This window comes from Harpia harpyja, chromosome 14 (assembly GCF_026419915.1).
Source record: "Harpia harpyja isolate bHarHar1 chromosome 14, bHarHar1 primary haplotype, whole genome shotgun sequence".
NCBI lineage: Eukaryota > Metazoa > Chordata > Aves > Accipitriformes > Accipitridae > Harpia > Harpia harpyja.
The window spans coordinates 40,098,510-40,238,717 of record NC_068953.1 but is presented as its reverse complement, the minus strand read 5'-3'; the positions used below and the strand labels follow the sequence as shown (position 1 = coordinate 40,238,717).

Sequence of the window (140,208 nt, the reverse complement as noted above, 5' to 3'; positions counted from 1 at the left end):
TTTTCGACGAGGGCTCAGCTGCCGAAAATAGAAAGAAAGAAAGAAAGAAAGAAAGAAAGAGAGAAAGAAAGAAAGGTAGACATTTCAGATAAGGACTTAGCTTCCGAAGAAAAAAAGAAGAGGAAAGAAAGAAAGAAAGAAAGAAAGAAAGAAAGAAAGAAAGAAAGAAAGGAAGAAAGAAAGAAAGAAAGAAATTTTTCACAAGGGCTTAGCTGCTGAAGAAAAAAAGAAGAAAGAAGAAAGAAAGAATGAAAGAAAGAAAGAAAGAAAGAAATTTTCGACAAGCGCTCGGCTGCCGAAGATAGAAACAAAGAAAGAATGAAAGAAAGAACAGGAAAGAAAGAAAGAAAGAAAGAAAGAAAGAAAGAAAGAAAAGAAGAAATATATAATGAGGGCTCAGCTGCCGAAAATCGAAAGAAAGAAAGAAAGAAAGAACGAAAGAAAGAAAGAAATTAATATTCGACCGAGGGCTTGGCTGCCGAAAAAAAAAGAAAGAAAGGAAGAAAGAGAGAGAGACATTTCCGACAAGGTCTTAATTGCCGAAGGAAAAAGAAGAAAGAAGAAAGAAAGAAAGAAGAAAGAAAGAGAGATATTTTCGACAAGGGCTTAGCTGACAAAGAAAGAAAGAAGAAAGATGAAAGAAAGAAAGAAAGAAAGAAAGAAAGAAAGAAAGAAAGAAAGAAAGATTAACTACGAGGGCTCAGATGCCGAAGAAAGAAAAAAAGAAAGAAATTTTCGATGAGGGATTGGCTACCGAAAATAGAAAGAAAGAAAGAAAGAAAGAAAGAAAGAAAGAAAGAAAGAAAAAAGAAAGAAAGAAAGAAAGAAAGAAGGAAAGAAATATAGAAAAGAAGAAATATGTCACGAGGGCTCAGCTGCCGAAATCGAAAGAAAGAAAGAAAGAAAGAAGAAAGAAAGAAAGAAAGAAAGAAAGAAAGGAAAAGAAATTAATAATCGACGAGGTCTCGGCTGCCGAAAAAAAAAAGAAAGAAAGAAAGAAAGAAAGAGAGATATTTTCGACAAGAGCTTAGCTGACGAAGAAAGAAAGAAGAAAGATAAAAGAAAGAAAGAAGAAAGAAAAAAGAAAGAAAGAAAGAAAGAAAGAAAGAAAGAAAGAAAGAAAGAAAGAAAAATTGATTACGAGGGTTCAGCTGCATAGAAAGAAAGAAAGAAAGAAAGAAAGAAAGAAAGAACTTTTCAATTAGGGCTCGGCTACGGAAGAAAGAAATAAAGCAATACATAAATAAATAAATAAAGAAAGAAAGAGACATATTTTCAATGAGGGTTTAGCTGCCAAAGAAAAAAGAAAGAAAGAATGAAAGAAAGAAAGAAAGAAAGACATTTTTCATGAGTGCTCGGCTGCCGAAAATAGCAAGAAAGAAAGAAAGAAAGAAAGAAAGAAAAAAAAGAAGAAATATGTGACGAGGGCTCAGCTGCTGAAAATCGAAAGAAAGAAAGAAAGAAAGAAAGAAAAAAGAAAAAAGAACGAAAGAAAGAAAGAAGGAAAGAAAGAAAGAAAGAAAGAAAGAGAGACATTTCAGAGAAGGACTTAGCTGCCGAAGAAAAAAAGAAGAAGAAAGAAAGAAAGGAAGAAAGAAAGAAAGAAAGAAGGAAAGAAAGAAAGAAAGAAAGAAAGAAAGAAAGAAAGAAAGAAATTAATTTTCGACGAGGGCTCGGCTTCTGAAGACAGAAAGAAAGAAAGAAAGAAAGAGAGACATTTTTGACAAGGGCTTAGCTGCTGAAGAAAGAAAGAAGAAAGAAAGAAAAAAAGAAAGAAAGAATGAAAGAAATTTTTGATGATGGCTAGGCTGCAGAAGAATGAAAGAAAGAAAGAAAGAAAGAAAGAAAGAAAGAAGAAAGAAAGAAAGAAAAATAAATTTTCGACGAGGGCTCGGCTGCCGAAGGTAGAAAGAAAGAAAGAAAGAAAGAAAGAAGAAAGAAGGAAAGAAAGAAAGAAAAAACTTTTCGATAAAGGCTCGGCTGCCGAAAAAAGAAAGAAAGAAAGAAAGATAGAAAGAAAGAAAGAAAGAAAGAAAGAAAGAAAGAAAGAAAGGAAAAGAAAGAAAGAAAGAAAGAAAGAAAAGAAGAAATTTTTGACGACAGCTCAGCTGCCGAAAATCGAAAGAAAGAGTGAGAGAAAGAAAGAAAGAAAGAAAGGAAGAAAGAAAGAAAGAAAAAAGGAAAGAAAAAAAGAAAGTATTCAATGAGGGCTCAGATGCCGAAAATAGAAAGAAATAAAGAAAAAAGAAGACGAAACAAAGAAAGAAATTTTCGAAGAGGATTCCGGTGCCGAAAATAGAAAGACAGAAAGAAAGAAGAAAGAAAGAAAGAAAGAAAGAAAGAAAGAAAGAAAGAAAGAGAAAGAAAGAAAGAAAGAAAAAAAAGAAATTTTTGACGAGGGCTCAGCTGCCGAAAATCAAAAGAAAGAATGAGAGAGAGAAAGAAAGAAGAAAGAAAGAAAGAAGAAAGAAAGAAAGAAAGAAAGAAATAAGAAAGAAAGAAAGAAAGAATGGAAGAGAGAAAGAAATTAATATTCGACGAGGGCTCGGATGCCGAAAAAAATGAAAGAAAGAAGGAAAGAAAGAAAGAGAGACATTTTCGACAAGGGCTTAGCTGCCGAAGAAAAAAAGAAGAAAGAAGAAAGAAAGAATGAAAGAAAGAAAGATCGAAGGAAAGAAAGAAAGAAAGAAAGAAATTTTCGACGAGCGCTCGGCTGCCGATGATAGAAACAATGAAAGACTGAAAGAAATAACAGGAAAGGAAGAAAGAAAGAAAGAAAGAAAAGAAGAAATATGTGACAAGGGCTCAGCTGACGAAAATCGAAACAAAGAAAGAAAGAAGAAAGAAAGAATGAAAGAAAGAAAGAAAGAAACAAAGAAACAAAGAAACAAAGAAAGAAATATTCGACGAGGGCTCGGCTGCCAAAAAAAAAATGAAAGAAAGAAAGAAAGAAAGTGACATATTTTCGATGAGGGTTTAGCTGCCGAAGAAAGAAGAAAGAAAGAAAGAAATTATCGACAACGGCTCGGCTGCCGAAGATAGAAAGAAAGAAAGAAAGAAAGAAAGAAAGAAAGAAAGAAAGAAAGGAAGGAAGGAAGGAAGGAAGGAGGAAAGAAAGAAAGAAAGAAAGAAAAAAAGAAAGAAAGAAAGTGATATTTTCAATGAGGGCTTAGCTGCCGAAGAAAGAAAGCAAGAAAGAAAGAAAGAAAGAAAAAAAGAAAGAAAGGAAGAAATTTTTGATGATGGCTAGGCTGCCGAAGAATGAAAGAAAGAAAGAATGAAAGAAAGAAAGAAAGAAGAAAGAAAGAAAGAAAGAAAGAAAGAAAGAAAGAAAGAAAGAAAAATTAATATTCGACAAGGGCTCGGATGCCAAAAAAAGAATGAAAGAAAGAAAGAAAGAAAGAAAGAAAGGAAGAGCGACATTTTCGACGAGGTCTCAGCTGAGGAAGAAAGAAAGAAGAAATAAGAAAGAAAGAAAGATGAAAGAAAGAAAGAAAGAAAGAAAGAAAGAAGGAAAGAAAGAAAGAAAGAAAGGAAGATTGACTATGAGGGCTTAGCTGCCGAAGAAAGAAGGAAAGAAAGAAATTCTCGATGAGGGCTCGGCTGCCGAAGAAAGAAAGAAAGAAAGAAAGAAAGAAAGAAAGAAAGAAAGAAAGAAAGAAAGAAAGAAAGAAAGAAAGAACAAAAGAAAAAGAGACATTTTCGATGAGGGCTTACCTGCCGAACAAAAAATAAATAAAGAAAGAAAGAAAGAATGAAAGAAGAAAGAAAGAAGGAAAGAAAGAAAATTTTCCACGAGCGCTCGGCTGCCTTTACAATGTTCTTTTAAATTGCGCCACTCTTCGGAAGCAGTTAGTTCAGCTACGTTAACTTTACAACTAAATCCCTCTCCTGTGTGAAATACACGACTTTTACACAAAACAGGCAAACAGAAGAGTCAGTTACTTCTTCTGCATCATTCAACACCCCAAGGTCGCTCTTCCAAGTCCACCACTTGGCATCTAAGCATCTTCTCTCCTGGCCCCCCATTTTTCGTCACGCCACCTCTGCAGCACTCACATAAGACGCTGACGTAGAAAAGCAAAGACAGGCAAGTACAAACGCAGGTTTAAAACAGGCCACGCCGTCAGCATGGCATTATAAGATCGCACGTGCAAAGCCGGAGTCGGTGCCGGTGCAACCGGTGCCAGCACCGCAGCCCCAGACGGGTGCAAGAGCAGCCGCCCCCCCCAACTCGTGCGCCAAGGGCTCAGCCCCGGCATATCAGAGCCACCCCTGTGAGGCGGTGGCCGTGTCACAGGGGTGGCAGGTAGCCGAGGGCACCCCTGCCCACGCTGGGGGCACGCGCAGACGGGCGGTGGTGACGTCACAGCGGCCACCGTGACCCATCGCCGAGGCGTGGATGACAGGCCGCTGGGCTCCGGCCGTGCATTGGTGCGACCTGGCGAGGTGAGGAGAGGGCAGAGGAGGAAGGGGCTTGCCCGGGGCTGGCGAGGGAGGAGGGGAGCCTCGCACCTCGGGGCTCTGGGGCCTGTGTGGCAAGCTCGCTGCGTCCCACTGCTCCCTCAGGCTTGGCAGAGGAGCGTCCGGAGGAGAAACCCCAGCGCTGCTGAGGCGGAGGCTCTCCAAGCGCTCACCGTCGCTGTGCACCAGGTTCGCCATGAAGCGGCAGGAACCCGACTCGAGGGGGCAAGGTGAGAGCAAAGTATCCCTCCCCACGGCTCCCCATGGCTGACAGAGGGGTCGTCGGGGCAGTCTGCCTGCGGCCAAGAGCAGGGCGAGAGGAAGGCGGGAGCTCCCCAGCCGCCCTGGGGCAGGGTCCCTCCTCCCCTCAGCAAGCGGAGCCCAGGCTGGGCTGTGGGCACCTGTGCCTGCCATGCCCCCTTCTTCTCCAAAGGCCCCAGCCCTGCCCTTCAGCCAGCTCGGCAGGGACAGAGCAGGGCCTTGGGGGCAATCCCACAGGGACGCTTCCCCAGCCCCGCAGAGGTGCCCGCTCCCAGCAGCATTTGTTCTCTCCCCTCCAGCATGCATGCTGTGTCGCCGGGCAGAGGCTGATCCGGCTACCTGTGGGTGCAAAAGAGCAAGGAAAGGGCTCTGTGCCCACACATACTGCCTGGTGAGTTCTCCCTCCAGCTTTCTGCCAGGGATGGTCCCTTCCTTGCTGACCTAATGGGCTCCCGGCCTTCTCTGCTCTGCAGTTTCTTGCCAGCGGGCTTTTTCCACGAGAGAGTGGGAATGGCTTTCTCGCTGAGGACACCAGACGTGCAATCCAGGTGGCAAGCCAGCAGGTGAGGACCTGGCAGGAGCAGGGAGGTTTGCACCAGGAGACGCTTGCGGGAGCTCCTCCTGGACCTCCCGGAAGAAATCCAAGCCCCTCCACCAGCTCTGGGACAAACGCCTGCTCCCAGCAGCTCCACAGAGGCTCTGGCACAGGCACAAGCCTCGTGCACCAGGCAGGTCTGCGGGCTGTGAGCCAGCAGTGCCCACAGCCTGCGCCCTGCCTGGAGGCAAGGGGTCGGCCATGCAGGCCCTGAGCTTGCCCCTGAGAGAGGCTGCTGTGCTCTTTCCAGCGATGCTTCATTTGCGGTGAGATGGGCGCCGCCATCACCTGCGGGGAGAAGGGGTGTGACCGCAGCTTCCATCTCCCCTGCGCCTCACGGGGCGAATGTGTCACCCAGTTCTTCGGGCTGTACAGGTAAGGGCTGCCAGCCCTCACGCAGGAGCCGCCTTGTCCTCAAGCCCTCTCCCGTCAGCAGTGGACACACAAGTGAGGAACCCACAGGGACACTTCCCAGCAGCCTGCCACGGCCACAGCCAGCGCCAGAGCCCAGACAGGCTCTGGGGCTCCTTCACAGCTCCTCTGCCCTCCTCCCCATCGCGGGGGAAGGACTCAGCACTTCTCACCTCACCTCGCCCATCCCTTCCATCTTCCCCCCAGGTCCTTCTGCTGGGAGCACCGCCCAGAGCAGGCCGTGAAGGCTAAGCCAGGGCAGAACAGCACCTGCATCATCTGCCTGGACCCCGTGGAGGACAATAAGTCCTACCACACCATGGTGTGCCCAGCATGCCGACACGCCTGGTTCCACCGGAGCTGCATCCAGAAACAGGCTATCCACGCTGGCGTCCGCCTCTGCTGCCTGCGTTGCCGAAACCAAGATCAGTTTGTGATGGAAATGCTCGCCATGGGGATTCGAATCTCCAAGAGGTGGTTCTTCCTCTTCCCAACTCACGAAACATCGAGCACAAGCGCGCAGTGCCAGGCCAGGGACGGCCCCAGCAGGCCTGTCCTGCTGTCCCCTGACTCTTGTCCTCAGCTTCACGGAGGAGCTGGAAACAGGGTGGGGGCAGAGGAGCAGGGACAGCCTGGACCTGCCCGATGCTGGGGCCAGCAGGGGCTCAACACTTTTCCCTTCCTTCTCCAGCAGACAACCATCATGGGAGAGTGACCAGGCATGCGGACCAGTCTATCAGAGGCACAGACGCTGCAACGCCAGCAAGCGCCTTTGTCCGGGAGGCAGCGAGCAGGCAGAGGAAGAGGGGTAGGTTGCCAAAGCAGCCAGCTAGGGCTCTGCACGGGCTCTCTGTCTCCACACGGGCTCGGGGAGGAAGGACTAAGAACAAGGGCTCTGCCGGGCCATTCCTTGCTTGCGTCACTTTGTCCTCACAACCAGCAACCCCTTTGCTTCCCCAGGCCCTGGCAAGGGCTCCTGTGCAGCTCCTGTGCTGCCAAAGGCACCCACCGACGCTGCCTCTGCTTGAGCAACGGCGCAACCACCTGGGAGTGCAACTGCTGTGCTGGCCTGGGCGCTGGTAAGAGGCAAAGCACCCGGGTGCCCCTGTGCTGCTGTGGCCAGTGTCCCAGCTAGGCCTGGGAGCAGGGGCTTAGGGTGGGCTTTGGCTCCAGGAAGGCTGTGGGCACCACGATGGCCTCTCCTTCCCCAGGGCTGGGTGGCCGTGCCGCTGACTTTCCTGCCTCCCCTCGCAGCCTCCCGTGACAACTCAGAGCTTGCCAGCCCCAGCACCACCAGCCAGGCGGCATCGGGGCTGTCCCACAGCTCCCTGGGCTATGAGAGCAGCAGGCCCAGCACCATCAAACAGGCGCCACTGGGGCCATCCTGCAGCTCCCCGGTGCCTGAAAGTAGCAGTTGCTCCAGCCACCCTGGGCCAGACCGGATCCGATACCGCTCACGGTTACAACGGCAGGCGCAAAAACCTTACAGCCAGCCTGGAAATCACTGCAGGACCAGCCGTGTGCCAGCCCCGAGTGCTGAAAGCAGTGCCTTCGGCACTGCCAGCCAGCTGGCATTGGGACCATCCTGCAGGTCCCCAGCGCTGGGAGGCAGCAGCCCCAGCACTGACAGACAGATGGCACTGGGCCTGTTCCGAGGCTCCCCAGTGCCCGCGAGAAGCAGCTGCTCCAGCCACCCTGGGCCAGACCGGATCCGATACCGCTCACGGTTACAACGGCGGGCGCAAAAACCTTACAGCCGGCCTGGAAGACGCCGCTGACCGGGCATGCGCCAGCCCCAAGTGCTGGCCCCTATCCCCCAGCACAATAAAGCTGGCTGCTCATCTCATCCAACGCAGAAAGGGACTTGTGATTGTACCACTCTCTGTGTCTCTAATGGTACCTGTAACCGTATCTGTAGCTGCACGTGGACTTGCAATGCTTTTTGCAAGGTTTGTTTTGTTGTCGTGGTTTAACCCCAGCCGGTAACTAAGCACCACGCAGCCGCTCACTCGCTCCCCCCACACCCAGTGCGATGGGGGAGAGAATCGGGGAAAAAACGGTAAAGATTGTGGGTTGAGATAAGAACAGTTTAGTCGAACAGAAAGGAAGAAACTAATAATGATAACAACAACAGTAGTAACATGACAATACTAATAAAAGGATTGGAATATACAAAACAAGTGATGCACAATGCAATCGCTCACCACCTGCCGACCGGTGCCCAGTTAGTTCCCGAGCAGCGATCCCCCCAGGCCAGCTCCCCCCAGTTTATATATTGGGCATGACGCCACGTGGTATGGAATACCCTTTGGCCAGTTTGGGTCAGCTGCCCTGGCTGTGTCCCCTCCCAACTTCTTGTGCCCCTCCAGCCTTCTTGCTCGCTGGGCACGAGAAGCTGAAAAATCCTTGACTTTAGACTAAACACTACTTAGCAACAAGTGAAGACATCAGTGTGTTATCAACATTCTTCACGTACTGAACTCAAAACATAGCACCGTACCAGCTACTAGAAAGCAAATTAGTTCTATCTCAGCTCTGAAACCAGGACATATGTGTATTTTGTTTGTGTGTGTGTATGAGTAATTCTACCTCTACCTGCAACGATATCTCTAACGGTATCTGTACCATTATGGGTCTCAGCATGTGTGTGACGCTCTGCAACGCTGTTGCTGTCTCTATCCGTACCGGTATCGGGGTCTGTAGTAGTATTGGTAATGGCATCAGTGCTGGTACTTGTATCTGCATCGGTCCGTACGTCTAATGCTACCGACAACTGCCACAGGATCAGAATGCAAAGGCATTCGTAACGCTACGAGTGTCTGCAGTGGCCTCTGCATCTCCTATTGCACCTGCACCTGCCTTTGCATTAGCAATGGTCTCTGCAGAATGGCAGCTGCAGTCCTATCTGCATCTAGAAGGGTGTCTGCATCTGCAATGCTATTGATACCGAAAAGCCGGTCGAAGAAACTCTCCAAGACTCGTTTTGGAGTTTTAGAAAGCAGGTATTCTTTACTGCAGTGCGGGATGCACGGGGGATAGTTCCACCTGGCGTGCATACCACAGCTTTAGCACAAACAGGTTATATAGAATAACTAATTGCATATTATTCAGATTAGTATACATATACATAAAAATGATTATAACTGATTATCATAGTACCGCCTACATCCGATCATGCGCAATGAAGGCTCCATTTGAGTCGAAGGGCTGCTTTTACGACCACCGACCCATTTGAAGTTCTTGTTGGCTGTCCTTGAAGTCTTTATTCTTGACCTTGAAGCTTAACGCAGTTTCAGTCACATGTGGTCAGTTTCAACATTGTTCTCATCTAGTGTACAGGAACATCTAGTCATAAGAGCAAGGAACTGCAAAACTTATGAGTAACTACCTCTACTAGTTGATTGCTTGGCTATACTTTTGTCTATTGTTTCAGCCATAGTGTTAGTATAAGAATTCTGATAATTATTTACCAAATCTCACTTTTACAGTCACCTAGCAGCTAAACCAGTTTCCACGAGCGGTACGAAACATTAAAACCATCAAAATATTTAGACATACCATACAGAATGTATGGAAACATGCTATCAGTATGGGCTTTGGTGTCTGCATCTGTGACATTATAAGGAAAGGTATGTGCCTCTGCAATGGTCTATGCAACGGTTTTTGCAACACTACTCGAATCCGCAATGCCATTTGCAATGGTATCTCTGTCTGAAATGGCATCTACATCCGCAATGGTATCTGCATCTGCTATGGCATCAGCAGTGCTACCTGCACCTGCTATGGCATCAGCAGTGCTACCTGCACCATCAGCAGCCTCTGCAATGATAACTTCTGCAGCAACAGTGTCTGCCTATCTACCTGCACCTGCAATGGCTTCTCCAAGGGTATCTGCAGTGGCATCAGCATCTCCACTGGGATCTCCGTCTGCAATCGTACGTTCACCTGCAATGCTGTCTGCAATCGTATTTGCACCTGCAATGGCATCTGCAGTGGTATATGCGCAGGTACGTGAAATGATAACATTATTCTCATGCTAAATCCAAAACATAACACTCTACCAGCTACCAGAAAGAAAATTAACCCTATCCCAGCTGAAGACAGGGCACCATAAAATGTTACTCTCTGCTCTTATTTTCAGAGGTCCTCAGCTTTCATATCAAAGTTTGTGAAGCATAAGGAAGTGATGACTTATTAGCGTTCCAGAATGGTTCTGTTGAGCGTTAAAAGACAATTTTAAGTATTATTGTGGATTTATAAGGAAAATTAACCCATACACATTTGGATTCTTGCTCAGACAGTTGTTGCGGGTTTTTTGATGTAGTATTTTGGGGTTTTCCATGCAGTTCACTTAAAACTTTTATTACGGATCAGTTTGGTGCACATAATTCTGCAATAATTTGCGGTTGCTTAAAGACAGAACTTCTGTTCCTCGAGATTTTGCATTTTCTTTTCTTTTAGGCTTAGTGTGTAACAGAGCCTGGAGCAGGCTCTGATGTGGCTGGTATAAAAACAAAGGCTGAGAAGAAAGAAGGTTGAGGTAAGAACAGTTTAGTAGAACAGAAAGGAAGAAACTGATTGTTGCGGACACATATTTAGCTAACGGTCGCAAGAGCATTCCAGATGCCTTTAGAAGGCCTTGAACAGAGTAAACAAGAAGACAAAAAAAGAAAGTTACCAACTAGAAGAACACAGGTGCACATTCCACGATAAAGGGAACTTGGCACAAAGAACCTCAATTTGTCAGTTTATCATCTTGACCAATTAGATTGAGACAAGTTTCGCAAGTTTTAGTTGATATAACCAATTATGCCTTACGGTTATGCGCGTGTACAGAGTTAGTACATCCAATTATGCCTTTACGTTTATGCGCGTGGACACTATATGCTTGCATGCGGCAACCAATCAGAGCTTTTAAGGAACTTAGAGAATTGTATAAGAGTGATCTGCTATGCTCAATAAACTGGCGACTTTGATCATCATATTGGTGTGCTGTCGTCCGTCCCCGCATGGAATTTCTCTACACTAATAATGATAATAACAACAGTAATAACATGACAGTACTAATAAAAGGATTGGAATAGACAAAACAAGTGATGCACAATGCAAATGCTCTTTGAAAATGGAGCTCGAGTCAGTTTGCGAAAACAATTACGTATCTGCTCATAACGGGGTAATCAACCTACACGGTACAGAAGACTCTTTGTGAGCTGAGACGGCAAGAAAACAACAGGCAAACAGCAATCAAACCTTGAGCCACGCTGACAAACAGTGGAAGCCATATAGGGCCTTTTTATAGCCTGTCAGCAAACCAAGCTTTCCAAGCAAACATTTCCTTGTGCAGGCTGAGAAATGGGATGTAAAGACAAACAACTCAGTTGTGCCAGTGCGATAGAAGGCACCGGGCAAGCTCTTCATAAGGTCGGAGGTGAAAAGGCAGGCCCAGAAATAGCTGTTTTTCAACGGCATCCCTGCAAAAACCGTAAGGCCGTTCAGAGAGCGTAGCAGAAGACATGTATTTCAGCATCTCACTGTTGTCTCACGTCTTCTGAAGAAGGTATTTCCTCCACCCTCAGAGGAATTCTGTAGCATGACCATACTGGTAAGATGCCAAGTCATAGTTCTCGAGAACAAAAGTAAATGTTCTTGTAAATTGCGCTACTCTTCGGAAGCAGTTAGTTCAGCTACGTTAACATTACAACTAAATCCCTCTCCTGTGTGAAATACACGACTTTTACACAAAACAGGCAAACAGAAGAGTCAGTTACTTCTTCTGCATCATTCAACACCCCAAGGTCGCTCTTCCAAGTCCACCACTTGGCATCTAAGCATCTTCTCTCCTGGCCCCCCATTTTTCGTCACGCCACCTCTGCAGCACTCACATAAGACGCTGACGTAGAAAAGCAAAGACAGGCAAGTACAAACGCAGGTTTAAAACAGGCCACGCCGTCAGCATGGCATTATAAGATCGCACGTGCAAAGCCGGAGTCGGTGCCGGTGCAACCGGTGCCAGCACCGCAGCCCCAGACGGGTGCAAGAGCAGCCGCCCCCCCCAACTCGTGCGCCAAGGGCTCAGCCCCGGCATATCAGAGCCACCCCTGTGAGGCGGTGGCCGTGTCACAGGGGTGGCAGGTAGCCGAGGGCACCCCTGCCCACGCTGGGGGCACGCGCAGACGGGCGGTGGTGACGTCACAGCGGCCACCGTGACCCATCGCCGAGGCGTGGATGACAGGCCGCTGGGCTCCGGCCGTGCATTGGTGCGACCTGGCGAGGTGAGGAGAGGGCAGAGGAGGAAGGGGCTTGCCCGGGGCTGGCGAGGGAGGAGGGGAGCCTCGCACCTCGGGGCTCTGGGGCCTGTGTGGCAAGCTCGCTGCGTCCCACTGCTCCCTCAGGCTTGGCAGAGGAGCGTCCGGAGGAGAAACCCCAGCGCTGCTGAGGCGGAGGCTCTCCAAGCGCTCACCGTCGCTGTGCACCAGGTTCGCCATGAAGCGGCAGGAACCCGACTCGAGGGGGCAAGGTGAGAGCAAAGTATCCCTCCCCACGGCTCCCCATGGCTGACAGAGGGGTCGTCGGGGCAGTCTGCCTGCGGCCAAGAGCAGGGCGAGAGGAAGGCGGGAGCTCCCCAGCCGCCCTGGGGCAGGGTCCCTCCTCCCCTCAGCAAGCGGAGCCCAGGCTGGGCTGTGGGCACCTGTGCCTGCCATGCCCCCTTCTTCTCCAAAGGCCCCAGCCCTGCCCTTCAGCCAGCTCGGCAGGGACAGAGCAGGGCCTTGGGGGCAATCCCACAGGGACGCTTCCCCAGCCCCGCAGAGGTGCCCGCTCCCAGCAGCATTTGTTCTCTCCCCTCCAGCATGCATGCTGTGTCGCCGGGCAGAGGCTGATCCGGCTACCTGTGGGTGCAAAAGAGCAAGGAAAGGGCTCTGTGCCCACACATACTGCCTGGTGAGTTCTCCCTCCAGCTTTCTGCCAGGGATGGTCCCTTCCTTGCTGACCTAATGGGCTCCCGGCCTTCTCTGCTCTGCAGTTTCTTGCCAGCGGGCTTTTTCCACGAGAGAGTGGGAACGGCTTTCTCGCTGAGGACACCAGACGTGCAATCCAGGTGGCAAGCCAGCAGGTGAGGACCTGGCAGGAGCAGGGAGGTTTGCACCAGGAGACGCTTGCGGGAGCTCCTCCTGGACCTCCCGGAAGAAATCCAAGCCCCTCCACCAGCTCTGGGACAAACGCCTGCTCCCAGCAGCTCCACAGAGGCTCTGGCACAGGCACAAGCCTCGTGCACCAGGCAGGTCTGCGGGCTGTGAGCCAGCAGTGCCCACAGCCTGCGCCCTGCCTGGAGGCAAGGGGTCGGCCATGCAGGCCCTGAGCTTGCCCCTGAGAGAGGCTGCTGTGCTCTTTCCAGCGATGCTTCATTTGCGGCGAGATGGGCGCCGCCATCACCTGCGGGGAGAAGGGGTGTGACCGCAGCTTCCATCTCCCCTGCGCCTCACGGGGCGAATGTGTCACCCAGTTCTTCGGGCTGTACAGGTAAGGGCTGCCAGCCCTCACGCAGGAGCCGCCTTGTCCTCAAGCCCTCTCCCGTCAGCAGTGGACACACAAGTGAGGAACCCACAGGGACACTTCCCAGCAGCCTGCCACGGCCACAGCCAGCGCCAGAGCCCAGACAGGCTCTGGGGCTCCTTCACAGCTCCTCTGCCCTCCTCCCCATCGCGGGGGAAGGACTCAGCACTTCTCACCTCACCTCGCCCATCCCTTCCATCTTCCCCCCAGGTCCTTCTGCTGGGAGCACCGCCCAGAGCAGGCCGTGAAGGCTAAGCCAGGGCAGAACAGCACCTGCATCATCTGCCTGGACCCCGTGGAGGACAATAAGTCCTACCACACCATGGTGTGCCCAGCATGCCGACACGCCTGGTTCCACCGGAGCTGCATCCAGAAACAGGCTATCCACGCTGGCGTCCGCCTCTGCTGCCTGCGTTGCCGAAACCAAGATCAGTTTGTGATGGAAATGCTCGCCATGGGGATTCGAATCTCCAAGAGGTGGTTCTTCCTCTTCCCAACTCACGAAACATCGAGCACAAGCGCGCAGTGCCAGGCCAGGGACGGCCCCAGCAGGCCTGTCCTGCTGTCCCCTGGCTCTTGTCCTCAGCTTCACGGAGGAGCTGGAAACAGGGTGGGGGCAGAGGAGCAGGGACAGCCTGGACCTGCCCGATGCTGGGGCCAGCAGGGGCTCAACACTTTTCCCTTCCTTCTCCAGCAGACAACCATCATGGGAGAGTGACCAGGCATGCGGACCAGTCTATCAGAGGCACAGACGCTGCAACGCCAGCAAGCGCCTTTGTCCGGGAGGCAGCGAGCAGGCAGAGGAAGAGGGGTAGGTTGCCAAAGCAGCCAGCTAGGGCTCTGCACGGGCTCTCTGTCTCCACACGGGCTCGGGGAGGAAGGACTAAGAACAAGGGCTCTGCCGGGCCATTCCTTGCTTGCGTCACTTTGTCCTCACAACCAGCAACCCCTTTGCTTCCCCAGGCCCTGGCAAGGGCTCCTGTGCAGCTCCTGTGCTGCCAAAGGCACCCACCGACGCTGCCTCTGCTTGAGCAACGGCGCAACCACCTGGGAGTGCAACTGCTGTGCTGGCCTGGGCGCTGGTAAGAGGCAAAGCACCCGGGTGCCCCTGTGCTGCTGTGGCCAGTGTCCCAGCTAGGCCTGGGAGCAGGGGCTTAGGGTGGGCTTTGGCTCCAGGAAGGCTGTGGGCACCACGATGGCCTCTCCTTCCCCAGGGCTGGGTGGCCGTGCCGCTGACTTTCCTGCCTCCCCTCGCAGTCTCCCGTGACAACTCAGAGCTTGCCAGCCCCAGCACCACCAGCCAGGCGGCATCGGGGCTGTCCCACAGCTCCCTGGGCTATGAGAGCAGCAGGCCCAGCACCATCAAACAGGCGCCACTGGGGCCATCCTGCAGCTCCCCGGTGCCTGAAAGTAGCAGTTGCTCCAGCCACCCTGGGCCAGACCGGATCCGATACCGCTCACGGTTACAACGGCGGGCGCAAAAACCTTACAGCCGGCCTGGAAGACGCCGCTGACCGGGCATGCGCCAGCCCCAAGTGCTGGCCCCTATCCCCCAGCACAATAAAGCTGGCTGCTCATCTCATCCAACGCAGAAAGGGACTTGTGATTGTACCACTCTCTGTGTCTCTAATGGTACCTGTAACCGTATCTGTAGCTGCACGTGGACTTGCAATGCTTTTTGCAAGGTTTGTTTTGTTGTCGTGGTTTAACCCCAGCCGGTAACTAAGCACCACGCAGCCGCTCACTCGCTCCCCCCACACCCAGTGCGATGGGGGAGAGAATCGGGGAAAAAACGGTAAAGATTGTGGGTTGAGATAAGAACAGTTTAGTCGAACAGAAAGGAAGAAACTAATAATGATAACAACAACAGTAGTAACATGACAATACTAATAAAAGGATTGGAATATACAAAACAAGTGATGCACAATGCAATCGCTCACCACCTGCCAACCGGTGCCCAGTTAGTTCCCGAGCAGCGATCCCCCCAGGCCAGCTCCCCCCAGTTTATATATTGGGCATGACGCCACATGGTATGGAATACCCTTTGGCCAGTTTGGGTCAGCTGCCCTGGCTGTGTCCCCTCCCAACTTCTTGTGCCCCTCCAGCCTTCTTGCTCGCTGGGCACGAGAAGCTGAAAAATCCTTGACTTTAGACTAAACACTACTTAGCAACAAGTGAAGACATCAGTGTGTTATCAACATTCTTCACGTACTGAACTCAAAACATAGCACCGTACCAGCTACTAGAAAGCAAATTAGTTCTATCTCAGCTCTGAAACCAGGACATATGTGTATTTTGTTTGTGTGTGTGTATGAGTAATTCTACCTCTACCTGCAACGATATCTCTAACGGTATCTGTACCATTATGGGTCTCAGCATGTGTGTGACGCTCTGCAACGCTGTTGCTGTCTCTATCCGTACCGGTATCGGGGTCTGTAGTAGTATTGGTAATGGCATCGGTGCTGGTACTTGTATCTGCATCGGTCCGTACGTCTAATGCTACCGACAACTGCCACAGGATCAGAATGCAAAGGCATTCGTAATGCTACGAGTGTCTGCAGTGGCCTCTGCATCTCCTATTGCACCTGCACCTGCCTTTGCATTAGCAATGGTCTCTGCAGAATGGCAGCTGCAGTCCTATCTGCATCTAGAAGGGTGTCTGCATCTGCAATGCTATTGATACCGAAAAGCCGGTCGAAGAAACTCTCCAAGACTCGTTTTGGAGTTTTAGAAAGCAGGTATTCTTTACTGCAGTGCGGGATGCACGGGGGATAGTTCCACCTGGCGTGCATACCACAGCTTTAGCACAAACAGGTTATATAGAATAACTAATTGCATATTATTCAGATTAGTATACATATACATAAAAATGATTATAACTGATTATCATAGTACCGCCTACATCCGATCATGCGCAATGAAGGCTCCATTTGAGTCGAAGGGCTGCTTTTACGACCACCGACCCATTTGAAGTTCTTGTTGGCTGTCCTTGAAGTCTTTATTCTTGACCTTGAAGCTTAACGCAGTTTCAGTCACATGTGGTCAGTTTCAACATTGTTCTCATCTAGTGTACAGGAACATCTAGTCATAAGAGCAAGGAACTGCAAAACTTATCAGTAACTACCTCTACTAGTTGATTGCTTGGCTATACTTTTGTCTATTGTTTCAGCCATAGTGTTAGTATAAGAATTCTGATAGTTATTTACCAAATCTCACTTTTACAGTCACCTAGCAGCTAAACCAGTTTCCACGAGCGGTACGAAACATTAAAACCATCAAAATATTTAGACATACCATACAGAATGTATGGAAACATGCTATCAGTATGGGCTTTGGTGTCTGCATCTGTGACATTATAAGGAAAGGTATGTGCCTCTGCAATGGTCTATGCAACGGTTTTTGCAACACTACTCGAATCCGCAATGCCATTTGCAATGGTATCTCTGTCTGAAATGGCATCTACATCCGCAATGGTATCTGCACCTGCTATGGCATCAGCAGTGCTACCTGCACCATCAGCAGCCTCTGCAATGATAACTTCTGCAGCAACAGTGTCTGCCTATCTACCTGCACCTGCAATGGCTTCTCCAAGGGTATCTGCAGTGGCATCAGCATCTCCACTGGGATCTCCGTCTGCAATCGTACGTTCACCTGCAATGCTGTCTGCAATCGTATTTGCACCTGCAATGGCATCTGCAGTGGTATATGCGCAGGTACGTGAAATGATAACATTATTCTCATGCTAAATCCAAAACATAACACTCTACCAGCTACCAGAAAGAAAATTAACCCTATCCCAGCTGAAGACAGGGCACCATAAAATGTTACTCTCTGCTCTTATTTTCAGAGGTCCTCAGCTTTCATATCAAAGTTTGTGAAGCATAAGGAAGTGATGACTTATTAGCGTTCCAGAATGGTTCTGTTGAGCGTTAAAAGACAATTTTAAGTATTATTGTGGATTTATAAGGAAAATTAACCCATACACATTTGGATTCTTGCTCAGACAGTTGTTGCGGGTTTTTTGATGTAGTATTTTGGGGTTTTCCATGCAGTTCACTTAAAACTTTTATTACGGATCAGTTTGGTGCACATAATTCTGCAATAATTTGCGGTTGCTTAAAGACAGAACTTCTGTTCCTCGAGATTTTGCATTTTCTTTTCTTTTAGGCTTAGTGTGTAACAGAGCCTGGAGCAGGCTCTGATGTGGCTGGTATAAAAACAAAGGCTGAGAAGAAAGAAGGTTGAGGTAAGAACAGTTTAGTAGAACAGAAAGGAAGAAACTGATTGTTGCGGACACATATTTAGCTAACGGTCGCAAGAGCATTCCAGATGCCTTTAGAAGGCCTTGAACAGAGTAAACAAGAAGACAAAAAAAGAAAGTTACCAACTAGAAGAACACAGGTGCACATTCCACGATAAAGGGAACTTGGCACAAAGAACCTCAATTTGTCAGTTTATCATCTTGACCAATTAGATTGAGACAAGTTTCGCAAGTTTTAGTTGATATAACCAATTATGCCTTACGGTTATGCGCGTGTACAGAGTTAGTACATCCAATTATGCCTTTACGTTTATGCGCGTGGACACTATATGCTTGCATGCGGCAACCAATCAGAGCTTTTAAGGAACTTAGAGAATTGTATAAGAGTGATCTGCTATGCTCAATAAACTGGCGACTTTGATCATCATATTGGTGTGCTGTCGTCCGTCCCCGCATGGAATTTCTCTACACTAATAATGATAATAACAACAGTAATAACATGACAGTACTAATAAAAGGATTGGAATAGACAAAACAAGTGATGCACAATGCAAATGCTCTTTGAAAATGGAGCTCGAGTCAGTTTGCGAAAACAATTACGTATCTGCTCATAACGGGGTAATCAACCTACACGGTACAGAAGACTCTTTGTGAGCTGAGACGGCAAGAAAACAACAGGCAAACAGCAATCAAACCTTGAGCCACGCTGACAAACAGTGGAAGCCATATAGGGCCTTTTTATAGCCTGTCAGCAAACCAAGCTTTCCAAGCAAACATTTCCTTGTGCAGGCTGAGAAATGGGATGTAAAGACAAACAACTCAGTTGTGCCAGTGCGATAGAAGGCACCGGGCAAGCTCTTCATAAGGTCGGAGGTGAAAAGGCAGGCCCAGAAATAGCTGTTTTTCAACGGCATCCCTGCAAAAACCGTAAGGCCGTTCAGAGAGCGTAGCAGAAGACATGTATTTCAGCATCTCACTGTTGTCTCACGTCTTCTGAAGAAGGTATTTCCTCCACCCTCAGAGGAATTCTGTAGCATGACCATACTGGTAAGATGCCAAGTCATAGTTCTCGAGAACAAAAGTAAATGTTCTTGTAAATTGCGCTACTCTTCGGAAGCAGTTAGTTCAGCTACGTTAACATTACAACTAAATCCCTCTCCTGTGTGAAATACACGACTTTTACACAAAACAGGCAAACAGAAGAGTCAGTTACTTCTTCTGCATCATTCAACACCCCAAGGTCGCTCTTCCAAGTCCACCACTTGGCATCTAAGCATCTTCTCTCCTGGCCCCCCATTTTTCGTCACGCCACCTCTGCAGCACTCACATAAGACGCTGACGTAGAAAAGCAAAGACAGGCAAGTACAAACGCAGGTTTAAAACAGGCCACGCCGTCAGCATGGCATTATAAGATCGCACGTGCAAAGCCGGAGTCGGTGCCGGTGCAACCGGTGCCAGCACCGCAGCCCCAGACGGGTGCAAGAGCAGCCGCCCCCCCCAACTCGTGCGCCAAGGGCTCAGCCCCGGCATATCAGAGCCACCCCTGTGAGGCGGTGGCCGTGTCACAGGGGTGGCAGGTAGCCGAGGACACCCCTGCCCACGCTGGGGGCACGCGCAGACGGGCGGTGGTGACGTCACAGCGGCCACCGTGACCCATCGCCGAGGCGTGGATGACAGGCCGCTGGGCTCCGGCCGTGCATTGGTGCGACCTGGCGAGGTGAGGAGAGGGCAGAGGAGGAAGGGGCTTGCCCGGGGCTGGCGAGGGAGGAGGGGAGCCTCGCACCTCGGGGCTCTGGGGCCTGTGTGGCAAGCTCGCTGCGTCCCACTGCTCCCTCAGGCTTGGCAGAGGAGCGTCCGGAGGAGAAACCCCAGCGCTGCTGAGGCGGAGGCTCTCCAAGCGCTCACCGTCGCTGTGCACCAGGTTCGCCATGAAGCGGCAGGAACCCGACTCGAGGGGGCAAGGTGAGAGCAAAGTATCCCTCCCCACGGCTCCCCATGGCTGACAGAGGGGTCGTCGGGGCAGTCTGCCTGCGGCCAAGAGCAGGGCGAGAGGAAGGCGGGAGCTCCCCAGCCGCCCTGGGGCAGGGTCCCTCCTCCCCTCAGCAAGCGGAGCCCAGGCTGGGCTGTGGGCACCTGTGCCTGCCATGCCCCCTTCTTCTCCAAAGGCCCCAGCCCTGCCCTTCAGCCAGCTCAGCAGGGACAGAGCAGGGCCTTGGGGGCAATCCCACAGGGACGCTTCCCCAGCCCCGCAGAGGTGCCCGCTCCCAGCAGCATTTGTTCTCTCCCCTCCAGCATGCATGCTGTGTCGCCGGGCAGAGGCTGATCCGGCTACCTGTGGGTGCAAAAGAGCAAGGAAAGGGCTCTGTGCCCACACATACTGCCTGGTGAGTTCTCCCTCCAGCTTTCTGCCAGGGATGGTCCCTTCCTTGCTGACCTAATGGGCTCCCGGCCTTCTCTGCTCTGCAGTTTCTTGCCAGCGGGCTTTTTCCACGAGAGAGTGGGAACGGCTTTCTCGCTGAGGACACCAGACGTGCAATCCAGGTGGCAAGCCAGCAGGTGAGGACCTGGCAGGAGCAGGGAGGTTTGCACCAGGAGACGCTTGCGGGAGCTCCTCCTGGACCTCCCGGAAGAAATCCAAGCCCCTCCACCAGCTCTGGGACAAACGCCTGCTCCCAGCAGCTCCACAGAGGCTCTGGCACAGGCACAAGCCTCGTGCACCAGGCAGGTCTGCGGGCTGTGAGCCAGCAGTGCCCACAGCCTGCGCCCTGCCTGGAGGCAAGGGGTCGGCCATGCAGGCCCTGAGCTTGCCCCTGAGAGAGGCTGCTGTGCTCTTTCCAGCGATGCTTCATTTGCGGCGAGATGGGCGCCGCCATCACCTGCGGGGAGAAGGGGTGTGACCGCAGCTTCCATCTCCCCTGCGCCTCACGGGGCGAATGTGTCACCCAGTTCTTCGGGCTGTACAGGTAAGGGCTGCCAGCCCTCACGCAGGAGCCGCCTTGTCCTCAAGCCCTCTCCCGTCAGCAGTGGACACACAAGTGAGGAACCCACAGGGACACTTCCCAGCAGCCTGCCACGGCCACAGCCAGCGCCAGAGCCCAGACAGGCTCTGGGGCTCCTTCACAGCTCCTCTGCCCTCCTCCCCATCGCGGGGGAAGGACTCAGCACTTCTCACCTCACCTCGCCCATCCCTTCCATCTTCCCCCCAGGTCCTTCTGCTGGGAGCACCGCCCAGAGCAGGCCGTGAAGGCTAAGCCAGGGCAGAACAGCACCTGCATCATCTGCCTGGACCCCGTGGAGGACAATAAGTCCTACCACACCATGGTGTGCCCAGCATGCCGACACGCCTGGTTCCACCGGAGCTGCATCCAGAAACAGGCTATCCACGCTGGCGTCCGCCTCTGCTGCCTGCGTTGCCGAAACCAAGATCAGTTTGTGATGGAAATGCTCGCCATGGGGATTCGAATCTCCAAGAGGTGGTTCTTCCTCTTCCCAACTCACGAAACATCGAGCACAAGCGCGCAGTGCCAGGCCAGGGACGGCCCCAGCAGGCCTGTCCTGCTGTCCCCTGGCTCTTGTCCTCAGCTTCACGGAGGAGCTGGAAACAGGGTGGGGGCAGAGGAGCAGGGACAGCCTGGACCTGCCCGATGCTGGGGCCAGCAGGGGCTCAACACTTTTCCCTTCCTTCTCCAGCAGACAACCATCATGGGAGAGTGACCAGGCATGCGGACCAGTCTATCAGAGGCACAGACGCTGCAACGCCAGCAAGCGCCTTTGTCCGGGAGGCAGCGAGCAGGCAGAGGAAGAGGGGTAGGTTGCCAAAGCAGCCAGCTAGGGCTCTGCACGGGCTCTCTGTCTCCACACGGGCTCGGGGAGGAAGGACTAAGAACAAGGGCTCTGCCGGGCCATTCCTTGCTTGCGTCACTTTGTCCTCACAACCAGCAACCCCTTTGCTTCCCCAGGCCCTGGCAAGGGCTCCTGTGCAGCTCCTGTGCTGCCAAAGGCACCCACCGACGCTGCCTCTGCTTGAGCAACGGCGCAACCACCTGGGAGTGCAACTGCTGTGCTGGCCTGGGCGCTGGTAAGAGGCAAAGCACCCGGGTGCCCCTGTGCTGCTGTGGCCAGTGTCCCAGCTAGGCCTGGGAGCAGGGGCTTAGGGTGGGCTTTGGCTCCAGGAAGGCTGTGGGCACCACGATGGCCTCTCCTTCCCCAGGGCTGGGTGGCCGTGCCGCTGACTTTCCTGCCTCCCCTCGCAGCCTCCCGTGACAACTCAGAGCTTGCCAGCCCCAGCACCACCAGCCAGGCGGCATCGGGGCTGTCCCACAGCTCCCTGGGCTATGAGAGCAGCAGGCCCAGCACCATCAAACAGGCGCCACTGGGGCCATCCTGCAGCTCCCCGGTGCCTGAAAGTAGCAGTTGCTCCAGCCACCCTGGGCCAGACCGGATCCGATACCGCTCACGGTTACAACGGCAGGCGCAAAAACCTTACAGCCAGCCTGGAAATCACCGCAGGACCAGCCGTGTGCCAGCCCCGAGTGCTGAAAGCAGTGCCTTCGGCACTGCCAGCCAGCTGGCATTGGGACCATCCTGCAGGTCCCCAGCGCTGGGAGGCAGCAGCCCCAGCACTGACAGACAGATGGCACTGGGCCTGTTCCGAGGCTCCCCAGTGCCCGCGAGAAGCAGCTGCTCCAGCCACCCTGGGCCAGACCGGATCCGATACCGCTCACGGTTACAACGGCGGGCGCAAAAACCTTACAGCCGGCCTGGAAGACGCCGCTGACCGGGCATGCGCCAGCCCCAAGTGCTGGCCCCTATCCCCCAGCACAATAAAGCTGGCTGCTCATCTCATCCAACGCAGAAAGGGACTTGTGATTGTACCACTCTCTGTGTCTCTAATGGTACCTGTAACCGTATCTGTAGCTGCACGTGGACTTGCAATGCTTTTTGCAAGGTTTGTTTTGTTGTCGTGGTTTAACCCCAGCCGGTAACTAAGCACCACGCAGCCGCTCACTCGCTCCCCCCACACCCAGTGCGATGGGGGAGAGAATCGGGGAAAAAACGGTAAAGATTGTGGGTTGAGATAAGAACAGTTTAGTCGAACAGAAAGGAAGAAACTAATAATGATAACAACAACAGTAGTAACATGACAATACTAATAAAAGGATTGGAATATACAAAACAAGTGATGCACAATGCAATCGCTCACCACCTGCCGACCGGTGCCCAGTTAGTTCCCGAGCAGCGATCCCCCCAGGCCAGCTCCCCCCAGTTTATATATTGGGCATGACGCCACGTGGTATGGAATACCCTTTGGCCAGTTTGGGTCAGCTGCCCTGGCTGTGTCCCCTCCCAACTTCTTGTGCCCCTCCAGCCTTCTTGCTCGCTGGGCACGAGAAGCTGAAAAATCCTTGACTTTAGACTAAACACTACTTAGCAACAAGTGAAGACATCAGTGTGTTATCAACATTCTTCACGTACTGAACTCAAAACATAGCACCGTACCAGCTACTAGAAAGCAAATTAGTTCTATCTCAGCTCTGAAACCAGGACATATGTGTATTTTGTTTGTGTGTGTGTATGAGTAATTCTACCTCTACCTGCAACGATATCTCTAACGGTATCTGTACCATTATGGGTCTCAGCATGTGTGTGACGCTCTGCAACGCTGTTGCTGTCTCTATCCGTACCGGTATCGGGGTCTGTAGTAGTATTGGTAATGGCATCGGTGCTGGTACTTGTATCTGCATCGGTCCGTACGTCTAATGCTACCGACAACTGCCACAGGATCAGAATGCAAAGGCATTCGTAATGCTACGAGTGTCTGCAGTGGCCTCTGCATCTCCTATTGCACCTGCACCTGCCTTTGCATTAGCAATGGTCTCTGCAGAATGGCAGCTGCAGTCCTATCTGCATCTAGAAGGGTGTCTGCATCTGCAATGCTATTGATACCGAAAAGCCGGTCGAAGAAACTCTCCAAGACTCGTTTTGGAGTTTTAGAAAGCAGGCATTCTTTACTGCAGTGGGGGATGCACGGAGGATAGTTCCACCTGGCGTGCATACCACAGCTTTAGCACAAACAGGTTATATAGAATAACTAATTGCATATTATTCAGATTAGTATACATATACATAAAAATGATTATAACTGATTATCATAGTACCGCCTACATCCGATCATGCGCAATGAAGGCTCCATTTGAGTCGAAGGGCTGCTTTTACGACCACCGACCCATTTGAAGTTCTTGTTGGCTGTCCTTGAAGTCTTTATTCTTGACCTTGAAGCTTAACGCAGTTTCAGTCACATGTGGTCAGTTTCAACATTGTTCTCATCTAGTGTACAGGAACATCTAGTCATAAGAGCAAGGAACTGCAAAACTTATCAGTAACTACCTCTACTAGTTGATTGCTTGGCTATACTTTTGTCTATTGTTTCAGCCATAGTGTTAGTATAAGAATTCTGATAATTATTTACCAAATCTCACTTTTACAGTCACCTAGCAGCTAAACCAGTTTCCACGAGCGGTACGAAACATTAAAACCATCAAAATATTTAGACATACCATACAGAATGTATGGAAACATGCTATCAGTATGGGCTTTGGTGTCTGCATCTGTGACATTATAAGGAAAGGTATGTGCCTCTGCAATGGTCTATGCAACGGTTTTTGCAACACTACTCGAATCCGCAATGCCATTTGCAATGGTATCTCTGTCTGAAATGGCATCTACATCTGCAATGGTATCTGCATCTGCTATGGCATCAGCAGTGCTACCTGCACCTGCTATGGCATCAGCAGTGCCACCTGCACCATCAGCAGCCTCTGCAATGATAACTTCTGCAGCAACAGTGTCTGCCTATCTACCTGCACCTGCAATGGCTTCTCCAAGGGTATCTGCAGTGGCATCAGCATCTCCACTGGGATCTCCGTCTGCAATCGTACGTTCACCTGCAATGCTGTCTGCAATCGTATTTGCACCTGCAATGGCATCTGCAGTGGTATATGCGCAGGTACGTGAAATGATAACATTATTCTCATGCTAAATCCAAAACATAACACTCTACCAGCTACCAGAAAGAAAATTAACCCTATCCCAGCTGAAGACAGGGCACCATAAAATGTTACTCTCTGCTCTTATTTTCAGAGGTCCTCAGCTTTCATATCAAAGTTTGTGAAGCATAAGGAAGTGATGACTTATTAGCGTTCCAGAATGGTTCTGTTGAGCGTTAAAAGACAATTTTAAGTATTATTGTGGATTTATAAGGAAAATTAACCCATACACATTTGGATTCTTGCTCAGACAGTTGTTGCGGGTTTTTTGATGTAGTATTTTGGGGTTTTCCATGCAGTTCACTTAAAACTTTTATTACGGATCAGTTTGGTGGACATAATTCTGCAATAATTTGCGGTTGCTTAAAGACAGAACTTCTGTTCCTCGAGATTTTGCATTTTCTTTTCTTTTAGGCTTAGTGTGTAACAGAGCCTGGAGCAGGCTCTGATGTGGCTGGTATAAAAACAAAGGCTGAGAAGAAAGGAGATGAGTATGTTATTAATGGCCAGAAGATGTGGATCACAAACGGTGGGAAAGCAAACTGGTGTGTTGACTTTTGACTCGCATTACATTTTCTGTTATTCTGTTTTATACTGACCTGCGTGTGTGTCTCCAAGTTAGACACTAGTGTTTCTTTAAAGATCTGTTGCCAATCTGAACATTCTCTATGTTTCACCACACTACAGGAAGCAGTCTCAGTGCTGCGCAATGCCTGAGAAGGAAACCGAGCGGTGACATGACAGCTCCATTGAAGAATGCCTCTCCATTTTTGCTGCTATCAAACAAAATTAATTCCCCTTTCTCTTCCGGGAAGGGCAGCAACAGTAAGAGTTAACTTGCAAAGTACTCGTCAGGCTCATGTTACAATGGACCTTGCTTTGTGGGTGTGGTGACTGAGATCAGTTGCTTCTGATGCTGCTAGAAACACCTCTCACTTTTGGTGAAGATAGAAAAAGTCTAGGACTGTGGTGTTACATTTTATTTTCTTAAGGGAAAACATTTTCCAGGTGTCAAAGAATCCAGATTTTGCTGTGGTGTCGATGAAGGTGCTTTACAATATAGACCTCTTTCATCATGTCTCACATAATAAGATCATGCTCACCCCCAACACATAAATTCTTTATAATTCAATACGAAAAACTTTCTACATTCACGTATAAAGCTGACTTTTCTTGTTATTTGTTTCCTTGTTCAAGGCAGAACCATCAAAGAGAATCTACCTGTTATCTATTGATATTGCTGAACAGCATAAATGTGATTTACAACTGTTTAATTTCTAACAGAAAAAAACTTACTTAGAACTTACACTTGGAAGAACAAAGTTAAGATCTTTGAAATCAGGGGATAACTTAACATTTTGCATTCAATACTCTATTTCCTAAGTACTGATTTCTGCATATATGCTGTGAATAGGTTTCTTTTGTACTCTTTGTGAAGCTGATGGTAATATTAAAAGACTTAGAATACATGGAAAAGGAGGAGAACCTTTGCATGTTGATGGGAAGGAATTTAGTTACATCTTGACTTTTGCAGTAAGAGATGCACTGAAGCTTCCTCTCTCTTGCTCCCTCTCAGTTTATTTTTGGAAGGCCCAAGGAAAAAGGGTTGTTAACTTATTGATAGATTTATTATATGGTACAAACACACATAAAAAATTTAACATGTTCTAGGTATTTTTTGCTAGCTTGTACCAATCCAGATCCAAAAGCTCCTGCAAGCAAAGCCTTTACTGGATTCATTGTGGAAGCAAACAGCCCTGGAATCCAAATTGGAAGAAAGGTGAAGAGTACACCTCTTATTTGACAAGCCAGGAATTATTATTCGCTGCTAAACCAATAATGCAAGCCATTAAAGAAAAAAGGCTGTGAAGCAACTGAACTTTTTCAATGATCTTTTCAATTTCACAGTATACAGAAGTTATTCATAAGACACACTTAATAACTATATTTTTATTCATTCAGATAAGGAACTATGCAGAATGGTCTAAAGTAAGGGCACTTTGCACAGCTGCAAAAGCATGTTTGAGAACCATTCAATCAACAAGTGCCAATTAATATGAACTAGCATGCCTTGAAAGTGTAAGAAGCAAGGTGGAAAACTTTAACCATAAACACACAGTGTGCTTTAATTTTAGCTCCTCCTGCTCAAGGAACAGGCCTCGGAGACACTGGTGCTAGTTCTCTTTTGGCGGGGGGTGGGGAGGGAAGAAAGAAAACAAAGAAAGAACTAAAGAAAGTACTGGTTTCAGTAGCAGGCAAAACTAGACATTGAACATTAGGAAAGGAATCCGAAAACTTGAAAATCTCATTTATTTATTTATTTGTTTGTTTGTAGTACAGCTGTATTCTACTATTCCCTGCATGTTAGGTTCTTTACTTTTCCCCCTCCCATCTCAAAGGATATAGATGAACTAGAAAAAGACGAGTGATTACAGCTACAGAATTGATCTCACATACAGAGAAAGTAAACTGCCCAGCTGTGACAAATTAAGGGCATGCTGGTCTGTAAATGCAAAACTGTCATTTGTTGTAGATATGGTGATTTTTAGATAAAAATGAAGTGTTTGGGGGAAAAAAAAGGCTTATTTTATGCTTTGAGTAAACTAAAGAATGAAAATGTGTTGTACCTTGGAAGAATCCAATTTAGTTGCATCTCTGTAAACATCCCTTTTCAGGAAATAAATATGGGTCAGCGCTGCTCTGATACCAGAGGTATTGTCTTTGAAGATGTACGAGTTCCAAAAGAAAATGTATTAATAGCTGAGGGAGCTGGCTTTAAAATCACAATGGGAGCTTCTGATAAGACCAGACCACCCGTAAGTATCAGAAATAACTTACTTAAAAAATACAATAGGCATTTCTGATATTCATTCTGTGCTATATTTAATTCAGGTAGCAGCTGGTGCTGTTGGGTTAGCAAAAAGAGCACTCGATGAAGCTACTAAATATGCTTTCGAGAGGAAAACCTTTGGGAAACGAATTGGTGAAGTAAGTTAAATATATAAAAATAAATATATCAAAAAGAAAACTCCACCCAAACCCCTGAAACTCAGGTACAGACTTAAGTTCTTCAACTCTAATGAACAGGGATTTTCAGGGAAGGAAAAAACCACCCAAACCCCTGAAACTCAGGTACAGACTTAAGTTCTTCAACTCTAATGAACAGGGATTTTCAGGGAAGGAAAAAACCTCTGTGAGGTACATGAAACAAGACTCACAGTATTAATATGAATAGAAACCATTGCCAATCACACCGCTTAGCAGGTTTTAAGAAATACAAATAAACAGCAAGCTAAGTACAGATCTCATGAAAAGTAAAGCACAACTTCATAATTCAATACGTAATCCCTGTGCCTAAGTGGATTTTAGAATTAAAAACTTGAAAGTCTAATTCAACTTACAGTTGAGAACCTGATCCAAATTCTGTAGAATTCCTCAAGTACAATTTCCTGAGTGTGTTGGATTTGCAAATTAAGAAATTAAGACGACTATATTCTTCTTGGATGTCATAGAATTTTAAGCCGGCAATGTTAACTTGGCTTATTTCATCATTCGTAGCACCAAGCGGTGTCTTTCATGCCTGCTGAAATGGCAATGAAAGTGGAACTGGCTAGGATGGCTTACCAAAGAGCTGCATGGGAAGTCGATGCTGGTCGCAGGAGTACCTACTACGCTTCCATTGCAAAGGCATTCTCACAGGTGATGTTGCAAACCAAGTAGCTACAGACGCAGTGCAGATTTTTGGAGGAAATGGATTTAATACTGAATATCCTGTAGAAAAACTCATGAGAGATGCTAAAATCTACCAGGTGAGTAAAAGAGAGAATGTGACCTTTACAGTCATGCAAATGTTTTCTATCAAATAAACTTAATGGCTACTTATCTGAAATCGTGATGTACACATACTAAAAAAAATTGGGAGGATGAGAGCAATAATCCTTCCATTTAAAGAAAGGGCATTCAAATCAGGCAAATTCTTGCATACAAAACTCTTTGCATTAGATCAACAACTTAACCTACACAAGAGAAAGAAACTTAGTGGTGTGGTTTTGCTTTTTTGATGTGGTAACTCTTTGAAATTCTTGGACTCTTCATTTTGAAGCTTTGGAACTCTTAGAAAAAAGCACTGTAGAAAACAGTGATCAAAATACCAATGCTTGCTTTGGTATTCTGCAGGTAGAGATAGATGGTTTATGTATGATGCTGTTCTTCACTTCTTGCTGTGCTCTAAACCTTCTGTCTGGAACTTTGGTATCCTAAGCTGGGCAGATTACTTCAGCTGAGGTACCACCAGCACTGAGTATTGGGGATTAATTACCTTGCATATGTTGTATTAACAGAAGCGTGGCACAGCCTGGAGTGATTAGTTTGTTTCTGTCCCCCCCTCCTCCAAGAACAAAACATGCTCATATTTACTCATGTTTAGCCCATAGTCACCCAGATCTTTTTCTGCAGTATTACGACCAAGAAATTATTCCATGTCATAATTCTTCTCTTAGCATGTACTATGGGACAGTTCTTTCTTTATTCAGCAAGAATCGTTTAATTACGTTTAGCAAAACCAGTAATCTTTGTCTTTTCACCTCTTTCTGACATTAATAATGACTAGATAAAACATACCAAAATACATATTAAGAAATGCATGGGGACAATGATTTGTAATGTTAGTTAGAACAGCTGTTAAGATTCTAGGTAGTTGAAATTTCTCTTACAGCTGACTTTAAAATTAAAACTATTCTCACTAGCCAAGAATTTTTTCTCTATCTAAGGATAGAAAATTACTGCTCTGGAATCTAAAGGTTCTTAGTCCTAGTTGCACTCCTGCAAGTGAGGAAATGAATGAGTAATTGAACTTTGTTATGGTTGGGCTTTTTTCCTGTCAGGTGCCATGCTTTTCTAGAGAAAAAGGGTGGGAGGCTTAGAAGTTTATTTGAAAGTTGACACTGATTTTACAGGATCCCAGTTATTTAGATTTTCCACTGCACTGATCCATCATGAATGCATGGCTAGGTAGACTTTTTTTTTTAAATTGTTCAAATTAATCACATTTATTATTAGATTTTGGGCGTTTCTTCTGCTCCCCTTCATCCCCAAAAGAACACAGGAAAGGCTTTTGTCTTTACAATTATTTCATCCAATGTCTCTTGGTTACGCGTCCCTATATTACTGCCCAATTCCAGACGGTATACGCTTTTGGCCATTTGTTTCACGTACAGAAACTTTCTTTTCCACCTGTTCTTTTCTTCCGTATCTTTGATATTTCTCAGTATGACACAATTCTGCTCCTGTGTTTACTGGTAACATTCTTACACGTTCATGCTTTGCTCTGGGTTTCTGCCTAGCTACAAATCTAGGCTACTACGATAGAAAACCTAATTTAGTTTCTCGGATTTGGAAAACTTCCCTTCTTTAATTGTCAATGATGCTTGACACTACTCCCATTGACTTGTAAACCAAAACCTTTCTCGTGGTTACTTAAGAAGGCTCTGGGTTTTGATGTCTTTACACTTGGGTTTCATGGCTCTCTTCATCAGCAAGTAATTTAGACATGGGGTAAGCAGCAGCACTCAGAGAATTCACTCTGAGAATGAACCATTTCCTCTGAACCAAAACACCAGAGTGACCACAGGTTATAGCGTCTTTATTTTTGAAAAGCTTTGTAAGGTTCTTGGGAAGATTACCCCCATTTTATGACGACAGAGAAAGTAAATTTGCATGCCTTGGAGCAATTTGCCAAAGCAAGTTTTGGCAGAACTGGGAGCTGAAACACTTAAACCCCTAAACTATGTTGCCCTTGAATCACATTGCACTGTACCTGTGGAGTACATGGCCTTCTTTCTGCGTTAGACCCATACACGTCTTTTGTTGTGTAACTCCAACTTTGCTGCCAGCAAGCCAAGCAGAACAGAGGGACAACACAGAATGTTTCTAGAGGAAAATGCAAGAATACGTGGTTTAAAAAAAAAAAGGAAGGAAGAAAGAAAAAAAGAAATACTGTGTTGAAGAGAGTGCTATTTAAGAAGAAGCAGTGGGAATAAATGGATGAAAGCGAACATTTGCTATGGCCTTGAAAGGCTAGTCAAAGAAAATACAACACTTTCAGCACAGGTCACCTCCTCCCCTGCACCCACTGTTTCAAAACCTACTTTGTAAAACCTAAATTTTGTATTTTCTTCCCCAGGTAAGACATTTTCCCCATCCTTCTGGACCCACTACGTCTGTCAATTTCATGAGAACCTTACTGAAGTTTGATGAGAGCATCTGAGAGAACAAGACTGTCTCTCAGTATCTTGTATGTGGTTTATCGCATTTAGCCCACTGTAGTTCATCAAGTCACACTCAAATTTTTTCAGTTTTCTCTGTCTTTCTGCACATCCTAATCCACACTGGATTAGTGCTATGAAGGTTTACAAGCACAGAGAGATCTCTTAAAATAGTTTAAAAAATGATCAGCTAACATTATTGCAGGGGTTTTTTTTTCAGATTTATGAGGGAACTGCTCAGATTCAAAGGATGATCATAGCTCGCGAACACGTTGGCAAATATAAGGCTTAAAGAAATGCATCAAGCACGTCTGGCACTGCTGCAGTGTTCTGTGTTCTTGTGGAAGAGGATTTTAGTGCATTTCTCAATACAATTAGAAAGGTGTGGAAAAACCCCTTTTCCTTCAAAATCTTTTTATTTTGTACACGATTAAGCACTAGTTCTGTACTCCCCATCCATTCCTTCTAACAAAGTTGGCGTTTTCTAAACATTCCTGAATTCCAAAGCGATTGATTGTTGTCTTTCCCCACTCTCTCTCTTTCACTCATATCATTGGCTTTTGGCGGGAGAAGAGGTAAAAACCTTCCCTGTAAAATTTGTATGATCAAAAAAGTGACCAAAATTCTGATTTTTTAACTTCTTTTTTTGGGGGGGGGGGCGGGGGGGAAGTCGGGTCTGTGAAGGCATTCAGCATGTAACAAGGAATTGGATTTTTGGTGTTTCTGTGTTGTTTGTTAACAATACAGATTTGCTCCCACTGTTTCATCACTAGGGTTTGGGTGGATATCAAATCAGTAAATCCCAGGGAAATTTAAAAAAGCTATTCTGCTTCCTCAGGAATACCATGTTGCAGCACATGGTCTCTAGGTCACCACTTGCTAAAATAAATACGCCAACAGTGTGGTTTTGTGGCCTTTAGAAACTTGCCTCTTTTAAAAAAATTGAAAGTGAATACATACTGGCTTCTGGACCTTTCAAAAACATACATTCTCATCAATTAAAAGACAGTTTGGTGTTAGTTTTCTCAAACGGTGGCTTGATTACTACTTGCACTTTATCTATATTTTACATGCCTTCATGAGTCAGCATGAACAAAAACTAGTTTTCGTTTTCAAAGGGCTTCTGTTCAGTGACTTAACTATCTTATTCACCTGAACCTAGCAAAGACAGATATTGCCATTCAGTGCGTTTATCTCTGTGCCTCACGGAAACCTGTAACATTTATGAAGAAAAGACTTGTTTTCTGGTGCCTTAAGCAAGACTTCTTTACGGACGAACATTAAGTACAGCTTTTGAGAAATACAGGTACATGGTTTTATCATAGTGGGGAAAAAAGAACTATGATTGTTCGATTTTAAATATGTTTTCATTTTAACTGATCCCATGTGAAAGAACCTGTAGGAAACTGCCTTATTTTCAGTTCTTTTGGCTATTATCCCAAACGCCCAAACACAGTAAAGGGCAGAAATGAGAACCTCACAACATAATGGTTTTTCACTGTCATATTAGATTATCAAAATGTTATTTCTGACAGTCATTGCTGCATTCTGATTAAAAAACAACGTATAAGCAGAGAGGTGCGGTTGCTTTTATTCCCTTTGCTCGTCACATCATTTAAATTGTATTTCAGGTAAGTTGTCCAGTGTCTGAAGGATGTTATGGCTCTACTGCGGTTCTCACTACGTTACAGCCCCCAGCAGATGAACAGCCCTTCCAGCTCAGCAATATCAAGGCCTGCGTTGCTGCTGTCTGCACGTCTGTCAGGTTTAAGGATTTAGATACTACCCAGCAGTAATGGAGTATCAGCTTCAGAGAGCGTGGCCCCTTTCACTACTACGCTTCTTAAGCAAGTAAATGTTCCATTAGGATGATTCAAGTGAAAGCGTGTAGCTTTTCCTCAAGAATGACTTACAGCATCGCATTCATTCCAAATCCAGTACATTTAAACCTATTATTGCTTTCCATCAGTATACATACGTAACTACGTTTCCCAAGAAGGAGGAATTTGTGTGAGGTGTTTTTTTACCCTGGACAGGCCCTTTTTTCAGCGCTGGCAGAAGGCACCTTTCCCAGCTTTCTTGGGGAAATCGCTCAGCGCTGGCGAGCCCGCACCTGGAGTGCTGTGTCCAGTGCTGGGATCCCCAGTACGAGAGAGGCATGGACATACCAGAGAGAGTCCGGGGATGGGCCACCGTGACGACGAGGGAGGGCCTGGAGTCTGAAGAAAGGCCAAGAGAACGGGGGCTGTTTAGCCTGGAGAAGAGAAGGCTCAGATGGACCTCATCTACGTGCACGAACACCTCATGGGATGGAAGCGGAGGCAGCCAGGCACTCCTCGGTGGCGCCCATTAACAGGGTGAGAGGCAAGGTGCACAAATTAAAAGACAGGACACCCCACTGGAACAGAAACAACCATCTGTCTTGTCCCGTAAGGGCGGGTCAAACGCTGGCACAGCGAGTGGCCCCAACAGGTTGTGGAGTCTCCATCCTCGGAGATACTCCAAAACCAACTGGACGTGGGCCAGGGCAAATGGCTCTGCCTGACCGGGGAGGGTGGACTAGGTGGCCCCCAGAGGCCCCTGCCCGCCCGAGCCCTTCGTGAATTCATTTGCAGCTGCTCAGCGAGTCGCCCTGGCTTCCCCGCGGCCCCTGTCACCCACCGCCCGACGCAGAAACCCTGTCACCAGCTGCGAAGTTTGGGTTGCTGCTTAACGAAGCGCCTCGCGGCTGTAAACCGACATCTTATTTACCCGCCGGCAGACCCACGCTAGACTGCGGGACAAGCGTATAAAAAAGCGTTTAACCCCCCCCCCCCCAAAAAAAAACCAGCGCACCCCCATCACCCCTCAAAGCCCCCCCCAGAACCCCGCGCCCCTCCCAAAACAAGAGACCTTTTGTTCAACTGCTCTACGCCAGGTCAGCACTGTCCGTGCTCGTTCCCGCCCGGCACGGATCGCGTCTGCCAGGGTGCAACGTCTGTAGCGAACAGCGCGGCCACAGCGGCCGCTCGCACTCCGGGAGAAAAGAGGTTTATTTCCGAAGGGAAGAGCAGTCGCAGCCGCCCCCTCCGGGGCCGAACTCCGGGAGCTCCTTCTCCAGACGCCGCTCCCGGGAGAAGTCCTGCCGCGCCGAGACGCAGGACGTCCCGCCTGAGCGCCGGGTCCTGCCCGGCCGCGGCGCCGCCTCAGTCCGCAAGCGCGGGTCCGGCGAACGACACGGGCAGCACTACGGGGCCCTGCCGGAGCTCCGTCTCGCCCCGCCCCGCGGCGACTCGCTCTCAGCGGCGCGGGTGGCGGCGGAAGCGGGTGCTGCTGCCGCGTGGCGCGGGTACGGCCCGGCCCGGCCCGGCCCGGCCTGGGCCGCAGGCGTCTGAAGCCCTAGGGTGGCGTGGGGGCTTCGGTCGCGATCACTCGTCCCAGCGGTGCGGTGGAGCCGGCAGTGAGGCTAAGCCCGCCCCCCCCCCCACCGCCCGCGCCGCGCCGGGCCGGGCCGGGACGCACCGGGCCTGGCGGCGGGGGCCCCAGGGAGGCGTCCAAGGGGGACCCCGGACCCCTCGGCGGGATGGATCTCGGTCTCCCGCTGGCGGGGGCGGTCAGCGGCGAGCTGGCGCTTCGGTTCGCCTCGGCTCGCCTCAGCCTGGGCGGTCGGGAGGTTTCCTTCACGCCCCTTCCCTGGGGAGGGTTTGGCCAGGCCGGGAAGCGAGGCGGGAACGTGCCCCGCGGTGAGGGTGGACGGAGAAAGGTCTGTGTCCAGAGAGGCACTTAGTGCTGAGGAGCTGCCCGAATTGCCCCCGGGCACGGAACCCCCCCGAGCCGCCGCCGCCGCCGCCACCCCTGAGCTGACGTTTTGTTGGTGCTTTTTGAAGGGGACGCCGCGCCGGGAGGCGAGAAGAAAGCCTGATGCCCCCCCCGAGCACGTTTCTTTTGGAGAAACGCGTGGCCTGTAGAGCTTCGTTTGGGACAAGGAGAGGTGACTGGGTAAGCGTCGACTTGTTTCAGCACAGCTGTGCTTTTCTGAAGGGTAGCAATCGCCACGTCCCGTCCCGCGTGGGGAGTTAGGGGTCGGGTGGGTGCTCCCCAGCCCCTTCTCTCTTGCCCTGCGGTCCCCCGTGACGTACAAACGGGAGCTGCTTTGTTAGTTCCCCAGGGCCTGGGGTGGGTGTCGGCATGTATTATCTGAGCGTAAATCTGAAGGTGGCCAGTTTAGCTCTAGAATCACCGAGGCCTGGGAAGCGAACTCGGCGTGGCTCCTTTACGTGCAAGGAGGCTGTAGGTGTATTTCCACGTGGCTCCCTCGATAGGAGCCTGTCCTGAATCCGGGCACAGCGCTGCCCTGTGCTTGCTGGGGCTGATAAACGCTGCAACGAGCAGCGTCGGTTTTAGAGGCGTAGGTTACCAGACGTAGCCGCCAACAATTGGATTCCAGTTCCAGGAGGTGAAAAACGTCAGGAACGGCTTACGTCAGAGCGTCCCCAGGTAACTGGAGGCCCTCTTGCTTATGACTGTTGTTGCTGTGCTGAAAACCCACGGGTCGAAGTACTGCCTCACGATAACGTAGATGGCAATCTGAGAGACAGCTGTAGAGAGATCTGTAGGTATGTGCATCTGAGAATTCCCTTCGTAGTGCAGCTTCCGATTGTGCCAGCTTTGGTGCTTGACAGTAAGTTTTGTTAAGTGTTAGACTTGTTGTTTTTGCGACTCGTGGTGGTTTGAGTGGTCGTTTGGGTGCCAAGGTAGTAACCGATGATCTGAAGTGAACTGGTACCTTCCTACTTGCCAGTGCTTCATTTGACCTTGAGCTTGATGCTTCTAGCCTAGAAAATAGAGGGGAGGAGGGCAATGCAGTAGCATAGGCGTATACACGCACGCGCGCCTGTATGTACGCGCGCAACGCAGGTGGTATTCATGAGCGGTTCGTCCGTCCGAGGTTGTTAGCGGGATGGGAAGCATTTGACGTGCTGCAAACTTTGTAAATGTTAACTACGGCATTTCCATTGCTCTGCTTTGATGCTGCGCTTCTCTGATGAAGGACTAAAGCGATGCCCTGCTTGGGGGCGCAGTGCCTCGGAGTGTTTGAGGACGAGCAGTGTTACCTGGGGGCGGACAGCTGTGGCTCTCGTGGGACGGCTGCACCGCCTGAAGGCAGACGAAATTCTGGCGTTCGTCAAATCGCGTCAGCACGGTTGTGGTGGAGCAAGCGCCAGCACAGGTCACGATCCTCGTCTCCCGTCGACCCTCAGCACATCCTGGTAAACGGAACAGGGTAGCTGTCGAAACAACCACCTTTAGCTGACGATCTTGATGACTGCTGACTTAGGAACCGGGTGCTGTTGGATACCAACGGCAAAAACTGTTTCACCACCTAATTAAAAAAAAAAAAACCAAAACCACTAACGTAAGGGGCAAAACTGTAGGATTCGTGTCCTAAAAGAGTTGTCAGATTTGGGAACGTTGTGCTTTTAGTGTCCCTTAAGTGGTGGTGGTGTCTGCATTCCTGCTGCATTTTGTAGCAGTCGTCCTGAAATATTTCTTAGCTACAGGTTTCACTGGAATTTTGTAGATAATGACCTGTGGATTTTAGGATGCTTCTTGGTGTACGTTGAGGTGAAAGGTGTGTATGGCCAGAGGAAGAGTAAAGGTTTGGGTTTTATAGGTATTTATACACAGAGAAATAGACATTAGCGTATACGAGAACGTATTTAAATAACGATGTAATGATTACAGGAACCATACGTTTACGTAATACGTGCACTTTTTACGTACGTGTAGTGGCTTTAGGCTTCAGTACTATACAAAAGAAGTATTGTGGTAGTCAGTTCTTGTGCTGTGTTCCTCAAATCTGCTGGTTTTTTTTTCCCGTTCAACGTGAACTGTACCGGTCTGTTCAGCAATTATTTATTTGGTGCGTGCTTTTCCCCTGAGAAGGAGGACTTGGTCTCAGTCGTCCTTGTTGGCCGTAGCTATGTCCATGGCAGGTGAAATTTCTCGCCGTCTGTTCTGTGTTTTAGTTTCCTTCTCACGCAAACCGTGGTGCCAAACAGTACCCAAAAGGCTCTGGTGCTTCCAGACAGTGGCTTGATGGCCTGCGTAACCTACCTCTAGCCTCATGTCAAGGAATGTCTGAATGGCGTTACAAGGAAATAAGGTAGCGTCCCGCTTTAGGAAGGAAGCGTGTTGGTTTTGAAACCCTTGGGTAGGACAGGAGGAGCTTGCCGTCTTGGGTCAGTGATGAGTGTTGGCATGTATTATCTGATCTAGAGTTGATGTCTATCACCGCTTTAGCTCTAGAATTACTCTGAGGCCCAGGAAGCTCCAGTTTCCTTAGGCTGCGCCCTTGGGCTCTTCCAAAGTACGGCATCAAATTGCTGTCACAAACTCTAACCCAGCGTAAGGAGAAGGGGGCGCGGTTTGAGTTTTCTTCCGTTTCGGCGCGAGGGAGGTGGAGTTGTTAGGTTAATGCTGGCTGTTACTGGGAGATGCTGTCACGTTAACCGAATGCCACTCTGCATACCCAAAGTTGAACAGTGTTAGCAAATGCTGGTGTAGAGGTTTGGTGGTGAGCTTAACCAGCCTGTCTTAACGAGCATGCCTGTTCTTAATTCACAAACACCGTTTAGTCCCACCTCCACATCCAGAATGTTTGAAAGGTCGTGTCACATCTTCCCTTGGTCACAGTTAAGAGTCAGGTGTTCAGATTTTCTTTTTAAGGAGCGTGCTGTGGTTCTGTCTTTTCTGTTGGGGTTGGTCCTGTTATTTCTGAAATGCACTTACAGCTCAACTGAAGGAGTCTGATACCTGATGTAGCAGAGATGACGACGTGGTTTATTACTTCCGTTTTGGGGATTTCTTAGGGAGAAATGACTTGCATCGGTGTGACCCCAGAATTAGGTTGTTTCAGAGTTTGTGGCTAGGTTCCGCTGGAAAAGTTGACTTTGGTGTAGTAATGACTCAAAGCGTGTGGTAGGAGAGCTCTGTTGGTGTGGCTGCGCCGAGCAATCGTTCAGCTGCACGTGTAGCTGCTTTGGTTTAGCTTCCAGGTGGGAGTATGCCAAAGAAAACTTGCAACTGTAGTCAGCCTTGCTCCAAAACCAAAATGCTTTCTGCTTCTGCCCAGGTATCCGAGAGAGCCCTGAACATTCCAGGCAGGCCAAGAGTTGTGCCCCAGTATCTCTGAGAGTCCACAGCTCTGCAGTTCTCCAGTAGGGCACTACAGGTAAAGTGTAAGATCACGTAGCTCTTTGCAAGTTACGCCATTGGAGTTTATTTGGCTCTCTGGCTATACACACCAGCTGAAAAGGCATCGTTTGCTTTTATGCGCGGTAAACGCACGGATCGCTCGAGTTGTCACGTGCGCTTGTCTCTTATTGAGGGAGTTATCTGTGGGATGGAAAAGGAAAGACAGTACGTGGCCACTTTGTAGTGAGGGGTTTTTTTTTGTTCGCTGTAAAACCTGGGGTTTTAGCACGTTGCTCCATATTTTCAACGGTGATCTGAATGTATTTTTGTTTTTAAAAAAATAATCCTTCTTTCTTTCCCTACCCCCCTGCGCTCTAGGAGAAAGAGCTACAAGGTTCTCCCTCTGCGCTGCAGCAATCCTGGCACTTGTGGTAAGACCCGTATCGTCGCTTGCACAGGTACAGACTCTTCCCATTAGCACTGCAGAAGCACCTGCAGTAATGAGCTTGGTTAGGATATAGAGTGGATTGGTTGCTGTTCTGCCTTGCAGGGAAAACTGGATGCTTTGGATGTGGGGAAAGCAGAAGGGTTTGTTTTGTTCCTGTGTGAGCTCGGGTGGAGGATTTGGTTGTGAATTGCATGCAGGACAGGTGAGTTTTTTCTTGGTTTCTTGGTTGGTTTTGGGTTTTTTTTTTTCATGCGGAGGTGCTTTAAATTAGCCAGCACCACATAACTGCCTATAAAAGTTTCTTTCCGACGTCTGTGTCACCCGATGCTGTGGGGGCAGCGAGGCTCTTGATGTTAAAGCTCCTTGGTAGAATGAGAGCTGGCCGCAGGGTTGGAGTGACACGCAGAGCTTTATTATTCTAGAAAGACTTTAGCAATCGGTGTAGCTTATTGCTACGCAGAATTGTCTAGCGACGAGCATAGCTTTCCTGTGAGCTAAATCTTCGGTTCCTTAGACTTTCTCAGTCACCTGGACCCTCTGCAGATCTGGTCAAATGCTTACTAATTAGTGCACGATACAATAATCATAATCTAGACCCCGACTTCAAATAAAGTCCAGGAGTCCCTCGCTGAGTCCTGGGAGGAGGAAGAGCCACGGAGGCGGTGTCCCAGCGTTTTAGCTGACGGCGAGGGTGTTCCCGCTTCCCGATCCGCCACGGTGCAGGTGTCCCCTGTATTGCACCGGGGCGTGCTGGTCACAAATCCATCAGCGATGCCCGTTGACGTCCCTCCCTTGTTTGCCAAGCGCCTCTCCCTTGGTTAAAGTAAATGAACAGATAGGTGGGCAGATCTGAGAAGCCGGGTAGACAGTCGGGAGGTTCTGATTTGGGGAGGAAGAGCCAAAACCAAACCAACCCAAACAGGTATTAAGTAATCCAAATTAGGCAGCCTTCTTTCCTTCCTACCGCGGAGAGGTCTGGAAAGTGCCTGTTGCTTGGGAAGCTGGCAGAGCACTTCTCAGTTCGAGGTGAAGAGAAGGCACTGCTGGACCTCAAGCGTTTCCCCATCTTCAGAATTTTTCTGCTGGCTTTGAAAAAGTCATGACGTAGCCAATCAGGTGGCCAGTTTTCCCGCCAGAAGAAGGTCTTGCCCTTAGCCAGTCGATTTAAAAGTGGACCTCTCTCCCTTGGTTTGCCTTGCAGGCAGCCTACTTCTAGCCATGCATCTGACTTTCCCTGCTAGAGGCATACTTGATCTTGTGTCCCTTTCTGAAGTTTGTATGCACCTGTCTTGCAGGTTAGTAGTGAAATCGGTTATCCCTCTGGCTACAGGTCCATCTTGGTACTTTGTGGGAAGGTTGCCAGCGTAGGTGGAGGGAGTCCTTTGTGTTGGACTGAGAGCGGGTGATTAGCGGGGCTCTCGTAGCCGTGTCTGCTCAGGCTTGTACTTGATGTTACATTCCTACGTTCGCTGTTTTGCTCCAGTGCTAGGGTTTTGGGGAGGTCTGGTAACAAAACGCAAAGCCCACCCAACCATAAAAAGCAGCTGAGACGTTCAGGAGGAGACTGAAATATAGAGATGTATTGGAGAAAATGTAGTTAGGACTTTTCTGTTTTCACAAGTGCAAAAGAGTAGGTTAGCAACGGAGTGAGATAAGTGACTGCTACAAATCTATGACGTGACTAAAGCGACCGTTTTGGAAGTAGTATTGATGGGATTCTCCTGTTGTATCTTCATGTGAGTGACGAAGGAGGGAGTGACATTGTTTCCTTGTAACTTTGTCTTCACAACAACCAAAAAAACCTGCTGTCACTTGGCTGCTTATGGTCAAGAGTTGTGTTGTACGGGAAATCAGTATTTGTGTCTCATGGCAGACTTGACTCTTTAGTGGCCTCTGTGCCCTTTTGGCTGGAAAGGGTACCCAAGCAGAGCAGTCGTAGATCACAAGTCCTTGTACGTGGGTAGCGTGATGTAATCCTTCAAAGTTAATTTGATCTCAGATCATGAAATAAAACTGAAATAATTAGGGACCGTCTTCCACGTTCCCTCGTTGTTAAAAATAAAAATACCCCCGAAATACTGCAGAATTCCATACCTGGGGGCGGAGTAGATGATCTCAAGAAGAGCCTTCCACCCTCAATGATTCCGTGAGTCTGTTCAGTCATGGAAACGCGGGAGCAAGTTGGAGGACTGTGTTTCAGCTTGCAAATACAGTAGGAACGTTCTTCAAATAGTGGTGTCAGAAGAGGTAGCGTAAGGGTTTGAGAGAAGTTGAAATGGTTCTGAAGGAAGGCATCGGAGCGTCGTGCCACGGGGCAGGGCAGGAGGCAGTGCTCGGCAGGACCCCGCTGTAGCGGCCCTGGGTGCCCGCCTGCCCCCGGGGAGGCCTCGGGCTCTGCGTCAGGCCCCCTCGGCGGGATGGATCTCGGTCTCCCGCTGGCGGGGGCGGTCAGCGGCGAGCTGGCGCTTTGGTTCGCCTCGGCTCGCCTCAGCCTGGGCGGTCGGGAGGTTTCCTTCACGCCCCTTCCCTGGGGAGGGTTTGGCCAGGCCGGGAAGCGAGGCGGGAACGTGCCCCGCGGTGAGGGTGGACGGAGAAAGGTCTGTGTCCAGAGAGGCACTTAGTGCTGAGGAGCTGCCCGAATTGCCCCCGGGCACGGAACCCCCCCGAGCCGCCGCCGCCGCCGCCACCCCTGAGCTGACGTTTTGTTGGTGCTTTTTGAAGGGGACGCCGCGCCGGGAGGCGAGAAGAAAGCCTGATGCCCCCCCCGAGCACGTTTCTTTTGGAGAAACGCGTGGCCTGTAGAGCTTCGTTTGGGACAAGGAGAGGTGACTGGGTAAGCGTCGACTTGTTTCAGCACAGCTGTGCTTTTCTGAAGGGTAGCAATCGTCACGTCCCGTCCCGCGTGGGGAGTTAGGGGTCGGGTGGGTGCTCCCCAGCCCCTTCTCTCTTGCCCTGCGGTCCCCCGTGACGTACAAACGGGAGCTGCTTTGTTAGTTCCCCAGGGCCTGGGGTGGGTGTCGGCATGTATTATCTGAGCGTAAATCTGAAGGTGGCCAGTTTAGCTCTAGAATCACCGAGGCCTGGGAAGCGAACTCGGCGTGGCTCCTTTACGTGCAAGGAGGCTGTAGGTGTATTTCCACGTGGCTCCCTCGATAGGAGCCTGTCCTGAATCCGGGCACAGCGCTGCCCTGTGCTTGCTGGGGCTGATAAACGCTGCAACGAGCAGCGTCGGTTTTAGAGGCGTAGGTTACCAGACGTAGCCGCCAACAATTGGATTCCAGTTCCAGGAGGTGAAAAACGTCAGGAACGGCTTACGTCAGAGCGTCCCCAGGTAACTGGAGGCCCTCTTGCTTATGACTGTTGTTGCTGTGCTGAAAACCCACGGGTCGAAGTACTGCCTCACGATAACGTAGATGGCAATCTGAGAGACAGCTGTAGAGAGATCTGTAGGTATGTGCATCTGAGAATTCCCTTCGTAGTGCAGCTTCCGATTGTGCCAGCTTTGGCGCTTGACAGTAAGTTTTGTTAAGTGTTAGACTTGTTGTTTTTGCGACTCGTGGTGGTTTGAGCGGTCGTTTGGGTGCCAAGGTAGTAACCAATGATCTGAAGTGAACTGGTACCTTCCTACTTGCCAGTGCTTCATTTGACCTTGAGCTTGATGCTTCTAGCCTAGAAAATAGAGGGGAGGAGGGCAATGCAGTAGCATAGGCGTATACACGCACGCGCGCCTGTATGTACGCGCGCAACGCAGGTGGTATTCATGAGCGGTTCGTCCGTCCGAGGTTGTTAGCGGGATGGGAAGCATTTGACGTGCTGCAAACTTTGTAAATGTTAACTACGGCATTTCCATTGCTCTGCTTTGATGCTGCGCTTCTCTGATGAAGGACTAAAGCGATGCCCTGCTTGGGGGCGCAGTGCCTCGGAGTGTTTGAGGACGAGCAGTGTTACCTGGGGGCGGACAGCTGTGGCTCTCGTGGGACGGCTGCACCGCCTGAAGGCAGACGAAATTCTGGCGTTCGTCAAATCGCGTCAGCACGGTTGTGGTGGAGCAAGCGCCAGCACAGGTCACGATCCTCGTCTCCCGTCGACCCTCAGCACATCCTGGTAAACGGAACAGGGTAGCTGTCGAAACAACCACCTTTAGCTGACGATCTTGATGACTGCTGACTTAGGAACCGGGTGCTGTTGGATACCAACGGCAAAAACTGTTTCACCACCTAATTAAAAAAAAAAAAACCAAAACCACTAACGTAAGGGGCAAAACTGTAGGATTCGTGTCCTAAAAGAGTTGTCAGATTTGGGAACGTTGTGCTTTTAGTGTCCCTTAAGTGGTGGTGGTGTCTGCATTCCTGCTGCATTTTGTAGCAGTCGTCCTGAAATATTTCTTAGCTACAGGTTTCACTGGAATTTTGTAGATAATGACCTGTGGATTTTAGGATGCTTCTTGGTGTACGTTGAGGTGAAAGGTGTGTATGGCCAGAGGAAGAGTAAAGGTTTGGGTTTTATAGGTATTTATACACAGAGAAATAGACATTAGCGTATACGAGAACGTATTTAAATAACGATGTAATGATTACAGGAACCATACGTTTACGTAATACATGCACTTTTTACGTACGTGTAGTGGCTTTAGGCTTCAGTACTATACAAAAGAAGTATTGTGGTAGTCAGTTCTTGTGCTGTGTTCCTCAAATCTGCTGGTTTTTTTTTCCCGTTCAACGTGAACTGTACCGGTCTGTTCAGCAATTATTTATTTGGTGTGTGCTTTTCCCCTGAGGAGGAGGACTTGGTCTCAGTCGTCCTTGTTGGCCGTAGCTATGTCCATGGCAGGTGAAATTTCTCGCCGTCTGTTCTGTGTTTTAGTTTCCTTCTCACGCAAACCGTGGTGCCAAACAGTACCCAAAAGGCTCTGGTGCTTCCAGACAGTGGCTTGATGGCCTGCGCAACCTACCTCTAGCCTCATGTCAAGGAATGTCTGAATGGCGTTACAAGGAAATAAGGTAGCGTCCCGCTTTAGGAAGGAAGCGTGTTGGTTTTGAAACCCTTGGGTAGGACAGGAGGAGCTTGCCGTCTTGGGTCAGTGATGAGTGTTGGCATGTATTATCTGATCTAGAGTTGATGTCTATCACCGCTTTAGCTCTAGAATTACTCTGAGGCCCAGGAAGCTCCAGTTTCCTTAGGCTGCGCCCTTGGGCTCTTCCAAAGTACGGCATCAAATTGCTGTCACAAACTCTAACCCAGCGTAAGGAGAAGGGGGCGCGGTTTGAGTTTTCTTCCGTTTCGGCGCGAGGGAGGTGGAGTTGTTAGGTTAATGCTGGCTGTTACTGGGAGATGCTGTCACGTTAACCGAATGCCACTCTGCATACCCAAAGTTGAACAGTGTTAGCAAATGCTGGTGTAGAGGTTTGGTGGTGAGCTTAACCAGCCTGTCTTAACGAGCATGCCTGTTCTTAATTCACAAACACCGTTTAGTCCCACCTCCACATCCAGAATGTTTGAAAGGTCGTGTCACATCTTCCCTTGGTCACAGTTAAGAGTCAGGTGTTCAGATTTTCTTTTTAAGGAGCGTGCTGTGGTTCTGTCTTTTCTGTTGGGGTTGGTCCTGTTATTTCTGAAATGCACTTACAGCTCAACTGAAGGAGTCTGATACCTGATGTAGCAGAGATGACGACGTGGTTTATTACTTCCGTTTTGGGGATTTCTTAGGGAGAAATGACTTGCATCGGTGTGACCCCAGAATTAGGTTGTTTCAGAGTTTGTGGCTAGGTTCCGCTGGAAAAGTTGACTTTGGTGTAGTAATGACTCAAAGCGTGTGGTAGGAGAGCTCTGTTGGTGTGGCTGCGCCGAGCAATCGTTCAGCTGCACGTGTAGCTGCTTTGGTTTAGCTTCCAGGTGGGAGTATGCCAAAGAAAACTTGCAACTGTAGTCAGCCTTGCTCCAAAACCAAAATGCTTTCTGCTTCTGCCCAGGTATCCGAGAGAGCCCTGAACATTCCAGGCAGGCCAAGAGTTGTGCCCCAGTATCTCTGAGAGTCCACAGCTCTGCAGTTCTCCAGTAGGGCACTACAGGTAAAGTGTAAGATCACGTAGCTCTTTGCAAGTTACGCCATTGGAGTTTATTTGGCTCTCTGGCTATACACACCAGCTGAAAAGGCATCGTTTGCTTTTATGCGCGGTAAACGCACGGATCGCTCGAGTTGTCACGTGCGCTTGTCTCTTATTGAGGGAGTTATCTGTGGGATGGAAAAGGAAAGACAGTACGTGGCCACTTTGTAGTTAGGGGTTTTTTTTTGTTCGCTGTAAAACCTGGGGTTTTAGCACGTTGCTCCATATTTTCAACGGTGATCTGAATGTATTTTTGTTTTTAAAAAAATAATCCTTCTTTCTTTCCCTACCCCCCTGCGCTCTAGGAGAAAGAGCTACAAGGTTCTCCCTCTGCGCTGCAGCAATCCTGGCACTTGTGGTAAGACCCGTATCGTCGCTTGCACAGGTACAGACTCTTCCCATTAGCACTGCAGAAGCACCTGCAGTAATGAGCTTGGTTAGGATATAGAGTGGATTGGTTGCTGTTCTGCCTTGCAGGGAAAACTGGATGCTTTGGATGTGGGGAAAGCAGAAGGGTTTGTTTTGTTCCTGTGTGAGCTCGGGTGGAGGATTTGGTTGTGAATTGCATGCAGGACAGGTGAGTTTTTTCTTGGTTTCTTGGTTGGTTTTGGTTTTTTTTTTTTCATACGGAGGTGCTTTAAATTAGCCAGCACCACATAACTGCCTATAAAAGTTTCTTTCCGACGTCTGTGTCACCCAATGCTGTGGGGGCAGCGAGGCTCTTGATGTTAAAGCTCCTTGGTAGAATGAGAGCTGGCCGCAGGGTTGGAGTGACACGCAGAGCTTTATTATTCTAGAAAGACTTTAGCAATCGGTGTAGCTTATTGCTACGCAGAATTGTCTAGCGACGAGCATAGCTTTCCTGTGAGCTAAATCTTCGGTTCCTTAGACTTTTTCAGTCACCTGGACCCTCTGCAGATCTGGTCAAATGCTTACTAATTAGTGCATGATACAATAATCATAATCTAGACCCCGACTTCAAATAAAGTCCAGGAGTCCCTCGCTGAGTCCTGGGAGGAGGAAGAGCCACGGAGGCGGTGTCCCAGCGTTTTAGCTGACGGCGAGGGTGTTCCCGCTTCCCGATCCGCCACGGTGCAGGTGTCCCCTGTATTGCACCGGGGCGTGCTGGTCACAAATCCATCAGCGATGCCCGTTGACGTCCCTCCCTTGTTTGCCAAGCGCCTCTCCCTTGGTTAAAGTAAATGAACAAATAGGTGGGCAGATCTGAGAAGCCGGGTAGACAGTCGGGAGGTTCTGATTTGGGGAGGAAGAGCCAAAACCAAACCAACCCAAACAGGTATTAAGTAATCCAAATTAGGCAGCCTTCTTTCCTTCCTACCGTGGAGAGGTCTGGAAAGTGCCTGTTGCTTGGGAAGCTGGCAGAGCACTTCTCAGTTCGAGGTGAAGAGGAGGCACTGCTGGACCTCAAGCGTTTCCCCATCTTCAGAATTTTTCTGCTGGCTTTGAAAAAGTCATGACGTAGCCAATCAGGTGGCCAGTTTTCCCGCCAGAAGAAGGTCTTGCCCTTAGCCAGTCGATTTAAAAGTGGACCTCTCTCCCTTGGTTTGCCTTGCAGGCAGCCTACTTCTAGCCATGCATCTGACTTTCCTTGCTAGAGGCATACTTGATCTTGTGTCCCTTTCTGAAGTTTGTATGCACCTGTCTTGCAGGTTAGTAGTGAAATCGGTTATCCCTCTGGCTACAGGTCCATCTTGGTACTTTGTGGGAAGGTTGCCAGCGTAGGTGGAGGGAGTCCTTTGTGTTGGACTGAGAGCGGGTGATTAGCGGGGCTCTCGTAGCCGTGTCTGCTCAGGCTTGTACTTGATGTTACATTCCTACGTTCGCTGTTTTGCTCCAGTGCTAGGGTTTTGGGGAGGTCTGGTAACAAAACGCAAAGCCCACCCAACCATAAAAAGCAGCTGAGACGTTCAGGAGGAGACTGAAATATAGAGATGTATTGGAGAATATGTAGTTAGGACTTTTCTGTTTTCACAAGTGCAAAAGAGTAGGTTAGCAACGGAGTGAGATAAGTGACTGCTACAAATCTATGACGTGACTAAAGCAACCGTTTTGGAAGTAGTATTGATGGGATTCTCCTGTTGTATCTTCATGTGAGTGACGAAGGAGGGAGTGACATTGTTTCCTTGTAACTTTGTCTTCACAACAACCAAAAAAAACTGCTGTCACTTGGCTGCTTATGGTCAAGAGTTGTGTTGTACGGGAAATCAGTATTTGTGTCTCATGGCAGACTTGACTCTTTAGTGGCCTCTGTGCCCTTTTGGCTGGAAAGGGTACCCAAGCAGAGCAGTCGTAGATCACAAGTCCTTGTACGTGGGTAGCGTGATGTAATCCTTCAAAGTTAATTTGATCTCAGATCATGAAATAAAACTGAAATAATTAGGGACCGTCTTCCACGTTCCCTCGTTGTTAAAAATAAAAATACCCCCGAAATACTGCAGAATTCCATACCTGGGGGCGGAGTAGATGATCTCAAGAAGAGCCTTCCACCCTCAATGATTCCGTGAGTCTGTTCAGTCATGGAAACGCGGGAGCAAGTTGGAGGACTGTGTTTCAGCTTGCAAATACAGTAGGAACGTTCTTCAAATAGTGGTGTCAGAAGAGGTAGCGTAAGGGTTTTGAGAGAAGTTGAAATGGTTCTGAAGGAAGGCATCGGAGCGTCGTGCCACGGGGCAGGGCAGGAGGCAGTGCTCGGCAGGACCCCGCTGTAGCGGCCCTGGGTGCCCGCCTGCCCCCGGGGAGGCCTCGGGCTCTGCGTCAAGGCCCCCTCGGCGGGATGGATCTCGGTCTCCCGCTGGCGGGGGCGGTCAGCGGCGAGCTGGCGCTTCGGTTCGCCTCGGCTCGCCTCAGCCTGGGCGGTCGGGAGGTTTCCTTCACGCCCCTTCCCTGGGGAGGGTTTGGCCAGGCCGGGAAGCGAGGCGGGAACGTGCCCCGCGGTGAGGGTGGACGGAGAAAGGTCTGTGTCCAGAGAGGCACTTAGTGCTGAGGAGCTGCCCGAATTGCCCCCGGGCACGGAACCCCCCCGAGCCGCCGCCGCCGCCGCCACCACCCTGAGCTGACGTTTTGTTGGTGCTTTTTGAAGGGGACGCCGCGCCGGGAGGCGAGAAGAAAGCCTGATGCCCCCCCCGAGCACGTTTCTTTTGGAGAAACGCGTGGCCTGTAGAGCTTCGTTTGGGACAAGGAGAGGTGACTGGGTAAGCGTCGACTTGTTTCAGCACAGCTGTGCTTTTCTGAAGGGTAGCAATCGCCACGTCCCGTCCCGCGTGGGGAGTTAGGGGTCGGGTGGGTGCTCCCCAGCCCCTTCTCTCTTGCCCTGCGGTCCCCCGTGACGTACAAACGGGAGCTGCTTTGTTAGTTCCCCAGGGCCTGGGGTGGGTGTCGGCATGTATTATCTGAGCGTAAATCTGAAGGTGGCCAGTTTAGCTCTAGAATCACCGAGGCCTGGGAAGCGAACGCGTGGCTCCTTTACGTGCAAGGAGGCTGTAGGTGTATTTCCACGTGGCTCCCTCGATAGGAGCCTGTCCTGAATCCGGGCACAGCGCTGCCCTGTGCTTGCTGGGGCTGATAAACGCTGCAACGAGCAGCGTCGGTTTTAGAGGCGTAGGTTACCAGACGTAGCCGCCAACAATTGGATTCCAGTTCCAGGAGGTGAAAAACGTCAGGAACGGCTTACGTCAGAGCGTCCCCAGGTAACTGGAGGCCCTCTTGCTTATGACTGTTGTTGCTGTGCTGAAAACCCACGGGTCGAAGTACTGCCTCACGATAACGTAGATGGCAATCTGAGAGACAGCTGTAGAGAGATCTGTAGGTATGTGCATCTGAGAATTCCCTTCGTAGTGCAGCTTCCGATTGTGCCAGCTTTGGTGCTTGACAGTAAGTTTTGTTAAGTGTTAGACTTGTTGTTTTTGCGACTCGTGGTGGTTTGAGCGGTCGTTTGGGTGCCAAGGTAGTAACCGATGATCTGAAGTGAACTGGTACCTTCCTACTTGCCAGTGCTTCATTTGACCTTGAGCTTGATGCTTCTAGCCTAGAAAATAGAGGGGAGGAGGGCAATGCAGTAGCATAGGCGTATACACGCACGCGCGCCTGTATGTACGCGCGCAACGCAGGTGGTATTCATGAGCGGTTCGTCCGTCCGAGGTTGTTAGCGGGATGGGAAGCATTTGACGTGCTGCAAACTTTGTAAATGTTAACTACGGCATTTCCATTGCTCTGCTTTGATGCTGCGCTTCTCTGATGAAGGACTAAAGCGATGCCCTGCTTGGGGGCGCAGTGCCTCGGAGTGTTTGAGGACGAGCAGTGTTACCTGGGGGCGGACAGCTGTGGCTCTCGTGGGACGGCTGCACCGCCTGAAGGCAGACGAAATTCTGGCATTCGTCAAATCGCGTCAGCACGGTTGTGGTGGAGCAAGCGCCAGCACAGGTCACGATCCTCGTCTCCTGTCGACCCTCAGCACATCCTGGTAAACGGAACAGGGTAGCTGTCGAAACAACCACCTTTAGCTGACGATCTTGATGACTGCTGACTTAGGAACCGGGTGCTGTTGGATACCAATGGCAAAAACTGTTTCACCACCTAATTAAAAAAAAAAAAAAACCAAAACCACTAACGTAAGGGGCAAAACTGTAGGATTCGTGTCCTAAAAGAGTTGTCAGATTTGGGAACGTTGTGCTTTTAGTGTCCCTTAAGTGGTGGTGGTGTCTGCATTCCTGCTGCATTTTGTAGCAGTCGTCCTGAAATATTTCTTAGCTACAGGTTTCACTGGAATTTTGTAGATAATGACCTGTGGATTTTAGGATGCTTCTTGGTGTACGTTGAGGTGAAAGGTGTGTATGGCCAGAGGAAGAGTAAAGGTTTGGGTTTTATAGGTATTTATACACAGAGAAATAGACATTAGCGTATACGAGAACGTATTTAAATAACGATGTAATGATTACAGGAACCATACGTTTACGTAATACGTGCACTTTTTACGTACGTGTAGTGGCTTTAGGCTTCAGTACTATACAAAAGAAGTATTGTGGTAGTCAGTTCTTGTGCTGTGTTCCTCAAATCTGCTGGTTTTTTTTTCCCGTTCAACGTGAACTGTACCGGTCTGTTCAGCAATTATTTATTTGGTGCGTGCTTTTCCCCTGAGAAGGAGGACTTGGTCTCAGTCGTCCTTGTTGGCCGTAGCTATGTCCATGGCAGGTGAAATTTCTCGCCGTCTGTTCTGTGTTTTAGTTTCCTTCTCACGCAAACCGTGGTGCCAAACAGTACCCAAAAGGCTCTGGTGCTTCCAGACAGTGGCTTGATGGCCTGCGTAACCTACCTCTAGCCTCATGTCAAGGAATGTCTGAATGGCGTTACAAGGAAATAAGGTAGCGTCCCGCTTTAGGAAGGAAGCGTGTTGGTTTTGAAACCCTTGGGTAGGACAGGAGGAGCTTGCCGTCTTGGGTCAGTGATGAGTGTTGGCATGTATTATCTGATCTAGAGTTGATGTCTATCACCGCTTTAGCTCTAGAATTACTCTGAGGCCCAGGAAGCTCCAGTTTCCTTAGGCTGCGCCCTTGGGCTCTTCCAAAGTACGGCATCAAATTGCTGTCACAAACTCTAACCCAGCGTAAGGAGAAGGGGGCGCGGTTTGAGTTTTCTTCCGTTTCGGCGCGAGGGAGGTGGAGTTGTTAGGTTAATGCTGGCTGTTACTGGGAGATGCTGTCACGTTAACCGAATGCCACTCTGCATACCCAAAGTTGAACAGTGTTAGCAAATGCTGGTGTAGAGGTTTGGTGGTGAGCTTAACCAGCCTGTCTTAACGAGCATGCCTGTTCTTAATTCACAAACACCGTTTAGTCCCACCTCCACATCCAGAATGTTTGAAAGGTCGTGTCACATCTTCCCTTGGTCACAGTTAAGAGTCAGGTGTTCAGATTTTCTTTTTAAGGAGCGTGCTGTGGTTCTGTCTTTTCTGTTGGGGTTGGTCCTGTTATTTCTGAAATGCACTTACAGCTCAACTGAAGGAGTCTGATACCTGATGTAGCAGAGATGACGACGTGGTTTATTACTTCCGTTTTGGGGATTTCTTAGGGAGAAATGACTTGCATCGGTGTGACCCCAGAATTAGGTTGTTTCAGAGTTTGTGGCTAGGTTCCGCTGGAAAAGTTGACTTTGGTGTAGTAATGACTCAAAGCGTGTGGTAGGAGAGCTCTGTTGGTGTGGCTGCGCCGAGCAATCGTTCAGCTGCACGTGTAGCTGCTTTGGTTTAGCTTCCAGGTGGGAGTATGCCAAAGAAAACTTGCAACTGTAGTCAGCCTTGCTCCAAAACCAAAATGCTTTCTGCTTCTGCCCAGGTATCCGAGAGAGCCCTGAACATTCCAGGCAGGCCAAGAGTTGTGCCCCAGTATCTCTGAGAGTCCACAGCTCTGCAGTTCTCCAGTAGGGCACTACAGGTAAAGTGTAAGATCACGTAGCTCTTTGCAAGTTACGCCATTGGAGTTTATTTGGCTCTCTGGCTATACACACCAGCTGAAAAGGCATCGTTTGCTTTTATGCGCGGTAAACGCACGGATCGCTCGAGTTGTCACGTGCGCTTGTCTCTTATTGAGGGAGTTATCTGTGGGATGGAAAAGGAAAGACAGTACGTGGCCACTTTGTAGTTAGGGGGTTTTTTTTGTTCGCTGTAAAACCTGGGGTTTTAGCACGTTGCTCCATATTTTCAACGGTGATCTGAATGTATTTTTGTTTTTAAAAAAATAATCCTTCTTTCTTTCCCTACCCCCCTGCGCTCTAGGAGAAAGAGCTACAAGGTTCTCCCTCTGCGCTGCAGCAATCCTGGCACTTGTGGTAAGACCCGTATCGTCGCTTGCACAGGTACAGACTCTTCCCATTAGCACTGCAGAAGCACCTGCAGTAATGAGCTTGGTTAGGATATAGAGTGGATTGGTTGCTGTTCTGCCTTGCAGGGAAAACTGGATGCTTTGGATGTGGGGAAAGCAGAAGGGTTTGTTTTGTTCCTGTGTGAGCTCGGGTGGAGGATTTGGTTGTGAATTGCATGCAGGACAGGTGAGTTTTTTCTTGGTTTCTTGGTTGGTTTTGGGTTTTTTTTTTTCATGCGGAGGTGCTTTAAATTAGCCAGCACCACATAACTGCCTATAAAAGTTTCTTTCCGACGTCTGTGTCACCCGATGCTGTGGGGGCAGCGAGGCTCTTGATGTTAAAGCTCCTTGGTAGAATGAGAGCTGGCCGCAGGGTTGGAGTGACACGCAGAGCTTTATTATTCTAGAAAGACTTTAGCAATCGGTGTAGCTTATTGCTACGCAGAATTGTCTAGCGACGAGCATAGCTTTCCTGTGAGCTAAATCTTCGGTTCCTTAGACTTTCTCAGTCACCTGGACCCTCTGCAGATCTGGTCAAATGCTTACTAATTAGTGCACGATACAATAATCATAATCTAGACCCCGACTTCAAATAAAGTCCAGGAGTCCCTCGCTGAGTCCTGGGAGGAGGAAGAGCCACGGAGGCGGTGTCCCAGCGTTTTAGCTGACGGCGAGGGTGTTCCCGCTTCCCGATCCGCCACGGTGCAGGTGTCCCCTGTATTGCACCGGGGCGTGCTGGTCACAAATCCATCAGCGATGCCCGTTGACGTCCCTCCCTTGTTTGCCAAGCGCCTCTCCCTTGGTTAAAGTAAATGAACAGATAGGTGGGCAGATCTGAGAAGCCGGGTAGACAGTCGGGAGGTTCTGATTTGGGGAGGAAGAGCCAAAACCAAACCAACCCAAACAGGTATTAAGTAATCCAAATTAGGCAGCCTTCTTTCCTTCCTACCGCGGAGAGGTCTGGAAAGTGCCTGTTGCTTGGGAAGCTGGCAGAGCACTTCTCAGTTCGAGGTGAAGAGAAGGCACTGCTGGACCTCAAGCGTTTCCCCATCTTCAGAATTTTTCTGCTGGCTTTGAAAAAGTCATGACGTAGCCAATCAGGTGGCCAGTTTTCCCGCCAGAAGAAGGTCTTGCCCTTAGCCAGTCGATTTAAAAGTGGACCTCTCTCCCTTGGTTTGCCTTGCAGGCAGCCTACTTCTAGCCATGCATCTGACTTTCCCTGCTAGAGGCATACTTGATCTTGTGTCCCTTTCTGAAGTTTGTATGCACCTGTCTTGCAGGTTAGTAGTGAAATCGGTTATCCCTCTGGCTACAGGTCCATCTTGGTACTTTGTGGGAAGGTTGCCAGCGTAGGTGGAGGGAGTCCTTTGTGTTGGACTGAGAGCGGGTGATTAGCGGGGCTCTCGTAGCCGTGTCTGCTCAGGCTTGTACTTGATGTTACATTCCTACGTTCGCTGTTTTGCTCCAGTGCTAGGGTTTTGGGGAGGTCTGGTAACAAAACGCAAAGCCCACCCAACCATAAAAAGCAGCTGAGACGTTCAGGAGGAGACTGAAATATAGAGATGTATTGGAGAAAATGTAGTTAGGACTTTTCTGTTTTCACAAGTGCAAAAGAGTAGGTTAGCAACGGAGTGAGATAAGTGACTGCTACAAATCTATGACGTGACTAAAGCGACCGTTTTGGAAGTAGTATTGATGGGATTCTCCTGTTGTATCTTCATGTGAGTGACGAAGGAGGGAGTGACATTGTTTCCTTGTAACTTTGTCTTCACAACAACCAAAAAAACCTGCTGTCACTTGGCTGCTTATGGTCAAGAGTTGTGTTGTACGGGAAATCAGTATTTGTGTCTCATGGCAGACTTGACTCTTTAGTGGCCTCTGTGCCCTTTTGGCTGGAAAGGGTACCCAAGCAGAGCAGTCGTAGATCACAAGTCCTTGTACGTGGGTAGCGTGATGTAATCCTTCAAAGTTAATTTGATCTCAGATCATGAAATAAAACTGAAATAATTAGGGACCGTCTTCCACGTTCCCTCGTTGTTAAAAATAAAAATACCCCCGAAATACTCCAGAATTCCATACCTGGGGGCGGAGTAGATGATCTCAAGAAGAGCCTTCCACCCTCAATGATTCCGTGAGTCTGTTCAGTCATGGAAACGCGGGAGCAAGTTGGAGGACTGTGTTTCAGCTTGCAAATACAGTAGGAACGTTCTTCAAATAGTGGTGTCAGAAGAGGTAGCGTAAGGGTTTTGAGAGAAGTTGAAATGGTTCTGAAGGAAGGCATCGGAGCGTCGTGCCACGGGGCAGGGCAGGAGGCAGTGCTCGGCAGGACCCCGCTGTAGCGGCCCTGGGTGCCCGCCTGCCCCCGGGGAGGCCTCGGGCTCTGCGTCAGGCCCCCTCGGCGGGATGGATCTCGGTCTCCCGCTGGCGGGGGCGGTCAGCGGCGAGCTGGCGCTTCGGTTCGCCTCGGCTCGCCTCAGCCTGGGCGGTCGGGAGGTTTCCTTCACGCCCCTTCCCTGGGGAGGGTTTGGCCAGGCCGGGAAGCGAGGCGGGAACGTGCCCCGCGGTGAGGGTGGACGGAGAAAGGTCTGTGTCCAGAGAGGCACTTAGTGCTGAGGAGCTGCCCGAATTGCCCCCGGGCACGGAACCCCCCCGAGCCGCCGCCGCCGCCGCCACCCCTGAGCTGACGTTTTGTTGGTGCTTTTTGAAGGGGACGCCGCGCCGGGAGGCGAGAAGAAAGCCTGATGCCCCCCCCGAGCACGTTTCTTTTGGAGAAACGCGTGGCCTGTAGAGCTTCGTTTGGGACAAGGAGAGGTGACTGGGTAAGCGTCGACTTGTTTCAGCACAGCTGTGCTTTTCTGAAGGGTAGCAATCGCCACGTCCCGTCCCGCGTGGGGAGTTAGGGGTCGGGTGGGTGCTCCCCAGCCCCTTCTCTCTTGCCCTGCGGTCCCCCGTGACGTACAAACGGGAGCTGCTTTGTTAGTTCCCCAGGGCCTGGGGTGGGTGTCGGCATGTATTATCTGAGCGTAAATCTGAAGGTGGCCAGTTTAGCTCTAGAATCACCGAGGCCTGGGAAGCGAACTCGGCGTGGCTCCTTTACGTGCAAGGAGGCTGTAGGTGTATTTCCACGTGGCTCCCTCGATAGGAGCCTGTCCTGAATCCGGGCACAGCGCTGCCCTGTGCTTGCTGGGGCTGATAAACGCTGCAACGAGCAGCGTCGGTTTTAGAGGCGTAGGTTACCAGACGTAGCCGCCAACAATTGGATTCCAGTTCCAGGAGGTGAAAAACGTCAGGAACGGCTTACGTCAGAGCGTCCCCAGGTAACTGGAGGCCCTCTTGCTTATGACTGTTGTTGCTGTGCTGAAAACCCACGGGTCGAAGTACTGCCTCACGATAACGTAGATGGCAATCTGAGAGACAGCTGTAGAGAGATCTGTAGGTATGTGCATCTGAGAATTCCCTTCGTAGTGCAGCTTCCGATTGTGCCAGCTTTGGTGCTTGACAGTAAGTTTTGTTAAGTGTTAGACTTGTTGTTTTTGCGACTCGTGGTGGTTTGAGCGGTCGTTTGGGTGCCAAGGTAGTAACCGATGATCTGAAGTGAACTGGTACCTTCCTACTTGCCAGTGCTTCATTTGACCTTGAGCTTGATGCTTCTAGCCTAGAAAATAGAGGGGAGGAGGGCAATGCAGTAGCATAGGCGTATACACGCACGCGCGCCTGTATGTACGCGCGCAACGCAGGTGGTATTCATGAGCGGTTCGTCCGTCCGAGGTTGTTAGCGGGATGGGAAGCATTTGACGTGCTGCAAACTTTGTAAATGTTAACTACGGCATTTCCATTGCTCTGCTTTGATGCTGCGCTTCTCTGATGAAGGACTAAAGCGATGCCCTGCTTGGGGGCGCAGTGCCTCGGAGTGTTTGAGGACGAGCAGTGTTACCTGGGGGCGGACAGCTGTGGCTCTCGTGGGACGGCTGCACCGCCTGAAGGCAGACGAAATTCTGGCATTCGTCAAATCGCGTCAGCACGGTTGTGGTGGAGCAAGCGCCAGCACAGGTCACGATCCTCGTCTCCTGTCGACCCTCAGCACATCCTGGTAAACGGAACAGGGTAGCTGTCGAAACAACCACCTTTAGCTGACGATCTTGATGACTGCTGACTTAGGAACCGGGTGCTGTTGGATACCAATGGCAAAAACTGTTTCACCACCTAATTAAAAAAAAAAAAAAACCAAAACCACTAACGTAAGGGGCAAAACTGTAGGATTCGTGTCCTAAAAGAGTTGTCAGATTTGGGAACGTTGTGCTTTTAGTGTCCCTTAAGTGGTGGTGGTGTCTGCATTCCTGCTGCATTTTGTAGCAGTCGTCCTGAAATATTTCTTAGCTACAGGTTTCACTGGAATTTTGTAGATAATGACCTGTGGATTTTAGGATGCTTCTTGGTGTACGTTGAGGTGAAAGGTGTGTATGGCCAGAGGAAGAGTAAAGGTTTGGGTTTTATAGGTATTTATACACAGAGAAATAGACATTAGCGTATACGAGAACGTATTTAAATAACGATGTAATGATTACAGGAACCATACGTTTACGTAATACATGCACTTTTTACGTACGTGTAGTGGCTTTAGGCTTCAGTACTATACAAAAGAAGTATTGTGGTAGTCAGTTCTTGTGCTGTGTTCCTCAAATCTGCTGGTTTTTTTTTCCCGTTCAACGTGAACTGTACCGGTCTGTTCAGCAATTATTTATTTGGTGCGTGCTTTTCCCCTGAGAAGGAGGACTTGGTCTCAGTCGTCCTTGTTGGCCGTAGCTATGTCCATGGCAGGTGAAATTTCTCGCCGTCTGTTCTGTGTTTTAGTTTCCTTCTCACGCAAACCGTGGTGCCAAACAGTACCCAAAAGGCTCTGGTGCTTCCAGACAGTGGCTTGATGGCCTGCGTAACCTACCTCTAGCCTCATGTCAAGGAATGTCTGAATGGCGTTACAAGGAAATAAGGTAGCGTCCCGCTTTAGGAAGGAAGCGTGTTGGTTTTGAAACCCTTGGGTAGGACAGGAGGAGCTTGCCGTCTTGGGTCAGTGATGAGTGTTGGCATGTATTATCTGATCTAGAGTTGATGTCTATCACCGCTTTAGCTCTAGAATTACTCTGAGGCCCAGGAAGCTCCAGTTTCCTTAGGCTGCGCCCTTGGGCTCTTCCAAAGTACGGCATCAAATTGCTGTCACAAACTCTAACCCAGCGTAAGGAGAAGGGGGCGCGGTTTGAGTTTTCTTCCGTTTCGGCGCGAGGGAGGTGGAGTTGTTAGGTTAATGCTGGCTGTTACTGGGAGATGCTGTCACGTTAACCGAATGCCACTCTGCATACCCAAAGTTGAACAGTGTTAGCAAATGCTGGTGTAGAGGTTTGGTGGTGAGCTTAACCAGCCTGTCTTAACGAGCATGCCTGTTCTTAATTCACAAACACCGTTTAGTCCCACCTCCACATCCAGAATGTTTGAAAGGTCGTGTCACATCTTCCCTTGGTCACAGTTAAGAGTCAGGTGTTCAGATTTTCTTTTTAAGGAGCGTGCTGTGGTTCTGTCTTTTCTGTTGGGGTTGGTCCTGTTATTTCTGAAATGCACTTACAGCTCAACTGAAGGAGTCTGATACCTGATGTAGCAGAGATGACGACGTGGTTTATTACTTCCGTTTTGGGGATTTCTTAGGGAGAAATGACTTGCATCGGTGTGACCCCAGAATTAGGTTGTTTCAGAGTTTGTGGCTAGGTTCCGCTGGAAAAGTTGACTTTGGTGTAGTAATGACTCAAAGCGTGTGGTAGGAGAGCTCTGTTGGTGTGGCTGCGCCGAGCAATCGTTCAGCTGCACGTGTAGCTGCTTTGGTTTAGCTTCCAGGTGGGAGTATGCCAAAGAAAACTTGCAACTGTAGTCAGCCTTGCTCCAAAACCAAAATGCTTTCTGCTTCTGCCCAGGTATCCGAGAGAGCCCTGAACATTCCAGGCAGGCCAAGAGTTGTGCCCCAGTATCTCTGAGAGTCCACAGCTCTGCAGTTCTCCAGTAGGGCACTACAGGTAAAGTGTAAGATCACGTAGCTCTTTGCAAGTTACGCCATTGGAGTTTATTTGGCTCTCTGGCTATACACACCAGCTGAAAAGGCATCGTTTGCTTTTATGCGCGGTAAACGCACGGATCGCTCGAGTTGTCACGTGCGCTTGTCTCTTATTGAGGGAGTTATCTGTGGGATGGAAAAGGAAAGACAGTACGTGGCCACTTTGTAGTTAGGGGTTTTTTTTTGTTCGCTGTAAAACCTGGGGTTTTAGCACGTTGCTCCATATTTTCAACGGTGATCTGAATGTATTTTTGTTTTTAAAAAAATAATCCTTCTTTCTTTCCCTACCCCCCTGCGCTCTAGGAGAAAGAGCTACAAGGTTCTCCCTCTGCGCTGCAGCAATCCTGGCACTTGTGGTAAGACCCGTATCGTCGCTTGCACAGGTACAGACTCTTCCCATTAGCACTGCAGAAGCACCTGCAGTAATGAGCTTGGTTAGGATATAGAGTGGATTGGTTGCTGTTCTGCCTTGCAGGGAAAACTGGATGCTTTGGATGTGGGGAAAGCAGAAGGGTTTGTTTTGTTCCTGTGTGAGCTCGGGTGGAGGATTTGGTTGTGAATTGCATGCAGGACAGGTGAGTTTTTTCTTGGTTTCTTGGTTGGTTTTGGTTTTTTTTTTTTCATACGGAGGTGCTTTAAATTAGCCAGCACCACATAACTGCCTATAAAAGTTTCTTTCCGACGTCTGTGTCACCCAATGCTGTGGGGGGCAGCGAGGCTCTTGATGTTAAAGCTCCTTGGTAGAATGAGAGCTGGCCGCAGGGTTGGAGTGACACGCAGAGCTTTATTATTCTAGAAAGACTTTAGCAATCGGTGTAGCTTATTGCTACGCAGAATTGTCTAGCGACGAGCATAGCTTTCCTGTGAGCTAAATCTTCGGTTCCTTAGACTTTTTCAGTCACCTGACCCTCTGCAGATCTGGTCAAATGCTTACTAATTAGTGCATGATACAATAATCATAATCTAGACCCCGACTTCAAATAAAGTCCAGGAGTCCCTCGCTGAGTCCTGGGAGGAGGAAGAGCCACGGAGGCGGTGTCCCAGCGTTTTAGCTGACGGCGAGGGTGTTCCCGCTTCCCGATCCGCCACGGTGCAGGTGTCCCCTGTATTGCACCGGGGCGTGCTGGTCACAAATCCATCAGCGATGCCCGTTGACGTCCCTCCCTTGTTTGCCAAGCGCCTCTCCCTTGGTTAAAGTAAATGAACAAATAGGTGGGCAGATCTGAGAAGCCGGGTAGACAGTCGGGAGGTTCTGATTTGGGGAGGAAGAGCCAAAACCAAACCAACCCAAACAGGTATTAAGTAATCCAAATTAGGCAGCCTTCTTTCCTTCCTACCGTGGAGAGGTCTGGAAAGTGCCTGTTGCTTGGGAAGCTGGCAGAGCACTTCTCAGTTCGAGGTGAAGAGGAGGCACTGCTGGACCTCAAGCGTTTCCCCATCTTCAGAATTTTTCTGCTGGCTTTGAAAAAGTCATGACGTAGCCAATCAGGTGGCCAGTTTTCCCGCCAGAAGAAGGTCTTGCCCTTAGCCAGTCGATTTAAAAGTGGACCTCTCTCCCTTGGTTTGCCTTGCAGGCAGCCTACTTCTAGCCATGCATCTGACTTTCCTTGCTAGAGGCATACTTGATCTTGTGTCCCTTTCTGAAGTTTGTATGCACCTGTCTTGCAGGTTAGTAGTGAAATCGGTTATCCCTCTGGCTACAGGTCCATCTTGGTACTTTGTGGGAAGGTTGCCAGCGTAGGTGGAGGGAGTCCTTTGTGTTGGACTGAGAGCGGGTGATTAGCGGGGCTCTCGTAGCCGTGTCTGCTCAGGCTTGTACTTGATGTTACATTCCTACGTTCGCTGTTTTGCTCCAGTGCTAGGGTTTTGGGGAGGTCTGGTAACAAAACGCAAAGCCCACCCAACCATAAAAAGCAGCTGAGACGTTCAGGAGGAGACTGAAATATAGAGATGTATTGGAGAAAATGTAGTTAGGACTTTTCTGTTTTCACAAGTGCAAAAGAGTAGGTTAGCAACGGAGTGAGATAAGTGACTGCTACAAATCTATGACGTGACTAAAGCGACCGTTTTGGAAGTAGTATTGATGGGATTCTCCTGTTGTATCTTCATGTGAGTGACGAAGGAGGGAGTGACATTGTTTCCTTGTAACTTTGTCTTCACAACAACCAAAAAAAACTGCTGTCACTTGGCTGCTTATGGTCAAGAGTTGTGTTGTACGGGAAATCAGTATTTGTGTCTCATGGCAGACTTGACTCTTTAGTGGCCTCTGTGCCCTTTTGGCTGGAAAGGGTACCCAAGCAGAGCAGTCGTAGATCACAAGTCCTTGTACGTGGGTAGCGTGATGTAATCCTTCAAAGTGACCCGGAAGAAGAATGATTTTAAATGGCGCCCTGAACAACAACAAACCTTTGATCAAATTACGTGGGATATTGTTCATGCAGTAGCCCTTGGATCAATCCGGGCAGGAGAAGATGTTAAAAATGTGCTCTATACTGCAGCCGTGGAGAATGGCCCTACCTGGAGCCTCTGGCAGACAGTACCTGGGGAGACCCGAGGCCAACCCCTGGGGTTTTGGACTCGAGGATATCGAGAATCCGAGGCTCGCTATACTCCAACTGAAAAAGAGATATTGGCAGCATATGAAGGAGTTCGAACTGCCTCAGAAGTGGTTGGTACTGAAACACAGCTCCTCTTAGCACCCCGACTGCCAGTGCTGGGCTGGATGTTCAAAGGGAGGGTCTCCTCTACACATCACGCGACTGATGCCACGTGGAGTAAGTGGATTGCACTGATCACACAACGGGCCCGCATAGGAAACCCCAGTTGCCCAGGAATTTTAGAAGGGATCACGGACTGGCCAGAAGGCAAAGATTTTGGAATGTCACCAGAGGAGGAGGTGACACGTGCTGAAGAAGCCCAGCTGTATAATAAACTGCCAGAAAATGAGAGGCAATATACCCTGTTCACTGACTGATCCTGTCGCATTGTGGGAAAGCATCAGAGGTGGAAGGCTGCTGTATGGAGTCCTACACGACAAGTCACAGAAACTGCCGAAGGAGAAGGTCAATTGAGTCAGTTTGCAGAGGTGAAAGCCATCCAGCTAGCGTTAGACGTTGCTGAAAGGGAAAAGTGGCCAGTGCTCTATCTCTCTACTGACTCATGGATGGTGGCAAATGCCCTATGGGGGTGGTTACAGCAATGGAAGCAGAGCAAGTGGCAGCACAGAGGTAAACTCATTTGAGCTGCCGCACTGTGGCAAGATATTGCGTCCCGGCTAGAGAATCTGCTTGTAAAAGTACGTCATGTAGATGCTCACGTACCCAAGAGTCAGGCCACTGAAGAACATCAAAATAACCAACAGGTGGATCAGGCTGCCAAGATTGAAGTGTCTCAGGTGGACCTGGACTGGCAACATAAGGGTGAGCTATTTATGGCTCGCTGGGCCCATGATACTTCAGGCCGTCAGGGAAGAGATGCAGCATATAGATGGGCTCGTGGTCGAGGGGTGGACTTGACCATGGACACTATGGCACAGGTTATCCATGAATGTGAAACATGTGCTGCAATTAAGCAAGCCAAGCGGTTAAAGCCCCTGTGGTATGGAGGGCGATGGCTGAAATATAAATATGGGGAAGCCTGGCAGATTGACTATATCGCACTCCCACAAACTCACCAAGGCAAGTGCTATGTGCTCACGATGGTGGAAGCAACCACCAGATGGCTGGAAACATATTCTGTACCCCATGCCACTGCCCGGAACACTATCCTGGGCCTTGAAAAGCAGGTCTTGTGGCGGCATGGCACCCCAGAAAGAATTGAGTCAGACAACGGGACTCATTTCCAAAACAACCTCATAGACACCTGGGCCAAAGAGCATGGCATTGAGTGGGTGTATCATATTCCCTATCATGCACCAGCCTCTGGGAAAATTGAGCCATACAATGGACTGTTAAAGACTACATTGAAAGCAATGGGGGGGTGGAACTTTCAAACATTGGGATACACATTTAGCAAAAGCCACCTGGTTAGTCAACACCAGAGGATCTGCCAGTCAGGGTGGCCCTGCCCAGTCAGAATTTTTACATACTGTAGAAGGGGATAAAGTCCCTGTAGTGCACATAAAATATGTTAGGGAAGACAGTCTGGGTTACTCCTGCCTCAGGCAAAGGTAAACCCATTCGTGGGATTGCTTTTGCTCAAGGGCCTGGGTGCACTTGGTGGGTAATGCGAAAAGATGGAGAAATCCGATGTGTGCCTCAAGGGGATTTGATTTTAGGTGAGACTAGCCAGAAGTAAACTGTATGATATGAGTTGCTATATAACCCTGCTACTGTATGTTATCCTTACTATAACTGTTATGTGCTATATCCATAGTACTATAGTAAGAATCACTTAGATCAAGCAAGAATGAACTGTGATAAAACTGAGCAAAGCACAGTAGTGATGGAACCAGAACTGACTCCAGCATGCAACAATCCAACGGTGCACACCATCCTCCTGCTGCGTCAAATGTCACCTGCTCGTTGCACCGCACTGAAGCCCAATTCTGCTCTACCAACAGAGAGGACTTTGCACCATCCCTCCTGCTCAAAAAGACTGGTATGACAGATGGAGGCCAGAGTCAGGAACTAAATGAACTCAACAAATATTTTATGAACGTGACCCATAAACTAAAGGAATGATATCTCTGTGTGTGTATACATATATACATATATATATATATGTATCGTTTTTTATATGTCTCAAAGGGACGGAAAACGTGATGATGATTGACTGCGATGCAACTGAAGGTATGGGAACAGAGCATATCAATGGTATAGAATAAGGGGTGGATACTGTCCTCGTTTCAGCTGGGATAGAGTTAACTGTCTTCCTAGTAGCTGGTATAGTGTTATGTTTTTGAGCTAGGTATGAGAATAATGTTGATAAAACTGGTGTTTTCAGTTGTTGCTCAGTAGTGTTTAGTCTAAAGTCAAGGATTTTTCAGCTTCTCAAGCCCAGCCAGCGAGAAAGCTGGAGGGACACAAGAAGTTGGGAGAGGACACAGCCAGGGCAGCTGACCCAAACTGGCCAATGGGGTATTCCATACCATGTGACATCACATCTAGTTTATAAACTGGGGGGAGTGGGGGCAGGGGGATCGCTGCTCGGGGACTAACTGGGCGTCAATCAGTGGGTGGTGATCAATTGCACTGTGCATTATTTGTATATTCCAATCCTTTTATCATTACTGCTGTCACTTTATTAGTGTTATCATTATCATTATTAGTTTCTTCTTTTTATATTCTATTAAACCATTCTTATCTCAGCCCACGAGTTTTACTTCTTTTTCCGATTCTCTCCCCCATCCCACTGGGTGGAGGGGAGTGAGTGAGCAGCTGCGTGGTGCTTAGTTGCTGGCTGGGGTTAAACCATGACAGCTGCCAACACCAGCAGACTCTGGGACCTAGAGATTTGTCCTTCCCAGCCACTGGAGGCCAGTCTGGTGCACTCTGAGGTCCAGACGTTTCTCTGTCCCACGCCAACAGATGCAGCTGCTGCTTTCCCATTCATGTTTTCATTCAGTAGCAAGCATGTATCCTAGAGAGGCACACACACAGAGGACACTGAAATGGCAGCCGTGCAAACTGCCACAGAGAAGGGCCCTGACTTTAATAGCACCTATATATAACACTACCAGAACTCACAAGAAACGGAAGTATAAATATCCAAGTCCCCTTCATCCCTTCTGGCTGATTGGGATTGAAGCTGTGTAGCAAAAACACCCACTCACTCTCTGGATTCACCAGCATACCCACATTCGCAGATCCCTTGTATATAAGCATGGACCCTTAGTCTATCTTGTATACATGCCCATATCCTGGGCTGTCTTACCTGCTATGTGGGTCTTCTCTTAATTGCCAGCTAGCCCAGCTTTATGGTCACTAGCAAACAGGTGCATACACCCGCACCATCATCTTCTCTCACGAGCACCTCTTGCCCCAGTGGGATGTGCCTTGAATTTCACGGGGTCGCGGTGTGCCCGGATCCTGGATATCCACATCTTGCTCAGAAACTGAGTCTGAGAAAGGTTGATACAGGGTTTCCTCCACTGGCTAGTCCAGCTTGAAATCTGAGAGTGGATTACACGTATACACCCATACACATCAGGTCAGTTGAAAATACAAGCACCTTGATCCCCCCAGTTTCTGGCATCCCAGCCCCATGGGGTCTTATGACCCATGGTCCCTCTCATTACTGGTGCTTAGACCCTCACTAGCTCCAGTTGCTGGCCCCACAGACACATGCACCCTATGACCCTTTATCTGACTCCAGTTGCTGGCACTTGATTTACTCACTACAGTCTCTCCAGTTGCTGACACCTAAGTTTGTAGTATTCACACACAGCATACAGAGTGAAATTAGCAGGATAGTTAAGAAAGAATTTAATAAAACCAAAGACCAATTGTCTTTGACCATTCGCCATAACATTCTTTAATAGGTTTTGCATTGTCAGATACATAGGACTCGGCCACAAAGCCAAGACAGGAGAGGTGTTTGCTGCACAAAATAAGTCCTATGACAGAGGTGAAGTCAATCTCCAAGACCGAGAATGTGCTCCTGAGAAATGCCCTGGTTGTGGACAGCCTATTATGTAGACACCATGTGAACATCCTTAGCATTTTCCCTGTTTGCTTCATCGTGCAGGCGAGCAAAGGGTAAGGGAGATGAGAACCAGAGGATTTGAGGTTATAGACACATAAGTGGAGAATTTTGTGTTATGTACCTTCCATTCATACTGCACTCCTGGGTGCAGGTGGAATAAACTGACACACAGACATTGAATCCATTACAGATTCCCAGGGATGTCTGCCTAGCTTCTGCTCCAGAAGGACATGGCTTTCCTTTAGGTCTTGTGTTGTGTTTGCTCCATGTAGCTGTTTTCCCAGAACTTGTGGGATCATTCACCTGGTGTGCAAGCCAATAACACACAGAGTCGAGGTACTAGCTATTTATTGCCGGTTCTGCACAGAAAAGGGTGCTAGGGGGTATCCCCGCAAAGCTAGCACACCCAGCACTAAAACAGTCATTCATTTATACATTGTAAATTAGCATAATTACCATACGCATTGTTTATCAACCTTTTACTGGTGCCCATAATTCCATATCTTAAAGCTGATTGCTGTATAGTGTCCTTGTCTTCATTTAAAGGTGCAGCGTCTTTTAATTTTACTGCAATGGCAGTGGGTGAGAGTCTTCAGGTGGAGGTGGGTATCATAAATTCTAGAGGTGTGGTCTTCATATTATAATTAGTTAAGTTCACCTAAAGGGCACATTTTTAGTTGATTCATGTTGCATAGCCAAGCTTCTTTGGGCAACCAGCCCACTAAAGTTTCTGGTTTCTAGTTTTAGGTCTATTTGTTCCTTCTATTCCATTGTCTTGTCAAGAGTTGCTTACCCAAGTGATTTACATTGATTACTTATCTTTTGTTCCCTACTTTTGTAAAAAATTACAACCATAAAGATTTCAATATCACAGCTGTCCTGGACACCGCAGGCATCTTACATGGTACTAGATGCCTCTTTTAGGCCATTACACTCAGTGTCCCAAGCTAAGTTTGTTGTTTTCATTGTTGGGATTTACATATGCCCAAACTTCTCTCATAGTCAATGGAGTTCTAGTGAATGGAGGCTAAAGACAGGCCTAGCTACCCAGCTGTCTCTTTGTGACAGACATCTCTGTTGTTAGGTTAGCTAAATGGCTGTTTAGGTTCCATTGATTTTACTGACAAAGGTAGATTCATTTGCCCTAAAAGTAGGCAGTTAGTATAATTAGAAATGGTCAAGGGGAATCCCCCCCAGCACTTCGCTGATTACTAGAACGATGTGGATCTCTCATAATTCTACCACCATAACTTGCAACCACTTGTAGATGCCTTGGGACACCAAAGCATCTCAAATGTCACCAAGAATTTATATGTGATAACTTAAACCTGTCCTCCATCTCCATTGATTACATTAGGAACCTAGACAAGGAGCTCATATGCTGTGCACTTTGTTCTGTGCACCCTCCCTGTGCACACCTAAACTTTGGCAAGAGGAATCATACTTCCCTTGTCTCTGTGGAATGTATCGAAGGGAGATGAATCCCAACCCATTCCTATGGCTCCTAACCAGGACTGATGCCTAGATTGATTCAGCTGAATCAATACCCTGAACATGGGCAAAATGAATGTAGATGTCAAGGCATGCTTTTCTGTTTGGGGAATGGAATAGGGCCTTCTATAGAAAAATATCTCAATATATCTTAGAAATGCACCCTCAGGTAGGAAAAATCACACTGCTGGGTTCTGCCTCTCTCTAACCATTGCTTAGAGAGGAAATAGAAATCTGGTAGACTTCAGTCTATTTCAAGGAGCATTCCCCAGGAATGACAGGAGCATCTAAATGGAAACTAATAAATCAGCAAACAAATAAAGTAGATCTATCTGTTACAGTCCATCTTCTGGAATACAACATCTGTCTCCCTGACCTGGCTGTGGTGTCCTTTGTTAAGGATGTCAGGAGATGTTTCCTTCTCCTGCAGCCCCGGCCCAGGATCCTCCTGCCCAGCCACTGGAGCGCAGCCCAGTTGCTTGGGGACGCAGGGTCCCTGCCCAGGCTGAGGGATGCAGCTGCTGCTTTTCCATCTGCAGGTTCAACCAGTAACAAAGCTGAGCATGTGTCCCAGAGGCATACACACACACACACATACACACACAAAGGACACTGAGATGACCAGTCAGACAGACTGCCACAGACAAGGCACTGCTGTCACCAGCACCCACACACAGAAGCTACATCATACCCAAGCACAGACAACCACATCTGCTCCTCCTCTGGGACTCGCAGAGACAGGCATTGGAACAGGCTGCCCGGGGAAGTTGTTGAGTCACCATCCCTGGAGTTATTCAAAAAGCGTGTAGACAAGGCACTTCAGGACATGGTTTAGTGGGCATGGTTGACGGTTGGACTCGATGATCTTAAAGGTCTTTTTCAACCTAAACGTTTCTATGATTCCATGATTCTATGAGACAGGAGGTCACTAGTAAAGGCACACACATGACACTCTCTGGGTTCACAAGCTCACACACATTCACAGGTGCCCTGAGCACCAGCACAGACCCTCTGCTGCCCGGTACCCCTGCCCGGGCCCCAGCCCTCTTACCCACCCCATGGGTGCCCTATATGCCAGCTGGTCCAGCTTGATGCACACTGCAAACACACAGCACTCATGCCCTCATCTCAAGGTCACCCCACACTCCCACATCCCCCCAGGTCCCCCAGCCAAGGGTCAAGTTTTGTCTTTTTCATGTCCTAAAAGAAAGCCCTACTCCAGTGCACCAAGGATGGAGATTTCTACCCATCTTTGTGGGGCTCCCCTGTTAAGTTAAATAATGCAGAGCTCCTTGGCTTGACCTTTCCCTCTAGGGTTCCCATTCTCAGGGCTGAAATTGCAGTGTTTGCCCTCCAGCCTTGTCAAGAATTCCACCAAGAGCAGAGGTCCCCATGTGGCTTGTTGATCTGGAGGAAGGATTCTGTGTTCAGTTTCAAGATGACCTGGATTCAAAATGAAGAAGGGACAGTCTTCCCCGTTTTCTGTCTGTGTGAACAGCACAGCATGGGTGTCCAAGGTGCTGTGGTAACTAAATGCTTCACCGGGAGATAAGGCCACAGGAAATATGCACTTCTTACATCCCTGGCCATGTTTGCAGTGTAAACTCACCCTTGAATCCAGGCTCAGTTCATTTCTACATGAACAATTTCAGGCCAGGAACAGAGCCTGGTACTACTGGCTTCTTCCAGGAATCAAACAAAAGCACAAGGGAAGCCATCCTCCTTTGTAGAAGTCTGTGTGGAAATTGCACCGATGATCCATAGTTTGGGGACAAAGGCAAACAGCTCAGGTGCCAACACTGAAGAAAGATGATCAGAGAACTACCAGCTCATCAGGTGATAGTGGGAAAGAGGAAATACTCCTGTCTCCTATCTGACTCTGTCTTCATTGTAGCCCCTACCCAGTGCCTTGCTTGTTTCTGTTATTGCTCAAGAAGGGCTTGTCCTATGCTCTACTGTGATGGGAGAAGGGGGAGAAGGAGATGTGCTGGCATGCCTTAGTTGCACTTTCTCCTCTGATAATGAAAAGAACAGAAGCTGGGACAGAAGATCAGGGAAGACAAGTGTGTTTGTATGAAGATAAGTCAATCTAATGGCTTCTAAGTTGGAAGTAAGGAAATGTGTCTAAGGCAAAACTAAACCAAAAAAACCCTAAAAAAAAAAGCTTGAAATGGCTTCTATGCCTGAAAGACTGTTGACACTTGCGTTCAGACAGCCCGACTCAGAGTCCAGTGGTCTCCCTGTCTCCCCATGGCCTGCTGATGGACAGATTCCTGCCCAGGGATGGGTAGGATGCAGAAGGGTATTCTGGCCTTGGGTCCTCACTGCTTTTCTCATCTCAAAGCACCTGTCATCTTCTCAGCCTCAGAAGGTGATAATGAGGAGCTAGGAACCAGGTTGCCTTATGTCTGTCACATGTCCAGGAGGGCAAGTGGCATAGAGCAGAGGAGGGCAAATGACAAAAGGGAACTCAGAAGGGCCCATTTCCCCATGCTGGTTGGCAAATGAAAAGCTGTAAGTCAGGATGGAGTGACTAGAGGGAGTCTTTTCACCACAGTCTCTCAAGAAACCTTCTCCTACATGGATCTGGGACTGCTACCTCCATGGCATAAGCACTTTTTTTCTCAGTAGGGAACAGCATTTGGGTGCACATGAATGATGGCCCAGAGTGAACAGAGTGCCTTAAGCCTATACACTTGGACTGAAAAAAACATCAAACCATTATTTCTCTGGCCACAGAGGAACCAATCATGTAATTTCTAAGCCTCTCTTTCCTTCTTTCAGAGGATGGACCTGTGGATTGTTCCAGGCCACATTGAAAGATTTTTACTTCCTTGGCAGACTATAAGTCAAAAGGACACACTGGGGGCTTTGCTTCTTAAATGTCCTTCTTTCCTCTTATCCCCTGCAGGGCCTTCCAACTTAAAAGTGGTATGGGATTTTGCAGTTTGACACAGAAATGCTTCTCGTTAGTGGACTTCACTGCCCCAGTGTTCTGGAGTTCAGAGGTTTGGAGTACCTGGAGATCCATGCTTTCAACAGCCAAAGGATGGAGAGACAAGTTGTGTTTTGAGATTAGCTGTAAATCTCAGTTTATCTCCCATTTCAGCTTGATCACACAGTTTCAGGAGAGGCTGCTGCAGAGCTCAGGTGTTGACCATGTGCCTCTTCTAAGATTTCATTTTAGACAGCACCTGCAATGCAACAAGAACCATGTCTCTAAGGCTGCTGAGGAAATATCAAATATTTCAGTTCCCCCCGATTTAGTAGGTTGAACACAGAAACAAGAGAGGGACTGCAGAGGCAGGTAAAAAATATCTTGGCTTGACTGGAATTTCTCCCACAGTCATTGAGTTATCCTAAATAAGCTGAGGTCAACTGAGTCTGAACAGTTTCTGTTGTTTCTTGAACTCAGATATCACCAAATTTCTATTAAGGGCTTAGTACACTAGTTTACAACTCAGCATCAGTGACTATGAGCTGAAGCTAATGTCAAGGTTGCTTTTATTTTTCTCAGATACAGCATGTTCCCTTCAGCAAATATTAAGGTCAGTTTAATCTAATTCATTATAAGAAATTACAGCCATGCCTGAGACCTTTTCATATGCTATGTTATGCTAAAGTGCTTTTTCTCATTGGTTGGAGGGGCAGTGTTGTAATTTGTGGTGATTTTTTTTTCGAAGTATGGGAAATGATTTAATATTTACTTCAGTTTAAGAGAAAAAGAAAACATCCTGCATGTTGAAATTTGATAGGATGTTTTAGAGTTGGCCATCTGCATTCTCAAGGCGGAATTTTGAGGGAAGTTAAAAAGAAAATTTACAACTGACATGAATTAGAGTGCTTACCTGTTTCTAATGCATGTTAATTGTAAAAACATGAAACACATGGTTGCAGAGATTCTTTTGAAAATGCATACTAACAGCAAGTCATATTTTTATTAGAAATATAACCTGCAAGTGAAGGAGTGCTCTCTTTGAAAAGAATTACCAGGGGGAGTAGAGGCAGACAGAGGTGTGCTAAAGGGTAGAACAGAAGATCTGGAAAAAAGTTTGGGAAAGTAAAGGTAGAGGGGCCAAATAGAGGCAATGAGAATGAGGAAGGGATGATTCCCACAACACTCAACTTGAGGACTTATACTGGGATCCTGAGCTCTGTGGCCTCCCTCTATAAACAATGAAGAAAAATGGAGCAGACAGTCACCAGAGAGGCCAATTCAGAAGTGCTAAACCAGAAGCCTACCTGCACAGTAGTCTGAATCATGCTTTGGATGTACCTTACCTCTAGGGGCTCACCTAAGAGTGGGATACATCTTAACGAATGGGATCATGTGAAAGCTAAGCATTCTGTCTCAGAAAGTCATTGAGGCTTCCTTTATGGTCAGTGGAAAGAGGAAGGTGCCTTTCAAAGCCTCCCTAAGTTTGGGTACCAAAGATAAAGGGTTACCTTTTCCTTTCTCAAGGCCTTACCTGTCTTTCCTGCCTTCCCAAAGATTTTATTCACTTCTTCTGGAGGTTTTGCTTCCCTGAGTAAACTAGGTCCCTCCTTAAAGTACAGGTTGGACCATACTGTGCTGTATTGTAAAGTATATGACCCAGTGATATAGATAACTGCCTGTAATAATTCTATTTCTGATAATGCAAGTACACAGAATCGCACAACCATTGGATTTGTGCTTCCTTTTCAACATACATATTCTTGGACACATCTAATACAACTGATTTCACCTCATTTTAGACACTGATAGACATCTGTACCTGAACTGACTATTGAGACACCTATGACAGTTGATGGAGAGAAATACATTCTTCTAATGGGCAACTTCTCAGGTCCATTTTAGGCTTTTACCTCAGAACAAGGCAAATTTGTCATCTGGAGGTGCCTATTTCCACCACTGGAGACTGATTTTCTCCTTAATTCACCTCTGTGTAAATCAGTTGAGGCAAATTATAATCCTGAACAAGCTTTTAGAAAACTACACATTCCTTGGGCCATTTTCTCTTTCAACTCAGGAGGCTGGTATGAAGCCTTTCTTTTCTCTACTGAGGACAGAGTAGTCTGAAAGCTTGTAGGCATGATCATGATGAAGCACCCTGAGAGGTTACAGCATCTTTCTTGAGCCATTTTATCTGGTCATGACTGCTATTGGTTTACCCCGAATTCTGTGCCTAGGACTTAGGAGGTGTCTAAACAGTTACCCAGTTTCATTGTACAGATCCATGAGGCTCTTGGCAGACTTCCAGGTGCATAGAGTGAGACTTCTCTTAATCCTAATGAAGAGCTGCAAACCCTGTGCAATTGATTTGGATAACTGAGACATACGAAACATCATAGGACGCCGAAATGTCCATACACACACAGAGATCTGAACTTGTCATCCAATGCTTCCTAAGCTTTCAAAAGAGAGAGTGCACCATGACAGGTCATCTCTTTCATTTTAAGATTTGTAACTATCCTATGTGTCCAAGCTCCCATGCAAGGTGACTGAAAGCAGAATGAAACTATTAATTTAAACTAAAACCCTCCGGAAGTCAGCTATTGTTCTAACAGAACATGCACATAACACAGACATCGTATCAGGTTAATATCAAATAGGTGGAGGGATGGAAAAACAGGCTTATGGACTGCTGGACGAGTTGGGTGAGACTTGTCCTCGTTGTTTATCAAGACATCTAAGATTTCAGCATCTGAAACACAGACATCTCACAAGTGATTGAGAAGCCTGAGCACATCTCTATAGATTTAGATATCATGGGCTATCCAGCATATCCATGGAAGGCTCATAAATGTGACACAAGATCCACAGGAGTGCACCCTGTCTTCCCTGCATGGCAGATAGTGGCCAGGGTGCACATCATCAGACTTGTCAAAGAGCAGTAGATGCCTTGCTTTAGGACTGGAATTGACTCTCTGAATTTCACGTAAGCTACTGCTAACAACAGAGAGCTATTTGGCTTGTCTTAAGAAATGTACCATACCGTTTCATTGTTTTCACTGTGTCTTTATTGTTCCAAGATGAATTCTCTGAAGAAGGGACCAATGGAAATAAAACTTCTGTGGTCATGTTTGTTATTCTGGGTTTTTCTCATCACCCAGATATGAAAATCATCTTCTTTATCCTATTTCTGTGTATTTACTTTGTCACGGTGCTGGGAAATCTAATTATTCTTCTTGCAATTAACATGGACCCTGTCCTCCATACCCCCATGTACTTCTTCCTCAGGAACTTATAATTTCTGGAACTCTGCTACACCCTGCACCAGAATGCTGGTCAATCTTTTCTCAAGTGATACGTCCATCTCTTTTGCAGGTTGTGCTGCACAGATGTATTTCTTTCTGTTCTTTGGGGCTACTGAGTGCTGCCTCTTAGCTGCTATGGCGTATGACTGCTACCAAGCCATATGCAACCCTCTGCATTACATGGATATCATAATAAGAAGGTATGCATGCAGCTGGCTGCTTCCTCATGGATATGTGGCAACCTTGTGGTCCTTGGGCACACTACATTTATCTTCTCTTTGCCTTTCTGTGCGTCCAACGTGATCAACCATTTCTTCTGTGAGATCCAACCAGTGCTGGTGCTGGTATGCAGCGACACTTACTAGAATGAGCTACAGATCATTCTGTCTGCTGCCTTTGTCATCCTGATGCCTTTTCTGCTCATTTTGGTGTCCTATGGCCTCATCATTTCCTCCATCTGCAAAATCAGGTCTGCCAAAGGAAGGTATAAAGCATTCTCCACTTGCTTCTCACATCTCACTGTAGTGACATTATTCTATGGGACAGCTGTGTTCATCTATATACGTCCCAAATCCAGTTATTCCCTGGATGTGGACAAAGTGCGCTCTCTGTTCTATTCTGTGGTGACCCCTATATTGAACCCTGTTATCTACAGCCTTAGGAATAGAGAGGTGAAAGGTGCTCTCTTTAATACGAGAAATAAGCTATTTCACCCTAACTCCTAGGTCAGTTCCCCTCAGCTGAACAACCATCCACAAATACCTCACCTCAGAAGAAGAACCGGCACATTGCCAGAGTGATATAGGAAAGATCAGTGACAGAACTTTAGGATAGGAAGGCATTCAGCTCACCTGAGTTCAAAAAAAGTAATTAGGTGTCTAAATAGGAGTATCTGGTGGCATTTGAAGTGCATAGTTTCCAGCTGCCATTATAGAACCTGTGCATCTCCATTGTTAGAGTTGCCAGTACCAGTTGAAGATCTTGGATACAGAGGATGTCTCATGTGATCCCAGGCACATACCTTTAGGCATAAGAATTACTCCCCAGATGTCTATGACATGCTAGAGGGAAGGGATGCCGTTCAGAGGGACCTTGACAGTCTCTAGAAGTGGGCCCATGTGAAACTCATGCAGTTCAAGAAGGCCAAGTGCAAGGCCCTGCACCTGGATCAGGGCAACCATCAGTATCAATACAGACTAGGGGATCAATTGATTGAGAGCAGCCCTGCGGAGAAGGACTTGGGGATCCTGGTGAGTGAAAAATTGGATATGAGCTGGCAACGTGCACTTGCAGCCCAGAAAGCCAATTGTACGCTGGGCTGTATCAAAAGAAGCATGGCCAGCAGGTCGAGGGAGGTGATTCTGCCCCTCTACTCCGCTCTTGTGAGACCCAACCTGGAGTGCTTCATCCAGTTCCAGGGTCCCCAGTTTAAGAAAGATACGGACCTGTTGGAGCAGGTCCAGAGGAGGGCCACAAAAATGATCCAAGGACTGGAACACCTCTCCTATGAAGAAAGGCTGAGAGAGTTGTTTTGTTCAGCCTGGAGAAGAGAAGGCTCCAGGGAGACCTTATTGTAGCCTTTCAATACTTAAATGGGACTTGTAAGAAAGGTGGAGAAAGACTTTTTATCAAGGCCTGTAGTGACAGAAAAAGGGGCAATGATTTTAAAGTGACAGAGGGTAGGTTTAGATTCATCATAAAGAAGAAATGTTTTATGATGAGGGTGATGAGACACTGGAAGAAGTTGCCCAGAGAATTTGTGGATGTGCCATCATTGGAAGTGTTCAAAGACAGGTTGGATGGGGCTTTAAGCAAACTCATCTAATAAAAGATGTCCCTGCTTATGGCAGGGGGTTGGAACTAGATGATGTTTAAAGGTCCCTTCCAACCCAAACCATTTTAGGATTCTATGATGATATGATTCTATGAGACAAGTTAATCTGGCTGGTTCAATTCAGTTGTGCATATTCAGAGGCATGTACTACCACCTAAAAATCACCTGGGACATTTCACCCATACACATAGGCTTGGAAATATGACATGGGACATACAGAAAACATGTTGTCTTCTGCAGTAGTGGCTTGGGAGCAGGCAGGATGCCAGTGGACATCTCCAATGGCATAGACACCTGCTACAATGTACATGGTTTGGGCCAGGGCCAGTGGAGTCTATGAAGTGATGCATGTCTCTTCTTTATAAACAAAGGAATCAGTCTCTGAATTCCAGTGACTCACTGTCTCTCTACTCTCAGACAGACATCTAGTGTCATTTGAAATGCCGTAAGGTTTTGGAACTGAACTCCTGATTATAATTTAGGAGGTCATGGATATGCTATAGTGTCATCTATGGGCTATCATCCATATCTGTGTCATCTCTGGAAGACCCATAAGGACATCCTTAACATGCCTGGGCATCTCAAATAGCACTAAACACACATGTTCAAGTAAATTAATCAAGCTCAAAATCTCCTTTGACTCTAATGGGAGCTTAGACACCTAACTTACTTGGAGACACCTATATAAATGTGATTGGGAAAAGTATCAAGCCCCACCTTTGCATTGTAGGGACTTACATGCAGGTGAAATGAACTCCACCCATGTGATAGGGAGACTAAACCCACCTTCAGCCCATCCTCTAATGTTGCAAGACAACATTTCATACCATTAGTCTCCACCTCACAAATCTCACTTTCTGTTGAGAGTTCCTCTACCGACATGGTTCTTTTTCACAAATGTTAAGTGTTATGTGACGTAACCATAAAGGGCATTGATCTCCACCAAAATTTGTGCTGAGATAGCTACCATGTCTTGGGTTTACATAAAATTTTAAAGACTGCTTTAAGGGACAGAGAAATGGAAAGGGGAAAGAAAACATTTCTTCCTGTTTTATTCAGCTAACAATTTTCCTTACAGATGTCAACAGAACTGTTTCAGAGTTCATAAACAATTCTGAAGAAATGCATCTGAATTGTGGCTTATTTACATTTTCAGTGTGCTCTTATGTCTTATAATAATAATCTTGATTATTTAAAGTAGTTTTAATTGTCTGAATTTTGTTTTTTCCAAATAACTTTCTTAAATTACTACCAGTGAAAAACAAAAAATTTTTTGGCTGACTTCATGTTTGAAAAACTTGCTTGGCTGACTTCCTTTACATATTTTCTGATAATTCCACACTTCTTCCTCTCTATGATTTTGCTGTAACTATTTGAGAAACATTACAGATTTTTAAGATAAAAGGTACTTACATAAAGGGTCTTTCATCAGTCTTACTAAAAGCATGAAACTTCTTCAAAATATTGTACTACTTCAGTCTACAGTCTTTAGTCTTTACATATATGCCATACATAATGTATAAAAATGAAAACACAATATGTCAGCTTGTAAATTTTCATTAAACAAATTCAGTTTTCTGAAGGTAGAATATTGTTTTCAGAGAATCTAAATCTTTTCACATGTGTTTTGTTCAATGAGTTCTGTAAGGATTTCTGCAGAGACACACATGTATGCAGACACACTTCTGTGCATATACATATGAACACATATACACCTCTGCAACTGTCTTGCCTGCAGGCAGGTGCCCCTGGCAGAGCCCATGGTCAGCAGTTCCCAGAGACAAGCCACGTGCTGACAGGATGGTCTCAGAGGGTAATAAAAGGCCTCCCTGAGTGGCCAAAAGCATTGCACTCTCACTTGTATTTACACTGTTTCAGCACAGGATGGGTTTTTGATCATTCAATTGGAAAATCAAATGTGCAGGTAAGTGCAAGGCAGGTACTGTTTCTGGAATGCACGTCAACTTGGCACACTCCCCAGGGCTAAGGAGTTCAGCCTGGTTTACTTGGAAAATGAGCAGAACTTCACAATGAAACAGAAACTCTTTAGAAACTTATTTCCCACAATTATTTTGGTTTGGTTTGGTTTTGTGGGGTGGGAGGAGAAGAGGAAGGAAGATGTTTTCTGCTTCAGGCATCATCTGCCAAGGTCACACAGGTACAGCTCTGCCTAGCTTTGCTGTGCAGTCCACATCTGCTGAGTCCATCTTTAGATGCAGTGTCTTGTTCCCAGAGTCTGTGTTGTACCTGGCAGCTGCCAAAAGCAACTATGCAAACACCTTCCCAAGATGGCAGAGACATAAGTAAGGCTCCTTCCAGCTGAGGGCATGATAGACTGTTGTGTGCCTGAAGAGATATCACAGGAACATAGACTTTGCAAGTAGTCCAGGGAAGGCAGGAGCAAATTGCTTTTCAGGGCACATCCTCTGGGATTGCCTCCTGTTATCTCTTCCAGGTAATTCCCAATGCAACAAACCCAGTGAATGCTAGCCCTTACTCCTCCGAGCTTAGTTCTGTCTGTGGAGACAGTTTTCCAAGTTATCCTACCCTCAATGCATGGCGCTTGTTGTTGCCATGCTTTCCTCAAGTCTGCAAAAGCATCACATAGCCAGGCTGTCTCCTGAACAAGGACTTGAACCCTGAATGTTCATGTTTAGAGGCTGATATTTTCCCAGCTAAGTGGCCCAGACACTGCGATGCACATCTGAACCACATGCAGAAGACAGCAATATTGCAGGCCTTTAGGGGAAGACATAGCTGGAGGTTATATACCATGATAAGGAATTAATTTGGCCTTCAGTACTTAAAGAAAACTCAATGGGAGACAGATACTCCATTTATTGCCCAGAAGGGACTTTTCAAAACACAGATGGAAGCAAAACACACACACGGTAACGTCAGGTACTGTTGCCTGAGCACACACACGCTTTTTGCACACATGGTGAAGGAGAAAATAGGCATTCCCTACTTCATACTGATCCAGCCGAGACATTGGCAGTTGTCAGCACAAATGCTAAGCAGCTGAGCTCCAAATGAAAAACATAGCTTGTAGTCTGGAAAATCAGGGCACATCTTGCTGTCTGCACCACCCTTAAGAGGAAACCAGGAGCAAAGGCGTGTGCGCTGGCCCTTTGCTGGACTCGATCCCTTCTCCAGGGCAAGTAGTGAAGTCGGACTGATGCAGCAGCATGAAGCTTTCAGAGCACTTTTTTCTTCTCTCTTGTGAATAAGAACCTTGAAAAAAAGACAACATCATCTCTCAGGACCTGACTAGGGCTGGTGCAGCAGATGCATGAGCCCCAGGGCTTTCCTTGCAAACACTGCACTGGGATTAAATGCTGAGGTAAGTGATTTGAAAGCCAAGGTTGCCTTAGGATCCAAGTCACACCTGCTTTGGGCACCAAAGGGCTGGCCAGCCTGGCTGTCTTCTCAGAAACTGACATTTTCTTTTCCTAGAAAATGAACTCAAGCTGAGATCTGAGAGGGCCGAATCCCGAGTGCTTTCTTCCTGCACAGAACATGCTGAGTGTTGCTCTGGCTAGGCCCACAATGAGGACAAGGGTCTGAGGTGCTACTTTCTCTGAGTCTTCAAAGCAGGATCTTCAGCATAACAGACTGAAACACTCCCTAGTGCACCCTGAAGGGCCCGATGCCCGGGGCAGGACCTTGATACCTAGGCCCAAGTAGGGCAGTACCTCTCACCAGGGCAGCATCACAATTATAGGCAAAGGGAGCCCCCCCTCTGGAGGGGAATTCACTTTTCCTCTTGGAGATGTGAGAGCAGCCAACACTGCCATCCCACCAAGAAATGCTGGGGACTGTCTCTCCAAAGCCAGTGCTGCTGGAGCCTCCTGTGTGGTGGAGACTTCCCTCTGAGGACACAGAGAAGGGTTGGGGGGTGTGACAGTGTGTGGCTAATGCAGGATGTCCCTCAAAGTAGGAGTGGTGAGAGTCTTGTAATGCATCAGTGCATGGGATCATTATGAATCTCATTAAGAGAAGCTCTCAGGCTCTGCAAGATCTTGGTTGAAGTATCACTTACTGGGGATAGCACAAGAAGGAGAAACAGGATAGCATAGGTAGCCGTGCATTTTCTCACATACCTGTGTAGCCTCAGCAGTGGGACAATATGCATGAACACCTTTTCAGTGACAGAAATGTGGACCCATTTTTGTCAGGGGTGAAAGTGTTTCTGCCAATGAAAGCAGGAAGGAAGAAGCAGGGCCAGTGTCCAGACTCAGGAAGGAGATGAGGACTGGTCCTTCATGAATGAGTTGTCTATTGGAGAGAATGAGACATAGATAAAGACCACTTCACCTCCTCCCAGCTCCACTGACAAGAGGACACAATCCCTGAGGTGTTTGACCCAGCAGCCTTCTGCATAGCAGCCAAACATGCTCATCTACTGCATTGCAGAGACACCCATCAGGGGCTACCAGGGATGTGCTTTTCCATCTCGGGGCAGTCCCAAGCGTAGATGAAATGGCAGCATCCCTGATCCTAGCCCACATCCCAGCCTCCAGGGAAAGACCAAGTCTTCTCTGCACCCTGATGCTTTTTGCTCTAGATCAAGAGGGGAACAGGAGTGTACATCATGTGAGATGGGTTTCTCTGCTTTATCATGTTTTGTTTTCTCCTTCACTTATGGAGTTCCAAAAGTGCTCCCCACAGAGGGAATTTCCCTTCCCCAGTTGCTCTGCTGCTGCAGCAATCAGGGAAAAGTCCTGTGTAGACAGCAAGGCAGAGCTGTGTGAGTGAGTTCACGCAGGGCAAGAAGTTTGTCCCACTCCTGTTTGTGTCAAGGTTAGGAAATGGTGCCTGTTGCTTTTCAACCATCCCTCATGGGAGAGAGGACACCACTGACAACTCCTGCAACGTGGCCAGGGAAGTTTCACAGGCCCTTGAGCATCCTTAGGCTCCCTCCCTATAGCACACAAATAGTGAGGCCTCTGGGCTTGATGATACAAACCTGTGCCAGCATCAGACTCTGTCAGAGCCCAAAAGACCATTTGTGGTGGAAAAAGACTTAACTGCAATGTTCAAGCAAATGATTTATTTGAACTGCACTTACAGGCTTAACACACCACTATTGCAGGTTTTACAGCTACAATGGAGGAAATGCACTGTTGCAATTTTTAAAGCAAGAGTAGTACACTATTACAACCATAAGTGATTCACAGACAACCACACATGTGTTTACAAACATAAAGCATAAACAATATTCACTTACCCCTCCGGGTAAGGGCTCTCAATCCCAGGGAAGCTACCTCGACCGGCATCCCGATCAAGCCGGGGAAGGGTCTCCTTCACAAGCCAACTGTATAGTTGGAGAAGTGACTTCCCGATACTGGCTGGCTGGACAAGCCACCAAGTTGGGAGGGAGGGTTGATCTGCTCAAGGGTAGGAAGGCTCTACAGAGGGATCTGGACAGGCTGGATCGATGGGCTGAGGCCAACTGTATGAGGTTCAACAAGGCCAAGTGCCGGGTCCTGCACTTCAGTCACAACAATCCCATGCAGCGCTACAGGCTTGGGGAAGAGTGGCTGGAAAGCTGCCCGGCAGAGAAAGACCTGGGGGTGCTGGTTGACAGCCGGCTGAATATGAGCCAGCAGTGTGCCCAGGTGGCCAAGGCAGCCAACGGCATCCTGGCCTGTATCAGAAACAGTGTGGCCAGCAGGAGCAGGGAGGTGATTGTTCCCCTGTACTTGGCACTGGTGAGGCCTCACCTTGAGTACTGTGTTCAGTTTTGGGCCCCTCACTACAGGAAAGACATTGAGGTGCTGGAGCATGTCCAGAGAAGGGCAACCAAGTTGGTGAGGGGCCTGGAGCACAAGTCTTATGAGGAGCGGCTGAGGGAACTGGGGTTGTTTAGTCTGGAGAAAAGGAGGCTGAGGGGAGACCTTATTGCTTTCTACAACTACTTGAAAGGAGGTTGTAGCGAGGTGGGTGCTGGTCTCTTCTGTCAGGTGGCTGGAGACAGGACAAGAGGAAATGGCCTCAAGTTGCAGCAAGGGAGGTTTAGATTGGATATTAGGAAAAATTTCTTTACTGAAAGGGTTGTCAGGCATTGGAACAGGCTGCCCAGGGAAGTAGTTGAGTCACCATCCCTGGAGGTATTCAAAAAGCAAGTGGACGGGGTACTTCAAGACATGGTTTAGTGGGCATGGTTGATGGTTGGACTCGATGATCTTAAAGGTCTTTTCTAACCTAAAAGATTCTATGATTCTATGATTTCCAACCTGAATCTTAGGGTTTTTATCCCCTGACTTGTGGAATGGTGTGTACGACTATGCCTGAGTGGATTATGATATATGCCTAAATGGATTATGTGTATCTGAGCGGAGTCTCCCCTTATCTTTCTTTTGCTGGTCTGTGATTGTTTGACTACACAAGGTTGTCATTTGAAAGTGAAGCTGAAACCCTCCAGCTTTTCTTTTTTTTACCTTGCTTCCTCAGGCAACTGAATAGTGGTTGGATTGAGACTCAGGGCATACTATTTGTTAAGGGATTTCAAGGCTCAGTTCAGGTTTTGTTTCTTTGAATGGTGCAGCCACCACCCTGTTTAGTTTAGGGTTTATCAGACAACCCAGGGCTAAGCTGTCTACACAGCTCCCTGTGAGTTGTCTCTGCAGAGAGACAGGGCCTCAAGGCAATCCAAGGCTGAGTCGCTTTTGTAACCCCCCATGAGTTGCCTGTGTGCACTAGACATGGTGAAACTCATTTGTGAACTGTGAGCCAGACAATCCACACACCATTCTCCATAGCCCTAAAGAAAAGACCTTCCTCAAAAGTCATTTGACCACCAGGTAGTGAGTTTCTTCAAGTGTCAGGTGGGGCAGAAAGGTTTGATTAGCTGCCAGGGAAGAAGAACTGTTGAGGTTTTTTGCAAGCCTCTTTCTGGTACCCCAAGCCCTGGACTTGCTGTCATTTTCCTTTCCTTTCTCCAGAGTTCTCCTGGTCGTATGGGTTTAGAGAAGGATGCCAGAAAGCAGTGACAAAGATCCCACAGAAGGCGAATCGGATCATGGAGGCACATGTGCTGGTGGGTTCATGCCTCTGCGCAGGAGGTCTGCCCTGGAATGTCTGTCCTGCTGCATAGGAACATGCCTCACTCAGGAAGAAAGTTTGCTGGGAACAGAGGAGGGACTACAGCCTGCAGACCTGGTTGCCCAGAAAGGTGCTGTGTGGCTGTGCCAGGGACAGAAGTTTGTCCCTACTCCTCTAGGCTCCACTACTATAGGTGATGCTGTGCCAATGTTGTTTGCCCTCCTTAGCCTCCCCACTGTGAACCCTGCTTTCCGGTGTGGTTGGAAATGCAGTCAAAGAGGCAGAGAACAGCTGCAGGAAACAGGTTGCCTGTTCTTGGCTGTGAAGACAGACAGACAAGGGGAGGTGGAGCTACTCCTTTCCTGTGCAATGATTCTCTCCCTGGAGTATGTGCAGATATGTCAATGCCCTGCAACACTTCAGTTCCTGAGATATGGCTTGGATCTTCACAGTATCTCAGGACATCTCAGCTCTCATGGCCCGGGCCACCAGGGCAAATGCAAACTTCCTGCACCATGTGGCCTCTAGTAGCTGCTTGTGGGATGGTAAACATGCTGGTGGCTGAAAAAATCTTATTCCTATGAGACTTCTCTTCTGAGTAATGTGGGATCGCAAGAGAAGCTGCAGAACACCATGCAGGAGTTGGTTGTAGAGTATAGTATTTTCGCTGCAATGGGCTGTGCTGCAAGTGGTAAACAAAGTGAGAAGAATGGTGACTGTGTGTCTGTTGTGAGTGCTTCTATCTGTGTGAACTGTAATGCATCCGGCAGAAAGAATCATAGAATCATAGAATCATAGAATCATTTCGGTTGGAAAAGACCTTCAAGTTCATCAAGTCCAACCATTAACCATGCCCCCTAAACCATGCCCTGGAGTACCCTATCCACTCGCTTTTTGAATACCTCCAGGGATGGTGACTCAACCACTTCCCTGGGCAGCCTATTCCAATGTTTGACAGCCCTCTCAGTAAAAAAATTTTTCCTAATATCTAACCTAAATCTCCTTTGCCTCAACTTGAGGCCATTTCCTCTTGTCCTATCTCCAGACACCTGACAGAAGAGACCAACACCCTCCTCACTACAACCTCCTTTCAAGTAGTTGTAGAGAGCGATAAGGTCTCCCCTCAGCCTCCTCTTTTCTAGACTGAACAACCCCAGATCCCTCAGCCGCTCCTCATAAGACTTGTGCTCAAGGCCCCTCACCAACTTTGTTGCCCTTCTCTGGACACGCTCAAGCAGCTCTATGTCTTTCCTGTAGTGAGGGGCCCAAAACTGAACACAGTACTCGAGGTGCGGCCTCACCAGTGCCGAGTACAGGGGAACAACCACCTCCCTGTTCCTGCTGGCCACAATGTTCCTGATACAGGCCAGGATGCGATTGGCTTTCTTGGCCACCTGGGCACAGGGCATAGTCTCATGAAAGCAGTGAAAGAGGAGAAGTGGATCATTCCTCGGGGTGGGTGTGGAGAGACGAAAGAGTTTTAGTCATCTGCCTGGTGAGTTGAAAGGTCTGGCAGAGACCCACTGGGGCACAGTCCAGTCATTCACCTGGCTCTGGGAATGACCTCAGAAGAAGAGGTCCGCTCTCTCTCACTCCCGCCTGTGCTCCTTCATTGGACTGAGCTGTTGGCAGAGAGTCTGAAGCTGGCGAGAGACATCCTTGTTCTGGAATGCAGTCCTTGCTGACCCCTGCCCTTCAAAAAAAAGGAAACCAAGAGAGAGGACGGGAAATGAGGTTCAGCAGACATAAGAGATCGCAGAAGGACCCAAAGTAGCTTGCTAGGGATTGCATGAGCTGCCATTCAGCTCACCTCGTCCCCATAGCCCGCATGATACTCTTGTGACAGATCACTGACAGTGACACCTGTGAGTGAGCATCACCTTCCTCAAACGGTCACAGTGGCACCACTTAGACGGGCTATTTCACAGCCCCAGCTGTCCCTTTGCTGGCTCAAGCAAAACTGCCTGCACCGGTTCTGTGCCCGGTGAACACAGAGCTGGGCACAGGGCGGGTGGCCGGAGGAAGAGGTGCCCCCTCTCCATCAGCGTGCCTCCAAACGCACCTCTCTGCCTTTCCCCACCGGGCCTCGCCACTTCCGTCCTCTTCCGCTCACCACGGACGCGTGGTGGCAGACCAAGCAAAAGTCCATTTCAAAGCGACCGGCCTGCCCGTGGCCAGGGATGAGGCAAGAGCAGCGTGGAACGGCTGAGCAGGAGTCTGGGCGTCGGCCTGTAGAGAAAACCACCAGCCCCACAGCACGCGTTGCCCGGGAGAAAGGTGCGATTTCAGGAGAAAGGACCACGAGGAGACTCGGGCTGGGATGCAGCATTTCTTTAATGAGAACAGAAAGTGTGTGTGCATTTTGAGGGGAGGGGGAAGAGCGCTGAGCCTGAGAAGTCCAGGGCTCCACAGGGCAAGAGGACATCACCCTTTGCAGCGGGATAGAAAGCGCCTGCAAGGCGCTCCTTCCTCCCTGTTGCAGCTGCAGCCGGTGAGAATCCTCTCCCATCTACAGCAAGGGCGAGGGAAGTATTTTGCCTTGGTCAACGGCAAAAGCTATGAAGGCCAGGAGGGAGGATGAGGGCGCTACCTGGCGGTAGCAAGGAAAGCACAGGCAGAATAAGAGCAAGAAGGGCACGATGTCAAGGGGTGACACGCGGCTCCCTTCCATTCATGGGGAGAGGCAGGTGTCCCATGCACTAGGAAGCCACAGGCATCTCCCCGGTGCTGGATCCAGATCTCGTTTCTCCGTTCCTGGTTGCTCTTTCCAATGTGAGCCATGCGCTGGCCCTACCAGCAGAGACTGCATGAACGCAGGGGCCCACACAGACCGCTCCCGAGGCCTGTGAATCTCCCAAATCCAAGGGCGCCCCCAGAAGAGACGGGGACCCCCCCAGCGCTGAGGGAGCTCCCAACAGCAGCTGACAGCGAGGATCCCACGGCTGTGCTCTGAGGGAAAGAGGTGAGGATGGGGCCCGGCAGGGTCACCACCACCGGGGAGGGTTCGATCACGGTGGTGGAGTCAGCGCACCGTAGAACACAAGGCTCATTGCAGCTGTTTGCAAGGGGGGCTGGTCCGCAGGGGAAAGGGAGGCAGGGTCTGTAGCAAGACATCTCTCGGCGAGGGAGGCAGAGCTGAAACACAGAGCAGGGCATGAGCACGAGACGGAAGCCGAGGGAAGAGGACGGGTCAGAACCACAAGCACACCTGCCGAAAGAGACCGGGTGGGTTCAGACTTACCTAGCTGACTGAGGAGGTGGCAGCAAGGGCAGTGGATGGCAAGGCCTGGAGACGCATGGCCTTTTATACCCTGTCTCCAAGCCTTGGGGGGTCCTGAAGCGTTCTTTATGCATGAAACACTTTGCTAACTAGCAGTATTTGCTTGCAAAGCTCTCCTGGATGATTACATCTTTCCCCCTTTCATCTGAGAGGTTTTGCTCCCATCCAACACGTGGGCAAGACCAAAATGTGCCCTTTGAGGTCCAGCAGTCATTATGCTGCTCCCTAAGGCCACAGGACGTCGTTGTCCATCTCGTCTCAGCTGCTTGTAGAGACGCCAAGTGGTGTGCTGGCCACGCACATTCCTGGAGCACGGCCGCCACCACCACCCCTCCACACCGCCCACTGCCCTTCAGCCACTGAGGAATTCAGCACCTGAAGTCACCTCACCATTGCTTCCAGCTCAGGGCCTTGGCCTGAACAGCAGAGGCTCATACGCTTAGCAGGTATGTTTAGACATTTGGGCAGTGGCCGGCCAGCCTCTTTTTGGCTCATCCTCTGCCCAGCTCTTGCAGTCTTCAGCTTTCCTGGACCCAGAAAGGGAACTATTTCGCTCTGACCCTGACCCCACAAAAGCACCTGGGAGCTCTGGTTCCCTGCCTTTACCACATCCCACAGAGGCTGATGGCCGCCAGGATGAGCATGAGGGGAAAAACAAACCCATTTTGTCTTGGATCGGCCTCAGGCAAGGAGTCGTAAGGCTCTTTGAACTTTTGCCCATTCCTTTGATGGACTTGTTTTTCAGTAAACAATAAACCCTCTGAGCTGAGCTCATATGCCCCTTGGGAAGAAGAAACACAAAGGTGACGTCTTCTAGGAACACCACCATTCACATCCAGGAGTGAAACAGCTGGACCTTCCTGATGAGAGTGACCAGCTCAGCTCTTTGGCCTCCCCTTTGATGTAGTGCTGATGCCTGTATGACTTGGGCAGAGGGTGAGCCACAAGGACTGCTGAACAGTGTGATCATCACAGGCCTCACTGAATGCATATGTCAACAGGTGCATGCTGATGCACACCAGCTGCACACATGGAGGGACACACAAAGCCCATTGCCCTTGTTGGGAAACCAAGCCAGACCTAACCCAACTCAGCCGCATCCAACCCAGCACAGAGCAACCCAACCCAACCTTCCCAAACAAGCCAAACACAAACTCAAACGATACCATTCCAAACTGAATCAAATCAAATCAAGCCACTTAAGTCAAATTGCATCTCCCCTTGGTAACTTTTCTCTGGCAGGAGGTATTGCGCTTTTTGATGTAAAAAGGCCAGGGTTTGAGTGCGGGGTGATCCTCTGCCTTCCCGTGGGCTGCAGCTATCATGCCCTGGTCGAATTCTCAATCTTGAGGGATGCAGGACGGGTAGAGAGTAGAGTCAGGACCCTAAACCTCAGAAAGGCAAACTCTTGGCTGTTTAGGGTGCTAGTGCATGGGATCCCTTGGGAAACTGCCCTCGGAGATAAAGGAGCGTGGTGGGTTAACCCTGGCTGAATGCCAGGTGCCCACCAAAGCCGTTCTATCACTCCCCCCCCCCCCCCCTCAGCTGGACAGAGGAGAGAAAATATAACAAAGGGCTCGTGAGTCGAGATAAGGACAGGGAGAGATCACTCAACCAATTACCGTCACGGGCAAAACAGACTCAACTTGGGGAAAATTAACTTAATTTATTGCCAATCAACCAGAGTAGGGTAATGAGAAATAAAACCAAATCTCAAAATACCTTCCCTCCACCCCTCCCTTCTTCCCGGGCACAGCTCCGCTCCTGGATTCTCTACCTACACCCCGCCCCCCCCCCAACCAGTGGCACAGGGGGACGGGGAATGGGGGTTACGGTCAGTTCATCACACGTTGTCTCTGCCGCTTCATCCTCTTCCGGGGCAGCACCCATCACACTCTTCCCCTGCTCCAGCGTGGGGTCCCTCCCACGGGAGACAGTCCTCCACGAACTTCTCCAACGTGGGTCCCTCCCACGGGCTGCAGTTCTTCACGAACTGCTCCAGCATGGGTCCCTTCCACGGTGTGCAGTCCTTCAGGAGCACACTGCTCCAGTGTGTCCCCCCCGCGGGGTCGCAAGTCCTGCCAGAAAACCTGCTCCATGGGCTCCTCTCTCCACAGATCCGCAGGTCCTGGCAGGAGCCTGCTCCAGCGCGGGGGTTCCCACGGGGTCACAGCCTCCTTCGGGCAGCCACCTGCTCTGGCGTGGGGTCCCCCACGGGCTGCAGGTGGATATCTGCTCCACCGTGGACCTCCCTGGGCTGCAGGGGGACAGCCTGCCTCACCATGGCCTTCACCACGGGCTGCAGGGGAATCTCTGCTCCGGCGCCTGGAGAGCCTCCTCCCCCTCCTTCTTCACTGACCTTGGTGTCCGCAGGGTTGTTTCTCTTACGTATTCTCACTCCTCTCTCCGGCTGCCTTTTCTGTGCCCGCTGCAACTGTTTTCCCTTCTTAAATAGGTTATCACAGAGTCGCTACCACTATCGCTGATTGGCTCGGCCTTGGCCGGCGGCGGGTCCGTCTTAGAGCCGGCTGGTATTGGCTCTGTCGGACATAGGGGAAGCTTCTAGCAGCTTCTCACAGAAGCCGCCCCTGTAACCCCCCCACTACCAAAACCTTGCCACACAAACCCAATAAAAGGAGCAAACGAGAGCTGGGAGATATTGACAGACATTTTTCTTAGGGCGCTAAAGCTCTCAAAACCAACGGGCAAGAAGTCAGGCAGGGGAGGCAGGAGGCCAGCTTGGCTAAGTCAAGACCTCTTAGCCAAACTGAAACACAAAACCAAAATGCATAGGCAGTGGAGGCAGGGATACACATCCTGGGGAGATTATAGGGCAGTGGCCCAGGAGTGCAAGGTGGGGGTCAGGAACCCAAGGCACAGCTGGAGCTGAACTTGGCTAGGGACATGAAAAATAACTAGAAGAGTTTCTGCCGCTGCGTAGGACAACAAAGGAAGATGAAAGAAACTGTACCCCCCCAGTGGACGTGGAGAAGGCTGAGGTACTCAACAATATTTTTTTGCCTCAGTTTTCACTGGCAATCACTCTGCCCACATCTCTCAAGTCCCTGAACCTCAAGGCGGGGACCTGGGGAATGAAGTCCCTCCCATCACAAGAGAAGATCAGGTTCGAGACCATCGAAAAACCTGAATGTGCACAAGTCCATGGGACCTCATGAGATGCATCCGAGGGTCCTGAAGGAACTGGCAGATGAAGTCGCTAAGCCACTCTCCATCAAATTTGAAAAGTGCCCTGAGGGGTACCACTTGTCCGTTGTAGCCAGGTCTCCCATTTTGTGCATTGTGGGGGTACACAGGCAGAGGTAGGAGTGACACTTTCAGAGAAGCGGATACAGCAAATCTACCCCCAAGGAGGTTTGCAGAAGGCAAAAGAAATCGTAGAAAGTCTCCCACATATGTATCCGCTGATTAAAACTGAGTATGTGTATGAGGACAATAGCGATGACAGCCCTCAGTGTGGCAGTACATCCCGCCCCCCCTATCCTGCCAGCAGGAAACGAAACTTCTCCAGGAAGGGAGAAGGGGAAGGAAACCCTGGAGGCTGCAGGTTGAAATTTGACCTGGCCAATCGAGATGCACCAGGTACACCAAGGTGACCCTCCTAGCCAATAGAATTAAATGACCACAGGTCAGATTCGACAGGGGTATAAACGGGGTCCCACCAGAGGATATGTTGGCAGTCCTCCTCGGAGCAGCGGGTCTGCAGTCGGGGACTCCCCCTCGGGCCGGGGCACCTCCCGAGGTAACTCCTCGAGGGAGAGAGCTCTCAGCTTTTAGGTGAGTGATACGCACGTTTTGAGCCATCACTTTAAATCTTGGGGATTCTTAAGTCAGCCGTGTAGTATTAATTCTCCTTACATCATTGAGCCTGTGGTTTTATTAGATGTTACCGGACTTCTAACTAACTTTTGCTGAAGAATAAATCTGAGTTTTAACACCTGTGGGATTTGGTTAGTCGTGCATCCATAACACTCAGGTTATGACCAAAGAAGTCCCATTTACAGCAACTGAATTAGCAAAGTTGAGAAAAGATTTTGCAAGGATTGCAAAGGAATCAGAGACAGAGTATTTGTGGAGAGTGTCTTTGTCAGGAGGGGATGGAATTTTCTTGTCGGAAAAAGAAGCATAAGGATATTGGGGTCCTGGTGTGTTTCTAACTACCAGCGATCACCAAGCCCCATGGTCATTCACTCAGAGAGCTGAGTCTTGGGCCAGAGAGCTGAACCCCTTGGAGAGGGGAGATCCCCTTGCCATAACAGGTCCTGTGGATCAGCTAGTGGACAGTGTGCAAAAGGCAGCATGTCTCCAGATGATGTATGATCGGGAGCTCAAGCCCAACCAGGGCTCCCCGATGATGATACCTGTGGACTCAGAGAGGATGACTCCCCTGATACAGGGACTTCCCGACTCCCTGAAACCCATTGGGATTCAATTACAAGGGAGGATTCACCCCCAATGGAGAAAGAATTACGGCCACTCTGGAGGGGAAAGTGACCCCTGACCACTGGCAGCCAGGGAGAAAAGTACGGACATGGGGAGAGATAGCCCAGGAATTGATTAATTTTGGGAGAAAGTATGGCCCCATTGGTGGATTGTCCCAAAGAACAGAAACCAAAGTTGTACGGGCTGCAGAATGAGTTAGTGGGCAGCAATCACCCTCTGGAAGAGAGAGGCCCCTAACTCGACAGGGACTGTTGCAGCTAGGTCTTCAGAAAGGCATTCCCTGGGACTTGATGGATGGATTCCTGACCCAAAAATTAGAACAACTTGTGCAGAAATAGTCAGGACAAAGGGCCACTTTCAGACCAACCCCTAATGCCCCATCCTTGATAGACCTTGAGGAGGAGCCGAATGGGGAAAAGAAGGTGGCGGGAAACTAAACCCTCCGCCCCGCTGTCCTGATCCAATGTCGGGGAAGGTTTCGATATGATCCCAAGAGCAAGATTAGGACACAAACGAGGTCAAATGCCATATACCCAAATGAGTTTTTATTATAAAAATTATCAAAAGTAGAAAATAGTAGCGATAGGATAGAATGGAAGAAAAGGCAGAAATCAAGCAAGCAGTTGGGATAGAGTTGCAAGGATAGTCACCACCATGGATCCAGAGGCTTCCCGTTGGTCCCCAGTCTTCAATTCTTCGGTGGTGGGTGCACACCACGGCTTGTCTCCACAGTTTTTTATAGGGCATATTTCAATGATGTATGCACATATGTATTGTTCATGCACTGTTCACATGCTGCAGGTTTCATCTATGACACGACCTTTTGCGTGATCAACACCAGAAACCAGTATCTTATCTCAAAGACTACAGTTTCTGTGAGAATGGTAGCCTCCACATTCTTACATGCTTGTCAGCTTCAGCCTGTTTCCTCTCCTGAATGCCTCAGTGGCCTAGTAATTGTCCTTATGGATGGAGGAATGTCCTGCTTAGGCCATTTCAGAGACAAAGGGCTCGAGGTAAGCAGTCCACAATTCTTGAGATGAATGACTTGAGAAGTCTCTCACACCTAACAATCTTTGAGACAAACAGCTCAAGATAACAATTCAGTCTCTCACACCCCCGATGGTGAGGGGGCAGGCAGAGGATGGATGCTTGTAAGACAACTCACCTGCAATACCAAAGGGGATTTACTGATCACTGTTGCTGTAGGACCAAGGAAAAGACTGGTGACCTTTTTAATTGATACTGGGGCACAAATTACTGTGCTAATGCGGACCGAAACAGAACAATGTGGAATCTCGATTCCATCTAGAAATCTGATTGTCTTAAATGCCTTGGGAAAAACACAATCAGTGCCTATGACTCCGGTGACACTATGGTTACCAGGGGAGGAAAACCCTGTCAGTACCATGGTGGCCGTAGGATCTTTCCAGATGAATCTTCTAGGCATAGATGTTTTGAAGGGAAGGCAGTGGCGTGATACCCAGGGAAACTCATGATCTTTTGGTGTCCCTCAGATCAGGCAATTGGCCGAAACGTCAGGCACAGAGGTGCATCTGTTGCAAGCGGCACCTACCCTCCCCCCTTCCAAACTGACAAATGTTAAACCCTACCCATCGTCTTTGGGAGCAAGAGAAGGAATTACGTCAGTTCTGGAGGATTTAAAGAAACAAGGGGTTGTAGTTCCCACTCACTCCCCCTTCAACTCTACAGCATGGCCAGTCTGAAAACCAAACAGCAAATGGAGATTGACAATAGATTACAGGAGGCTCAATGCCAACACAGGTCCACTAACAGCTGCTGTACCAAACATTGCTGAATTGATAGCTGCCATTCAGGAACAATCCCACCCTGTCATGGCAACGATCGATGTTAAGGATATGTTTTTTATGGTCCCTTTACAACCTGAGGACCAGGATCACTTTGCCTTCACCTGGGAAGGACAACAGTACACCTTTACATGACTCCCTCAAGGATACAAGCACTCCCCCATGCTGGCTCACCATGCTCTAGCGCAAGAGTTGGAAACAATTCCCATAAGAGCAGAGGTGAAGATCTATCAAGAGATAGATGATGTGCTCATAAGAGGGAGTCAGGTAGAAGAAGTTAGAGAAACCCAGAAGGACATCATCACCCATTTAGAAAGTATAGGGTTGACAATTCCACCTGAGAAAATACAAACCCCTTCAAGTGAGGTAAATTTTTTAGGAATCTGGTGGAAGAGAGGCATGACCCTTTCCTCTCTCGATCAGATCAAGATGCCAGAGTCGAAGAAAGACTTACAGCATGCCCTAGGGTTGCTTGTGTTTTGGAGGAAACACATTCCTGACTTCTCAATTATTGCTAGACCCCGGTATGACTTATTGCGAGAGAGAGCTCAGTGGGAATGGACTCAGGTCCATGAGGAGGCTTTACAGCTGTTGGTGTTTGAAGCGACTGCCTATCAGGCCCTTGGTCCCATTCACCCAACAGATCCGGTTCAAATTGAGTGGGGGTTTGCCAAGACTGGACTGTCAATCCATCTGTGGCAAAAGGGTCCAGAGGGGCCTGTTCGGCCCATTGGTTTTTACTCTCGTAACTTTAAAGATGCTGAAAAAAGGTATACAACTTGGGAAAAAGGTCTATTTGTAGTTAGTTTAGCTCTGAGAGAAGCCGAACGGACCATCCGGCAACAACCTATAGTGCTCAGAGGTCCATTTAAAGTGATCAAAGCAGTTTTGGCAGGAACTCCACCCCCTGACGGGGTGGCCCAGAGAGCCTCTGTGCGAAAATGGTATGCACAAACAGAACACTACTGCGAAATTTTTTCTGTATCTGAAGGAGCCACGAAAGTGTTAAATATACAAGATGAGGTAAACCCAGATAGGGAAACACCCGAGCTTTTTCCTGTAATACAAGTAGCTCCTCCGTTTTCTGGACAATTGCAAAATGTCTGGTTTACGGACGCCTCGTCGAGGCAAGAGGGAAAAATTTGGAAATATCGAGCTGTGGCACTTCGAGTAGATACCAAGGAACAGATCATTACCGAAGGGGAAGGTAGTGCACAAGTAGGAGAACTAATTGCTGTGTGGAGTGTCTTCCATCACGAGGCTCAATCTGCTTCTTCTGTCTATATCTATACTGATTCTTATGCTGTGTTTAAAGGTTGCACTGAGTGGCTTCCATTCTGGGAACAAAACGGATGGGACGTCAATAGAATACCTGTATGGCAAAAGGAAAAATGGCAGGATATTCTTACCATTGCCAGACAAGGGAAATTTGCAGTAGCATGGGTAGCATCTCATCAAGATGATGCCCCGGTGAGCCGATGGAATGCCAAAGTGGATGAGCTAGCCCGGCTAGCTCCCCTACAAAGCACACAAATAGTAGAAAATTGGGAACATCTGTTAGAATGGCTACATGTAAAATGGAAACATTCAGGAGTTAAGGACCTCTATTGTGAGGCACAAGCCCGAGGGTGGCCAGTTACCAGGGAAGAATGTAAAACTTGCGTGTCTTCCTGCGAACAGTGCCGCGTCCGTTTGGACAGACACCCGCTGGAGGGTGACCCCCTGCATTTGAGAGAGGGAAAAGGCCTATGGGAGGCCTGGCAGATTGATTATATCGGTCCCTTTCGAAGGTCAGAGGGAAAGTACTACATACTGGTAGGTGCGGAGATAGTATCCGGACTAGTGCAAGCTAAAGCATGTGCTAAGGCGACAGGAGAAAACACAATAAAGGCTCTGAAAGAATGGTTTGGAATTTTCCCCAAACCACAGTCAATCCAATCAGACAACGGCTCACATTTCACAGCCAAAGTGGTCCAGGAATGGGCAGCCCAGGAGGGAATTTTGTGGGTGTTTCATACTCCGTATTACCCACAAGCAAACGGAATTATGGAAAGAACAAATGGTCTGTTAAAACGCTTCCTCAAACCACATAAGCCAGGATGGGCTGAGAGAGTGTGGGATGCAGTGACCAGCGTTAATAGTCACTGGGGAGTAAATGGATGTCCAAAAGCTCCAACAATCATGCCAGCCCCACATGGTCCTGATCACCCCAGCAACCCATCTCATTTCCCAGGACAACCTGTCTTAGTCGAACTTCCCACAGTGGGCACAGTGCCACTGGTGTTGGACACACCCCTTAACAAATAGACCTGGAAGGCAAAAGATGCCCATGGAAAAACTCGTAAGATTCACGCTAGATGGATTGTTCCTTCTTTCTAACCCAAGAAGTGAATTTGGGTTTTGTTTTATTTTCAGGAGGAAGCAAGTGACCCACATGTACCCACGGAAAAAGAGAAGCAGACAATGTTATTTTTAATTATGTTATGTTGGGGATTTACCTATGAGGGTGAAGGGAAGCCAATTCCCCCACCTCCCCCGAACCCATATGATCCCTTTAAGGATAACGAATTTGTTTTGTTAGCAAAAGCTGTAAGCCAAACCTTTAATCTGAGTCACTGTTGGGTTTGTGGGAAACCTCTAGAGTTGTCAAGCTGGCCGTGGACCTCCACACCCCTCACTCCAGCACAAATCGTAAGCAATTATAGCGGAACTGATAACACCAACTGGGATGATAGTGAAACATGGCCAATTCAATTTCCTATTGTGGGTAGATATTGTTTAAATCGCACCCAGAAGGGAGGGGTCAATGTTGGAGAAAGCAGGTGTCAACAGACACTCACACATCAATTGGTTAATGAAGATAGAGATGTTTACATATGGATGTGACTTGATGAAACCGGCCGCAACAAAGGGTTTTGGTCAAACAAAAATGAAACCTTCTTTCTCTGATGGCCTGGAAACCAAATTTATCATCAAATTTGTGAGTGGAAGAACAACACTGGTGCTTGGTATTGTACCGGCCAGACAAACAACAACAAACCAAGCACCTTTTTTAGCCCTTTGGGAAATGAGAACACAACTTATTTCCAATTCCCAAAGGTTGCAGCTGGACCATTTGCCAATGGTGCCAAAGCCAAAAAAGGCCATTATTGGATTTGTGGACATACTGCCTACAAACAACTACCAGCAAACTGATCAGGGATTTGTTATATAGGGATTATCTGACGTCTGTTTTTCCTTCTTCCAGAGGCGGGTAGTCCTCGACTGGGAGTAAGACTATATGATAATTTAGGGGACAAAAGGATTGCACATAGCAAGCGATCTGTTGAGGTTAAAATAGGTGGAACCCAAAAGTGGGGGAAAAATGAGTGGCCTCCCAAAAGAATAATTGAGCATTATGGACCTGCCACTTGGAATCCCAGTGAACCAATAGCAGGGGCAAGAGAACCGATTTACAATTTGAACCGCATAATTCGATTGCAAGCAGTCTTAGAAATTATTACGAATAAAACTGCTAATGCTATAGACCTTTTAACGCAACAATCTCAACAGATGCGCACTGCAATCCTTCAACACAGCATGGTTTTGGATTATTTACTAGCTGAAGAGGGAGGAATATGTGGGAAACTAAACGTCTCTAATTGTTATTTGGCAATAGATGATGTAGGTGAAGTAGTTCTTCAACTGACCACAGATATTAGGAAACTAGCCCATGTCCCCGTTCAAGCATGGGACAGCTGGAACGGTGATTTATGGTCTTGGTTACCCGGAGCACCATGGGTAAAACAGCTTTTATTTTATCTGTTATGTGCATTTGTCGCTTTGATGTTTTTGAAAGCAGATTCATGTCATTCGCCAATCAAAGCCTGCAGCTGTATCAATTATTTAGACCTTTTTTTTGGTTTTATTTGTCATTGTCTAAATTTGGAATAGACACATGTGCTCTGGGCTGGGGGCATGGAAATTAATTTTCCTGCTGCGTAGGCAGACCCCCCCAACTCAGGTTAGTCAGACCACCATTTTTAGAATGTATACCCTTTTGATACTTAATTTTTTGGCAGTTCCTTTGTTAGCTCTTGCTATATTTTCTCTTGTGGTATGTATGTGTTTGTCTTGTACGTGTCCATGTAAACCGTCTTGCAATTGTACTTGTTCATGTAGACAGCCACCTTCTCCCCCCAGTTCCAGAAGACCGGGAGCACATCCCTAGGCCTGGCCTGGGACACATTTTGATTAAATACGTTAGGTTAAAGTGTTGTTAATGAATATCGTTATGTTTGGTTAGAATATTGTTAACCATTGTTACCTTTGTTCAAATCTGGGAGAGAAGTTTCTAGGCCTAGAGGACGCATGTGCTTTAGGATAAGGGGGTGTGGAAAGCGATTTTCCTGCTGCGCATGCTGATCCCAACTCCAGTGGACCAGGACAGCAGACCGCATGGACCATGAAGGTCCCGGCTGCTTAGTTTTGTATTATTGGACTCACGAAAATGATGGAACATATGTTTATAATTGTGCCACTTTGTTATGTAGTTTTGGTTTTGTTAATTGCTGCCATGATAGCTCTTTTAATATTCGTTTTTTTGTCCTTGTAAATGTCCACCCTGCCAGAACCCATGCAAGCCATCTTCTCTTAAACCCTCAGAACCATAAAATAAGCCTATAATATGTTTTGGTCTTGTAAAGTTAGTTAAATTTATAATGGTTAGTTGATGTTAACTAAATATAGTTAGTTATTAAATGTTGTTGTTTAATTTAGAAATGTTATAATTAGAAAAAAAGTTATAATTAGTATAACCATCGTATAATATTTTTGTTTGTTTATGTTACTGTTTAATATAAAAAAATTATGTCAACATGGAATAAGCCTTAGAAAACCAAATCATCCTATCTTGCCCTTTGTCTTTTTTGCCACATTAACCTTGTTTTATATATATAGATTGATGTTGCAATCACTTGGGAAAACAGTTAAGGTTTCATGTTAAGTCATTTTTATAGGAAGTTGTTAACTCGATGATGTTGTTTTATGCGCTTTTTTCCCCCTCTTTCTCTCTCTATACCTCTACCTTTCACGCCACCACGAGGACAGCAATGTCGAGCCACGGGGTGGTGTAAGAGACTGTGTTGGACTGTGTTTGTCTCGACATTGCTCCTGTGCCACTACCATTTCCTAGCCTCAACATCCTGTTGCTGTGGGGGAGTACGCGCTGAAGGAAACAAAATGTCCCCGAAGAAACCACCATATCTGCCCAAAGCTAGAAAGCAGAGCCTACCAAGCTGCACTTGCGCATGAGCTGGGTGAAGAGGACCACCGTGAACACCTGGGCATGCGCGCATGGAGGAACACGGGGCGGCACGTATGACAATGAGCTCTGTGGAAATGGGCGGGCTCATTGGGAGAAATCGTGGGGACCAGGACAATAAAAGAACCATGTACTCCTCTCTCAGAAGGGAATGAAAAGAGAAGAAAAGAAGAAGAAATCAGCATTTGTTGATGCGTAAGTCACGGACACTGCGCACAATCAATATGATCAAGCAGATGCCACTTTATTGCCAAGATAGCTCGGTTTATATATTCATTCTAGTTACTGTTCACGCATAAGCAAATTAGAGATTGGTTAGCATGAGCTGTCCACGTGCCTAGTTACACCTAATGATTGTTTATAACAACACTGTACACGTGTATAAACATAAGGCATAATTGGTTGTATTAACTAAAACATACGAAACTTGTCTCAGTCTAATTGGTCAAGATAAGCTGCCGAATTGAGGTTCTTTGTGCCAAGTTCCCTTTATCGTGGAATGCGCACCTGTGTTCTTCTAATTGGTATCTTTCTTTTTTTGTCTTCTTGTTTATTCTGTTCAAGGCCTTCTAAAGGCGTCTGGAATGCTCTTACTACCGTTAGCTAAATATGTGTCCACAAGCAAAGCATCCTTGAAGTCTGCTGCCTACAAAACATCCTTGGCTCACAAATTGATCAATTCTATCGAGTCTGGATTGTTCACTGTGTGCCCATTACTTTCCAAGTATCCCACAAGCATTCAGCATCATCTCTCTACTGGAACTTGGAGCTTACCCCATCACCTGCACTGAGACCGAGCCAACGGGACATCGCTGGCTTTGTGGTGGTGGTAACTAGTCCTGCTGTATCTCTCTGTTCTCTTGCTTAGGTCTGCCTATTTCCTTTCTTCTTCCCTCTGTCCTGTCACTATTATCAGTTGTTATAGGAAATAAAACTTACAAGGTTTTATGGCATCTGACCGCGTTTGTGTCTTGATCTCACTCTTCGGATTGTTTAAGAACCCTCCCCAGTATGAGATAGGGTTAACCCACCACGCTCCTTTATCTCCGAGGGCAGTTTCCCAAGGGATCCCATGCACTAGCACCCTAAACAGCCAAGAGTTTGCCTTTCTGAGGTTTAGGGTCCTGACTCTACTCTCTACCCGTCCTGCATCCCTCAAGATTGAGAATTCGACCAGGGCATGATAGCTGCAGCCCACGGGAAGGCAGAGGATCACCCCGCACTCAAACCCTGGCCTTTTTACATCAAAAAGCGCAATACCTCCTGCCAGAGAAAAGTTACCAAGGGGAGATGCAATTTGACTTAAGTGGCTTGATTTGATTTGATTCAGTTTGGAATGGTATCGTTTGAGTTTGTGTTTGGCTTGTTTGGGAAGGTTGGGTTGGGTTGCTCTGTGCTGGGTTGGATGCGGCTGAGTTGGGTTAGGTCTGGCTTGGTTTCCCAACAAGGGCAATGGGCTTTGTGTGTCCCTCCATGTGTGCAGCTGGTGTGCATCAGCATGCACCTGTTGACATATGCATTCAGTGAGGCCTGTGATGATCACACTGTTCAGCAGTCCTTGTGGCTCACCCTCTGCCCAAGTCATACAGGCATCAGCACTACATCAAAGGGGAGGCCAAAGAGCTGAGCTGGTCACTCTCATCAGGAAGGTCCAGCTGTTTCACTCCTGGATGTGAATGGTGGTGTTCCTAGAAGACGTCACCTTTGTGTTTCTTCTTCCCAAGGGGCATATGAGCTCAGCTCAGAGGGTTTATTGTTTACTGAAAAACAAGTCCATCAAAGGAATGGGCAAAAGTTCAAAGAGCCTTACGACTCCTTGCCTGAGGCCGATCCAAGACAAAATGGGTTTGTTTTTCCCCTCATGCTCATCCTGGCGGCCATCAGCCTCTGTGGGATGTGGTAAAGGCAGGGAACCAGAGCTCCCAGGTGCTTTTGTGGGGTCAGGGTCAGAGCGAAATAGTTCCCTTTCTGGGTCCAGGAAAGCTGAAGACTGCAAGAGCTGGGCAGAGGATGAGCCAAAAAGAGGCTGGCCGGCCACTGCCCAAATGTCTAAACATACCTGCTAAGCGTATGAGCCTCTGCTGTTCAGGCCAAGGCCCTGAGCTGGAAGCAATGGTGAGGTGACTTCAGGTGCTGAATTCCTCAGTGGCTGAAGGGCAGTGGGCGGTGTGGAGGGGTGGTGGTGGCGGCCGTGCTCCAGGAATGTGCGTGGCCAGCACACCACTTGGCGTCTCTACAAGCAGCTGAGACGAGATGGACAACGACGTCCTGTGGCCTTAGGGAGCAGCATAATGACTGCTGGACCTCAAAGGGCACATTTTGGTCTTGCCCACGTGTTGGATGGGAGCAAAACCTCTCAGATGAAAGGGGGAAAGATGTAATCATCCAGGAGAGCTTTGCAAGCAAATACTGCTAGTTAGCAAAGTGTTTCATGCATAAAGAACGCTTCAGGACCCCCCAAGGCTTGGAGACAGGGTATAAAAGGCCATGCGTCTCCAGGCCTTGCCATCCACTGCCCTTGCTGCCACCTCCTCAGTCAGCTAGGTAAGTCTGAACCCACCCGGTCTCTTTCGGCAGGTGTGCTTGTGGTTCTGACCCGTCCTCTTCCCTCGGCTTCCGTCTCGTGCTCATGCCCTGCTCTGTGTTTCAGCTCTGCCTCCCTCGCCGAGAGATGTCTTGCTACAGACCCTGCCTCCCTTTCCCCTGCGGACCAGCCCCCCTTGCAAACAGCTGCAATGAGCCTTGTGTTCTACGGTGCGCTGACTCCACCACCGTGATCGAACCCTCCCCGGTGGTGGTGACCCTGCCGGGCCCCATCCTCACCTCTTTCCCTCAGAGCACAGCCGTGGGATCCTCGCTGTCAGCTGCTGTTGGGAGCTCCCTCAGCGCTGGGGGGGTCCCCGTCTCTTCTGGGGGCGCCCTTGGATTTGGGAGATTCACAGGCCTCGGGAGCGGTCTGTGTGGGCCCCTGCGTTCATGCAGTCTCTGCTGGTAGGGCCAGCGCATGGCTCACATTGGAAAGAGCAACCAGGAACGGAGAAACGAGATCTGGATCCAGCACCGGGGAGATGCCTGTGGCTTCCTAGTGCATGGGACACCTGCCTCTCCCCATGAATGGAAGGGAGCCGCGTGTCACCCCTTGACATCGTGCCCTTCTTGCTCTTATTCTGCCTGTGCTTTCCTTGCTACCGCCAGGTAGCGCCCTCATCCTCCCTCCTGGCCTTCATAGCTTTTGCCGTTGACCAAGGCAAAATACTTCCCTCGCCCTTGCTGTAGATGGGAGAGGATTCTCACCGGCTGCAGCTGCAACAGGGAGGAAGGAGCGCCTTGCAGGCGCTTTCTATCCCGCTGCAAAGGGTGATGTCCTCTTGCCCTGTGGAGCCCTGGACTTCTCAGGCTCAGCGCTCTTCCCCCTCCCCTCAAAATGCACACACACTTTCTGTTCTCATTAAAGAAATGCTGCATCCCAGCCCGAGTCTCCTCGTGGTCCTTTCTCCTGAAATCGCACCTTTCTCCCGGGCAACGCGTGCTGTGGGGCTGGTGGTTTTCTCTACAGGCCGACGCCCAGACTCCTGCTCAGCCGTTCCACGCTGCTCTTGCCTCATCCCTGGCCACGGGCAGGCCGGTCGCTTTGAAATGGACTTTTGCTTGGTCTGCCACCACGTGTCCGTGGTGAGCGGAAGAGGACGGAAGTGGCGAGGCCCGGTGGGGAAAGGCAGAGAGGTGCGTTTGGAGGCACGCTGATGGAGAGGGGGCACCTCTTCCTCCGGCCACCCGCCCTGTGCCCAGCTCTGTGTTCACCGGGCACAGAACCGGTGCAGGCAGTTTTGCTTGAGCCAGCAAAGGGACAGCTGGGGCTGTGAAATAGCCCGTCTAAGTGGTGCCACTGTGACCGTTTGAGGAAGGTGATGCTCACTCACAGGTGTCACTGTCAGTGATCTGTCACAAGAGTATCATGCGGGCTATGGGGACGAGGTGAGCTGAATGGCAAGTGGCGGTTTTGTGCACCTAGAAGTCCTGCCAGAGCAAAGCATGACCTGAAGTGATTATCGGGGCAGTTTCCTATGCAGGCTGATCTTGTTTTTAACAGAGTGAAAGGGTTGGGGGAAACCCCCAGGGCAAGCCCCTGCCTTGCCCAGGCATGGCCATGCAGTCGTCAGCCTGAAAGACTATTGCACGTGGAGTCAGTGATCACATCATGGCCAATCCGTATCATGAACACTGTGCGACCGCTACTTGCTCCTCATAGATGTAGATTTAGTCAGTGTCACGTATGTACTGTTTTCTTCTGCCCACTTGAAATATTATGGGGCTCTTCTTTACCAGGTGGGTGGGGGAGTGACGTGAAGAGAAAGAAATGGAAAGAAAGAAAGCAGGCTCCTTTTCTGGATTTCGGGAGGAAAGGCCCAACAACAAGTGGCTTAATAAAAAGCTGCTTTAATGAGATAGGGTGGGAAGAGGAATATAGATAGGCAGTAAATCCTGCGTCCCTTCAGATGCTGGGCACCCTGCTGCCATGCAGCATTGGACAGAACCCAGGAGGATTTTCCCACAGTATGCTGCGTGGATCCCACCTGTGGAGAGGTTCCTCCTGCCTACCATGCCATGGGGCCTTTTATTTTGTGTAACAAACAGAATCATGTGTCTTCTCCTGACAGGTTGGAATGTTATCTCTGTCATAACATCCACCAGCGCACAGCACGGGCCGGCACGGGGCACTCCAGCTGGTTCCCTTACAGCAGCTACTTATGCTAAGACATTGGGCTTTAAGTACAAGGCCTGATCGAGCAGACGTGGCCTGTTCAAGGTCACAAACTCCACGAATACAATGGCTACTGCAAGACTCCCTGTACAAAGTCTTCTTGCACCAACTCTGCGCGCTGTCCCCAGGAACACTCGAGCTTTGTTAATATGTTAAGAATATTAGGATCTGTCACCCAAGGGAGCCTTCAAGGCTAAGTCCACATTCCAGGCCTGATTGCTATCAGTGACAGATAACATACGGAAGTTGTATTGCAATCAAGGCTCTGCAAGAGTGCAAGTGAACGCAGAGCTGGTGACCATCACCTGCGCAGCGTGCCATGCCCTGACCAATGGCTGCACCACCTTAGGGTTCCCAGCATCAGACGGGATGAAGGATTCTACGATTTGCTCTCACCATTGCTATGTTAGTAATAAAATCATCATCTCCCTTGAAAGTGTTCATGCCTTTCTCACTGGGTTCCCAAAAGAGCCAGCACTTTGTGCTTCAGTACAGGCCCACCCACCTGTCTCCTGTGGGACACCCTACAGCCACAGAGCAAAGGGTTCTGCAGTCTGTCGGGGTCCAGCTGAATGGCAGTGCAACAAGCATGTGGTCTATCGGCCCCTCTTCCCAGTTTTGTATCATCTGCAAACTTGCTGAGGGTGCACTCTGCCCCATGGTCAAGGTCGCTCCTGCAGTTGTTAAACAGCACTGGACCCAGTATCAATCCCTGCGCCACATGGCTACCTCCACCACAGACAAGGTTGTGATCCTGTAAGAGACTTGAGAGAGGACTGTGGTCTGCTCAGTATTCTCCAAATTCACAGAATCATGGAATCATAAAATAGTTTGGGTTGGAAGGGACCTTTAAAGGTCACCTAGTCCAACCCCTCCTGCAATGAGCAGGGACATCTTCAACTAGATCAGGTTGCTCAGAGCCACGTCCAGCCTGACCTTGAATGTTTCCAGGGGTGGGGCATCTACCACCTCTCTGGGCAACCTGTTCTAGTGTTTCACCACCCTCATCGTAAAAAATTTCTTCTTTATATCTAGCCTGAATCTACCTTCTTTTAGCTTGAAACCGTTACCCTTCGTCCTATTGCCACAGACCCTACTAAAAAGTTTGTTCCCATCTTTCGTATAGGGGGCGCTTCTTATAAGCCCCCTTTAAGTATTGAAAGGCCACAGGAAGGTCTCCCCGGAGCCTTCCCTTCTCCAGGCCGAACAACCTCAACTCTTTCACTGTCCTCATGGGAGAGGGGTTCCATCCCTCTGATCATTTTCGTGGTCCTCCTCTCGACCCGCTCCAACAGGTCCGTGTCTTTCCCGTGCTGAGGACTCCAGATCTGGACGCATAGTCCAGGCGGGGTCTCCCGAGTGTGGAGTAGAGGGGCAGAATCACCTCCCTGGACCGGCTGGCCATGCTTCTTTTGATGCAGCCCAGGATACCGTTGGCTTTCTGGGCTGCGAGTGCACACTGCCAGCTCGTGTCCAAGCCTTTCATCCACCAGTACCCCCAAGCCCTTCTCTGCAGGGCTGCGCTCAACCCCTTCATCCCCCAGCCTGTATCGATACCGGGGGTCGCCCTGACCCATGTGCAGGACCTTGCACTTGGCCTTGTTGAACTTCACAAGGTTCGCACGGGCCCACTTCTCGAGCTTGGCCAGGTCCCTCTGGATGGCATCCTGTCCCTCAGGCATGTCAACCACACCACTCAGCTTGGTGTCGTCTGCAAACTTGCTGAGGGTGCACTCAATCCCACTGTCTATGTTGTTGATGAAGATATTAAACAGTACTGCTCCCAGTATGGACCCCTGAGGGACACCACTTGTCACTGATCTCCATCTGGACATTGAGCCGTTGACCACTACCCTCTGGGTGTGACCATCCAAGCAATTCCTTATCCACCAAACAGTCCACCCATCAAATCCATATGCCTCCCATTTAGAGAGAAGGATGTTGTGGAGGACTGCCAGAGTTCAAGGGGCATCTGGACGACACTCTTAGTCATATGGTTTAGTCTTAGGTAGTCCTGCGAGGAGCAGGGAGTTGGACTCGATGATCCTTACGGGTCCCTTCCAACTCGAGATATTCTATGATTCTACGATTCTATGACTACGCTCTTCTTTCTGCTGGACGCGTTACTGTTCATGCAGACAGAAGCACTCATGACAGACACACAGTCACCATTCTTCTCGTTTTCTGCATTGCCTGTGGCACAGGCCACCGCAGCCAAAATACTATATTAAACAACCTCCTCCTGCACGTTGCTTTCCAGCTTCTCTTTTCAGTCATCCCACATGACTCAGAGGAATAAGATTTTTTCCAGCCACCAGCACGTTTACCATCCCATAAGCAGCTACAGGAGGCCACATAGAATCATAGAATAGTTTGGGTTGGAAGGGACCTTAAGGATCATCTAGTTCCAACCCCTCGCCCCGCCACGGGCAGGGATACCTTCCACTAGATCAGGTTGCTCAAAGGCCCATCCAACCTGGCCTTGAACACTGCCAGGGAGGGGGCGTCCACAGCTTCTCTGGACGACCTGTTCCAGTGTCTCACCAGCCTCACAGGAAAGAATTTCTTCCTAACACCTAATGTAAATCTACCCTCTCTCAGTTTAAAACTGTTGCCCCTGCTCTCAATCCACTCATCGCCCAGCCTGTATCCGTGGTTGGGATTGCCCCGACCTAGGTGCAGGGCCTTGCACTTGGCCTTCTTGAACTGCATGAGGTTCACACGGGCCCACCTCTCTGGCCTGTCCAGGTCCCTCTGGATGGCATCCCTTCCCTCTAGAGTATCGACCACACCGCTCAGCTTGGTGTCATCCGCCATCTTGCTGAGGGTGCACTCAATCCCACTGTCCATGTCCCCGACAAAGATGTTAAGTAATACTGGTGCCTGTCCGGACCCCTGAGGGACACCACTCATCACCGGTCTCCACCCGGACGTCGAGCCGTCAACCACAGCTCTTTGAGTGCGACCATCCGGCCAGTTCCTTATCGACCGAGTGGTCCACCTGTCAAATCCATGTCTCTCCATTTTAGAGACAAGGATGTTGTGTGGGACAGTATCAAACGCTTCGCACAAGTAGGTGACGTCAGTCGCTCTTCCCTTATCCACCAATGTTGTAACCCCGTCGTAGAAGGCCACTAAGTTTGTCAGGCACGATTTGCCCTTAGTGAAGCCATGTTGGCTGTCACCAGTCACACCTCTGTTTTCCACGTGCCTTAGCGTAGTTTCCAGGAGGATCTGCTCCATGATCTTGCCGGGCACAGAGGTGAGACTGACCGGCCTGCAGCTCCCCAGGTCTTCCTTTTTTCCCCTTTTTAAAAGTGGGGGTTATTTTTCCCCTTTTCCAGTCACTGGGAACTTCGCCAGTCTGCCGCGACTTTTCAAATTTGATGGAGAGTGGCTTAGCGACTTCATCTGCCAGTTCCTTCAGGACCCTCGGATGCATCTCATGAGGTCCCATGGACTTGTGCACATTCAGGTTTTTCGATGGTCTCGAACCTGATCTTCTCTTGTGATGGGAGGGACTTCATTCCCCAGGTCCCCGCCTTGAGGTTCAGGGACTTGAGAGATGTGGGCAGAGTGATTGCCAGTGAAAACTGAGGCAAAAAAATATTGTTGAGTACCTCAGCCTTCTCCACGTCCACTGGGGGGGTACAGTTTCTTTCATCTTCCTTTGTTGTCCTACGCAGCGGCAGAAACTCTTCTAGTTATTTTTCATGTCCCTAGCCAAGTTCAGCTCCAGCTGTGCCTTGGGTTCCTGACCCCCACCTTGCACTCCTGGGCCACTGCCCTATAATCTCCCCAGGATGTGTATCCCTGCCTCCACTGCCTATGCATTTTGGTTTTGTGTTTCAGTTTGGCTAAGAGGTCTTGACTTAGCCAAGCTGGCCTCCTGCCTCCCCTGCCTGACTTCTTGCCCGTTGGTTTTGAGAGCTTTAGCGCCCTAAGAAAAATGTCTGTCAATATCTCCCAGCTCTCGTTTGCTCCTTTTATTGGGTTTGTGTGGCAAGGTTTTGGTAGTGGGGGGGTTACAGGGGCGGCTTCTGTGAGAAGCTGCTAGAAGCTTCCCCTATGTCCGACAGAGCCAATACCAGCCGGCTCTAAGACGGACCCGCCGCCGGCCAAGGCCGAGCCAATCAGCGATAGTGGTAGCGACTCTGTGATAACCTATTTAAGAAGGGAAAACAGTTGCAGCGGGCACAGAAAAGGCAGCCGGAGAGAGGAGTGAGAATACGTAAGAGAAACAACCCTGCGGACACCAAGGTCAGTGAAGAAGGAGGGGGAGGAGGCTCTCCAGGCGCCGGAGCAGAGATTCCCCTGCAGCCCGTGGTGAAGGCCATGGTGAGGCAGGCTGTCCCCCTGCAGCCCAGGGAGGTCCACGGTGGAGCAGATATCCACCTGCAGCCCGTGGGGGACCCCACGCCAGAGCAGGTGGCTGCCCGAAGGAGGCTGTGACCCCGTGGGAACCCCCGCGCTGGAGCAGGCTCCTGCCAGGACCTGCGGATCTGTGGAGAGAGGAGCCCATGGAGCAGGTTTTCTGGCAGGACTTGCGACCCCGCGGGGGGGACACACTGGAGCAGTGTGCTCCTGAAGGACTGCACACCGTGGAAGGGACCCATGCTGGAGCAGTTCGTGAAGAACTGCAGCCCGTGGGAGGGACCCACGTTGGAGAAGTTCGTGGAGGACTGTCTCCCGTGGGAGGGACCCCACGCTGGAGCAGGGGAAGAGTGTGATGGGTGCTGCCCCGGAAGAGGATGAAGCGGCAGAGACAACGTGTGATGAACTGACCGTAACCCCCATTCCCCGTCCCCCTGTGCCACTGGTTGGGGGGGGGGCGGGGTGTAGGTAGAGAATCCAGGAGCGGAGCTGTGCCCGGGAAGAAGGGAGGGGTGGAGGGAAGGTATTTTGAGATTTGGTTTTATTTCTCATTACCCTACTCTGGTTGATTGGCAATAAATTAAGTTAATTTTCCCCAAGTTGAGTCTGTTTTGCCCGTGACGGTAATTGGTTGAGTGATCTCTCCCTGTCCTTATCTCGACTCACGAGCCCTTTGTTATATTTTCTCTCCTCTGTCCAGCTGAGGGGGGGGGGGGGGGAGTGATAGAACGGCTTTGGTGGGCACCTGGCATTCAGCCAGGGTTAACCCACCACGCTCCTTTATCTCCGAGGGCAGTTTCCCAAGGGATCCCATGCACTAGCACCCTAAACAGCCAAGAGTTTGCCTTTCTGAGGTTTAGGGTCCTGACTCTACTCTCTACCCGTCCTGCATCCCTCAAGATTGAGAATTCGACCAGGGCATGATAGCTGCAGCCCACGGGAAGGCAGAGGATCACCCCGCACTCAAACCCTGGCCTTTTTACATCAAAAAGCGCAATACCTCCTGCCAGAGAAAAGTTACCAAGGGGAGATGCAATTTGACTTAAGTGGCTTGATTTGATTTGATTCAGTTTGGAATGGTATCGTTTGAGTTTGTGTTTGGCTTGTTTGGGAAGGTTGGGTTGGGTTGCTCTGTGCTGGGTTGGATGCGGCTGAGTTGGGTTAGGTCTGGCTTGGTTTCCCAACACGGGCAATGGGCTTTGTGTGTCCCTCCATGTGTGCAGCTGGTGTGCATCAGCATGCACCTGTTGACATATGCATTCAGTGAGGCCTGTGATGATCACACTGTTCAGCAGTCCTTGTGGCTCACCCTCTGCCCAAGTCATACAGGCATCAGCACTACATCAAAGGGGAGGCCAAAGAGCTGAGCTGGTCACTCTCATCAGGAAGGTCCAGCTGTTTCACTCCTGGATGTGAATGGTGGTGTTCCTAGAAGACGTCACCTTTGTGTTTCTTCTTCCCAAGGGGCATATGAGCTCAGCTCAGAGGGTTTATTGTTTACTGAAAAACAAGTCCATCAAAGGAATGGGCAAAAGTTCAAAGAGCCTTACGACTCCTTGCCTGAGGCCGATCCAAGACAAAATGGGTTTGTTTTTCCCCTCATGCTCATCCTGGCGGCCATCAGCCTCTGTGGGATGTGGTAAAGGCAGGGAACCAGAGCTCCCAGGTGCTTTTGTGGGGTCAGGGTCAGAGCGAAATAGTTCCCTTTCTGGGTCCAGGAAAGCTGAAGACTGCAAGAGCTGGGCAGAGGATGAGCCAAAAAGAGGCTGGCCGGCCACTGCCCAAATGTCTAAACATACCTGCTAAGCGTATGAGCCTCTGCTGTTCAGGCCAAGGCCCTGAGCTGGAAGCAATGGTGAGGTGACTTCAGGTGCTGAATTCCTCAGTGGCTGAAGGGCAGTGGGCGGTGTGGAGGGGTGGTGGTGGCGGCCATGCTCCAGGAATGTGCGTGGCCAGCACACCACTTGGCGTCTCTACAAGCAGCTGAGACGAGATGGACAACGACGTCCTGTGGCCTTAGGGAGCAGCATAATGACTGCTGGACCTCAAAGGGCACATTTTGGTCTTGCCCACGTGTTGGATGGGAGCAAAACCTCTCAGATGAAAGGGGGAAAGATGTAATCATCCAGGAGAGCTTTGCAAGCAAATACTGCTAGTTAGCAAAGTGTTTCATGCATAAAGAACGCTTCAGGACCCCCCAAGGCTTGGAGACAGGGTATAAAAGGCCATGCGTCTCCAGGCCTTGCCATCCACTGCCCTTGCTGCCACCTCCTCAGTCAGCTAGGTAAGTCTGAACCCACCCGGTCTCTTTCGGCAGGTGTGCTTGTGGTTCTGACCCGTCCTCTTCCCTCGGCTTCCGTCTCGTGCTCATGCCCTGCTCTGTGTTTCAGCTCTGCCTCCCTCGCCGAGAGATGTCTTGCTACAGACCCTGCCTCCCTTTCCCCTGCGGACCAGCCCCCCTTGCAAACAGCTGCAATGAGCCTTGTGTTCTACGGTGCGCTGACTCCACCACCGTGATCGAACCCTCCCCGGTGGTGGTGACCCTGCCGGGCCCCATCCTCACCTCTTTCCCTCAGAGCACAGCCGTGGGATCCTCGCTGTCAGCTGCTGTTGGGAGCTCCCTCAGCGCTGGGGGGGTCCCCGTCTCTTCTGGGGGCGCCCTTGGATTTGGGAGATTCACAGGCCTCGGGAGCGGTCTGTGTGGGCCCCTGCGTTCATGCAGTCTCTGCTGGTAGGGCCAGCGCATGGCTCACATTGGAAAGAGCAACCAGGAACGGAGAAACGAGATCTGGATCCAGCACCGGGGAGATGCCTGTGGCTTCCTAGTGCATGGGACACCTGCCTCTCCCCATGAATGGAAGGGAGCCGCGTGTCACCCCTTGACATCGTGCCCTTCTTGCTCTTATTCTGCCTGTGCTTTCCTTGCTACCGCCAGGTAGCGCCCTCATCCTCCCTCCTGGCCTTCATAGCTTTTGCCGTTGACCAAGGCAAAATACTTCCCTCGCCCTTGCTGTAGATGGGAGAGGATTCTCACCGGCTGCAGCTGCAACAGGGAGGAAGGAGCGCCTTGCAGGCGCTTTCTATCCCGCTGCAAAGGGTGATGTCCTCTTGCCCTGTGGAGCCCTGGACTTCTCAGGCTCAGCGCTCTTCCCCCTCCCCTCAAAATGCACACACACTTTCTGTTCTCATTAAAGAAATGCTGCATCCCAGCCCGAGTCTCCTCGTGGTCCTTTCTCCTGAAATCGCACCTTTCTCCCGGGCAACGCGTGCTGTGGGGCTGGTGGTTTTCTCTACAGGCCGACGCCCAGACTCCTGCTCAGCCGTTCCACGCTGCTCTTGCCTCATCCCTGGCCACGGGCAGGCCGGTCGCTTTGAAATGGACTTTTGCTTGGTCTGCCACCACGCGTCCGTGGTGAGCGGAAGAGGACGGAAGTGGCGAGGCCCGGTGGGGAAAGGCAGAGAGGTGCGTTTGGAGGCACGCTGATGGAGAGGGGGCACCTCTTCCTCCGGCCACCCGCCCTGTGCCCAGCTCTGTGTTCACCGGGCACAGAACCGGTGCAGGCAGTTTTGCTTGAGCCAGCAAAGGGACAGCTGGGGCTGTGAAATAGCCCGTCTAAGTGGTGCCACTGTGACCGTTTGAGGAAGGTGATGCTCACTCACAGGTGTCACTGTCAGTGATCTGTCACAAGAGTATCATGCGGGCTATGGGGACGAGGTGAGCTGAATGGCAGCTCATGCAATCCCTAGCAAGCTACTTTGGGTCCTTCTGCGATCTCTTATGTCTGCTGAACCTCATTTCCCGTCCTCTCTCTTGGTTTCCTTTTTTTTGAAGGGCAGGGGTTAGCAAGGACTGCATTCCAGAACAAGGATGTCTCTCGCCAGCTTCAGACTCTCTGCCAACAGCTCAGTCCAATGAAGGAGCACAGGCGGGAGTGAGAGAGAGCGGACCTCTTCTTCTGAGGTCATTCCCAGAGCCAGGTGAATGACTGGACTGTGCCCCAGTGGGTCTCTGCCAGACCTTTCAACTCACCAGGCAGATGACTAAAACTCTTTCGTCTCTCCACACCCACCCCGAGGAATGATCCACTTCTCCTCTTTCACTGCTTTCATGAGACTATGCCCTGTGCCCAGGTGGCCAAGAAAGCCAATCGCATCCTGGCCTGTATCAGGAACATTGTGGCCAGCAGGAACAGGGAGGTGGTTGTTCCCCTGTACTCGGCACTGGTGAGGCCGCACCTCGAGTACTGTGTTCAGTTTTGGGCCCCTCACTACAGGAAAGACATAGAGCTGCTTGAGCGTGTCCAGAGAAGGGCAACAAAGTTGGTGAGGGGCCTTGAGCACAAGTCTTATGAGGAGCGGCTGAGGGATCTGGGGTTGTTCAGTCTAGAAAAGAGGAGGCTGAGGGGAGACCTTATCGCTCTCTACAACTACTTGAAAGGAGGTTGTAGTGAGGAGGGTGTTGGTCTCTTCTGTCAGGTGTCTGGAGATAGGACAAGAGGAAATGGCCTCAAGTTGAGGCAAAGGAGATTTAGGTTAGATATTAGGAAAAATTTTTTTACTGAGAGGGCTGTCAAACATTGGAATAGGCTGCCCAGGGAAGTGGTTGAGTCACCATCCCTGGAGGTATTCAAAAAGCGAGTGGATAGGGTACTCCAGGGCATGGTTTAGGGGGCATGGTTAATGGTTGGACTTGATGAACTTGAAGGTCTTTTCCAACCGAAATGATTCTATGATTCTATGATTCTATGATTCTTTCTGCCGGATGCATTACAGTTCACACAGATAGAAGCACTCACGACAGACACACAGTCACCATTCTTCTCACTTTGTTTACCACTTGCAGCACAGCCCATTGCAGCGAAAATACTATACTCTACAACCAACTCCTGCATGGTGTTCTGCAGCTTCTCTTGCGATCCCACATTACTCAGAAGAGAAGTCTCATAGGAATAAGATTTTTTCAGCCACCAGCATGTTTACCATCCCACAAGCAGCTACTAGAGGCCACATGGTGCAGGAAGTTTGCATTTGCCCTGGTGGCCCGGGCCATGAGAGCTGAGATGTCCTGAGATACTGTGAAGATCCAAGCCATATCTCAGGAACTGAAGTGTTGCAGGGCATTGACATATCTGCACATACTCCAGGGAGAGAATCATTGCACAGGAAAGGAGTAGCTCCACCTCCCCTTGTCTGTCTGTCTTCACAGCCAAGAACAGGCAACCTGTTTCCTGCAGCTGTTCTCTGCCTCTTTGACTGCATTTCCAACCACACCGGAAAGCAGGGTTCACAGTGGGGAGGCTAAGGAGGGCAAACAACATTGGCACAGCATCACCTATAGTAGTGGAGCCTAGAGGAGTAGGGACAAACTTCTGTCCCTGGCACAGCCACACAGCACCTTTCTGGGCAACCAGGTCTGCAGGCTGTAGTCCCTCCTCTGTTCCCAGCAAACTTTCTTCCTGAGTGAGGCGTGTTCCTATGCAGCAGGACAGACATTCCAGGGCAGACCTCCTGCGCAGAGGCATGAACCCACCAGCACATGTGCCTCCATGATCCGATTCGCCTTCTGTGGGATCTTTGTCACTGCTTTCTGGCATCCTTCTCTAAACCCATACGACCAGGAGAACTCTGGAGAAAGGAAAGGAAAATGACAGCAAGTCCAGGGCTTGGGGTACCAGAAAGAGGCTTGCAAAAAACCTCAACAGTTCTTCTTCCCTGGCAGCTAATCAAACCTTTCTGCCCCACCTGACACTTGAAGAAACTCACTACCTGGTGGTCAAATGACTTTTGAGGAAGGTCTTTTCTTTAGGGCTATGGAGAATGGTGTGTGGATTGTCTGGCTCACAGTTCACAAATGAGTTTCACCATGTCTAGTGCACACAGGCAACTCATGGGGGGTTACAAAAGCGACTCAGCCTTGGATTGCCTTGAGGCCCTGTCTCTCTGCAGAGACAACTCACAGGGAGCTGTGTAGACAGCTTAGCCCTGGGTTGTCTGATAAACCCTAAACTAAACAGGGTGGTGGCTGCACCATTCAAAGAAACAAAACCTGAACTGAGCCTTGAAATCCCTTAACAAATAGTATGCCCTGAGTCTCAATCCAACCACTATTCAGTTGCCTGAGGAAGCAAGGTAAAAAAAAGAAAAGCTGGAGGGTTTCAGCTTCACTTTCAAATGACAACCTTGTGTAGTCAAACAATCACAGACCAGCAAAAGAAAGATAAGGGGAGACTCCGCTCAGATACACATAATCCATTTAGGCATATATCATAATCCACTCAGGCATAGTCGTACACACCATTCCACAAGTCAGGGGATAAAAACCCTAAGATTCAGGTTGGAAATCATAGAATCATAGAATCTTTTAGGTTAGAAAAGACCTTTAAGATCATCGAGTCCAACCATCAACCATGCCCACTAAACCATGTCTTGAAGTACCCCGTCCACTTGCTTTTTGAATACCTCCAGGGATGGTGACTCAACTACTTCCCTGGGCAGCCTGTTCCAATGCCTGACAACCCTTTCAGTAAAGAAATTTTTCCTAATATCCAATCTAAACCTCCCTTGCTGCAACTTGAGGCCATTTCCTCTTGTCCTGTCTCCAGCCACCTGACAGAAGAGACCAGCACCCACCTCGCTACAACCTCCTTTCAAGTAGTTGTAGAAAGCAATAAGGTCTCCCCTCAGCCTCCTTTTCTCCAGACTAAACAACCCCAGTTCCCTCAGCCGCTCCTCATAAGACTTGTGCTCCAGGCCCCTCACCAACTTGGTTGCCCTTCTCTGGACATGCTCCAGCACCTCAATGTCTTTCCTGTAGTGAGGGGCCCAAAACTGAACACAGTACTCAAGGTGAGGCCTCACCAGTGCCAAGTACAGGGGAACAATCACCTCCCTGCTCCTGCTGGCCACACTGTTTCTGATACAGGCCAGGATGCCGTTGGCTGCCTTGGCCACCTGGGCACACTGCTGGCTCATATTCAGCCGGCTGTCAACCAGCACCCCCAGGTCTTTCTCTGCCGGGCAGCTTTCCAGCCACTCTTCCCCAAGCCTGTAGCGCTGCATGGGATTGTTGTGACTGAAGTGCAGGACCCGGCACTTGGCCTTGTTGAACCTCATACAGTTGGCCTCAGCCCATCGATCCAGCCTGTCCAGATCCCTCTGTAGAGCCTTCCTACCCTTGAGCAGATCAACCCTCCCTCCCAACTTGGTGGCTTGTCCAGCCAGCCAGTATCGGGAAGTCACTTCTCCAACTATACAGTTGGCTTGTGAAGGAGACCCTTCCCCGGCTTGATCGGGATGCCGGTCGAGGTAGCTTCCCTGGGATTGAGAGCCCTTACCCGGAGGGGTAAGTGAATATTGTTTATGCTTTATGTTTGTAAACACATGTGTGGTTGTCTGTGAATCACTTATGGTTGTAATAGTGTACTACTCTTGCTTTAAAAATTGCAACAGTGCATTTCCTCCATTGTAGCTGTAAAACCTGCAATAGTGGTGTGTTAAGCCTGTAAGTGCAGTTCAAATAAATCATTTGCTTGAACATTGCAGTTAAGTCTTTTTCCACCACAAATGGTCTTTTGGGCTCTGACAGAGTCTGATGCTGGCACAGGTTTGTATCATCAAGCCCAGAGGCCTCACTATTTGTGTGCTATAGGGAGGGAGCCTAAGGATGCTCAAGGGCCTGTGAAACTTCCCTGGCCACGTTGCAGGAGTTGTCAGTGGTGTCCTCTCTCCCATGAGGGATGGTTGAAAAGCAACAGGCACCATTTCCTAACCTTGACACAAACAGGAGTGGGACAAACTTCTTGCCCTGCGTGAACTCACTCACACAGCTCTGCCTTGCTGTCTACACAGGACTTTTCCCTGATTGCTGCAGCAGCAGAGCAACTGGGGAAGGGAAATTCCCTCTGTGGGGAGCACTTTTGGAACTCCATAAGTGAAGGAGAAAACAAAACATGATAAAGCAGAGAAACCCATCTCACATGATGTACACTCCTGTTCCCCTCTTGATCTAGAGCAAAAAGCATCAGGGTGCAGAGAAGACTTGGTCTTTCCCTGGAGGCTGGGATGTGGGCTAGGATCAGGGATGCTGCCATTTCATCTACGCTTGGGACTGCCCCGAGATGGAAAAGCACATCCCTGGTAGCCCCTGATGGGTGTCTCTGCAATGCAGTAGATGAGCATGTTTGGCTGCTATGCAGAAGGCTGCTGGGTCAAACACCTCAGGGATTGTGTCCTCTTGTCAGTGGAGCTGGGAGGAGGTGAAGTGGTCTTTATCTATGTCTCATTCTCTCCAATAGACAACTCATTCATGAAGGACCAGTCCTCATCTCCTTCCTGAGTCTGGACACTGGCCCTGCTTCTTCCTTCCTGCTTTCATTGGCAGAAACACTTTCACCCCTGACAAAAATGGGTCCACATTTCTGTCACTGAAAAGGTGTTCATGCATATTGTCCCACTGCTGAGGCTACACAGGTATGTGAGAAAATGCACGGCTACCTATGCTATCCTGTTTCTCCTTCTTGTGCTATCCCCAGTAAGTGATACTTCAACCAAGATCTTGCAGAGCCTGAGAGCTTCTCTTAATGAGATTCATAATGATCCCATGCACTGATGCATTACAAGACTCTCACCACTCCTACTTTGAGGGACATCCTGCATTAGCCACACACTGTCACACCCCCCAACCCTTCTCTGTGTCCTCAGAGGGAAGTCTCCACCACACAGGAGGCTCCAGCAGCACTGGCTTTGGAGAGACAGTCCCCAGCATTTCTTGGTGGGATGGCAGTGTTGGCTGCTCTCACATCTCCAAGAGGAAAAGTGAATTCCCCTCCAGAGGGGGGGCTCCCTTTGCCTATAATTGTGATGCTGCCCTGGTGAGAGGTACTGCCCTACTTGGGCCTAGGTATCAAGGTCCTGCCCCGGGCATCGGGCCCTTCAGGGTGCACTAGGGAGTGTTTCAGTCTGTTATGCTGAAGATCCTGCTTTGAAGACTCAGAGAAAGTAGCACCTCAGACCCTTGTCCTCATTGTGGGCCTAGCCAGAGCAACACTCAGCATGTTCTGTGCAGGAAGAAAGCACTCGGGATTCGGCCCTCTCAGATCTCAGCTTGAGTTCATTTTCTAGGAAAAGAAAATGTCAGTTTCTGAGAAGACAGCCAGGCTGGCCAGCCCTTTGGTGCCCAAAGCAGGTGTGACTTGGATCCTAAGGCAACCTTGGCTTTCAAATCACTTACCTCAGCATTTAATCCCAGTGCAGTGTTTGCAAGGAAAGCCCTGGGGCTCATGCATCTGCTGCACCAGCCCTAGTCAGGTCCTGAGAGATGATGTTGTCTTTTTTTCAAGGTTCTTATTCACAAGAGAGAAGAAAAAAGTGCTCTGAAAGCTTCATGCTGCTGCATCAGTCCGACTTCACTACTTGCCCTGGAGAAGGGATCGAGTCCAGCAAAGGGCCAGCGCACACGCCTTTGCTCCTGGTTTCCTCTTAAGGGTGGTGCAGACAGCAAGATGTGCCCTGATTTTCCAGACTACAAGCTATGTTTTTCATTTGGAGCTCAGCTGCTTAGCATTTGTGCTGACAACTGCCAATGTCTCGGCTGGATCAGTATGAAGTAGGGAATGCCTATTTTCTCCTTCACCATGTGTGCAAAAAGCGTGTGTGTGCTCAGGCAACAGTACCTGACGTTACCGTGTGTGTGTTTTGCTTCCATCTGTGTTTTGAAAAGTCCCTTCTGGGCAATAAATGGAGTATCTGTCTCCCATTGAGTTTTCTTTAAGTACTGAAGGCCAAATTAATTCCTTATCATGGTATATAACCTCCAGCTATGTCTTCCCCTAAAGGCCTGCAATATTGCTGTCTTCTGCATGTGGTTCAGATGTGCATCGCAGTGTCTGGGCCACTTAGCTGGGAAAATATCAGCCTCTAAACATGAACATTCAGGGTTCAAGTCCTTGTTCAGGAGACAGCCTGGCTATGTGATGCTTTTGCAGACTTGAGGAAAGCATGGCAACAACAAGCGCCATGCATTGAGGGTAGGATAACTTGGAAAACTGTCTCCACAGACAGAACTAAGCTCGGAGGAGTAAGGGCTAGCATTCACTGGGTTTGTTGCATTGGGAATTACCTGGAAGAGATAACAGGAGGCAATCCCAGAGGATGTGCCCTGAAAAGCAATTTGCTCCTGCCTTCCCTGGACTACTTGCAAAGTCTATGTTCCTGTGATATCTCTTCAGGCACACAACAGTCTATCATGCCCTCAGCTGGAAGGAGCCTTACTTATGTCTCTGCCATCTTGGGAAGGTGTTTGCATAGTTGCTTTTGGCAGCTGCCAGGTACAACACAGACTCTGGGAACAAGACACTGCATCTAAAGATGGACTCAGCAGATGTGGACTGCACAGCAAAGCTAGGCAGAGCTGTACCTGTGTGACCTTGGCAGATGATGCCTGAAGCAGAAAACATCTTCCTTCCTCTTCTCCTCCCACCCCACAAAACCAAACCAAACCAAAATAATTGTGGGAAATAAGTTTCTAAAGAGTTTCTGTTTCATTGTGAAGTTCTGCTCATTTTCCAAGTAAACCAGGCTGAACTCCTTAGCCCTGGGGAGTGTGCCAAGTTGACGTGCATTCCAGAAACAGTACCTGCCTTGCACTTACCTGCACATTTGATTTTCCAATTGAATGATCAAAAACCCATCCTGTGCTGAAACAGTGTAAATACAAGTGAGAGTGCAATGCTTTTGGCCACTCAGGGAGGCCTTTTATTACCCTCTGAGACCATCCTGTCAGCACGTGGCTTGTCTCTGGGAACTGCTGACCATGGGCTCTGCCAGGGGCACCTGCCTGCAGGCAAGACAGTTGCAGAGGTGTATATGTGTTCATATGTATATGCACAGAAGTGTGTCTGCATACATGTGTGTCTCTGCAGAAATCCTTACAGAACTCATTGAACAAAACACATGTGAAAAGATTTAGATTCTCTGAAAACAATATTCTACCTTCAGAAAACTGAATTTGTTTAATGAAAATTTACAAGCTGACATATTGTGTTTTCATTTTTATACATTATGTATGGCATATATGTAAAGACTAAAGACTGTAGACTGAAGTAGTACAATATTTTGAAGAAGTTTCATGCTTTTAGTAAGACTGATGAAAGACCCTTTATGTAAGTACCTTTTATCTTAAAAATCTGTAATGTTTCTCAAATAGTTACAGCAAAATCATAGAGAGGAAGAAGTGTGGAATTATCAGAAAATATGTAAAGGAAGTCAGCCAAGCAAGTTTTTCAAACATGAAGTCAGCCAAAAAATTTTTTGTTTTTCACTGGTAGTAATTTAAGAAAGTTATTTGGAAAAAACAAAATTCAGACAATTAAAACTACTTTAAATAATCAAGATTATTATTATAAGACATAAGAGCACACTGAAAATGTAAATAAGCCACAATTCAGATGCATTTCTTCAGAATTGTTTATGAACTCTGAAACAGTTCTGTTGACATCTGTAAGGAAAATTGTTAGCTGAATAAAACAGGAAGAAATGTTTTCTTTCCCCTTTCCATTTCTCTGTCCCTTAAAGCAGTCTTTAAAATTTTATGTAAACCCAAGACATGGTAGCTATCTCAGCACAAATTTTGGTGGAGATCAATGCCCTTTATGGTTACGTCACATAACACTTAACATTTGTGAAAAAGAACCATGTCGGTAGAGGAACTCTCAACAGAAAGTGAGATTTGTGAGGTGGAGACTAATGGTATGAAATGTTGTCTTGCAACATTAGAGGATGGGCTGAAGGTGGGTTTAGTCTCCCTATCACATGGGTGGAGTTCATTTCACCTGCATGTAAGTCCCTACAATGCAAAGGTGGGGCTTGATACTTTTCCCAATCACATTTATATAGGTGTCTCCAAGTAAGTTAGGTGTCTAAGCTCCCATTAGAGTCAAAGGAGATTTTGAGCTTGATTAATTTACTTGAACATGTGTGTTTAGTGCTATTTGAGATGCCCAGGCATGTTAAGGATGTCCTTATGGGTCTTCCAGAGATGACACAGATATGGATGATAGCCCATAGATGACACTATAGCATATCCATGACCTCCTAAATTATAATCAGGAGTTCAGTTCCAAAACCTTACGGCATTTCAAATGACACTAGATGTCTGTCTGAGAGTAGAGAGACAGTGAGTCACTGGAATTCAGAGACTGATTCCTTTGTTTATAAAGAAGAGACATGCATCACTTCATAGACTCCACTGGCCCTGGCCCAAACCATGTACATTGTAGCAGGTGTCTATGCCATTGGAGATGTCCACTGGCATCCTGCCTGCTCCCAAGCCACTACTGCAGAAGACAACATGTTTTCTGTATGTCCCATGTCATATTTCCAAGCCTATGTGTATGGGTGAAATGTCCCAGGTGATTTTTAGGTGGTAGTACATGCCTCTGAATATGCACAACTGAATTGAACCAGCCAGATTAACTTGTCTCATAGAATCATATCATCATAGAATCCTAAAATGGTTTGGGTTGGAAGGGACCTTTAAACATCATCTAGTTCCAACCCCCTGCCATAAGCAGGGACATCTTTTATTAGATGAGTTTGCTTAAAGCCCCATCCAACCTGTCTTTGAACACTTCCAATGATGGCACATCCACAAATTCTCTGGGCAACTTCTTCCAGTGTCTCATCACCCTCATCATAAAACATTTCTTCTTTATGATGAATCTAAACCTACCCTCTGTCACTTTAAAATCATTGCCCCTTTTTCTGTCACTACAGGCCTTGATAAAAAGTCTTTCTCCACCTTTCTTACAAGTCCCATTTAAGTATTGAAAGGCTACAATAAGGTCTCCCTGGAGCCTTCTCTTCTCCAGGCTGAACAAAACAACTCTCTCAGCCTTTCTTCATAGGAGAGGTGTTCCAGTCCTTGGATCATTTTTGTGGCCCTCCTCTGGACCTGCTCCAACAGGTCCGTATCTTTCTTAAACTGGGGACCCTGGAACTGGATGAAGCACTCCAGGTTGGGTCTCACAAGAGCGGAGTAGAGGGGCAGAATCACCTCCCTCGACCTGCTGGCCATGCTTCTTTTGATACAGCCCAGCGTACAATTGGCTTTCTGGGCTGCAAGTGCACGTTGCCAGCTCATATCCAATTTTTCACTCACCAGGATCCCCAAGTCCTTCTCCGCAGGGCTGCTCTCAATCAATTGATCCCCTAGTCTGTATTGATACTGATGGTTGCCCTGATCCAGGTGCAGGGCCTTGCACTTGGCCTTCTTGAACTGCATGAGTTTCACATGGGCCCACTTCTAGAGACTGTCAAGGTCCCTCTGAACGGCATCCCTTCCCTCTAGCATGTCATAGACATCTGGGGAGTAATTCTTATGCCTAAAGGTATGTGCCTGGGATCACATGAGACATCCTCTGTATCCAAGATCTTCAACTGGTACTGGCAACTCTAACAATGGAGATGCACAGGTTCTATAATGGCAGCTGGAAACTATGCACTTCAAATGCCACCAGATACTCCTATTTAGACACCTAATTACTTTTTTTGAACTCAGGTGAGCTGAATGCCTTCCTATCCTAAAGTTCTGTCACTGATCTTTCCTATATCACTCTGGCAATGTGCCGGTTCTTCTTCTGAGGTGAGGTATTTGTGGATGGTTGTTCAGCTGAGGGGAACTGACCTAGGAGTTAGGGTGAAATAGCTTATTTCTCGTATTAAAGAGAGCACCTTTCACCTCTCTATTCCTAAGGCTGTAGATAACAGGGTTCAATATAGGGGTCACCACAGAATAGAACAGAGAGCGCACTTTGTCCACATCCAGGGAATAACTGGATTTGGGACGTATATAGATGAACACAGCTGTCCCATAGAATAATGTCACTACAGTGAGATGTGAGAAGCAAGTGGAGAATGCTTTATACCTTCCTTTGGCAGACCTGATTTTGCAGATGGAGGAAATGATGAGGCCATAGGACACCAAAATGAGCAGAAAAGGCATCAGGATGACAAAGGCAGCAGACAGAATGATCTGTAGCTCATTCTAGTAAGTGTCGCTGCATACCAGCACCAGCACTGGTTGGATCTCACAGAAGAAATGGTTGATCACGTTGGACGCACAGAAAGGCAAAGAGAAGATAAATGTAGTGTGCCCAAGGACCACAAGGTTGCCACATATCCATGAGGAAGCAGCCAGCTGCATGCATACCTTCTTATTATGATATCCATGTAATGCAGAGGGTTGCATATGGCTTGGTAGCAGTCATACGCCATAGCAGCTAAGAGGCAGCACTCAGTAGCCCCAAAGAACAGAAAGAAATACATCTGTGCAGCACAACCTGCAAAAGAGATGGACGTATCACTTGAGAAAAGATTGACCAGCATTCTGGTGCAGGGTGTAGCAGAGTTCCAGAAATTATAAGTTCCTGAGGAAGAAGTACATGGGGGTATGGAGGACAGGGTCCATGTTAATTGCAAGAAGAATAATTAGATTTCCCAGCACCGTGACAAAGTAAATACACAGAAATAGGATAAAGAAGATGATTTTCATATCTGGGTGATGAGAAAAACCCAGAATAACAAACATGACCACAGAAGTTTTATTTCCATTGGTCCCTTCTTCAGAGAATTCATCTTGGAACAATAAAGACACAGTGAAAACAATGAAACGGTATGGTACATTTCTTAAGACAAGCCAAATAGCTCTCTGTTGTTAGCAGTAGCTTACGTGAAATTCAGAGAGTCAATTCCAGTCCTAAAGCAAGGCATCTACTGCTCTTTGACAAGTCTGATGATGTGCACCCTGGCCACTATCTGCCATGCAGGGAAGACAGGGTGCACTCCTGTGGATCTTGTGTCACATTTATGAGCCTTCCATGGATATGCTGGATAGCCCATGATATCTAAATCTATAGAGATGTGCTCAGGCTTCTCAATCACTTGTGAGATGTCTGTGTTTCAGATGCTGAAATCTTAGATGTCTTGATAAACAACGAGGACAAGTCTCACCCAACTCGTCCAGCAGTCCATAAGCCTGTTTTTCCATCCCTCCACCTATTTGATATTAACCTGATACGATGTCTGTGTTATGTGCATGTTCTGTTAGAACAATAGCTGACTTCCGGAGGGTTTTAGTTTAAATTAATAGTTTCATTCTGCTTTCAGTCACCTTGCATGGGAGCTTGGACACATAGGATAGTTACAAATCTTAAAATGAAAGAGATGACCTGTCATGGTGCACTCTCTCTTTTGAAAGCTTAGGAAGCATTGGATGACAAGTTCAGATCTCTGTGTGTGTATGGACATTTCGGCGTCCTATGATGTTTCGTATGTCTCAGTTATCCAAATCAATTGCACAGGGTTTGCAGCTCTTCATTAGGATTAAGAGAAGTCTCACTCTATGCACCTGGAAGTCTGCCAAGAGCCTCATGGATCTGTACAATGAAACTGGGTAACTGTTTAGACACCTCCTAAGTCCTAGGCACAGAATTCGGGGTAAACCAATAGCAGTCATGACCAGATAAAATGGCTCAAGAAAGATGCTGTAACCTCTCAGGGTGCTTCATCATGATCATGCCTACAAGCTTTCAGACTACTCTGTCCTCAGTAGAGAAAAGAAAGGCTTCATACCAGCCTCCTGAGTTGAAAGAGAAAATGGCCCAAGGAATGTGTAGTTTTCTAAAAGCTTGTTCAGGATTATAATTTGCCTCAACTGATTTACACAGAGGTGAATTAAGGAGAAAATCAGTCTCCAGTGGTGGAAATAGGCACCTCCAGATGACAAATTTGCCTTGTTCTGAGGTAAAAGCCTAAAATGGACCTGAGAAGTTGCCCATTAGAAGAATGTATTTCTCTCCATCAACTGTCATAGGTGTCTCAATAGTCAGTTCAGGTACAGATGTCTATCAGTGTCTAAAATGAGGTGAAATCAGTTGTATTAGATGTGTCCAAGAATATGTATGTTGAAAAGGAAGCACAAATCCAATGGTTGTGCGATTCTGTGTACTTGCATTATCAGAAATAGAATTATTACAGGCAGTTATCTATATCACTGGGTCATATACTTTACAATACAGCACAGTATGGTCCAACCTGTACTTTAAGGAGGGACCTAGTTTACTCAGGGAAGCAAAACCTCCAGAAGAAGTGAATAAAATCTTTGGGAAGGCAGGAAAGACAGGTAAGGCCTTGAGAAAGGAAAAGGTAACCCTTTATCTTTGGTACCCAAACTTAGGGAGGCTTTGAAAGGCACCTTCCTCTTTCCACTGACCATAAAGGAAGCCTCAATGACTTTCTGAGACAGAATGCTTAGCTTTCACATGATCCCATTCGTTAAGATGTATCCCACTCTTAGGTGAGCCCCTAGAGGTAAGGTACATCCAAAGCATGATTCAGACTACTGTGCAGGTAGGCTTCTGGTTTAGCACTTCTGAATTGGCCTCTCTGGTGACTGTCTGCTCCATTTTTCTTCATTGTTTATAGAGGGAGGCCACAGAGCTCAGGATCCCAGTATAAGTCCTCAAGTTGAGTGTTGTGGGAATCATCCCTTCCTCATTCTCATTGCCTCTATTTGGCCCCTCTACCTTTACTTTCCCAAACTTTTTTCCAGATCTTCTGTTCTACCCTTTAGCACACCTCTGTCTGCCTCTACTCCCCCTGGTAATTCTTTTCAAAGAGAGCACTCCTTCACTTGCAGGTTATATTTCTAATAAAAATATGACTTGCTGTTAGTATGCATTTTCAAAAGAATCTCTGCAACCATGTGTTTCATGTTTTTACAATTAACATGCATTAGAAACAGGTAAGCACTCTAATTCATGTCAGTTGTAAATTTTCTTTTTAACTTCCCTCAAAATTCCGCCTTGAGAATGCAGATGGCCAACTCTAAAACATCCTATCAAATTTCAACATGCAGGATGTTTTCTTTTTCTCTTAAACTGAAGTAAATATTAAATCATTTCCCATACTTCGAAAAAAAAATCACCACAAATTACAACACTGCCCCTCCAACCAATGAGAAAAAGCACTTTAGCATAACATAGCATATGAAAAGGTCTCAGGCATGGCTGTAATTTCTTATAATGAATTAGATTAAACTGACCTTAATATTTGCTGAAGGGAACATGCTGTATCTGAGAAAAATAAAAGCAACCTTGACATTAGCTTCAGCTCATAGTCACTGATGCTGAGTTGTAAACTAGTGTACTAAGCCCTTAATAGAAATTTGGTGATATCTGAGTTCAAGAAACAACAGAAACTGTTCAGACTCAGTTGACCTCAGCTTATTTAGGATAACTCAATGACTGTGGGAGAAATTCCAGTCAAGCCAAGATATTTTTTACCTGCCTCTGCAGTCCCTCTCTTGTTTCTGTGTTCAACCTACTAAATCGGGGGGAACTGAAATATTTGATATTTCCTCAGCAGCCTTAGAGACATGGTTCTTGTTGCATTGCAGGTGCTGTCTAAAATGAAATCTTAGAAGAGGCACATGGTCAACACCTGAGCTCTGCAGCAGCCTCTCCTGAAACTGTGTGATCAAGCTGAAATGGGAGATAAACTGAGATTTACAGCTAATCTCAAAACACAACTTGTCTCTCCATCCTTTGGCTGTTGAAAGCATGGATCTCCAGGTACTCCAAACCTCTGAACTCCAGAACACTGGGGCAGTGAAGTCCACTAACGAGAAGCATTTCTGTGTCAAACTGCAAAATCCCATACCACTTTTAAGTTGGAAGGCCCTGCAGGGGATAAGAGGAAAGAAGGACATTTAAGAAGCAAAGCCCCCAGTGTGTCCTTTTGACTTATAGTCTGCCAAGGAAGTAAAAATCTTTCAATGTGGCCTGGAACAATCCACAGGTCCATCCTCTGAAAGAAGGAAAGAGAGGCTTAGAAATTACATGATTGGTTCCTCTGTGGCCAGAGAAATAATGGTTTGATGTTTTTTTCAGTCCAAGTGTATAGGCTTAAGGCACTCTGTTCACTCTGGGCCATCATTCATGTGCACCCAAATGCTGTTCCCTACTGAGAAAAAAAGTGCTTATGCCATGGAGGTAGCAGTCCCAGATCCATGTAGGAGAAGGTTTCTTGAGAGACTGTGGTGAAAAGACTCCCTCTAGTCACTCCATCCTGACTTACAGCTTTTCATTTGCCAACCAGCATGGGGAAATGGGCCCTTCTGAGTTCCCTTTTGTCATTTGCCCTCCTCTGCTCTATGCCACTTGCCCTCCTGGACATGTGACAGACATAAGGCAACCTGGTTCCTAGCTCCTCATTATCACCTTCTGAGGCTGAGAAGATGACAGGTGCTTTGAGATGAGAAAAGCAGTGAGGACCCAAGGCCAGAATACCCTTCTGCATCCTACCCATCCCTGGGCAGGAATCTGTCCATCAGCAGGCCATGGGGAGACAGGGAGACCACTGGACTCTGAGTCGGGCTGTCTGAACGCAAGTGTCAACAGTCTTTCAGGCATAGAAGCCATTTCAAGCTTTTTTTTTTAGGGTTTTTTTGGTTTAGTTTTGCCTTAGACACATTTCCTTACTTCCAACTTAGAAGCCATTAGATTGACTTATCTTCATACAAACACACTTGTCTTCCCTGATCTTCTGTCCCAGCTTCTGTTCTTTTCATTATCAGAGGAGAAAGTGCAACTAAGGCATGCCAGCACATCTCCTTCTCCCCCTTCTCCCATCACAGTAGAGCATAGGACAAGCCCTTCTTGAGCAATAACAGAAACAAGCAAGGCACTGGGTAGGGGCTACAATGAAGACAGAGTCAGATAGGAGACAGGAGTATTTCCTCTTTCCCACTATCACCTGATGAGCTGGTAGTTCTCTGATCATCTTTCTTCAGTGTTGGCACCTGAGCTGTTTGCCTTTGTCCCCAAACTATGGATCATCGGTGCAATTTCCACACAGACTTCTACAAAGGAGGATGGCTTCCCTTGTGCTTTTGTTTGATTCCTGGAAGAAGCCAGTAGTACCAGGCTCTGTTCCTGGCCTGAAATTGTTCATGTAGAAATGAACTGAGCCTGGATTCAAGGGTGAGTTTACACTGCAAACATGGCCAGGGATGTAAGAAGTGCATATTTCCTGTGGCCTTATCTCCCGGTGAAGCATTTAGTTACCACAGCACCTTGGACACCCATGCTGTGCTGTTCACACAGACAGAAAACGGGGAAGACTGTCCCTTCTTCATTTTGAATCCAGGTCATCTTGAAACTGAACACAGAATCCTTCCTCCAGATCAACAAGCCACATGGGGACCTCTGCTCTTGGTGGAATTCTTGACAAGGCTGGAGGGCAAACACTGCAATTTCAGCCCTGAGAATGGGAACCCTAGAGGGAAAGGTCAAGCCAAGGAGCTCTGCATTATTTAACTTAACAGGGGAGCCCCACAAAGATGGGTAGAAATCTCCATCCTTGGTGCACTGGAGTAGGGCTTTCTTTTAGGACATGAAAAAGACAAAACTTGACCCTTGGCTGGGGGACCTGGGGGGATGTGGGAGTGTGGGGTGACCTTGAGATGAGGGCATGAGTGCTGTGTGTTTGCAGTGTGCATCAAGCTGGACCAGCTGGCATATAGGGCACCCATGGGGTGGGTAAGAGGGCTGGGGCCCGGGCAGGGGTACCGGGCAGCAGAGGGTCTGTGCTGGTGCTCAGGGCACCTGTGAATGTGTGTGAGCTTGTGAACCCAGAGAGTGTCATGTGTGTGCCTTTACTAGTGACCTCCTGTCTCATAGAATCATGGAATCATAGAAACGTTTAGGTTGAAAAAGACCTTTAAGATCATCGAGTCCAACCGTCAACCATGCCCACTAAACCATGTCCTGAAGTGCCTTGTCTACACGCTTTTTGAATAACTCCAGGGATGGTGACTCAACAACTTCCCCGGGCAGCCTGTTCCAATGCCTGTCTCTGCGAGTCCCAGAGGAGGAGCAGATGTGGTTGTCTGTGCTTGGGTATGATGTAGCTTCTGTGTGTGGGTGCTGGTGACAGCAGTGCCTTGTCTGTGGCAGTCTGTCTGACTGGTCATCTCAGTGTCCTTTGTGTGTGTATGTGTGTGTGTGTGTATGCCTCTGGGACACATGCTCAGCTTTGTTACTGGTTGAACCTGCAGATGGAAAAGCAGCAGCTGCATCCCTCAGCCTGGGCAGGGACCCTGCGTCCCCAAGCAACTGGGCTGCGCTCCAGTGGCTGGGCAGGAGGATCCTGGGCCGGGGCTGCAGGAGAAGGAAACATCTCCTGACATCCTTAACAAAGGACACCACAGCCAGGTCAGGGAGACAGATGTTGTATTCCAGAAGATGGACTGTAACAGATAGATCTACTTTATTTGTTTGCTGATTTATTAGTTTCCATTTAGATGCTCCTGTCATTCCTGGGGAATGCTCCTTGAAATAGACTGAAGTCTACCAGATTTCTATTTCCTCTCTAAGCAATGGTTAGAGAGAGGCAGAACCCAGCAGTGTGATTTTTCCTACCTGAGGGTGCATTTCTAAGATATATTGAGATATTTTTCTATAGAAGGCCCTATTCCATTCCCCAAACAGAAAAGCATGCCTTGACATCTACATTCATTTTGCCCATGTTCAGGGTATTGATTCAGCTGAATCAATCTAGGCATCAGTCCTGGTTAGGAGCCATAGGAATGGGTTGGGATTCATCTCCCTTCGATACATTCCACAGAGACAAGGGAAGTATGATTCCTCTTGCCAAAGTTTAGGTGTGCACAGGGAGGGTGCACAGAACAAAGTGCACAGCATATGAGCTCCTTGTCTAGGTTCCTAATGTAATCAATGGAGATGGAGGACAGGTTTAAGTTATCACATATAAATTCTTGGTGACATTTGAGATGCTTTGGTGTCCCAAGGCATCTACAAGTGGTTGCAAGTTATGGTGGTAGAATTATGAGAGATCCACATCGTTCTAGTAATCAGCGAAGTGCTGGGGGGGATTCCCCTTGACCATTTCTAATTATACTAACTGCCTACTTTTAGGGCAAATGAATCTACCTTTGTCAGTAAAATCAATGGAACCTAAACAGCCATTTAGCTAACCTAACAACAGAGATGTCTGTCACAAAGAGACAGCTGGGTAGCTAGGCCTGTCTTTAGCCTCCATTCACTAGAACTCCATTGACTATGAGAGAAGTTTGGGCATATGTAAATCCCAACAATGAAAACAACAAACTTAGCTTGGGACACTGAGTGTAATGGCCTAAAAGAGGCATCTAGTACCATGTAAGATGCCTGCGGTGTCCAGGACAGCTGTGATATTGAAATCTTTATGGTTGTAATTTTTTACAAAAGTAGGGAACAAAAGATAAGTAATCAATGTAAATCACTTGGGTAAGCAACTCTTGACAAGACAATGGAATAGAAGGAACAAATAGACCTAAAACTAGAAACCAGAAACTTTAGTGGGCTGGTTGCCCAAAGAAGCTTGGCTATGCAACATGAATCAACTAAAAATGTGCCCTTTAGGTGAACTTAACTAATTATAATATGAAGACCACACCTCTAGAATTTATGATACCCACCTCCACCTGAAGACTCTCACCCACTGCCATTGCAGTAAAATTAAAAGACGCTGCACCTTTAAATGAAGACAAGGACACTATACAGCAATCAGCTTTAAGATATGGAATTATGGGCACCAGTAAAAGGTTGATAAACAATGCGTATGGTAATTATGCTAATTTACAATGTATAAATGAATGACTGTTTTAGTGCTGGGTGTGCTAGCTTTGCGGGGATACCCCCTAGCACCCTTTTCTGTGCAGAACCGGCAATAAATAGCTAGTACCTCGACTCTGTGTGTTATTGGCTTGCACACCAGGTGAATGATCCCACAAGTTCTGGGAAAACAGCTACATGGAGCAAACACAACACAAGACCTAAAGGAAAGCCATGTCCTTCTGGAGCAGAAGCTAGGCAGACATCCCTGGGAATCTGTAATGGATTCAATGTCTGTGTGTCAGTTTATTCCACCTGCACCCAGGAGTGCAGTATGAATGGAAGGTACATAACACAAAATTCTCCACTTATGTGTCTATAACCTCAAATCCTCTGGTTCTCATCTCCCTTACCCTTTGCTCGCCTGCACGATGAAGCAAACAGGGAAAATGCTAAGGATGTTCACATGGTGTCTACATAATAGGCTGTCCACAACCAGGGCATTTCTCAGGAGCACATTCTCGGTCTTGGAGATTGACTTCACCTCTGTCATAGGACTTATTTTGTGCAGCAAACACCTCTCCTGTCTTGGCTTTGTGGCCGAGTCCTATGTATCTGACAATGCAAAACCTATTAAAGAATGTTATGGCGAATGGTCAAAGACAATTGGTCTTTGGTTTTATTAAATTCTTTCTTAACTATCCTGCTAATTTCACTCTGTATGCTGTGTGTGAATACTACAAACTTAGGTGTCAGCAACTGGAGAGACTGTAGTGAGTAAATCAAGTGCCAGCAACTGGAGTCAGATAAAGGGTCATAGGGTGCATGTGTCTGTGGGGCCAGCAACTGGAGCTAGTGAGGGTCTAAGCACCAGTAATGAGAGGGACCATGGGTCATAAGACCCCATGGGGCTGGGATGCCAGAAACTGGGGGGATCAAGGTGCTTGTATTTTCAACTGACCTGATGTGTATGGGTGTATACGTGTAATCCACTCTCAGATTTCAAGCTGGACTAGCCAGTGGAGGAAACCCTGTATCAACCTTTCTCAGACTCAGTTTCTGAGCAAGATGTGGATATCCAGGATCCGGGCACACCGCGACCCCGTGAAATTCAAGGCACATCCCACTGGGGCAAGAGGTGCTCGTGAGAGAAGATGATGGTGCGGGTGTATGCACCTGTTTGCTAGTGACCATAAAGCTGGGCTAGCTGGCAATTAAGAGAAGACCCACATAGCAGGTAAGACAGCCCAGGATATGGGCATGTATACAAGATAGACTAAGGGTCCATGCTTATATACAAGGGATCTGCGAATGTGGGTATGCTGGTGAATCCAGAGAGTGAGTGGGTGTTTTTGCTACACAGCTTCAATCCCAATCAGCCAGAAGGGATGAAGGGGACTTGGATATTTATACTTCCGTTTCTTGTGAGTTCTGGTAGTGTTATATATAGGTGCTATTAAAGTCAGGGCCCTTCTCTGTGGCAGTTTGCACGGCTGCCATTTCAGTGTCCTCTGTGTGTGTGCCTCTCTAGGATACATGCTTGCTACTGAATGAAAACATGAATGGGAAAGCAGCAGCTGCATCTGTTGGCGTGGGACAGAGAAACGTCTGGACCTCAGAGTGCACCAGACTGGCCTCCAGTGGCTGGGAAGGACAAATCTCTAGGTCCCAGAGTCTGCTGGTGTTGGCAGCTGTCATGGTTTAACCCCAGCCAGCAACTAAGCACCACGCAGCTGCTCACTCACTCCCCTCCACCCAGTGGGATGGGGGAGAGAATCGGAAAAAGAAGTAAAACTCGTGGGCTGAGATAAGAATGGTTTAATAGAATATAAAAAGAAGAAACTAATAATGATAATGATAACACTAATAAAGTGACAGCAGTAATGATAAAAGGATTGGAATATACAAATAATGCACAGTGCAATTGATCACCACCCACTGATTGACGCCCAGTTAGTCCCCGAGCAGCGATCCCCCTGCCCCCACTCCCCCCAGTTTATAAACTAGATGTGATGTCACATGGTATGGAATACCCCATTGGCCAGTTTGGGTCAGCTGCCCTGGCTGTGTCCTCTCCCAACTTCTTGTGTCCCTCCAGCTTTCTCGCTGGCTGGGCTTGAGAAGCTGAAAAATCCTTGACTTTAGACTAAACACTACTGAGCAACAACTGAAAACACCAGTTTTATCAACATTATTCTCATACCTAGCTCAAAAACATAACACTATACCAGCTACTAGGAAGACAGTTAACTCTATCCCAGCTGAAACGAGGACAGTATCCACCCCTTATTCTATACCATTGATATGCTCTGTTCCCATACCTTCAGTTGCATCGCAGTCAATCATCATCACGTTTTCCGTCCCTTTGAGACATATAAAAAACGATACATATATATATATGTATATATGTATACACACACAGAGATATCATTCCTTTAGTTTATGGGTCACGTTCATAAAATATTTGTTGAGTTCATTTAGTTCCTGACTCTGGCCTCCATCTGTCATACCAGTCTTTTTGAGCAGGAGGGATGGTGCAAAGTCCTCTCTGTTGGTAGAGCAGAACTGGGCTTCAGTGCGGTGCGACGAGCAGGTGACATCGGACGCAGCAGGAGGATGGTGTGCACCATTGGATTGTTGCATGCTGGAGTCAGTTCTGGTTCCATCACTACTGTGCTTTGCTCAGTTTTATCATAGTTCATTCTTGCTTGATCTAAGTGATTCTTACTATAGTACTATGGATATAGCACATAACAGTTATAGTAAGGATAACATACAGTAGCAGGGTTATATAGCAACTCATATCATACAGTTTACTTCTGGCTAGTCTCACCTAAAATCAAATCCCCTTGAGGCACACATCGGATTTCTCCATCTTTTCGCATTACCCACCAAGTGCACCCAGGCCCTTGAGCAAAAGCAATCCCATTTGCTTGAACCTTGCAGTTAAGTCTGTAAACGAAGTTCAAGTCATTTGCTCAAACCTTGCAGTTAAGTCTCTTTCCACCACGGGTGACCATCAGGGCTGCAGCCTAAGCCTGTGGGTAAGCAGAGCAGGCAGCAGCCTGATAACTGGAAGCTTTTGACTTGAACTCCGGACACTGCTCCCAACAGATGCCACTCCCTGTCTGCATACCCTGTTCCCTGGTGCTCCCTAGGGGCCAGTTATTTATGCCTTCCCGTGGCTTGAACTGGCCAGGGGGACAGCCAGCATGCCCAGCTTTTCCCCTCTCCTCTCCTTCCAGGAGACCTGCTGCCTACCAGCCCACACACACAGCTCAAGGGTTTCAGGGGCCCAGAAATCCCCTCAGACATGCCCCAGCTACCTCACAAGCCTCATGTTCATCTCAGCATGATGCAACTGCTGCTGCAGCTGCTAGCATCATCTATCTGTAGTTTGACCTGTATGACCCCCTCCTCTAAGATTTGTATCATCTGTAAACTTGCTGAGGCTTTACTCTGCCCCACTGTCCAGGCCATTAATGGAAAATGTTAAACAGTATAGAATCCAGTATCAATCACTATTAGTGTACAGCTTGAGTGCCTGGCTTCCAACTGAAGTTTGTGCCACTGATCAGAACCCCCTGGGCCTGGCACTTCGGCTAGTTTTCAATCATCTCTCTGTCCACTTATCTGGTTCACATTTCATTAACTCTTCTGTGAGGCTGTCATGGGAGTGATCTGTGAAAGTCTTGTTCAAGTCAAGAAAATCAATATGGCTTGCTCTACTCTTGTCCCCAAGGTAGTCATCTCTTCATTGAAGGCTTAGGTATACACATCAGAGATTATTTCCCCGTCATAAATCCATGATGACTACTCCAAATCACCTTTCTATGCTTCATATGATGGAAATGGTTTGCAGTATTATATGCTCCATCACCTTCCAAGTGACTGATGTGAAGCTACCTCAAGTTCCCTGCGTCCTCCTTCTAGCCCTTCTTCAAGACAAGAGTAACGTTTGCTCTCTTCCAGCACACAGAAACCTCTCCTGATTACTATCATTGTTCAAAGACTGTTGAGAGTGGCCTGGCATTGACATTGGCAAGCTCCCTCAGCATTCATGGATGCACCCCACCAGAGTTGGGTATATCCAGTATTTTATATGTTCCCTAACCTGATTGTCTTCTACCAAGGGTAAGTCTTCATTGCTCCACACTTTCCCACTGTGCTTAGGAGCCTGTATTTCCCTAAAGCAAAACTTACCAGTGAAGACTGAAGTGAAGAAGGTATCGAGTTCCTTGGTTTCTCCTACGTCCTCTGTTACCAGCCCCGCCCCCCTGCCCCTCACATTCAGCACTGGGCCCACACCTTCTTTAGGCTTCCTTTTGCAGCAGATGTACTTGTAGAAACCTTTCTTATTGCCCCTCATGGTCCTTGCCAGATTCAGCTCAAGGTGGGAGGTCAAGTCGAGAAATTGTCGCTGAAGTTGAAGGCCACTGGCGACATGCATGGGGAGCATGAACCTTGCAGTGAGCAATGACAGAAATGAGGTAGTTTTGTCACATGAACAGCTCTTTCACGTGTGTTTCAGCATGGTGAGAGTTCAGGGGTTTCAGGACCTCTGGATCTATCAGCCCCCAGTGACTCAAGGCATTCCTGCTTCTGCTGATTGCTCTAGCCTGTCCCAGAACCACTGTGTCCGCTCAGGAGAGTGGATCACCATGTGTCCCATCTGTCCCAAGTGCTTCAGCCTCACCTCCTATGGTGAAATGAATACCAGGTTCACCAGTCCCTTCACGTACTACCTCCCCAGGCCACAGTCCACTACACAGGGTTGCAGAGCCCAAATGCTCAGCCAGGGTTCATTCTGGGACACCAGTGCCTTGATTACAGATGTCCATTGGGCACTGAGGAAGGAGAGAGCAGCAGCCAAAATTTCATCTGTTCCCAGGGAAGGTAAAACTTACCCTGTGCATGCACTAATCACCAGAAAGCAGATGGGAAGTCTCAGGGGTGCAGGAACTTTGAATGAGGAGAGCCAAGGTGTGAGAAAAACCTCTGCCAGAACCTAGAATACAGCAACTCCCAGGGAAGGAGGAGATCAGCACAGGCCCCAGGCATCATCCTGCTTGGAGAGCAATAGGAGATTCCCTATGTAAGACTCATGGGCAGCGCAGACTCTTGCAACTTTATTGCTGACTGTCAGGACACTAAGACTGTTTCTATGGGCACAGGTGGCAAACAGACTGAAGCCCACTCTCCAAGGATGTTTGTTTGCATTGGGGTTTCTTGGCATGGCACAAAGCCCCTCCAGGCTCCGGCAGGACCACAAACAGTACTGGACATGCACACTCTCACAGCACGTCCTGCCCACTGGGAGCTTCAGAATGGCCAGTGGGCAGACACAAACATGTCATTAATCTGGCATGCTTTGGAAATGCACTTGAGCCAATCCTCCTTCACCTACCCATTCTCCTCCTCCTCCCCCCCTCCCTCTTCCCTCTTCCCTCTTCCCTCCCCTTCCCTGCAATCCACTGCAGTGCCTTCCTTTAGTGAACATGAAATGGTACTTCATGAGAGACACAGGCATCCCCTTCTAGGATGTGATGCAGCAAGGAGCCAGAAGAATTACTTGGCTTGGGGCTTTCTTGTTCAGTTGCAGCAGACTGAAATGGGAGTACCCAAAATGTCCATGGGATGGCAGCAAGAGAACATCCAGAGAGTTTTCAGTTTATTCTAGGTCAGATGTTCACTTTCCAGATGCTCTTCCACCCGCTGCTCAGCCTGACAAATGGAACCCTCCTCTCCAAAACAGAAAGCAGCCTTAATCCATGCCTTCCGAGGCTTGCTAAACCTGCACAGAAAAAGGGGGAAAATACAGAAGAAATAGAAGGTGTGGGTGGTCAGAATGGAAAAAGATTTTGCATGGGTGGAACTGTGCTGTATAGGGCATTTTCTCATCACTGGCAAAGGAGCTCTAATTCCTGAGTGGGTAGAAAAAAAAAAATGACCCTGCAAACAAAGGATTTGTAGCACTGTATGAAAACTCCTCGCAATTCCCTTTTGAGTATGAAACAACTAAAACACCTTCATTTCTCTTGCAGGTTGGCCTGTGGGCCAAGGGAAGCACAAGGAGCCTCTCACAACTAGATTTGTTAACTCAAGGGGATGAAGCTTCTCAAGTGTCTGATTCCAGGGTTGCATAAAGAAAATTGTTCTTCACTGTGCTGACAGTCTAAACACCAATCTGGGCAGTAGGGTCATATGCAGGGTTTGGGTTAGTGCAGAATTTACAGGCTTCCACTCTGTCATTGGCAATGCTACAAGTGGAGGTACAAAGAGGGGGATCATGATTGTGCATGCTCTGTTCCTTACCCAAATGCCCACCCTAACCCCACCTTGCAGTCACACTGCCCATGTCCAGACCTGAAAACTAGTGCTTTCCTCCTTTCCACTCCATACCCATCCCCTGGACTTTATTCCCATAACTTCTTGTCCTGGTTTCAGCTGGGATAGAGTTATCTGTCTTCCTAGTAGCTGGTACAGTGCTATGTTTTGAGTTCAGTATGCGAAGAATGTTGATAACACTGATGTCTTCAGTTGTTGCTCAGTAGTGTTTAGACTAAAGTCAAGGATTTTTCAGCTTCTCATGCCCAGCCAGTGAGAAAGCTGGAGGGGCACAAGAAGTTGCACAGAACACAGCCAGGGAAGCTGACCCAAACTGGCCAACGGGGTATTCCATACCATGTGACGTCCCATCCAGTATAGGAACGGGGAAGTGGGGGGGCAAGGATTCGCCACTCGGGGACTGGCTGGGTGTCGGTCGGCGGGTGGTGAGCAATTGCACTGCGCATCATTTGTACATTCCAATCCTTTCATTATTGCTGTTGTCATTTTATTAGTGTTATCATTATCATTATTAGTTTCTTCTTTTCTGTTCTATTAAACCGTTCTTATCTCAACCCACGGGTTTTGCTTCTTTTCCCGATTTTCTCCCCATCCCACTGGGTGGGGGGGAGTGAGTGAGCGGCTGCGTGGTGTTAGTTGCTGGCTGGGTTAAACCACGACACTTCTCTGAAAGAGAGAAGTGCCATGACTGTTTTTCATATGAAGTTTGCGAATAACAGTTAAGAGACTAAGTTAACTCAAAAGGTCTATATTAACATTCACATCCGAACAGCTGCTATCATCCTCAGTGCCTTTAGCCTCATCCAACACTTGTAAAGCATAAAAGGCCCATGGCTCCACATTTAACCATAGAACACCTTCTTCTGAATGGTGTCATGCAACACTATGGGGAGCAGCAGTCTTTTTAGGGCTCCTCAGTAAAATGTTGTTAAAATCAAACATGTGTCATCCCAACTCTCCTGGGTGCACAGGATCCCGTCAAAGGAGAAGAGGGTACATGACTGTCGTGGCTTAAGCCCAGCTGGTAACAAAGCACCATGAAGCCTCTCTCTCACTCCTTCCCCTCTGCGCCAGTGGGATGAGGAGAAAATATAAAGAAAAGCTCATGGTTGAGACAAGGACAGGGAGGGATCACTCACCACTTACGGTCATGGGCAAAAGACAAAAGCAATTTGGGGAAAAAACAAATCAATTTAATTTACTACAAATCAAATCAAAACAAGGATAATGAGAAGTAAAACCAAACCTTAAAACATCTTTCCACCACACCTCCCTCCTTCCCGGCTCAAATCCACTCCCAGTTTTCTCTACCTCCTCCCCGCAGTGGCTCAGGGGGACAGGGAAAGGGGGTTGGGGTCAGTTTGCCACACATTGTCTCTGCCGCTCCTTCCTCATCAGGGGGAGAACTCCTCACTCTTCCCCTGCTCCAGCGTGGGTGTCCCTCCCACAGGGGACATTCCTTCACAAACTTCTCCAAAGTGAAGTCCTTCCCATGGGCTGCAGCCCTTCATGAACTTCCCTGGCATGGCTCTTTTCTGCAGGCCGAACTTCAGTCATGACTTCCCAACGTGGGCTTTCCCATGGAGTTACAGCCATCTTTGGGGGCATCCAACTGCTCCAGCGTGGGGTCCTTCACATGCTGCAAGAGGGCATCTCCTCCACTGCTCACGTCCATAGGCTGCAGGGGGACAGCCTGCCATCTCACCATGGGCTGCAGGGGTATCACCTCCTCCGGCACACCTCCTCTCCCTCCTTCTTCACTGGCCTTCGTATCTGCATAGCAGTTTCTCTCACATTCCAATGTGCTCACCACCCACTGTAGGCTCCACTTCTTAAGTGCATTATCCAGAGGCACTACCGCTGTCGCTGTTTGGATCAGCCTTGGCCAGAGGAGGGTCTGACTTAGAGCTGGGGAAGCTTCTAGCAGCTTCTCACGGAAGCCACACTTGCAGCCCCTCCCCCTCTACCAAAAAACCCGCCACACAAACCCAAACACAACCCTACCTGTGTACCCAGAAGCACGTCAGGCAAGGAAGCCCGACTCGCTAAACAAAGGGAAGAGGCAACTTCTGACAGCGTCATTCCCCGTGGGTTCTCCTATTGCTTTGTGATTGCCGGACGGCCATTTTTGACACTGTCATGCCCACATGTTCTCAGATCTCCCTCTCAGGGACTGTCCGCTTCCTTTGGACCAAGAAGTGTTTGGGTATAAAAAGATATACCGTGCAGTGGTATCCACTCTGGAATGAAGACGAGCACTTAGCACAAGCGATATGCCTGTGGGTGGCCCATTGCCTGCAGAGCCAGAGGCCACCTCACAGTCAACATGCAAGCGATCTTCTGGCTTCTGGCCAGTCAGGCACTCAGGTAGCAGGGAGCTCACCTGCAGATACCCATGCTATCTTCCTGCTGCCAGCTCGTGAAGCACTCAGGCAAAAAAGACCTATAGAGGAGGCCACTCTCAATTATCTTTGAAAGGTCGCGACAACTGGGAGAGGTTCCTGAGTCCTGGAAGAAAGTCATTGTCACTCCTATCTTCCCGAAAGACACAGAAGATGGCCTGGGGAACTGCAAGCTGGTCTACCTCAACTTAATCCCTGGAAAGGGGAAGGAGGAATTCATACTGGAAACCCTTTCCAGACACGTGAAGAACAAGAATGTGATTGGTCTTGTTTTCATTTATCATGGTTTAACCCCAGCCAGCAACTAAGCACCACACAGCCGCTCACTCACTCCCCCCCCACCCAGTGGGATGGGGGAGAGAATCAGGAAAAGAAGTAAAACTCGGGGGTTGAGATAAGAACGGTCTAATAGAACAGAAAAGAAGAAACTAATAATGATAATGATAACACTACTAAAATGACAACAGCAATAATAAAAGGATTGGAATGTACAAATGATGTGCTGTGCAATTGCCCACCACCCACCAATCGACACCGAGCTAGTTGCCGAGTGGCGATCCCCCCGCCCTCCACTCCCCCCCAGTTTATACACTAGATGTGACGTCACATGGTATGGAATACCCTGTTGGCCAGTTTGGGTCAGCTGCCCTGGCTTTGTCCTGTGCCAACTTCTTATGCCCCTCCAGCTGAGCATGAGAAGCTGAAAAATCATTGACTTTAGACTAAACACTACTTAGCAACAACTGAAAACATAACATTATCAACATTCTTTGCATACTGAACTCAAAACATAGCACCGTACCAGCTACTAGGAAGACAATTAAATCTATCCCAGCTGACACCAGGACATCATTGCATTCTACTGCTAGCCCACTTCTGTCAGACTGTGCTTTTTTTTGTGGGGGGGGGGGGGGGGGGGGGGGGGGGGGGGAGGAATTTGCTGGGAAATCTCAAGCTGCACTAGCCAGTGAGGAGAGTGGATTGGCATCAGGGACTGCCCAGGGTTGGAGCAGGACACTGGACAAACCAGGCCTGGGCTCTAGGCATGGATTCTGCACAGACCTGTGGTACAGTCTAGGGTTCAGAGCACCTGCTGATGTGCACGTGGGAGTGAGGGGGTGGGGTGTCCAGCACTGGATTCCAGTGCTGAGCAGCCAGAAGAGAAGGAAAGGCTCGGGCTATATGTGTGTTTTGTCTTGTAGTGAGCAATAAAAGACAAAGAAAAAAACCACCATGCTAACCAATTTTTCCAGGCTCAACTGCGCTCCTTCACTGCAGACTACTCCAGCATGGGTTCTCCACATGCTGTGCTTCTGAACAGGAAAAATCTCTTTCAGCGTGGGCTCTTCCACAGGCTTCAGGCCCGTCAGGAAAAGTCTTCACTGGCGTGCCTTCTCCACAGGTTGCAGTTCCTTCAGGAATATCCGCCTGCTCCAGCCAGCACAGGTGCCCTGGGTGCCACAAGCTTTGCAGATGGCTCAGTGTTGTGGAGGCCCCTGGAACCAGCTGTGTGTGTGGTGCAGGGCAGCCCCTCAGCTCTTCCCCACAGAGGCCACCCTGCAGCAGCCCCTCTCCCCACCACTACCAACACCTAGCCACGTATGGCCAATACAGTGCCCACTGGGAATACCTACTCAGCCCTGCTCCTGGCTGGAGCTGCGAGTGAGCACGGCAGCAAACAGACTAGGATGGAGAAAACCCCCAGATGGTCAAGCTGATTGCATTGGTGTTTCCCAAAGTAGCACCAGCCTTGTCCTCCTCCTCCTCCCCACCTGCAGATTCCTGGAGGTCCCTGCTTGCGGCTGGGAAGTTGGGATTGAGCTGCTGGATGGGAAGGGAGAAATGCCTGTGTCCCCAGGACACCCGCTTCCTTGTGGGGGGAGCTCTGCCTGCTGCTCCACAGCCTCCCGTCTGCCTTGCCGGGGGGCACTGTGGGAGTGCTGGCTCCTAAGGCGGCAAAGGAGAAAGAAGGTGGCAGTGGCAGAGAGAAGGGGCTGAGGGAACAGGAGGGCCATGGCCATGGGTGCCCAGAGAGCTAGAGCAGTGCAGGTTAAAAGTTGCTGGGAGAGGCAGCAGCTGTCAGGAGGAGGGAAATAAGCGACAATTAGCAGAGGATGGTTTCGATCCATCGACCTCTGGGTTATGGGCCCAGCACGCTTCCGCTGCGCCACTCTGCTCCCCCCCAGCACCTCTGCCGGCACCTCCCACGGCCCTGCCTGATGCTCCCTGGCACTGCCAGCCCTCATGCCTCCTTCCCTTCCTCTGTCCTGTGCCCTCACCCGGGCCAGAAAATTGGCTCTCAGGAAAGTTCACCTCCTTTGCGCCTTCGCTGCGGAGCTCAAGGGCCTTGCCTTGCCCTTCTCCCAACATCTCCTGCCCATAACCCTGGATGGGGACTTTCTTCTTGACCACCCAAGCTGGCTCTGCAGGCACTGAAGGAAACCCCGGAGCGAGGGGGCAGCCTTGTTGCTTTGCAGGGCGGAGGGGAGCTGCTCTCCAGCGAGCTCAGGAGGGCTGCCACCCTGCCCAGAAATCCAGCTCCCAGGGGGCTGTGGGACTGTGCCCGGCGTCAACGTCCCTTCTTTGCCGGCCGAGGAGGGACACGAGGACGCTTAGCATTACCAAGCATAGAATTACCAAGGGAATTAATCCTCCTAGTTTGGCTGTGCACATAGTGGTGCCCCAGCCTAATGCATGGAGGACCCCAAGACAGAGGAAAGCAGGGCTGGTATATGTTTACAATACAGTTGTGTCAACCAATCAAATTACTCATGTTAAGGGGTGGGCTAATCAGTTACTATTGCTCCCAAGATCACTATGTGTTTCTCCTGGGCAGGTGGTGTGGACAGATGCTCAGTGGGGTGTTAATCTTCATTGTTCTAAACCAATGTCCCGTGCAGGTGGAGGGGCTTTATACTAGATTCAGGCTGATTGCTGTTCTGGCCGTGGCTGTATACCTGGGGTTTTTTTGAAAGACAAATCTCCCATTTGTTTATCATCTGCATGGGGTGTTCTCAGCCAGTGAGAGCCAGTTTAGGTTGGGTATTCAGGTCACGTTGACCCTGCGGTAAAAGCCCTTAGTCCTAGGCAGTGTTTGTTCTTCTAAGCAAGTTGTCTAGCAGTTGGCGCCTTGCCTTTCAGACCAGCGGTGAGGGCCTTGCCTGCTGCTACTGCGGTGCTGTGCTCCCCCATTCTGGAGGTGAGGGCCTTGCCTGCTGCTACTGCGGTGCTGTGCTCCCCCATTCTGTAGGTGAGGGCCTTGCCTGCTGCTACTGCGGTGCTGTGCTCCCCCATTCTGTAGCTCGTAGTTGGCGCTGGCCCCTTCTCTTCCCCCCACCCCCACCCCTTGCCTGCTGCTCCACACCAGTCTGCCTTTGTGACACCTAAAGTGAGGGGCACTCCATGAGATGTCTCCCCTTCATCTTTAGCAATGAGGGCCATGCTGTGCAGGCTGTCTTTGGAGGTGAGCTGCTGTAGGTTCAGGCCTAGGGAGGACAGCTGGTACGGTTGTTCTGCCTGAGGTGTGAGGTGAGATCAGGCTCTTAAGTTCTGCTCAAGAGCCAACAACATTGGACCTCTTGTCATGGCTGGTACTCGGCACTGGTCCATTCTCTTCCCCCAACCTGCCTACCTTGTCAATGGGAGCAGGATTTCCCTTTCATCCAGGAATTTCGGGGGGTGTGGGGTGTGGGGGGGCGAGGACAAGTGCCGTAGGCAAGGGGCTTTCACTGTCTCCCTGGGCACCAGGCACAGTGGGGAGCTGAGTCCCACTGCTGGCTGCAGCGTGGTCAATTGCAGGGAGCCCAAAAGGGGACTGCGCCCCGTAGTTGGCAGGATTCGAACCTGCGCGGGGAAACCCCAATGGATTTCTAGTCCATCGCCTTCACCACTCGGCCACAACTACCTGCTCCAGCCCTCTCTGCCCTGCTGATCACGTGCCCTGTGCAATGACACACGGCTCCCTGGGAGTTTCAGGGCTAGGCTCCACTCGAAGATTTGCAGTTGGGACCTGCACGGAGCATGACGGGCACCTGCTGCCAGCCTTGCAGAGGCCTTGAGAGGCGTAACCCCAGGGGCTACAGCTGAAGCTCCCAGCGCCTTGTCCTCAGCCGGGCATCTGGGATATCCTGCCACGGGAGGGGGGGATGGTTTCACCCCCCAGCTGGTGTCTCTGCTGCTTCCAGGGAAGAAGAGAAGGCAGCTGTGTGGAGACAACCAGGGTGAGGTGAGATATTAGACCCCACTTTGCTTCTCAGATTTATCTGAGGGGGCCTTCAAGCCTGCTGTGAGCACTAGGGTGGGGACGCTGCTGCAGGGCAGATGGTGATCTCCCGGCAGCACTTCCAGCCTCTTGGGGACGTAGGGCGGTGTCAGCCCTTGAACAAAGACCATGACCGCCGTGCAGGTTGTTGGTGTGTAGGGGCAATGCTTTGCGAGAGGGGGAGAGATCCATGGAAAGGGCGAGGTAGAGACTGGCTGAGGAAAAGCGTGGAGGGGCAAAGGGAGAATAAATGGGGGGTGGGGGTGACTTAGAGGGAGACTGGAGAGAGCTTGATTTTGTGGAATAGGTATGTCCAGAGCTTTTTTCCACCACTGCAAGCATTGTCCAGTTCCTGAGCATGGACCAAAATATTAAATGATCCACAAAAGCGGTAGTTTACACCACTAGATGAAAGTGGCTCCCCTTCTGTCTTGGCTCTGGAGCAGGAAAATGGCGTTAAGGAGGCAGTGTGGAGGTGGTGCACCTGGCAGTGTCTGACTGCATGCAGAGCAAGGGTGGGAGGTGGTTGCAGTCGAGAGGCTGAGCATGAGGAGTGGCTTGAGGAAGTGTGTGTGCGGGGGGCTGGAGGGAGGAGGCCGGCCAGTCTGTGAAGTGGAGGAGCAGGAGGCCGGCCAGGCTCTGATCTGGAGGAGCAGGAGGCAGCACTGCCCACAGGTGCCTTGCTGGAATATTAGTGAGCACAGCTGCTTTCTAA

At 48.7% G+C, this 140,208-nt stretch overlaps 5 protein-coding genes, 2 long non-coding RNA genes and 6 other non-coding genes across 23 annotated transcripts; 9 read left to right on the top strand and 4 right to left on the bottom strand.

Annotated features, from left to right (window-relative positions):
* Positions 1-5,591: 5,591 nt before the first annotated feature.
* On the top strand, positions 5,592-7,646 carry LOC128150670 (uncharacterized). The gene is made up of 4 exons (XM_052807032.1): positions 5,592-5,695; positions 5,939-6,205; positions 6,315-6,539; positions 6,783-7,646. The coding sequence occupies exons 1-4, from the start codon at positions 5,592-5,594 to the stop codon at positions 7,507-7,509; spliced, it is 1,323 nt and encodes a 440-aa protein (XP_052662992.1). The 3' UTR covers positions 7,510-7,646.
* Positions 7,647-19,471: 11,825 nt separating this feature from the next.
* On the top strand, positions 19,472-22,457 carry LOC128150669 (G2/M phase-specific E3 ubiquitin-protein ligase-like). Its single transcript, XM_052807031.1, has 6 exons — positions 19,472-19,516; positions 20,010-20,099; positions 20,361-20,506; positions 20,750-21,016; positions 21,237-21,350; positions 21,503-22,457. Exons 1-6 carry the CDS (start codon positions 19,472-19,474, stop codon positions 21,675-21,677), a joined length of 837 nt encoding a protein of 278 aa, XP_052662991.1. The 3' UTR covers positions 21,678-22,457.
* Positions 22,458-23,810: 1,353 nt separating this feature from the next.
* LOC128151371 (uncharacterized) lies at positions 23,811-33,595 on the bottom strand. Of its 2 annotated transcripts, none has more exons than XR_008238356.1 (3): positions 33,021-33,595; positions 30,405-30,517; positions 23,811-23,887 (listed from the first exon to the last, which is right to left on the bottom strand). It is a non-coding gene; the product is annotated as an uncharacterized LOC128151371 (long non-coding RNA). The 2 variants fall into 2 exon arrangements; XR_008238357.1 differs by having other exon boundaries at positions 23,811-23,870.
* On the top strand, positions 25,010-31,174 carry LOC128151370 (medium-chain specific acyl-CoA dehydrogenase, mitochondrial-like). The gene is given in 7 exon segments (XM_052808741.1): positions 25,010-25,134; positions 26,261-26,369; positions 27,265-27,405; positions 27,482-27,577; positions 28,148-28,285; positions 28,288-28,398; positions 31,073-31,174. Coding segments are annotated over 7 exon segments (699 nt in total). The 5' UTR covers positions 25,010-25,102; the 3' UTR covers positions 31,145-31,174.
* Positions 33,596-34,705: 1,110 nt separating the features above from the next.
* LOC128150791 (uncharacterized) lies at positions 34,706-65,089 on the top strand. 10 transcript variants are annotated; one of them, XR_008238180.1, is made up of 20 exons: positions 34,707-34,830; positions 35,279-35,447; positions 35,882-36,101; positions 36,861-36,997; positions 37,967-38,065; positions 38,407-38,486; positions 38,579-38,678; positions 43,340-43,476; positions 44,446-44,544; positions 44,886-44,965; positions 45,058-45,157; positions 49,822-49,958; positions 50,928-51,026; positions 51,368-51,447; positions 51,540-51,639; positions 56,304-56,440; positions 57,410-57,508; positions 57,850-57,929; positions 58,022-58,121; positions 58,538-59,731. It is a non-coding gene; the product is annotated as an uncharacterized LOC128150791 (long non-coding RNA). The 10 variants fall into 10 exon arrangements; XR_008238183.1 differs by lacking the exons at positions 35,279-35,447; positions 35,882-36,101; positions 36,861-36,997 and having other exon boundaries at positions 34,706-34,830; positions 58,538-59,727; XR_008238181.1 differs by lacking the exons at positions 34,707-34,830; positions 35,279-35,447; positions 35,882-36,101; positions 58,538-59,731 and adding an exon at positions 64,028-65,089 and having other exon boundaries at positions 36,668-36,997.
* On the top strand, positions 37,073-37,157 carry LOC128151568 (small nucleolar RNA SNORD45). The gene has a single exon (XR_008238423.1). It is a non-coding gene; the product is annotated as a small nucleolar RNA SNORD45 (small nucleolar RNA).
* Positions 43,552-43,636, top strand: LOC128151567 (small nucleolar RNA SNORD45). The gene has a single exon (XR_008238422.1). It is a non-coding gene; the product is annotated as a small nucleolar RNA SNORD45 (small nucleolar RNA).
* On the top strand, positions 50,034-50,118 carry LOC128151566 (small nucleolar RNA SNORD45). Its single transcript, XR_008238421.1, has one exon. It is a non-coding gene; the product is annotated as a small nucleolar RNA SNORD45 (small nucleolar RNA).
* On the top strand, positions 56,516-56,600 carry LOC128151565 (small nucleolar RNA SNORD45). Its single transcript, XR_008238420.1, has one exon. It is a non-coding gene; the product is annotated as a small nucleolar RNA SNORD45 (small nucleolar RNA).
* A 2,736-nt stretch (positions 65,090-67,825) lies between the features above and the next one.
* On the top strand, positions 67,826-74,956 carry LOC128150790 (olfactory receptor 10C1-like). The gene is given in 3 exon segments (XM_052807366.1): positions 67,826-71,935; positions 71,937-72,112; positions 72,115-74,956. Coding segments are annotated over 3 exon segments (900 nt in total). The 5' UTR covers positions 67,826-71,744; the 3' UTR covers positions 72,648-74,956.
* A 41,227-nt stretch (positions 74,957-116,183) lies between these two features.
* LOC128151381 (olfactory receptor 10C1-like) lies at positions 116,184-123,317 on the bottom strand. Its single transcript, XM_052808757.1, is given in 3 exon segments — positions 116,184-119,025; positions 119,028-119,203; positions 119,205-123,317. Coding segments are annotated over 3 exon segments (900 nt in total). The 5' UTR covers positions 119,396-123,317; the 3' UTR covers positions 116,184-118,492.
* A 14,020-nt stretch (positions 123,318-137,337) lies between these two features.
* On the bottom strand, positions 137,338-137,409 carry TRNAM-CAU (transfer RNA methionine (anticodon CAU)). Its single transcript has one exon. It is a non-coding gene; the product is annotated as a tRNA-Met (tRNA).
* Positions 137,410-139,054: 1,645 nt separating this feature from the next.
* TRNAS-AGA (transfer RNA serine (anticodon AGA)) lies at positions 139,055-139,136 on the bottom strand. Its single transcript has one exon. It is a non-coding gene; the product is annotated as a tRNA-Ser (tRNA).
* Positions 139,137-140,208: the final 1,072 nt, after the last annotated feature.

Excerpts from the sequence above, each read along its gene's own strand:
- LOC128150670 (XM_052807032.1), top strand. The coding sequence starts at position 5,592 with ATGGGCGCCGCCATCACCTGCGGGGAGAAGGGGTGTGACCGCAGCTTC. Across the intron at positions 5,696-5,938 it reads CAGTTCTTCGGGCTGTACAG|GTCCTTCTGCTGGGAGCACC; the intron begins GTAAGGGCTGCC and ends TCTTCCCCCCAG. Across the intron at positions 6,540-6,782 it reads GAGCAGGCAGAGGAAGAGGG|TGCAACTGCTGTGCTGGCCT; the intron begins GTAGGTTGCCAA and ends ACCACCTGGGAG.
- LOC128150669 (XM_052807031.1), top strand. The coding sequence starts at position 19,472 with ATGAAGCGGCAGGAACCCGACTCGAGGGGGCAAGGTGAGAGCAAA. Across the intron at positions 19,517-20,009 it reads GGGGGCAAGGTGAGAGCAAA|TTTCTTGCCAGCGGGCTTTT; the intron begins GTATCCCTCCCC and ends TCTGCTCTGCAG. Across the intron at positions 21,017-21,236 it reads GGGATTCGAATCTCCAAGAG|ACAACCATCATGGGAGAGTG; the intron begins GTGGTTCTTCCT and ends CTTCTCCAGCAG.